A 123,747-nucleotide genomic window follows, 5' to 3' on the forward strand; every position below is an offset into this window, starting at 1 on the left:
AGGCCTCTGGAGCGCGGTTCATTAAGTACCAAGAGATTCCAACACATGGAGCACATGGTATGACGTCATTTGAGTACAAAGGTCATACTTACCTGGCAGTGGCAAACTATCATAACAATCAGAAGCACAATATAAACAGCGCCGTGTACAAGTTTGGAATAATCTTATTTCCCTCTATATTCCATCCACAAGTACAAGAGGGAGAACGGATTTACTAAAAGATGGGTCAAAACCGCTATATTTTGAGTGTAAATTTCTACGTTTGTTACCCTAGTTCTAAGCCTCAGTCTAAGCCTTCAATGATTTTATCGTTATAAGTTAAGTCAAGACGAAATTAGGTTTGAAACTTAAGTCACTGCATGTAAACTACGGGTTATCTTATTTGAATAATTTCGCAAGCTAAAACGTTTAAGGGTTTGTAACATTCTTAATGTAAACCTCTTGTGCTCTATATTTTTTGTAATATAGGCTGTGATCAGATTTTACAACAATAAAGCTGAGGCTGAGATTAAAATGACGATTAAAATCGTCTTGTACGATTTCAAACTGTTTGTTTCGAGATAACTAAAACGGCCGGAACATTGTCTCCACTTTCTTTCTACAGAATGACTTGAAATTCGGAGAGTTCTAAGGGAATATACACGAGCACCAAACGACTTGAAACGTTGCTTGAAACTTTGTTTCTTGCACTGCCCGGCAAATCGTTTTATAGCGTAAAGGGATATCTGTAAGCGCTAACGCATTTGTTGATCTGTTTGTATTTGTGAGCTGAACAGGTTAACACAGCAAAAAAAGGCGAGTGAAATAAACTCAAATGACTGAGTAAATCGTTGATTCCACAAAGCATAGCACAGCATGGCATAGCATAGCATAGCATAGCATAGCATAGCATAGCATAGCATAGCATAGCATAGCATAGCATAGCATAGCACAGCATAGCACAGCATAGCATAGCATAGCATAGCATAGCATAGCATAGCATAGCATAGCATAGCATAGCATAGCATAGCATAGCATAGCATAGCATAGCATAGCATAGCATAGCATAGCATAGCATAGCATAGCATACCGTACCGTACCATATAATACGGGTATGGTACAGTACTGTTAACTTTGTTATGGCAGTGGTATGGTATGATATGGTATGGTACGGTACGTTATGTTTTAGTATGGTGTCCTGTGGTAAGGTGCGGTATGGTATGGTATGGTGTTGTACGGTATTTTTCAGAAAAATTGTTACTCCTAAGATTGGGTTGTATGAGTAAAAATATTTAATATAGTGTATGCATCTATAGTGACATTTTATTTCAAACCACTAGCCACTGACTGCTAAATGACTCATGCAGCCACTAAATCGTCCTCTGATCTTGTTTTCAACAGGAAAAAAATGATAAAATGACACGAAATGATCAAGTAATATTCTTGGTTGCTTTCAGTAAAACAATTATTCCACTCGCCTTTGTTGGATAAGTGTCTGATGCAAGCAGCCCAAGCTCAGTATGCATGGGAAATTCCCTTCAGTTCCCAAAATTCTAAAATACGGCTGTAAATTTGAAAATAGACTTCGCTTACCATCAAGTAGGGATTTCTTTGTCTGAGTCCTCTTTGCAATTTGGGTACAATTTATGGCCAATTATTTTTAGCGAGTTTTCGGTGTTGTTTTGGGATCGTTTGGGTAGACAGATGGAAATTGTGCCGAAGAATAAGTGCGTTTCTCTGGGAAGTAAATTGTATAGAAGATTCTCTTTTAGATGAAAACTATTTAACAAGAGCTACGCTACCCGGGGAAACTGCCGAAAACTGCACGTATTCGTCGGCCCGTGTACTCAAAGAATCTCACAATGCTTTTATCGTACAACTCTTTTCACAGTTTCTGCAAAGGGGAGCCCACGCAAAGTATTTTTTTAATTTTTTTTAGATATCAGTTAGCTTTAAATGCCGTGACACAGAATACAACAATTACAATACCAAATACTACTTACAATACTTACAATAAGTACAATACTTACTATACTAACAATACCTACTGTCTATACTTACAATACTAATGATACCTTACAATGCCCACAATACTTACAATACCTACACTACTTTAAATCTGACACACTTATAATATTTACAATGCTTAAAATACTCACCGTCACAATACTTAATTACCGTTACCATATCTTACCTACATATATTACTACACAACACGGTGTACATTACAACATGCAAAGCTGAGATTTTTCAATACTCAAAGATACTACATTACAAATATCAGCGGGGCGTTACAAAAATTGTCTTGTGCTTTGTTTGGAAGCTGGCCGATGTGACTTTCTGGATGAAAATCGGCCTCGGCGCTGGACCGGGCTAAAAAATAGCTTTCCTCCCTTGTTCTTCACTTACATTACGTACAATCGACGGCAAAGACTTGAAATTGCTAAAACTCACCGTTTGAGCCACAAGAACGACAAAGCATAACAACTAAGGTATGTTTTTATGTTTATTGTGAACTTTAATGGTAATTTTCCTGGCAATATTTCACCATTAATACCATTTATACATTCCCTGTAGCTGTATTTCGAAAACTACCAACGGTGAGACATTAATTAGGACACATACTTTCTGTGGGTACCCCGGTGGTTTCACGTAGGGATGCCTAAAACTTTATCAATCCCATAGGTCAATGCGTGTTCCGAGATGGCTGCCACAGTGAATTTCGAAGGGGTATATGTTTCATGGACAGTACGAGAGCACGGCCGGTATTTACAAAAGAGTTGTTGACAAAAGAAAACTCGAGAGAGTGAATGTAGTGAAACTGACGCCCAGTACGTGAATTCCGTCCAGAGCATTTTCCGTGCAGTATTGTTAGCTTCTTATATACATACTGTCATTCCTTCGAAGTATTATGTGGTTCGTCAATCTTCAGGTTTCTGTTTTTCAAAGCTTTTCTGTGCAAAAAATAGTCATAAGTGGTGGAATAAGGTGTTGCACTTTACTGATGTAAGAACTGATATTGTCCGGTGTTTCCTTTTTTAATAACGTCCTGTGCTATGCATTCACTATTTGCTTTTTAGCAATACGGAGTGATCCTTCTTTACTTGAATCCGAAGTAATCAGAAACGTTTTAAGTTGAGTCCATTAAATGGAGGACCACTGTAACTCGAAAGGAGCTATGTAATTTCCTTTCCTTGCGAATGTCGCGTAAACTTTGGGGTTCACAGCTATGGCTGAAGTTCAGTTAGCACCATCATGTAATCACAAGATGGAAGTATTTTCGCAAACGTACAGTCAACAGCAACTTCTTTCCAATGCAAGATGCACTGGAAACTGTTTCTGAAGGTAGCAGGTGTGAAAATCTTATTGACCCTAGTCCGCTGAATGTTAATATTTTCGATTCTCTGAAATGTTCCCATTGCGATTAGTCTCAAATGCTTCAATTAAATACGGCTTGCAACTCTACATCCTACTTGATTTCTTGTTTCAGGATTTTTGCACTTCATAGTTGACATAATATTCTGCAGCTATTTCCTCTAGTTTTAAAAGCTGGGATGTGGGGCTATGGATTAAGCCGAGTTTTCTGCATCTCTTCCAGCTGGGTAAATTATTTTATAGTCGTAGAACATGAGTGAAACTTCCCACCCCTCAATCGGTGTTGGAAAGTTCTTGTGGTTACAAGAATTACCAACGATGGGCTTGTGAAAAGTGACGATGGTAAACTCAGTTACGTAAAAGAAAATATGAAAATGTTCTACACCCAATCCCACAAGAGAGCTTCCCGCTGGAAGCCTTTCCACAAAAGAATAGTGAACACGTGAAGTGAGGGATTGTCGACAGATGGCAACGAAGGACAAGAATTACCGATTAAAAATGAAATTGTTTAACGAACCGCATGTTCAATCACTGGATTCCATGCGTGCGTGAGAAGGCAAGTGGCAGTTATTCGATAAATCAATCACCTTTGACTACCTAATTACTTAATATGAAGTGGGCTACACGTTGACTTCTTTCATTATGACAGTACACTGATAATAATAATGACTTTGTTACTAGTAACTACAATTTCATATATACTCTCTTGATCACTTGGTTACGGAAGTTATCATGAGCCTCGAGACCGTCAAGATATCCTGATAACTGAACGTATTTCTTGGTTGACTACAATCTGGTGTCGTGATCACCTTTATCCAGCTCTAGATGATTGGAATCGGTTCCAAATGTTCTGAGCTGGTTCACAGTCGTCATAAAAACCACCTTGTTATCTCTTCTTTTATGGTCTTCCTTGTGTATTGCTGCTTGTAATCTAACGTAGGCCAACCTCAGCGCTCGTCTAAACTCAGGAATTCTTAATGTATATATAACAGGATTTATTAAAGAGTTGGAAACGTTCATAGCAACAGTCAGGTGATAGATGTGCCAAGATATCGACATCTCATGAACAATTCTTAAAACATTTACAGTAATTCCCGGAAGCCATGAGATCAAAGCAATAATTGATACGAGGAGCAAGGTTTTTGTCAAGCGTCGGTTTTGTAAATCTCTGATTGGCTGTTCCGAGGCGACGCGTCTGTGTCTAGAATTTCTCCAAATACCAACATTACAGCCGCAGACGATCAACAGTAAAGTAAAAAAACATAACATCAAAATATTAACAGCAAGTTTTATGGAATTTAAAAAAAATAATACTGAGAAAACCATGGATACAAGAAAAGCCAGTGTCCATGAGATGAAAATAACAATGTAATATGTACGTATTGACAGTTTTCGGTGCTTTAGTGGCCAATAGATGGAGTAAAATCTCTCACCAGATATCAATGCGGCAGAAATTAATGAACCCTGCGCCAAAATGACGGAAATGACATTGTAGCAAATATTTAGGGCCGTAGGCGATTGACTCTTGGTCCAAAATGGATAATAACGCCCTACGTACATGAAGTAGATCTTAGAAGGCATAAGCACAGTCCCATAGATCAAATCAGCAAACGCCATGTTGATAATCAGAAATAAGCTCTTCTTACACAGTCTCTTGTCCATTGCAAAGAGAGCAATTATGGGCAGATTTCCTAAGAAAATTAAGATAGCTTCCAGCGCAAAGATGCTGTACCATGCGATGTGTTCTTTTCTGTTGGGAATATCAATAAATGTCCAGCTTGTTGGTGCTGATATGTTCTCCATTACTTGCATCGTTTGTTTCACTATCAATGCATTTGCAGCTTGTGTTGGCAAGAGTAGTGTGGTAACAAATAGCACGCGGTGGGAAGACTTACCAAAGGAGTATTGACCAGATGAGCTCATCAAGGTATATTGCGGTAAACGTAACGTTGGTAACTATTTGCAGGAGTAAGAGTGGGTGTAAATAAAGGAAGTACGGAAATGTGCCGTATGACCGCTACAAAACCATTGATGTTAAAATGAATTCTGCTTCCATGACTTAATTCCCCCCTCCCCCAAAAGGAAGCTTATATTGATATAGCAGGCTATATAGGCGGGGAGACTTCGCCCAAGAAGGTTGGCCTTTTCGTAATCTGGTAGCATATGAAAGGGTAGCAAAATGTAACATTTAACGTATTTTGAAGAGTTTTGAAGAGTTAAAAAAAGACTGTGGACCGAGAGCAAGACAATTTTATTAATTAAACTATTAGAAATGGTAACAAAAAACTAACTGAGTACAAATGGCATTCAGACATTACAATTTAAAAATTACTGTTGCTATCATGTGATGTGTGTTGCTGTAATAATAACTTAGGAGATATTCTTCGTTTTATATGAATGAAGCTGTGGAACAGGCTTCACTTCAATTTAAGAATTAGATGGGCAATCGCAATAAGGCACCGGTCTTTTTGAACAGCTATTTACTGATTATCACCATTATCGGCCTCATTCCGCTCATATCAATATCATCTACTTCCTTGGATTTATGAAAAAAAGTGGTCGCTTAATTGCCACTTTCCGCATTACATTGTCTCGTTTCAAAAGATTCCCGTCCTCCGGGCATTCTGTATTATCATCAGCCAAGAATGATAGCTTACTTAGTTCTTTGAAAAGATTGAGAGGTCACACATTAAAAGCTTTTATTCAAAACGGTTGAGTCTGCAGTGACAAGTCGCATATAAAGGCATAAATTAGCTGCACTTTATTGAAGACTCAGAATAACCTTAGGTCATGAAAAATATACATTACATACAAAATTAAGAAGTAAACAAAGCTGTGAACGGGTAGTGAAAATTAAATGTTTTGGTCAAAACGGGCGGGAAAAATAAAAAGTCTGAAAATCTTGGCGAGTGTTTCAGGAGGCGAACCGATCATCCCCTTTTAAACGTCTTGATGAGTACCTCATCCTTCACACACCACGAATCAAATCCCGTTCCCGTAACCACGTGGAATCGAAGCATGTTGTGGGAGGGTACGTTGAGAATATTGACACCCTTTTACCTGTTTTATTTCTTACATGAAGTACGGTTTCAGGAGTTGCCATGTTTCATGACTACGCAACCGTACATAACTTCCAGCCCTCAATTTCAGTCCGTCGATATACCCTTGGGAAGGATCCGAACATCAAATTTCCATTTATAACAGCTGCTAAGATACCATCAGTTGGCTACTGATGGTAAGATAGAGACTTCATAGCCTTACCTACAGCTGTAAGCTGGTTTTATTAATACTGTTTTCCCGTTGTTTCAACTAGGCTGATCCATGCGCTTTCATTTCTTCGAAAAAGTTCAAGACTTGCCGTCCTGAGGTGCAGTATCCATCAAAGCTCACACCATCACAGGAAACATTTACCTTGCAATATCAAATCACTATGGAGACGTGAACAAACGAAAGACAGGTTCAGCATTTTATAAGATGAACAAACTAACTGACAAATTTGTATTGTACCAGACCCTGTCTACAAGGGGCCCTAGCGGTCTCGAATTATTTTCATTTGCGGGCAAACATTTCCTTGCTGTCACTGATCATTACGATGGGACATATCAGTTAGACTCTGTTATATACCAGTGGATTGGAAAACGGTTCGTTGTCTTCCAGAAAATTCGCACAAATGGTGCCACAAAAATCTCGTTTATTAACATTGAAGGCGAAAATTACTTGGTAGTGGCCAACAACTACGATGGAAGTACTAATTCCATAAAATCTGTCATTTACCAACGGAAGAACAGCCAGTTCAACAAGTTTCAGGAAGTGGGAACCGAAGGTGCTTTTGGGTGTACTACCCTTAAAATAAAAAAATGCTGCTTTCATCGCTTTTGCAAACTATTACAACTCCAAAGAGAAGTATTCTGTTCAATCCACTGAGTTTAAGTGGTCAGGAGGACACTTCGTCAAAATCCAGTCTCTTCAGACTTATGGAGCCCGCGATGTGAAGTCCTTTAACATCAATGGTCACACATTCCTCGCCTTTGCCAATTTATACTCTGGAAGCAGCTACAATACCAACTCGTTCATTTACAAGTGGAATGGTATTAAGTTCGTTCTGTTCCAGTCCATTCCTACACGGGGTGGGATGACCATCCACCCATTTGTGATCAGCGGTCAAACGTACCTGGGTGTGGCCAATCACCTCGATACCAGCACGAGATACAACACTAAATCAGTTGTTTACCAGGCCTCTGGCGCGCGGTTCACCATATACCAAGAAATTCCAACACACGGAGCACATGGTATAACGTCATTTGAGTACAAAGGTCATACTAACCTGGCAGTGGCAAACTGTCATAACAATCAGAAGCGAAATATAAACAGCGCCGTGTACAAGTGGGAATAATCTTACTTCCCTCCATATTCCATCCACAAGTACAAGAGGGAGAACGGATTTAAAAGATGGCTTAAAAACGCTATATCCTCGGTCTAGATTTCTGCGTTTGTTACCTTAGTTCTAACCCTTAGGTGTTCAGTGATTTTATCGTTACAAGTGAAGTCAAGACGAATTAGGTTTGAAACTTAAGTCACTGCATGTAAGCTACGGGTTATGTTATTAGAATAATTTCGCAAGCTAAAGCGTTTAAGGATTTGTGACATTCTTATTGTAAACCGTTTGTGGTCTATATTTTTTGTAATATAGCCTTTGGGCCAGATTTTATAACAATAAAGCTGAGGCTGAGAAATAATTGATCGTCTTGTACAATTTCAAACTGTAAGTTTCGAGATAACTAAAACGGCCGTAACATTGTCTCCACTTTCTTTCTACAGAATGAATTGAAATTTGGAGAATTCTAAGGGAATATACATGAGCACCAAAAGACTTGAAACGTTGCTTGAAACGTCGTTTCTTGCACTGCCCAGCAAATCGTTTTATAGCGTAAAGGGATATTTGTAAACGCTAACGCATTAGTTGATCTGTTTGTATTTGTGAGCTGAACAGTTTAACACAGCAAAAAAAGGCGAGTGAAATAAACTCAAATGACCAAGTGCATCGTTGATTCCACGAAGCATAGCATAGCATAGCATAGCATAGCATAGCATAGCATAGCATAGCATAGCATAGCATAGCATAGCATAGCACAGCACAGCATAGCATAGCATAGCATAGCATAGCATAGCATAGCATAGCATAGCATAGCATAGCATAGCATAGCATAGCATAGCATAGCATAGCATAGCATAGCATAGCATAGCATAGCATTGACCATACCACATGGTATGGTACAGTTTGTTATGGTATGGTATGGTATATAAACGAAAGCCTTCATTTGGCGCGAAAATATGCTCAGATATTTGTCCGCGGACATTATCTGTTCCGAGAACTGAAAAGTTTTCCGAGAGCGACGCTCGAGGAAAACTATGAGCTTCGAGGAACAGATAATGTCGGCCAAGGAAAACTGAATATCCGAGCATATTTGTAAAGTCAAATGAGGCTATTGTGTTTGTTATCCTTCAAATATTTTTCGCAACACACGGGATCGGCCAGTCTGTCATATGTCAATCACGTCAAAGTTTGTCAATTGGATTCCAAAATCCCCCCGTCTTTCAATATTCAGATTTCTCTTCAGTCCAACACAGAAAGGAAAAGAAACTTTTTTAATTCCGTGAAAGACAAAAGCAAGATACAGGTGGTGGATAACGTTACAGGGAATCTAAGTACCTTTCAAGAACAAGATCAAAGGGAAAAATTGTTAAGCAACGCTTTCTGTAAAATGTGCAAACCGCCTTTATCTCGTGTTTAATTGGAGCAGTACTTTATATTGAAAATACGATTGTGGAATTGACCAGCGGAAAACGACCAGTGAAGAAGTCGAGGCTGAATCTGCAGTCGAAAACGACGTCGTTCACAATCAATGAGGATTGAACTTCCTGCTCTAGGGTAGGACAAGCTGCTTCTTTTCGTAGAGATTTTCGACATCTTGGGTTGTGAAAACCTTTAATTTAATGTAATCACAAGCTTTCGATTCAATTTCAACAAGAGTAACACGACGAAAATACTTTTGACGAAACCAAATCAAGGTGGCGACTCAGTTCAGTTCAGTTCTTATCTAGCGCATGCCTAATAATGTTCGCATGCTGATCTCTCTTGCGGGCTCAAGGTAAGTCAATCAGCGGATTCAACATACTGGGGGCGTGGAAGTGCAGCAATTTGTTTGCTTCTTCTGAGAGTTTCAACCTGTGGAATCTGCTGTCCAGTTTCCTTAAAGTGTTCTTGTGGGTCTGCTAGTGTGACTTCTAGAGGATACAACAGGTGAATGGAGCAATTAGTGCTTGTCTGAATGTTTGCAGCTCTGACTCTGCCATCGCTATCGCAGATAAGCCGCTTGATAATAGCTAATTTCCAGGAGCTCCGTTGAACATTGTCCTCATGGATTAGAACAACATCCCCTACTTTGATGAACTGGTCACGTGACTCTCGTTTCTTGGACTGATATGCATGGCGCTCTCGTAGTGAAGCAAAGTACTTATTTTTAAATCGCTGGACAAAGTGTTCATACAGCAATGTGCGACGTTTCATGACTTTGCTTAGCTGATTGTGATCATTGAAATCGTCGTCGTCCAGCTCGTCTGGATCAACTGTAGGGTGTGGTAATGCAGACACATCGTAACCATAGAGCAACTTGGAAGGCGTCAGTGGTTCTGGATCATTCACATCATGGGAAACATAAGCGATTGGACGGTCATTTACTACTGCTTGGACCTCTTTGGTCAGTGTTTGCATCTCAGACAGATCGATTAAGGCGCGGTGAAGGACTTTCTTGATTGACATCTTCACAACTCCAATCAGACGTTCGTGCATACCACCCCAATGTGGTGACTTGGCGGGAATGTGCCTCATCTGAACTCTCTTCAGGGCGAAATGGCGCTGTACTTGCTGATCTTCCACGACTTGAAACAACCTTTGAATTTCCTCATTGCCTTTCACAAATGTCTTAGCATTGTCACATAATATCAATGGTGGAGCTCCATAAACAGCACAGTGACGTCTGAATGCTTAAAGGAACTGATCGGTGGTCATGTCATTCACAATCTCCAGGTTAACATTGCGAGTGGTGCTACAGGTGAAGAGGCAAACGTAACATTTCTGTGTCTTGCTACCGTCGTTGACAATAAGATGACCAGTGAAATCGATTCCCACTGTAGAAAACGGCTTCATCTTATTCAGGCCGAAATCAGGCAAAGCAGGTGAAGGGGGTAGCTTGAATGGTACACCCACATGGTAACGGCATCTGACACATCTTCGCAGTATCTTTGTCACCTCCCCTCGAGCTGATGGCAACCAAAATCTCTTGCGTAATGCAATAACTGTCTCTCTAACTTCTGCATGGAGTTGTCTCTCGTGAACTGATCGCACGAGCAGTGTTGTGAACTGAGACTTCTTGTTTATTAGAGTTGGTTCTTTGGCATCTCTATCGAGCATGGCGTGCTCGAGCCTCCCGGGGACAACTAGAAGGCCACATGTATTAAGCTTCAGATTAAACTGTCAAACGAGGTGGGGCCGCGTCTTGCGGGTGAACTTTGTTTGCTCCTGCAGCAACTACTCTCTTTCTTGACGGAAATGCTGTATCTGATGAGCTCGAAGGAGGATGACTTCCGCATGTGATATTTCTGATGCTGTAGGAACTGGGACTTCCAGTTGGACGACTGATAATGGTTTCTGTGATAAGCAAGTCTTGTCGCGTGCTTGTTTCAGGTTGGAAATAAATCTCAGGACATAGGACATGGTGCGAAGCAATGATTCATACGTCTTGAAGCGCACGACTTCAACCAGGTTTTGCAGACTGCCAATGCCGGCATCAGATTGCACCGAGTCTTGGTCATAGGCTTGTGCAGCTGCGGCTGAAATAGAGCTGTCTTCCACGAGACCTGTAGTACTCCAAGTAGGCCAAATAGAATGGTCAGTCAGCCATGGAGGACCTCTCTCCCACAGTGTGGGGTGCTGCAACTCTTCAGAAGTACAGCCACGGGTCAGGATATCTGCTGGGTCGTCTCCTGAACGGACATGCGACCAACTGGACATGTCAGTGAACTTTAAGATTTCCGTCTTCCGGTTGCAGGTGAAGACATTGAGTGACTTGTGACTGAAAAGCCAATGGAGACAAATTGTGGAGTCTGTCCAGTAGTGTGACGAGATTGAAGGAAAGTCCTTTGCAAAGATCTCTTTAATTGTGACACCGAGGCGAGCATCCAAAACCATGACAATTAATTCCCACTGGGGGACAGTTCGTGCATGTTTAGATGAAGCAAACTTGACCTTGGATGCAATGAATTTGACTTTGTCGTTTTGAACGAAGAAGACACAACAGCCAGCTGCGGTAGTGGGGCATGCATCACAGAAGACATGCATGTCAACAGGCAGTGTCTTGTCAAGGTCTAGATAACATGGAGTGATGAGCTCAGATGCCTTTTCAATTTCACTGGCAATCCTGTTGTACTCTTCCTGTAGTTCATCAGGGAGAACTGCATCCCAGTCGAATCCCTTATCCCACAGGGACGAGATGAACGCTTTACCTTGAACGAGAACAGGGTAGATGAAACCAACTGGGCCACATGTTGATGCTGCGGAACTTCGAACTTGTCACTTGGTGAATGGCACTTCGGGGGGAATGACAATGGGTTTCTGTGGGAACTACAGAGTGTCTTCCTTCGGGTTCCAAATCAGTCCTAATAGTCCTGAAATTTCCCTCTGAGAACCATTTTGCATCTCGCTTATGATGGCGGACAGTGCTGGAGAATTAGTGAACCACTGGCGGAGATCCATGTCAGCAGCCCTCGTGATCTTCCTTGAACAGTTGTGGTACTGAATAGCAGAATCTTCATCGTCAGTTCCTGTCAATACATTGTCACAGTACAATTTCTCTTCAAGGTCACGAGCCACAAATTGAATGAATGAATCGCGATCCTGCTCGTACTGGGACAGATGATGACGAAGGGTGGAATTGAGTATGAAGGGGGAACTTGTTCCTCCAAAGAAGACCGACGTGTAGCGGTAAACTTTGATTGGCATGTTTGGATGTCTATCTTCAAACCAGAGGAAGCAGACATCGTTTCGATCCTCTTCATTTATCTTGATTCGCATGAAGGCTTTCTCTATGTCAGCAAAAAGGCATACTTGTGTGCTCTGAAGCGATGGACAATGGTATTGAGTGACTTGAACAGACAGGGACCTGTATACAGACAATCAGTGACACATGACCTGCATTGGCTGCGAAGACAACTCGAAGAGGTGTCGTCTCACTGTCAGGGCGCAGAACGAAGAAGTGGCTGAGATAATGAGCGTTATTCTCATTCCAAGGATCTTCTGTTGTAGGGAGAGGTTCAACGTAACCTTTGTTAATCTGGTCAGCAAGGATGTCTGCATAAGGTTTCCACAGATCCAGTTTAAGCAGCCTTTTCTTGACCTGCTCTAGACGGCTGGTAGCAAGGCTCAAATTTGAAGGGAGTGGCGGGTGATTGTCAAGCCAGGGTAATGGTACAAAGTATGTCCCATCGCGGTAATCCATTTGAGTTTGGAAGCGCTCTGAAATCATCTTTTTGACTGGGGTCACTGCGTTCGTCAATCCCCAGGGTTTCGATTCTATGGAAATCAGCAACTTTGTCGTGGACTTCAAGATCCTTCTCACGAGAACAGTCATACTGCTCGCCGTCACCTAACATTTGCCTGTGATATGATTGGTTGTTGGCAAAACACTGTGTCACTGAGGGAGATTCGCCTGCAGTCTCTTCCACAGGGAACAGCCTGCCTGAGAGTAGGTATCCTACGCTGGAAGCTTGAGCAGTAGGATAGCCGTAAATGACATCAGGTTTCAGGAACTGCCAGACGGAATCCAGACCAATAAGAACTTGGACAGGGAAGTAATCTTGAGTCAAATCATCTGCAAGCTGAAGCTTTGTTATGTGAGTTGATTTGAGGCTTTCAGACCAATTTCTGCGGTCAATAGGGGTTACAATGACATCTTTAATGAGAGTGTCAGCAGTAACTGCTCCGTCATCGGTAATGATGCTGACTGATCCTACGGCATAGGTATTGGTTGAAGATGCACCTCCGAATGTGTTAATGTGCACAGTCTTAGTGCGGTGAGGCTTAATGCACAGTTCCTTGGCTAACTGTGTAGTGCTGTAAGAAAGAGAAGACCCCTCATCAATGAAAACATTTGCCTCTCGTATAATTTCACCATTCTGAACTGAGGTGACAGCAGTCTTGAGAAGCACTGGATTTGACTGACTGTGACTGGAACTTGTGGTGTTGCTCTGTGAATGGTATGAGTGCAAAGTCTCATTTCGGTTTACTCCATTCTCAGAGTTAAGGCTGTCTTCACTTGAAGGGAGGGAAGATGTGACACTTGATTCACAATCCTGTATGTCCACGCAAACTGTAGCAGCATGCATAGATACTTGTGGACTCTGAGGAGTCACTGTTGATGCATTGGGTGAGGTTGGCATGAGTGGAGTTGACTGAGTGGTGAAAGCACCATGTAGTACAGTGCGATGTAGCTGTTTGCACACTGAACTTCTCCATTGTGATTGGCCCTGGGTGGCAGCATGGCCACTTCGGAGACAATTAATGCACAACTGCTTTGAATTTACTGTAGTCATTTTATCCTCAACTGAGAGTTTACATTGAAATGTGCTTTGCGGAGACCCACACAAGCGACAGGAAACCCTTTTGGGTTCTTTGAACTGTCTGAATTTCTTACTTTTGGACTGATCAGAAGAGGTGGTGGCTGCAGAAAGTGCAGTAGCAGTGCTAGGAGGAACTGAAACTTTTGAGGTTAAAGGAATACTTGTCATAATCTTGGGATGAGAAGATGGTGATTTGCCTTTGCTTGGTTGGTTATTCAGATTAATGTAGGCGACTTGCTCGAGCCTTTTAACTTCATTGTGAATCATGTCAATCAGTTGCTCAAGAGTGGGATTGGCACAAATATACTCCTTCAACACATTGGTTAACAGCTTTTCTGGCAGCTTTTCAAGTAGAATAGGAACATAAAAGTCTCCATACCTGGTTGTGAGGAGGTCCAAGGCTTTCAAAGACGTTGTGTCACTCATTAGACTGTCATAAAAAGTACGTGTGCTGAGGTTTGGCCATTACAACGAGGGCAAAACAATGGGCATTCTTGATTGACGTTTTGTCGCCGTAATTGTCCTGCAGTGTTTCCACAAGCAAATCATAGTTGTCTTCGCTCGCCATTATTCCTTCTACTCTTTTCTTAACTTGTGCTGACAATTGTCCCTTGAGAAAGTTGAACTTGGTGACCTTCGAAATGTCCTTGACCTCGTGGACTTCGGTTTTGAAAACATCCCAGAAACTTAGCCATTTTCTCCTGTCTCCATCGAAGATCGGCAACGTAATCTTGGGCAATTTAAGCGCTGAATGCGTGAGTTGTCTGCAGGAGCCAGAGTCAGTGCTAGCAGGCGATTTGGTGTCTTGGTTTTGACGCAGCGATTTCTCGATTTGCCTCAACAAAGCAGAATGAGAGTCAGATAATGTATCGGCTTCCTCGAAATCGTTGTCGGCAACGCCATCGTCTCCCAGTAGCACCATGGTGTTCTGAATTTCCTTATCCAATTCCCTTAGTTCGGGTCGGGCATCCAGTAGCTTTTGTTGACTCACTGAGAGTTGCCTCGATCTTTTTCCCTTGATTCGTAAACATTCGCCACAAGTTGGCTCGTCGTTTCACGGAAATATTCAGCGAATCTTTTTGCTCATCGACCTTGTCCGGTTTGTCTGGCATGTTGAAGATTGACTGGATGATCTTTAGTTCTTTAGTTCGCTGAGTTGTTATCACTGTTCCTCGCAGTACGGAGTGAAATTATCAGGTTTCGAGGCTCTGTTTATCCTGGTCACGGAACCAATTTGTGAAAACCTTCAATTTAATGTCATCACAAGCTTTCGATTCAATTTCAACAACAGTAACACGACAAAAATACTTAAAGTTTTGACGAAATAAAATCAAGATGGCCACTCAGTTCAGTTCAGCTCTTGTCTGGCGCATGCTCAATAATGTTCGCATGCTGATCTCTTTTGAGGGCTAAAGGTAAGTCAATCAGCGGATTCCACATGGGGTATCATGGCTGGTTTATGTTTCGTGGACGAAATTTTGCCTTCGCAAGCGAGCTCGACCAGGTGAGCATTGAGACCGGCTTGAACTCTCTGTCAGTAATGACACTGAAATTTATGATTTCTTTATTTAAATACCTATCCAGGCCAGCACGAATTGCTCTCATTGAATTCCGACCGTAATATTTTCCGTCGTGTGAGCGAGCTTCGACGTAAAATCTACGCAAAATATTTACGAGCCCTTATTTTGTAAACTCGTTTAATGGCTTGTTGATGGCTTTGTCCTTTCGCCAGGCTGAAAGAAAATTATAAATAATGCTCTACAATGAGATGGGCTAAAAAATTTCCTCAAACATAGTTTTTTGTAGCATCTTTAATTCATAGACTGTTGAACAGAGTGAAACTTGGTTAAAAGCAAACGGAAATCTCGTAACGAGCTTGAGTATTTGAACATTGTGTCAAGATTCTGGTCACAATTTAGACGAAACGTTTACGAACAGTTTTCAGGTACCGCTTTATCGACCGGCAGGTCTATATCTTCTGTCACAAAAACGAATCGTCCCGCCCATCTTGACATTAAGCTTAATTTTAATTGCAATCTTGAAGCCTTGAAGTTTGGAAAATTAGAGAATATCATTTGGGGAATATCAGTAGGATATTCCCCAGTTTAGCCGGGGCATATTCAGTCACGCGACGCGTTTAGACCAATCGCGAAAATATTTGATGGATTATAAAGTATGGTATGGTATCGTATGGTGTGGTACGGTACGGTACGTTATGTTATGATATGGTATGGTATGGTATGGTATGGTGTGCTATGGTACGGCATGGTATGGCATGGTATGGTATGGTAAGGTGCGGTACGGTTTGATATGGTATGGTATGGTGTGGTATGGTATTTCTGAGAGTAATTAATACTCAGAAGATTGGGTTGTATGAGTAAAAATATTTAACAAAGGGTATGCATCTATAATGACTCTTTATTTCAAGCCACTAGCCACTGACTGCTAAATGACTCATGCAGCCAATAAATCGTCTCCTGGTCTTGCTTGCAACATGAAATGATAAAATGACACGAAATGATTAAGCAATATCTTGGCCATTTTCATGATGGCGTCATTTTACTACAACTACCAGAATTCATTTCGTTTTCCTTTTCAAATGTAAATTTTGTAATCCCAGTGGACAGCAAAGAACAATAGCTCTAATTAGCATTAGAAAAAACCAGAAGGATTCTGGTAGTTGTAGTAAAATGACGCCATCATGAAATTGTCCTATTATTGCACTCGTCCTTGTTGAATAGGTGTCTGATGCAGTCAGCCCAAGCTCAGTATGCATGGGAAATTGACTTCAGTTCCCAAAATTCTAAAATACGGCCATAAATTTGGAAATAGACTTCACTTACCTCCAAGTAGGGATTTCTTTGTGTCCTCTTTGCAATTTGGCTGGAATTTATGACCAATTATTTTTAGCGAGTTTTCGGTGTTGTTTTGGCATCGTTTGAGTAGACGGATGGAAATTGTGCCGATGACTAAGTGCATTTCTCCAAGGAGTAAGTTGTGTAGGAGATTCTCTTTTAGCTGCGCTACCCGGGGAAACTACCGAAAAATGCACGTATTCGTCGGCCCCTTCTACTCAAACAATCTCACAATGCCTTTCTCGTACAAGTGTTTTCACAGTTTCTGGAAAGGGGAGCCCACGCAAAGTAATTTGTATTTTTTTTTTTAGATTTTTATTAGCCTCACATGACACAGAATACAACATTTACAATACTAAGCACTACTCACAATACTGACAATAATTACAATACTTACTACACTAACAATACCTACCGTCTATATATACTTACAATACTAATGATACCTTATAATGCTCACAATACTTACAATACCTACAGAACATACAATCTGTCACACTAATAATATCTACAATACTTACAATACTCACGATACTTAACTGCCGTTATTACCTTACCTACATACATTACTACGCAACACGATGGACATCACAACATAAAAAGGAAGTTTCAATACTCAAAGATTCTACATTACATTACTGCGGCGTTTCAAGAATTGTCTTGTGCTTTGTTTGGAAGCTGGCTGATGTGACTTTCTCCGCCTCGGCGCCTCGGCGCTGGTCTCCGTTTCTCGAAAGTTCCGGTAACTTACCGGGCCTAATAAGTATATTTTTAAATGTTTTTTTCGCCGATTACACAGCGATTAAAGACATGGTACTTGGCCAATGTTTTCACAGAATTATAAGATTTTAAAATTATATATTCAAAGCTAACAAAAATTGACTTCTGTTAAAAAACATTTATCACCATGGACACTTATCGGGCCCGGTAAGTTACCGGGACCTTCGAGAAACGGGCCTCAGGACCGGTCTGAAACTAGTTTTCCTCCCTTGTTCGTCTCTTAAATTACGTACAATCGACGGCTAAGACTTGAAATTGCTAGAACTCGCCGCTTTGAACCACAAGAACGACAAAGCACAACATCTAAGGTATGTTTACGTTTATTGTGAACTTTAATGGTAATTTTTCTGGCGATATTTCACCATTCATACGAACCTTCCCATATTTTATACAGTAGTATTAGCTTCTAATATACATACTGTCATTCCTTCGAGGTAGTATGTGGCCCGTCAATGTTTTTCAAAGTTTTTCTGTGTAAAAAATAGCCACAAGTGGTGGAATAAGGTGCTGCAATTTACTGATGTAAGAAGTGGTATTGCGCCTTGCTTCCTTTCGAATTCTTAACGTCCTGTTCTATGCATTCACTGTTTGCTTTTTACCAATACGGAGTGATCCTTCTTTACTTGAATCCAAAGTAATCTGAAACGATTTCAATTGAGTCCATGAAATGGAGGACCGCTGTAACTCGAAAGGAGCTATGGAATCCCTTTTCTTGCGATTGTCGCGTCCATTTTGGGGTTTACAGCTATGGCTGAAGTTCAGTTAGAACCATTTTGTAATCACCAGATGGAAGTAGTTTCGCAAAAGTACAGTCAACAGCAACTTCTTTCCAATGCAAGATGCACTGGAAACTGTTTCTGAAGGCAGCAGGTCTGAAAATCTTATTGACCCTAGTCCGCTGAATATTAAGATTTTCTCTTAAAATTCTGAAATGTTCCCATTGCGATTAGTCTCAAATGCTTCAATTAAATACGGCTTGCAACTCTACATCCTACTTGATTTCTTGCTTCAGGATTTTTGCACTTCATAGCTGACATAATATTCTGCAGCTACTTCCTCTAGTGTTAAGAGCTGGAATGTTGGGCTATGAATTCAGCCGAGTTTTCTGCATCTCTTCCATCTTGGTAAATTATTTTATAGTCATAGAACATCAATCGGTGTTGAAAAAGTGTTGTGGTTACAAGAATTACCAATGAGGGGCTTGTGAAATGTGACGATTGTAAACTCAATTACGTAAAAGAAAACATGAAAATGTTCTAAACCCAATCCCACAAAAGAGCTTCCGCTCGAAGCCTTTATACGTGAAGCGAGGGATTGTGGACAGATATCATAACAACGATGGACTAGAATTACCGATTAAAAATGAAACTATTTAACGATTCGCATGTTCATCCACTGGATTCCATGCGTGCGTGAGAAGGTAAGTAGCAGTAATTCGATAAATCAATAAACTTTGACTACCTCAATTTAAACTGAAGTGGGATACACGTTGACTTGTTTCATTATGACAGTAGACTGATAATAATGACTTTGTTTATAGGAACTACTATTTCATATAAACTCTCTTGATCACTTGGTTAAGAAGTTATCTTGAGCCCCGAGACCGTCAAGATATCCTGATAAACTTATTTCTTGGTTGACTACAATCTGGTGTCATGATCACCTTTATCCAGCTCTAGATGACTAGAATTGGTTCCATAAGTTCTAAGTTGATTCACTGTCTTCATAAGAACCACCTTGTTATCTCTTCTTTTATGGTCTTCCTTGTGAATTGCTGCTTGTAATCTAACGTAGGCCAACCTCAGCGCTCGTCTAAACTCAGGAATTCTTAATGTATATATAACAGGATTTATTAAAGAGTTGGAAACGGTCAGAGCAACAGCCAGGTGATAGATGTGCCAAGATATCGACATCTCATGAACAATTCTTAAAACATTTACAGTAATTGCCGGAAGCCATGAGATCAAAGCAATAATTGATACGAGGAGCAAGGTTTTTGTCAAGCGTCGGTTTTGTAAATCTCTGATTGGCTGTTCTGAGGCGATACGTCTGTGTCTAGAATTTCTCCAAATACCAACATTACAGCCGCAGACGATCAACAGTAACGTAAGAAAACATAACATTAAAATATTAACAGCAAGTTTTATGGAATTTAAAAGAAATTATATTGAGAAAACCATGGATACAAGAAAAGCCAGTGTCCATGAGATAAAAATAACAATGTAATATGTACGTATTGACAGTATTCGGTGCTTCAGTGGCCAATAGATGGAGTAAAATCTCTCACCGGATATCAATGCTGCAGACATTAATGAACCCTGAAGCAAAATGACAGAAATGACATTGTAGCAAATATTTAGGGCCGTAGGCGATTGACTCGTGGTCCAAAATGAATAGTAACGCCCTACGTACATGAAGTAGATCTTAAAAGGCGTAAGCACAGCCCCATTGATCAAATCAGCCAATGTCATGTTGATAATCAGAAATAAGCTCTTCTTACGCAGTCTCTTGTCCATCGCAAAGAGAGCAATTATGGGCAGATTTCCTAAGAAAATTAAGATAGCTTCCAGCGCAAAGATGCTGTACCATGCGATGTGTTCTTTTCTGTTGGGAATATCAATAAATGTCCAGCTAGTTGGTGCTGATATGTTCTCCATTATTTGCATCGTTTGTTTCACTATCAAACCATTTGCAGCTTGCGTTGGCAAGGGTGGTGTGGTAACAAATAGCACGCGGCAGGAAGACTTACCAAAGGAGTATTGACCAGATGAGCTCATCAAGGTATACTGCGATAAACTTAACGTTGCTGATTATTTGCAGGAGCAAGAGTGGGTGTAAATAAAGGAAGTACGGAAATGTGCCGTATGACCGCTACAAAACCATTGATGTTAAAATAAATTATTCTTCCATGACTTCCCCCCTCCCCCAAAAGGAAGCTTATATTGATATAGCGGGCTATATAGGCGGGGAGACTTCACTCAAGAGGATTGGTCTTTTCTTAATCTTGTAGCATTTGGAAGGGTAGCAAAATGTAACATTTTAAGTATTTTGAAGAGTTTTGAAGAGTTAAAAAAAACACTGTGAACCGAAAGCGAGACAATTTTATTAATTAAACTATTAGAAAGGGTAACAAAAAACTGACTGAGGACAAATGGCAGTCAGACATTACAACTTAAAAATTACTGTTGTTATCATGTGATGTGTGTTGCTTTAATAATAACTTAGGGGATATTCCTCTGTCCGTGACGTATCTTTGAGTTATATCAAAGGGGTACATGTTTGTTTTATACATGTGAAAGGGGCATCATTTCGGCAAAAGTTGATAATTGAGAAGGTAAAAGTTTGTTGAACTTCCCTCCGGGCTGGCAGGTGAAGTGAAATTCGTTTTATATGAATGAAGCTGTGGAACAAGCTTCACTTCAATTTAAGAATTCGATGGCCAATCGCAATATCGCACCGGCCTTTTTGAACAGCTATTTACTGATTATCACCATTATCGGCCTCATTCCGCTCATATCAATATCATCTACTTCCTCTGATTCATGAAAAAAAGTGGTCGCTAAATCGCCACTTTCCGTTTTACATTGTCCTTCCTCCGGGCATTCTGTATTATCATCAGCCAAGAATGATAGCTTGCTTAGTTCTTTGAAAAGATTGAGAGGGCACACATTAGAACTTTTTATTGAAAACGGAATGGTTGAGTCTGCAGCGACAAGTCATATACAAAGGCATAAATTAGTTACACTCTAATTGAAGACTGAATAGCCTTAGTTATGAAAAATATACATTACATACAAAATTAAGAAGTAAACAAAGCTCTGAACGGGTAGTGAAAATTAAATATTTTGGTCTCAAAACGGGCGGGAAAAATAAATAGTCTGAAAATCTTAAAGGCGTTTCAGGAGGCGTATCCATTATCCCCTTTTAAAGGTTTTGATGATTACATTATCCTTCACACACCACGAATCCGATCTTGTTCCCGTGACCACGTGGAATCGAATCATGTTGATTTCTTTCAGTCATGGGAGGGTAAACTGAGATTATTGACTCCAAGTACATGTAAGCCTCTACAAGGCGGTCCGGTAAACTTATTCCTTGGTACATTTTGGTGTCATAAGCACCTGTCATGAGCTCTAGATGATTTAAATTTGTTTCAAATGCTCTTAACTGGTTCACTGACGTCACAGCGTAGGCAGCCTTGTTATCTCTTCTTTTATGGCCTTCTTTGTTTTTTTGCTGCTTGTAATCGAAAGTAGGCTAAATTCAGCGCTCGTTTAAACTCAGGAATTCGTAGTGTATATATAACAGGATTTAGTAAGGAGTTGGAAACGTTCAGAGCAGCAGTAAGATGATAAATGTTCCAAGATGTCGACATCTCATGAACGCTCTTTCAAACGTTTACAGTTATTCCCGGAAGCCACGACATCAAAACAACAATCGATACGAGGAGCAAGGTTTTTGGCAAGCATCGGTTTTGTAGATCTTCGATTGGCTGTTCTGAGGTGATGCGTCTGTGTCTGAAATTTCTCCAAATACCAAAACTACAGCCGCTGACAATCAACAGAAGAGTTAAAAAAACAACATCATAATATTAACAGCCAGTTTTATGAAAGTTAAATAAAATAATATTGAGAACACCATGAATACAAGAAAAGCCAGTGTATACAAGATGAAAATAACATTGTAATATGTATGTATTGGCAGTATACGATGTTTCAGTGGCCAATAGATGGCGTAAAATCACTCAACGGATATCAATGCCGCAGACATTAATACGCTCTGCAGCAACAAGGTGAAAAGGACAGTGTAGAAAATACTTAGTGCTGTTGAAGAATGCCTTCCAGCCAAAACTTGATAATAATACCCATCGTGCATTAAGTATATCTTAAAAGGTGTTAGCACAGCTCCGTACAGCAGATAAGCAAACGCCATGTTGATGATCAGAAATAAACTCCTCTTACGCAGGCTCTTGTTCACTGCAAAGAGAACAATCGTAAGCGAATTTGCTGCGACAATCAAGACAGCCCCCAGCGCATAAACACTGTATCATACGATAGTTTCTTTTTTAGAAGGAAGATCAATAAATATCGAGGGCATTTTATTCTAGCAAATTGTTGTTGATATGTTCTCCATCATTTGCAGCTTTTGCTTCACGATCAATGCAGTTTCAGTTTGTGTTGGCAAAAGTAGTGTGGTAACAAAAAGCACGTGGGAGGACTTGCTGGAAGAGTTGTGGAAAAAAAGGAGATGACCTCATCGGGCTCAACTGATTAACTAAGTGGTGGTAATGATTTATAAGTGGGTGTTAGTAAAGGACCGTAAAGGAGTTGCGGTAATGGGACATATGACTGGTGCAGAACCACTGATATTAAACAACTTCTATTTCCACCTCCCCCAGGGGTATGACTTCATATAATGGGCTATATAGCGAGGCCCCACCCGAAAGGGGAACCTTTTTTTTAATTTCGTCGAATGTCAATGTCCGACTGAACTAACATTTTAAAAGGCCCTTTGAAGGGTCTGAAAAATAAGCTGTAAACCGATGACGGAGGCAACTAATTTTTTTTTTCATCAGGGGTAGCAAACGACAATACATTACGACGCCATGTGGATTGCCCTACTTTGCAAATAACGCAGGGGGTATATTTACGTCGTTGGCTTTTCTCTATGTTGTAATACAGGTACAAATATTTTTGTTTGTTTTCTTTTTGTCAGTGAAAAGGATTTCATCTCGGCAAAAGTCCGGCTTTACTTGAGATGGTTAGAGGTTGGGCTGCCCAGGGCTTTCAGGTGCATGAAAACTCGTTTTCATATGAATGAGACTGCGGAGCAGATTTCGCTTTAAGAAAACGTGGGCCAGAGGTAATTGAGTACCGGATCTTTTGTACAGAATTTGCTGACTATTACTATTATTTTCACCAATGCTCATCGCGCTCATATCAATATCATCTACTTCTCAGTGTTCATAAAAACTAGTCGCAATAATAACACCTGCCTCATTTCATTATATAGTTTCAAAACATTTCTATACTCTAGGCATTCCGTATTGATGAAAAAGCAGCCAGAATAATAGTTCGTCAGGCTCTTAATAAAAATAAAATGATTACGAGAACATTCATTTGAGGCAGTTAAGTTTCGAGTTCAATGAAAGTCTGCAGCGATGGGTCATTTAAAGGGGCGCTAATACGAGGCACATTGAAACCAGTTATTAATTAGCGCGCGCCTAACGTTATGAAAATTTATAGTACTGAGATAAACTACGGCTCTTAAAGGTTTACCTTTTTAAATAGCTTTAAATAACGAGGGTCCAAGATGGGGAGATTCTCCCTATATGAGAATCCATTTGGAAGTTAGGTCAGTATCAATTTAAGAGTTAGATCTTAAAATTGGTAGCAAAATTTTCTTATTTTGGTAAATAAATGGGTAAAAATAAATATCTTGGCCTAAAAAACGGTGAGGGATCCACGAGGCGGGCTTCACACCCATATCAAAAGTTTGGACGAATAGCTTGCCGGAAATTGAAGGTCATAAGAGAGTTTTCCGTGATCTGATGCTTTAGTTCTCCGTGATCGGATGCTCAACTTTTCCTCGCCCACGCTATCAAACAGTTAACACCGTGAGCTGTAAATGGCATGCTTGTCGGTGAAAGGTTCAGAAGAATAACTCAAAAATGGACACAGGAAGACCTATCAAACTCACCTTAAACAGCAGGACAATTAAGGAATTATCTCCTATATAAAGAACAAATTATTGATGCGAAAAGAGAACTAGATGAAATAAAACAGGAACACCTGCAAAGCTTGTTCACCAGCGCCCTAATGATCTTAGTTAGCTGAGTACGTTTTTAATATCTTCCATATTAGAATGGTTCTCATTTAAGAAAATTGGTCAAATGCATTATATTGCGCCTACAATGTTGTCGTTGTTAACTTTTCCTCATATGTGTCATGTTTAGCGTGAAACGTTTTTGCAAGTGCGTCCTTGAAGTCACCCACACTACAAGTACTGTGTTTAATGTTACTAGTCAAACCAGTTTACAATTAATTATTGTTGGGTCTTTCACCAAACGGAAGTTAAAATGGCTGGATATTGATCAAATTCAGTGATAAAGGAACAAGGCCATTATCCCATCTTATTGAAAGAACAAGCTTCCGGATTTATTAGTATACACATATCTCTCTATTTTCCATCTCTCATCTCACAGAACAAAAGACTTAGTTGGTTTAATTTCTTCCTATCTATCAACCCTGAGCTTTTGATATTCCTTCAAACGAAATCAAAGGAAACATGCAACAAAAAAAGAAGCTTTTTTCTTATATGATGTCCTGGGTAGTCACTTAAAGCTGCTCTGCCGTATTGGCGAAGTTTCTTACTTGAATTAAATCGTTTTACGCCAACAACCTCATTCTGTTGCCTTTTCGTGCGTTCAAAACGCACAAAAAGAAAATTGTAGCAGAGCATTTCTTCTGTAGGTCTTTAAAAACTTTTAAAAAATATTTTCTTAGCGATTTTTGTGTTAATTTCCTAAGTTAAGAGGCTTGGGAAACAATGTTTTTCGGGGGTTCCATTGCTCCATCATGTTTTTAGTTTACTTCTGATGCAACGTCTAAGTACGTCTACTCTATCTGCATGGTATATATAACTTTTATTATCTTGTCAAAGATCATAGCTAAGGGTTAGACCCTCTTCTAATTTAGGACACCTGCTACTTAACTAAGAAAACAAAATAAATAACTATTGAAAAAGCAATGGTCTAAAAGCATTTTGTAAATTTTTGCCTTATTTCGGTGGAAACGAAATTCGGGAAAAACTAGCTGTGAAATTCAATTTTCATCCGCAGTTGCGGAGGCGTGCATTTTCCCCTTTAACTGACATTTGGAATTCCTTGTCTTGCGTAAATCGTCTCATCGTCTAATATCTTTCAACGTTCCTATCTACAGGAAACAGGGAGGGGACTAATACTCCTGGGAAAGCTTTGAGTATTATAACTTTTTTAACATGCGAGTCATGCGAACAATTTTGTAACTTAACGCGAAATTTGTTGAGGAAAATTTGATTAGACTGTTCAGTGCTCATAGCTTCAATACTTGGGAGGATATGATGAAAGTGGATGCCGAATCTGCCCACATACCCCCCCCCCCCCCCCTCCTTCCAGAGTACCGGAAAAGACCCAGGAAGCATCAGCCATTCTGGCTATATTCTACCTATTTTGATAATATAAAGTGACTGCCCATCTGTTTGATCTGGCTTTAGTTCGAAAATGTACACGGTGGCAATGCAGTAAAACAATGATTTTGGCTATCATTAGGCCCAATTAAGATGGATGGGGTGAACGCTAGTTAGAAACCGCGGTGAACGGATCGGAATACAGGGAGGGGGTGGGGGGGCGGGATTAGGGTTTAGGGAGACCTCTGTGGCACAAAGTGTTCGCGCGGACTTTGAAGGTTAATGAAAACAAAAGCAGCCAATCTCCGTAACTTTCCCTAAAATTCGTCTGGTAACAACTTGATTTACCAGTTCATTTTTCACGTCATTTGATGTTTCCATGACAACGAGATTTAGACAGCTTTGTCGTTTTTAAAATTTGTATTTTTTGCAATTTTATTTTACCATTGTTTATTGGTTTTGATTGAGTTTGACTTAATATGGGTGGTTGTTTGAGGTTATGAAGAAATCGAAAATTTCAAGATGACGGATCCAATGTGTCAGCTCTGTAGAACATATGACGTTGCTTCACGATGTATGAGCTGATTATTTTGAGGACATGAAATAAAATTGGCTGGAATTTATTTAACACTCTAAATTGCATCGTCATCATAGCTTTAATGCTGGTGACGTTAAGAAGAGTGCCTCAAAGAAAGGTCAAATTTCGCATTTATTATTAATAAACTACAGGTGATCCATTTGCTTTGAATTAATTATTACTTCGAGTCATCATCGAGATGTGATTTTCTTACAAGATCAGTTTTTGAATTAAGATTTACTCAACCAACAATGGACAGGCGTGGAATGCTGCCTTGTACACCTCATATAAATCAAGCTTGCCGTAACAACGGAACATGAAAAGGCTTAGCTTATAGCGTAAGGCGCGTTAACTATAGAAAATACACATACGTCAACTTGTTATTGCGAATATGTACATTTGAAATGTTTACAAATAAGAAGGTTTACTGCTGGAGTACAAGAATTTGCTATTAAATAGCTCCTTTAAATTCCCTAAAAATAGATGTATCCTGATATGTGGTCACTTTGCTAATTATTTTATGCTCTCGGCTTCAATAAAAGAAATCTGTAAGTCGTCGGCCACGTGATTCAGGCTTAAAAAGACCTTTCATAAAACATAACGTGAATGATTTCCAAAAGTTCAGATGACCAAAAAAAAAAAACGGTTTCAACGTAGGCAAGTTTCATTGTTGTGCTTCGTGGGCTAGTTTCTGTACAATAGATCTGCGTTTGTAAAAATACATTTTAAGTTGATCATTAGACAATCTACGAAAAACTCAAATCAAAATTTTCTTGGAAAATGCCGAAATTTCGTCCTTATTACGAATAAATGAAAATTATTCAAATCTTTATGTAAAACTTCACATGAAAGGGATGTAAATATTCCTTCATAGGTAACTAAAATTTGGTATCCAAAACTTCGTGTTTGTACGCCAGCAGTTTCCTATTTTTTAAAGGATAATTAGGGCGGTTCAGTTGTCTGTCTGTTTTCTATGCGTGGCCCAAATTTTAATCTTATTTTTATTTTATGTTATTTTATTTTATTTTTACATTTGACTACACCCTACCCCTTCCCAATTTATTTTACTTTTTTTTAATTTATTTATTTATTTATTATTATTATTATTATTATTATTATTATTATTATTATCATTACTATTATTATTATTATTATTATTATTATTGTTGTAAACAGTTTTTTTAATAGTTTTTTTCTACTTTTAACTTGTAAATATCAATTCTGCTTGGAATATTCTAATAAAGAGATCATTATTATTTTAATTATTATTATTATTATTATTATTATTATTATTATTATTATTATTATTTTTATTTTTATTATTATTATTATTCCCCCCCCCCCCCTTCCTTCCGATAACGTACTCCTCCTGGCCCTCTTTTATCTTTACAAAGAAGTTGAGGTGACACGGAACTCAGAACGGCAACCACATCTCGTCTCAACCTTCTCAACTCTTCTTTTGTCGTGTTTTGTTTTCATCACTGCTTTCCTTCTGAAACAGATCACCCGGAGCACCTGTCTGTACTCAGGAATTCTTAAAGCATACACAACAGGGTTAAGAAACGAGTTGGCTACGCTTAATACAAAAAACGAGTGATAGATGTACGAAATTATCGACATTTCCAAACTGGCAAAGATAACATCTTCAAAATAGGTGAAAAAAATGAGTGGTAACCACGAAAACAAAGCAACAAGGGAAACAAATAGCAAAGTCTTTGTCAAGCGTCGGTTTTGCGAGGGTCTATTGTGCTGTTGTGAAGAAATACTTCTGTGTTTAAACTTTCTCCAAATACTGATGTTACAGCCGCAGACAAACGATAGTAGAATAAAAAAACATGATATCAAAAACACATTGGCGAGTTTTTCGGAAGTTAATAAAATGAGTACAGTATATACCATAGATACAAGAAAAGCCAATGTCCATGCCATAAAAATAACCATGCGATACGCCCATCCTGAGAGCGTTAGGTGCTTTAGCGGGGAATAAACGGCGTAAACCCTCTCACCAGATATCAAAGCCGCAGAAATAAACGAAGCAAGCATAAAGGCGAAAAAACTGATGTTGTAGAAAATATACAAGGACTCTGATGAACTTGGTGCCCATAGTTGATGATCATACGACCCGACATACAAGTAAATATCCAGAGGCAAAAGCGCGCCTTGAAGTATGTCAGCAAACGCCATATTGATGATAAGAAATAAACTCTTCTTACGAAGTTTCGTGAACATCGCAAAGAGGACAATGGTCAGCAAGTTTCCAAGAATAATTAAGACAGCTTCGAATCCTATGATAATGCACCATGCGATGCCTGCTGCTTTGGAAGGAAAATCGTGTGATGCCGAGGACGCATTGATCGGGTGAGCGGTCAGCGCTGTTGTTTCAGCCATTGTATAAGATTTTTTGAAAAAGGAAGACGTTTCCGCGGTATATGAATATGAGGACCTTCGGTAACTTGATGCGAGGAGAGAAACAAAACTCTTGAGATGGCTCTGGCTCTGGACTTATTGATATGCTAATGTAAAAAGAGAACGTGCGAAAGCTCATTCGATTCTGGCAGATAAAAATGGTTGTTACTGAAAAGAAAGACCTGACAAACGTATCAGTAATCACCATTGAATCTAACAGTTTTCAATTTCAACATAATTTTCGTAAATTTGAATGCATTTCATGCAAGACGGTTCGTCAAGAAATTGCCACCTGTAATGTCTTTGTATGCTTTTAATCACTTCTCTTCTTCGTACAGTAAAACTGTTTGCAGAGTTCTTTAAAGTTTGGTAATTTTCGCAGCTTATTTATATCCATTAGGGTAAATGGTTTTTTTCAGGAAGTATTTTACATGACGGAAAGATTAAAATATCGCCTAAAGTTATCGCACGCTTCGAAAGCAGAAGCAAAAAAATATTGAATGTATTTCATGTATGACGATTAATGGCCATCTCCAGTGATTTAGTTTAAAATTCGAATCACCCGTCTTTTGATGCGTTAAATCACTTCTCTTTTTAGTACAGCAAAACTGTTTGCAGAGCTTGGTAATTATGCCAGCTAAATAAATTTATACCCATTAGGGTAAATGGGTTTTTAAAGAAAGTATTTTACATGACAAAAAAATATTAACATATCGCCAAAAGTTATTGCACGCTTCAAAAACAGAAATAAAAAAATTTTGAATGCATTTCATGTATGACGATTGGTCAAGGAATTAAATATGCGTTCAATCCCTCCCTAATTTATACCCATACGGAGTAAGTGAGTTTTTGCAGAAATATTTTCAAGTACTTCGTAAGACAAAAAGATAAAAAAATCGGCAAGAGTTATAACTCGCCTCAAATGCAGAAATAAATAAAATAAAATAAAATTAGTTATAACAATTTCGTCGGATATTGCTGCGTATTTTACGGGCTAAAATGGAGAATTTAACTCTGAGACAAAAAAAAAAAGAAGAAAATAACGTAGCCAGCTAATCAGAATTGGAAACCATCCAACCGTTCGCGCCCTTTTCTTGCTTGTTTGAGTGGAGGCGCTGCCATCTGCAAATAATTCTTTTGAGCCAGCTAGACAAAAAGATGACTTACAGAAACTCTTGGGCGATGGTGAAAATAATGGCCGGTGGCGAGGTGAACGTAAGCCTAAATTTGTCTTCGTCGAGCGAAACCCGCTTAGTTTAGCAATTGTAAAATTAATTTTAACACTTGTAAGTGACTGAAAACTTAGAAACAAAGATTCTTTTGACAATATTTTCGATGTTTTTATGCGGCAATGAAAGCTTTTGTAAAACGAAATTAACGCCGACGCGACGCCGGCAGCGTTCAAGATACGGCTTAATGTACAACGTTGTTTTCCTTTTCTGAATGCCCTCTCAACTTGTTATTAATTATAGTGAAAGAGTTGATGTTCTTTCGGCGTAATTATGTTTTGAGTGAGATGCCAACATCACAAAAGTGGTTTACAAAAGGGTCCTAAAAAATTACTACGAACAAATAAAAACCTAATTATAGAAATAAGAAATTGGCCCTTCTCAGAACTCATTTTAACTCAGGCTAATTAAAATCATTATAATGAGCCTGAGTAGAGTCAAAAACATATTTACGCTCGCGAACATCAACTCTATTGTTATAATAAAAATATAAAAGTAAAATAAAATAAAAACAATAACTGCCTATGAGGCAAATAAAAAGCCAAAGACCAGTGCATGGAGTGCAAGTAAGAATGAAAGAATGATCAGTTTAATTACAAACCATAGAAAGCAGACTTCAGTGACATAGACATTTTCGAACGATTCTCCAACACTTTTTAGTTTTGAACACACATGTATGTTTTGTAATGGTTCTGATATTACACTAAATTTACCCCGAGTCTGATTAGTTTACATTTAACATGTGGCGCGATACTGTTCATCGGCGGAGAGACGCTATCATCAGCACATAATGTCCATCCGGGAAATATGCTCGGATGGGTAGTACTCATCCGCGAAAAAACCTCCCATTTGTTCTTCCAGTATACAAAAAGACAGGTTTGCTGTCACTGCATTTTTATGTTGCATTCATCATTTTCATTTTAGCCTTGCTCCTTAAAGATCAAATTGGCGAGCGTAAATATATAAGAAATGGCAGTTTCATGCAGAAAAAATTTAGTGGCAAAAAAGTGTTGTTGCCTCAGGACTGCTGGCCTTGGAAATTTGATGTTCTTAAAACAAGGAGTTTACCCCTCAAAGCTTTGCTTCTCGGGCTAACATTTGTTTTAAAGTCAACACCAAGATTTTTTTTGGCGGGGCAATCATCAACTGATTGTCCCTAGCTTGACAGAAACATTATATTGTTTCAACACGTGCTCTGCATTTGAGTGAAGAAACTAGATATGGGTATTTCATCAAATGGAAGTCAAAGAGATTTCTTTTAAATCTTCTTTAAAAAGACGTTCAATAAAAGAACGAGGCAGGCAAATATCTTCAGTGGTGTATTGAAGGGGGGGGGGGGGGGGGGTTGTAAATTTTCTCCCTAAATTTTTATACCTAATCGTACCTTTTTGGTACGTTTCGGCGGCATATCAGGCAAGTTGGGTCGAGCTCAGCCATGATTCCATGTCGAGTACCAAAAAGGTAAAATTAGGTATTTACCGTACCCAAGTTAAGCCCAAAATTAAATCCAGTGAAATTTTTAGTAGTTAAATTACGGTAATAAACTCTGTCAGTTTTGTGGGTTCTGTCAAGCACAGGGATAAGTATCATACCCTAAGCAGCAGTGAACGATGATTTTTATGCCGTAATGGTTCGACGAGTGTCGTGACACTTTTAGCTGGCAGTACATCCCTCTTCTCCTTAACAAAAACGCGAAAACGTATCAAAAACTATGCGTTTTCAAACAAAAACGCATTAGAGTGGATGGGGTCTGAAAGTTTTGTGTCCTGTTTGGTCCAACCACGCAGGTATTGACGCTGTCTCTAAGCTAGGCCTGTTTGTTATAATGAACAGACCCATAGGCCCAGAACTTGACGAGTAAATTGATCTGTTGGCCTGACACTGATACACTATAATGTACGTTTAAGGGAGACGTCCAGTGTGGCTATGTGTGTTTTAGTGGTTTCAGTTATTTATCTCATGAATCAGTCGACTTCAAACTTGAAATTTTAATCGATGTCTGATATATGCGGCGTCATTTAAGTTACATTTCAACGTCAAGCCAAATATTGCCTTCATTAATAAACATCACAAGTTCATGAATACTGTGGCGATCATTGGTTAAAACGGGAGCCTCGTCAGGGCAGACAAACGTATTTCGTGGTTGACTACAATATTGTGTCTTTAACACCTGTCACTAGCTTTAGATGAGGGGAATTGGTTCTGATCGTTTTTAACTGGTTCGCTGACGTCATGGGGGAAACCTCGTTATCTCTTCTTTTCTGATCTATCCGGTTTGTTGGTGTCTGCCTTGTAAAACAGAATAAAGTCAGTGCTCGTCTGAACTCAGGAATGCGTAGTGCGTAGATAACAGGATTTAGTAAAGAGTTGGAAACGTTCAGAGCAACAGCCACGTGATAGATGCGCCAAGATACCGACATCTCATAAGAGATCATTAAATTGGTTACAATAAGTATCGGGAGCCATGACGCCAAAGCGATAACAGAAACAAACAGCAAAGTTTTTGTCAAACGTCGGTTCTGCAAACAGTCCCTAATTGGCTGTTCCGAGGCGATACGTCTGCGTCTAAACGTTTTCCAGATACCAATATTACAGCCACACACAATCGAGAGTAAAGCAAAAAAACATACCTTTACAATAGTTAAAGCAACTTTGCTTGAGGTAAAGTGGAGTAGTATTGTGCACACCAGAGATACAAGAAAAGTCAGCGTCCAAGTCATTACAATAAGAATGTGATATGCTCGCATGGACAGTTTTCGGTGCTTGAGTGGCCAATAGATAGCGTAAAATCTTTCACAGGATATCAAGGCGGCAGACATTAATGAACCTTGCAGGCAAAATGTGAAAAGGATATTGTAGAAAACATTGAAAGCTGAAGACTGCCTCCCCGTCCAAAGCTGATAATAATCCCCAACGCTCATTAAATAGATCTTGAGAGGCATAAACACAGCTCCATACATCAAATCAGCAAACGCCATGTTTATGATTAGAAATAAACTCTTCTTACGCAGTCCTCTGTTCATTACAAAAAGAAAAATCGTGGGCAAATTTCCCGCGAAGATTAGGACGGACTGAAAACCATAAATGCTACACCACGCGATGATTTCACTTTTGGGAGGAAGGCCATTAAATGTCGAGTCTGATATGTTCTGAGTTGTGATCTTCATTACTCTTAGTTTGAGTTGGTAAGAATAGTAAGACCTGCTGGAAGGATTAAATAAGAATCAGGGAAGCTCATCACGGCAAAATAATTTTGTTCCGATAAATGATTGACATGTTTACAGTGTTTAAAGGGAGGATGTGCGGTAATAGGCTACACGCCTGCTGATGCAAAACAATTGATATTAAAAAGGTTTTATTTCCGGACCGGATCTCTTCAAAAAAAAAAGGGGGCCAGTGGCAATTTGGAAATGGCCAGTACTAACAAGTATAGTCAACTTAATTAGCCGGAACTAACAAAGAGCTTCAAAATTATCCATTAACTGTGACATGCCGCTAAAATGTTACAATGTGGAAAGACCTCCGGCAACTCAACAAAGACTTGCCAAAGCCACCGATAAAAGAAGAAAGGCGGTATTGAGAGTACCGATTCGGAAACGTCTTAGTGGGTAAAATGTTATATTGGGCTGTTCTAACAAACAAGGAAGATATGACGCACTGCCTTGCTACCTTAATTAAGCAACAAAAAGTACAGCTCGTTTTGCACTAGTCGCAAAAATAATTCACCCACGTTTTTGTTGTTTTAGTAAGAGAACAAAATTTCTCTCAGAGTGACTGTATATTTTTCTGTCACAGTTATTCATAACACACGTAATTTTTGCGCATTTGCTCATATGCACATGCTAATTTGCGCCATACAAATATTAATTATTATTATTATTATTATTATTATTACTCAAGTTAACGCGCGGTGAATTATACATTAGGGAAACCTAAATCTATAAGCCCGTATATTTTGTTTAGGCTCCCTTGCCAATTTTATTTTTTACTTTATGATCTATGTACATTTTCTTTCATCTCTTTTTTTTTGCATACATATACAAGTGTATTCAAAGCAATTGAAACAAGAGGTAAATGTACAAAGGATGCGTCGAAAGGGAGTTTAAGAGGTTTGCCCTAAAGAAGAGCTAAAAATATTAGACTGAAATATAAATAATCTAATGCTTAAAATTATGCAAAAAAGAACTAAATTAAAAAGTTAAGAAATATTTTTAAAAATATAAATGCTACAAGATATTGAATGGAATTGAGCTGTATTTCGTGCATATACATTGTTGCAAATGTTACCACTGACAAGTAAGTCTAAAAAAATGAAAATAAAATATAATAATAATGAAAATAACGTGGCCTGCCACTCAATCCATTCGGTCTTATTACTAAACAGGAAGACCGGTAACATGCACATCATCAGTGCCTACTCCCGCTCATATCAATATTAGCTTTTTCTTTGTGTTTTGTGTTTACGAAAGCTGTTTATGTCATTGTTACCTACAACTTGTCTATGGCGTTGCGGGCATACATGTCAAAACTAAAAGAAAGAAAAATAAAATATCCAAATAAAAAAAGATTGCTTGAGAAAAATAATCCTTTAATGGAATACTATTTTGCTCTTCGAATACATAAAAGTGGTTGTAAAGTTACAACTTCAGTCCAACTTAAAGAAAAAATAAGAAAAAAGAAAAGGAATGAGAAGTGCAAGTGTTCAAATAAATCAATCAATCAATCAATCAATCAATCAATCAATCAATCAATCAATCAATCAATCAATCAATCAATCAATCAATCAATAATAAAGAAAAACATGAATTGAAACGAGACGGAAATCAGTGTGGCAGAGCAGTGACGTCACAGGAAATAATGTCGCTTGCATCCATATGGGGGGAGGGGTGGGGGGTGGAAGGGGGGATTTTCAGCGCGGAAAAGTGACGAGAAACGCGGCGGAGCAAGAGCAACCTACCGTGGTTCAGGATGCTGTTTATCAGTAATTAATAATTTGAACGGTTTGCTGTCTGTTTCGTTGCCTTCAAACAATGCAACGACAACAAGTTCGTCGGTCTCTACCGAACTAAACTTTCCCGAAATTTCAGCCTATCTGGATCAGTGAAGTCCTGGCTCCTTCTATCACAACTCTTTCCACCTATGCTAAGGACACCTACCATGCACTTCATCTATTTGAATCTTTTAGATTTTATACTAATGATCCTGGACATCGCTTTCTGTTCACCTTGGACGTTTATTCCTACTTCCTGGATAAACGCTACATCAAAGAACCCTCAACGTACACGCTTACAAGACTCGCTGAACTGTAACTCACCTTGAATTCCTTCTCCTTTAACAAGGAATACTAGCGTCTAATTTTGGTGGGGTTGCGATGGGAAGCAAAATGGGGTCAAACTATGCCTGCTTCTTCGCTAGATATGTAGAACAGCGAATCCGCGAACAGCGCTCAGGATTTACACCAAAGTTACATAAGAGAAAGGTAGACGACATTGTTGGAGCAGCTTTACGCACAAGGGAGGAACTCGAAGCCTTTATTGACTTCGTTTCAAACTTCCAACCAACACTCCATTTTTCGTCCACCATCACTGAAACCAAACTACCTTAGTTTTTTGGACATCAACCAACGCATGTCTAATGATACGATTCAAACCTCCATCTACTTCAAGGAAACAAATACTCACAACTACCTCCATTTCTCTTCTTTCCATCATTAATACTACGTCATGCTATCCCTTACAGCCAGTTTCTCCGCCCGCGTCGACTCTACTCCAAGTTTGATGACTCCTTCCTCATGAGATCTAGGAAGATGCTTATATTCTTCACACTATGTGGTTATCCTTGCACGTCCCTTAAAAACGATCTACGAAGACTAGTAACTATCAACCATCCTGAAGCTCTACGCCCGTCCGAGCAGAATGACAGACCCGTTTATAGAGTACCTCTGGTTCTCACATACCACCCGTTTAACACCTAAATCAAACGATTTCTACTTCAGAACTTTCCCATTCTATCAACCGATCAGCAAACGTGAGATATCTTCAACCGCCTTTCGTGGCATACAAACGCGACCTCAGCCTAAGAAACCTGCTTGTACACTCTACTAAGCACTCCTCTACTGAGAAGTATGGATCCTGTGCGCGTCAACGTCCCCGTTGCCATACCTGCTAATACTGATCAGTCCTCTCACCGAGATACTCGGTCCTAAATGCTATTTTTCCATCCGTGACCACTTCTTCTGCAAGTCCAATAATCTTGCGTACTACATATCCTGTAACTGATGCCCTACCATTCTTTACATTGCTGAAACAGGACGAAGCCTCAGGAGAAGTTTCAGCGAACACTTACAAAGTATACGTAACGACACCGCCTGGGTTTCCTGTGGCCCAACAATTCAACTCCACGGGTCATAATATTTCAGATATACAATTGCGGGGCAGTATGCAGTCATGCAGTGGGACAGATATCCAGCATAAAGCAGCATGAATTGCGAATCATTTTCCAACTGGGAACTGTTCAGCCTGATGGACTCGACATTTTTTTAGCTTTATTTGAATTGTAACTTTATTCATGTACCCACTACCAGTTATGTGCGCACGTGTCTCCATTTGAATTGCGTATTCCAACGCTTTTCTTCCACAGTGAAGAACGGTCATATACCCGAAACGTTCGTATTTTTTACCATCACTGACACTTTTTGGTATTCATTATGATATCAATCCTACCAGTATTTCCATATACCTCGTACATGTACATCCACCAGCACGAGCGCTATTGCTTCTTGTACGCGCGAAGACACACCTAGGCACCCAACGTTTCCAAATTCCAATTCGATCTGGAATCTGAAACCACGGATTTATCAGTCGCAACAAAGTTAAGTGATTGAACCCAACCGTCATCGTACGAGTGCAAACCAGGCTCCAGTTGTTCAAAGGCCGGATAACTTTATTCTGTGGATAAGTCACTATCAGACAGTTTCAATCTATGCAAATATTTCAGTATTCCCTCTTGTACAAGCGAATATGCATACTCCAAACTACAGTTAAGTTTGGTAGTGTACCAAAACCTTGGACAACGTTTAACGTGAAGTATATTTTAGACCCTGAATAGTGTCTTATCCAGCGGATAAAGTTATCCGGCCTTTGAACGACTGGGGTCAGAGATGTATAATCAAGACGTTTGTCTACATGCCAGTCCAAAACTGATGGCACAAGGTACCGCGTGGCGACGTTAAAGCCGAGTTGATCAGAAGAAATCATTACGCTGCGGTGAAAAAATCAGTGGGCGCGAATGTTAGGTGAGCGCATTCATTTAGCAATTTGTCACTTAATCTGCTATCTGTGTTGTGATAAGTTAAAACGGACATATACAATCATTGGTAATGATAAGTGCAGTGCAGTTGTATAAAAGCTAACAACTTGAGGTCTTTTCTCATGTTATTTTATGTTAAGATCTCATGCATGTTGACTAAAGATCTTGGGTAGTTGGTAGAGGATTTGTTTAGGTGGTATTTTTCATAGTCAATTTTGCCGGCGGTGTCCTCTGCCACTAGATTGATTTAAAAATCGTTATTGCTCGGGGCGTAACTAGTGCCAGTCGCCAATCGCAGTCGCCACAAACAAAAACCTCTAAAACTCGGAGGAAGAGGAGTTTAGAGTTTTAAAAGAATCGGAAATATTTTAGCATTCTCTAAAACCTGGCGAACTTTTCCGTTAATGAGAGTAACAAATTCTACGGAAGAAAATAGTCAAAAGTGCGTGCTTGTGAAAATCCTTTAATAAGCGGGAAAAATAGTCACGCCTCAGAAATGTAAATTTCACCTTGGGCGAACTGGAAAAAATATGCTCTTTCTTGGTAGTTCGCATGCAAACTGGCAATGCTTCAGTCAGACATCTATAGCTATAGATATAACATATATTGGGTCTTTATAGTAATCTTGAATGTCTGGTTTTGTATTTGAAGGAGTGAGACACGGATTACGAGGCAACAACGACGGCATTTGAATAATACTCAAAATGGGCAAAAATAGCTCGGGAAAAATGCATGTGGTAGAACCCCATATCTTCCAATGTTGATGCAGGGTTTCTTCGAAGACAGCTCCTCGTCGATTCATCTGGCTTTTATTTTTCTGGCACCTTTCAATTTTCCAATGTAAACACAAACCGAAATTACAAATGGCGCCATATTGACACTAAAAAATTACTGTCAATTTGCCTTGAAAATGAAATCGCTGTCGCCAGTCGTTCACCAAGAAGTAAACTCGAGTTTGAATTAAACTAATAGCTGTTTAGCTTTTCGGTTAATTTACATATAAACTAAACTCTCGACTGCTACCTTCAGCATAAATGTAGGTTCACATAATTAATTTACCTTGTCAAGAGTCATTAAACGCACTGATGGAAAGCGATTATAAATTCAACTTCGGGGACAATTACCGAAGGTCAATTTGTCTGAACAATATTTACTTTGTGAGTCATAACAACTTGTAAGGTACTTTCCCGCCAACTCTTATTCATGTGTCAGTGTCTCTGTATGTTCTCAAACAAATTATTACTTTCTAAAAGTGTGATCACTGTCTTTGATTTAATAAAAAAATTGCCTTGTAGCTAATAAGGTTTGATTTTTTTAATCATCTTAGACAAAATCTTTATCATCAGAAGTTGTAGCATCGAAAACAGAATTATAATGAATTTCGAGTTAATAAATAAACCAAACTCAAACAAGGAAGTTGAATAGGCCTTATCACGGTTTTCGACGCCATTTTGACGAGTAGACAAACAGGCTTGATGTTTGTATGGAAATCCGATGTCAAATAATTTTCATAAAACATCGCTTCAGAAAAATTCATGAATTGGAAGCTTTTGGCACTAGGAAAAGAATTCTAAGAAAAAAATTGGAGGGATGTAAGGGATGTAGCTGTGCCAGAAAGCGTCCAGCTGCAGTGGTGTTTTGAACTTTCCTTTTTCAGAAGCGATGTTTTATGAAAATTATTTGACATCGGATTTCCATACAAACACTGTTATTTCAAGCCTGTTTGCCTAAACGTCAAAATGGCGTCGAAAACTGTGATAAGGCCTATACAAACAGCAACCCCGTATAAAAAATTTCTGATTGTACAAAAGAAAAATCCGGCGATAAGCCTTAGAAAACATAATCATGAAAGCGGTATAATTGAAGTTAAACTCATAAAGTAATCTTAAATAGGAATCGAAGATATACTAGCTATCGAAATGGCGGCATCTTTGTTAGATGTCGTTGTTTTTCATTACAATAATCCTACTCATCAGTTACGCCTTTATCAATAATATGAACTATCTGAGAGACAGACAATCAGACAGAATAAGTTGCAAAGAAAATGCGTTCGTTTGCGAGCCCTGTACTAAAGATAATCAAAAGACGGAACTCTGAAACAACTCTAGGCCAACATTAAACCATCGGCGCTTCCCAGTAGCTGGTAACTGGCGCACCAGCGATCAACCTAGCTGTTGGGGCGCAATGAGAAAATTCCGTAAAAGGCTCTATAGGAACATGGGGATATATCAATACACAGAAGCCCACACTGACCTATAAAAACAGCCATTGCTAAGTAATCTAAGGAAACAGAAAACGGCCAAGAAAGCATTGCACAATTACAGATCGGTGTTCTGAATACCGAAGTGTGCGACTGTCTACAAGTGAATAAAGATAGTTTTATATATCCTGTTCCTAGGCTCGATTTCCGCCGTCTCCCGGGTCCGGTCTGTGATCCTCCCCGAAGAGAGAGTCTTTTCGGGGGGATGAGTGCGGGCTCATTTTCCCGAACAGCGGCTGGTAATCGAGCCTATCCTGTTCCCTAATGTACAAAAACTAAGATTACAAAAGATCAAATCACAAAGCCAAAAATTAAGCAAAATGTTTCGATTCTCTGTCGTTAGCGCTCTCTGCTGTCAACAGGACCAGTTATTTAACAATTCTACATTTCGGATTAAAAGAAGTTCAACTACAATACATAGAAAACGTCATTGTAACCAATTCAAAGATTAATGCATAAATCATTATGGAGCACTGCTTTACAGCGGTTGAATTATCATAACAAATAGTCCGAGGTCACATCTTAAAGTCGTGTTTCCTTGTTTGATTCAACATAATCAATTTGTGCGGTGTAAAGATCGGATTTTTTATCACATCCTTCTTGGGGATTGCCTAAACTTTACGTTGGCGGAGAAACAGCAAAATGTTTCGTTTGTTATTTGTGCTCAGTTTGATTTACGTCCTACGTTCGTTGGGAAGTTCTCAGAACAATTCAACAAACAAAGTGAGTTTCGGTTTAATAGCACTTTTTGGAGTTTTAATACAGTTCTTTATTAAGAAAATAGCAGTAAGAGTTTTCCGCTTTAAAACGAAAATGGTCTGAAATTTCTAACTGGTCGTTAATTTTGTCCAACTGAAGTTGTAACCCTGGCTGAGTCGCTGTCGCTAGTCATTCACCAAGAACTTAACTCGTGGCTTGAATTAACTAGTAGCTGTTTACTTTTTCGGTTAATTTATATTGGAACTAAACTCTCGACTGCTAGTTTCAGTTTAAATGTTGGTCCACATGAATTAATGTACTTTGTCAAGAATCGTTTTAACGATTCTTGAAAAACGCACTGACGGAAAGCGATTTTAAATTCAACTTTGGGGCCAATTGCTGGTCATTTTGTCTGAAAAATATTTACTTTGTGAGCATGAGTCATAACAGCAATGCACTTCCCGCCAACTCTCATCTAATTGATGAGCCTGTGTGTCTGTATGTTCTGAAACAATTTTATATAGCTTGTTAAAAACATGATGGTCACCGTCTTGATTTAAAAGCAAATTTCCTTGTAGCTTATGAGGTTTGATTTAGTAATCATCTTAGACAATCCATTTACCACCAGAAGCTAACTAAATGTAGCATCAAAAACAAAATTATAATGAATTTCGAATTATAAATAAATAATTCAAACTCAAACAAGGAAGTTGAATACAGACAGCAACCCTGTAAAAATTATTTCTGATCATACGAAAGAAAAATCCGGCGATAAACCTCAGAAAACATAATCATGAAAGCGGTATTAAAGATCTACAAATGAAAAGCAAACTTAAACGACAGGAACCGAAGATGAAGCACTTCTAACAATGTGAGACAACTGAAGTTATACTAACTATAGAAATGGCAGCATTTTGTAATATTCCGTTGTTTTTCGTTACAGTTAATAATCCTACTCATCAGTTGCGCCTTAAAACTTGTTTAATTATTACTAATATGAAATACCTGAGGGCCCGGGAAACAGACAGAAAAAAGTTGAAAAGAAAAGGTATTTGTTTGTGTAGCCCTGTCTGAGGCTAATCACTTTAATAGCGTCAAGCCACAGCGATGGAACTCTGAAACAACTCTAGGTCAATAATAAACCATCGGTGCTTCTCAGTAAGTAACATGCGCACCAGCGACCAACCTAGCGTATTAGGGCGCGATGACTAAATACCGTTATATCTTGTTCGCTTTATTTTTACAAAAAGATTTCAATAGCCCAAATCACAAAGCAAAAAATTAAGCAACATATTTCCATTCCTGTCGTTAGCGCTCTCTGCTGTCAACAGGACCAGTTTTTGTTTTATAATCCTAAATCGGATTAAAACAAGTTCAACTACAGTACAAAGAAAAAGTCATTGCAACTAATTCAAAGATTAATGAATGAATCACTTTTCATTCAAGCTATGGAGCACCGCTTTACAGCGGTTGCATTATCATAACAAATATTCCGACGTCATATCTTAAAGTCGTTTTTTCTTGTTCGATTCAACGAAATCAATTTGTGCGGTGTAAAGACGGAATTTTTATTTCATCCTTTTTGGGGTTTCCCTGAACTTTACGTTGGTGGAGAAACGGCAAAATGTTTCGCTTGTTATTTGTGTTCAGTTTGGTTTACGTCCTATGTTCTTTGGCAAGTTCTCAGAACAATTCAACAACTGACAAGGTGAGTTTCGCTTTTGCAGCACCGTTTTTTTGCGTTTTAATACAGCTCTACAGCTCTTAATAAAAAAAATAGCAGTACACGTTCTCTTTAAAACGAAAATGGCATTGAAATTTCAAATTGGTCATTAATTTTGTCCAAGTTCTAACCCTGGAATCGCTGTCGTTAGTCATTCACCAAGAAGTTAACTCAGCCACGCGCGGTTTGAATTAAACTAATAGCTGTTTACTGCTTCGGTTAATTTAGAATCGAACTCAACTCTCAACTGCTACTTTCAGTATAAATGTAGGTCCACATGAATTAATGTACTTTGTCAAGAGTCATTTAACGCCTCCATTTAACGCACTGATGGGAAGCGATTTTCAATTCAACTTCAATTGCTGGTCAAGTTTGTCTGAAAAATATTTACTTTGTGAGTTATAACAGCGATGCACTTTCCCGCCAACTCTCATCTAATTGATGAACCTGAGTTACTGTATGTTCTGAAAAAATTTGATATTACTTTCTAAAAACATGATGGTCACCGTCTTGATTTAAAAGCAAATTTTCTTGTAGCTAATTTACCATAGCATCAAAAACAAAATTATATTGAATTTCGAATTATGAATAAATAATTGAAACTCAAACAAGGAAGTTAAATACAGACAGCAGCCCCGTTTAAAAGATTTCTGATTTTACAAAAGAAAAATCCGGCGATAAACCTCAGAAAACATAATCATGAAAGCGGTATTAAAGATCTACAAATAAAGCAAACTTAAACGACAGGAACCGAAGATGAAGCAATCCTAACAATGTGAGACAACTGAAGTTATACTAGCTATCGAAATGGCAGCATCTTGTTAGATTTCAGTGTTTTTGGTACAATTCTACTTATCTGTTACGCCTTAAAACTTGTAATAGTCCCTCAGGCTGAGGGACTGGGAAACAGATCGAAAAGTTACAAAAAAATGTATTTGTTTGTGTCGCCCTGTCTAAAGCCGCCAAGCCACAGGTATAGAACTCTGAAACAACTCCACAAAATTAAACCATCGGTGCTTTTCAGTAAGTAACAGGCGCACCAGCAATCAACCTAGCGTATCAGGGCGCGATGAAAAAATACCGTTAAGGCTCTAGAGGAAGTCGGGCCAATACACAGAAGCAAACTAACGTATCGACACTTCAGACTATACAAACAAAAAAAAGCATATGCACAATTACAGATCGGCGTTGAATACCGCAAGTCAATTAACTGCTATGAAGAACTCCATTTTCTGCGACTGTTTACAAGAGAATAAAGGTAGTATTATATTTCTTGTGCCCTATGTACAAAAAGATTACAAAAGACCATCTCACAAAGCCGAAAATTAAGCAAAATGTTTCGATCCCTGTCGTTGGCGCTCTCTGCTGTCAACAGGACCAGTTATTGTTTTATAATTCTACGTTTCGGATTAAAAGAAATTCAACTACAGTACAAGAAAAGTACTTGCGACCATATAATATATATGGCCAATTAATGCACGAATCATTTTTCAGTCAAGTTAATTATGGAGCACTGCTTTACAGCGGTCGAATTATCATAACAAATATTCCGACGTCACATCTTAAAGTCGTTTTTTCTTGTTCGATTCAACGAAATCACTTTGCGCGGTGTAAAGTGGAAATTTTTATTTCATCCTACTTGCGGATTGCCTGAACTTTACGTAGACGGAGAAACGTCAAAATGTTTCGCTTTTTATTTGTGCTCAGTTTGATTTACGCCCTTGGTTCTTTGGCAAGTTCTCAGAACAATTCAACAAACAAGGTGAGTTTCGGTTTAACAGCCCTTTTTGGAGTTCTTTATTTTCGTTAAAACGAAAGTTTAACTGAAAATTTTTACTGGTAGTTTATCCTGCCCAAGTTGTGACCCTTACTAAATTGCGTAGTTTAGAGATACAAAATTTGAATTACTAGACCTTTTGCTTCAGTTCAGGAAGTGAGAGTGTGTTATTTATTTGTGTGATACACTTGGTAAAACAACCTGCATCTTAAATAAATAAAACAAAAAGAAAGAATTTCGAGGTTATGAATCACAAGCACCTAACAATATTCACAAATGGATCCTATTTGTTGACTGTTGTATTAAGAAAATCTAAGAACGTAGAGGGAACTTTATCACAAACATCGCGTTACAACTGAAAATAAAGTAGCTTTCAAATTCAGTTATAATATTTGTTCCCGGCTTTATAACTTGCCTAGAATACCGTTCTACTTTACTGTTGTCTAATTCGCACACGGTGCCGATTAACGACTACTCTTCTTAGACAAGTCGGACGCGAGTAAAATGTATTCGAGCACTGAGCTCTTGAATGACTTCTTCGATTAATGACTTTATGTTCTAAAGTACATCCGACTCTGATGCAGAAAAACTCAGAAATAGTGCAGCGCGGTCGGGTTATTACCAGAGACAAAACATTTAGCACTGGAGACATAAAACCAATTGTAGCATCGAAATTTGAGAAGCGTGTAAGCAAATTATTCAAATCATGAGGAGAAGGAAGTTGAACTGACAAATAAGAATCTTCAACACAAGACTTTTGATTATATTAAAAAAATTCGACAATTATAGACGAAAACTACTTGTGAAAGTAAATTAAAAATGAAAAAGAAAGTGCCCTGCGAAGCAACCTTGAAAAACGTAAGACAACGGAAAGTTGTCAGCGGGGCGCAGAAAGTTGACATACTGCTAAAGGCAGCGCGCAATTTGTAGGATTCCTTTCATTTGCAGTGCAATTCAACTCATCAGCCATCCCGGCAGACAACGCGAGACAACGGAAGGTTGAAAGCAGGGCGAAGGGGATTAATAGACTACTGAAAGGGAGCAGGCAATTTGAAAGATTCCTTTAATTTGCAATATAACCCAACTCAACAACCACCCAATGCGAGATAACAGAAGGTTGACAGCAGGGTACAGATGGTTGACAGACTATTGAAAGGCAGCGCCAATTTGTTGGACACCTTAAAGTTTTAGTACAATCCAACTCATCAGCTACTTTGACAACGCGAGACAACGGAAGGTTGACAGACTATTGAAAGGCAACGCGCAATTTGTAGGACTCCTTTAATTTGAGCAATCGAACACATCAGCTAATTTGACAACATGACGCAAGGAAAGGTTGACAGCAATGCACAGAGGGTTGTTAGACTTTTGAAAGGCAGCACGAAAGTTTTAGAATTCATTTAATTTGCAGTACAACCCAACTCATCAGCTACTTTGACAACGTGAGACAACGGAAGGTTGACAGCAGGGCGCAGAAGGTTGAAAGATTGTTTAAAGGCAGCGCAATCTGGTGGATTCCTTTAATTTGCAGTACAATCCAACTCATCAGCCTCCCTGAGAACGCGAGACAACAGAAGGTTGACGTCAAGACGCAGAGCGTTGAGAGACTATTGAAAGGCAACGCGTAATTTGAAGTAGAATCCAACTAATCACCTACCCTGACAACGCGAAACAACGGCAGGATGACATAAAGGCGGAGAAGTTTGACAGACTATTGAAAGGGAGCGCGCGATGTGTTGCTTTAATTTATAGCATAATCCAACTCATCAGCCACCCTGATTACGCGGGACAGCAGACGGTCGACAGCAAGGTGTAGAGCGCTAAGAGACTTTAGAAAGGAAGAGCTAACTTTGTTGGAAGTCTTTAATTCGCATAACAACTCAACTTATCAGCTGCCCTAACAAAGCCGACAGCAGAAAGCGTGAGTTGACATGAAGGCGCAAAAGATTGACAGACTATTGAAAGGCAGCGCGTAATTTGTTGGATTCCTTTAATTTGAAGTGCAATCCAACTCATCAGCTACCCTAAAAACGCAAGACAACGGAAGGTTGAAGGCAGGGTGCAGAGGGTTGACACATTATTGAAAGGCAGCGCGAAATTTGATGGATTCCTTTAAGTTGCAGTACAATCCTACTCATCGCCTACTTTGAACAACTCGAAACAACGGAAGGTTGAGAGCATGGCGCAGAAGGTTGACACACTATTAAAAGGCAGCGCGAAATTTGATGGATTCCTTTAAGTTGCAGTACAATACAACTCATCAGTTCCTTTGAATAACTCGAAACAACGGAAGGTTGAGAGCAGGGCGCAGAAGATTGACACACTATTAAAAGGCAGCGCGCGATTCGTGGGATTCCTTTAAGTTGCAGTACAATCAAACAAATCTGCTACTTTGACAATCTCAGACAAAGAAAGGTTGCACTACAATCCTACTCAGCAGAGTTCCTCAGAACTCGAGACAGCGGGAGGTTGACATCAAGGCGCAGAGGGTTGATGGACTATTGGAAGCCGGTGAGGGAGCGTGCAAGTTGTTGGATTCCTTTACAATCCAACTCATCAGGTACCCTGGCAGCGCAAGAGAACGGAGAGTGGACATCTAGGCGCACAGGGTTGATAGACTATTGGGAGATAGTGCGCAGTTGATTGTTTTCTTTAATTTGCAGTACAATTCAACTCATCAACTGCTTTGACAACGCGAGAAAATGGAAGATTGATGGCTAGGGGCAGACGGTTTATATACAGTTGTAATCCAGCGCGCCATTTGTTGGATTCCTTGAATTTGTAGTACAATACAACTCATCAGCTACTTTGGCAACGCGAGAAAATGGAAGATTGATGGCTGGGCGCAGACGGTTTATATACTGTTGTAATCCAGCGCGCCATTTGTTGGATTCCTTGAATTTGTAGTACAATACAACTCATCAACCGCTTTGACAACGCGAGAAAATGGAAGATTGATGGCTGGGCGCAGACGGTTTATATACTGTTGTAATCCAGCGCGCCATTTGTTGGATTCCTTGAATTTGTAGTACAATACAACTCATCAGCTACTTTGGCAACGCGAGACAACGGAAGGTTGACGTCAAAGCGCAGAGGGTTGAGAGACTTAAAAAAGGAAGCACGCGATATTTTGCATTCCCTTCATTTTCAGTAAAATTCAACTCATCAGCTGCCTTAAAAATGTGGGACAACAGAAGGTTGACAGCATGGAGCAGAGGGTTGGCAGAATATTGAAAGGCAGCGCACAATTTGTTGGATTCCTTTAATTTGCAGTACAATCCAACTCATCAGCTATTTTGGCAACGCGAGGCAATGGAAAGTTGAAAGCAGGGTGCAGGGGATTCACAGGCTATTGAAAGGCAGTGCGCAGTTTGTCGGATTTCTTTGATTTACAACAGAATCCCCGCACTCATCAGCCACCCTGACAACGTAGGAAAGCAGAAGGTCAGACAGCAAGGTACAGAGGGTTGACACACTTTCTAGAAAGAATGCACACAATTCGTTGGAATCCTTTAATTTGCGCTACAATCCCTCTCACCAGCTGCCCTAACAACACGAAACAGTAGAAAGTTGACAACAGGGAACAGAAGGTTGACACACTATTGAAAGCAAGCGCGCTATTTGTTAATTGGCAGAAAAACCCAACTCATCAGCTTCCCTGAGATGGCGAGACAAAAGAAGGTTCAGAGAAGGCGCAGAGGGTTGACAAACTATTGAAAGCCAGCGTGCAATTTGTAGCTTTCTTTTAATTTGCAGTGCAATCCAACTTATTAGCCTCCCTGACAAAGCATGACAAAGAAAGTTTGACAACAGGGCGCAGAGGGTTGACACGCTATTGAAAGGTAGCGCCCCATTTGTAGGATTCCTTGAATTTGCAGTACAATCCTACACTTCAGCTACTTTGACAACGCGAGACAACGGAAGGTTGAGAGCACGGCGCAGAAGGTTGACAGACTATTAAAAGACAGCGCGCAATTTGTTTTGTTGGATTCCTTTTATTTTCATTACTGTCCATCTCATCAGCTACCTTAACAACGTGGGATAACATAAGGCTGACAGCAAGGCGTGGAGCGTTGAAAGACTATTGAAAGATGGCGCACAATTTGTTGGATTCCTTTAATTTTCAGTAGAATCCTACTCAATAGCTTTCCTGAGAACGCGCGGCAACGGAAGGTTGACATCAAGGCGCAGAGGGCTGACAGACTTTTGAAAGGCAGGTTGCAATTTGTTGGATTCCCTTACCCTCGCAGTACAATCCAACTCATCAGGTACCCTGACAACGCAAGACGGCGAAAAGTTGACGACAGGGCGCAGAGGGCAGACAGAGGGCAGAGGGCAGACGCCTAAATTGTAGGATTGCTTGAATTTGCAATACAATCCAACTCATCGGCTGCTCTAATAATGCGAAACAGCAGAAGGTTGACAGCAAGGTGTAGAGGGTAAACAGACTTTAGAAAGGAATCGCGCAATTTGTTGGATTGCCTTCATTTTGTGTAAAACCATCAACTACCCAGACAACCTGAGACAGGATGAGGTTGCCAGCAACGAGCAGAGTGTTGACAGTTTATCGAAAGGCAGCGCGTAATTTGTTGGATGCCTTTAATTTGCAGTGCAATCCCATTTTCGTTTCTCAAGTTTTGAGACATCTCATCGGAGGAGGCAGATTACAATATTGTTGCACTGGAACTGCTGGAAGCCATGTTTTTGCTCATTTGTAACCAGGCATAGTCTTAAAGTTAGATACCTGGGGCGGTGTCCTGTGGGTACTAAATTTCGATGGTTTTGGCAAAGTTTGTATAAAACATAAAGAGTCAAAGAAACATTGCACTATTATTCCAGCATACTTCTCGATTCTTACGTAGTGTAGAATTGCAAATTTGAATCATAGTGGCAAATGGCTTACAATATAAAGGGGAGTAGACGAAATTATAAGGAAAATGTTTGCTTTCATGCCTTTCGTACTGGTGAAAGTCCACCATACTTTTAAAACAACGACAACGAAAACTTTAAAAAAGGAAGGGTCCATTCAACGGCGTTAAGGCCCGTTTAAACGGTTTCAATATTTACAAATGTTGGATTTCAACGCCATTTAACATTTTCAAGAACAAAGGAAATGTTGAATGAAAGTTTAAACCAATTTATGTCTCCTTTCTGCGGTTGTGAGCAACACTTAAAGAGATCAACTTTGATCGCCAACAGCCAAGCTTGTTTGCTAGAGCGCTTTAGTAAAACCTTAACAACATAACACAAACTCACTTCGTTTTGGGATAAAAATTTGACCATTGTTCATGGCCGATTTTAATTAAAAAAGTACAAACTTAAACTAATATCTGACAAACGGTGAGGTAACAATAAGTTATTCTGAAATGCTCTAGCAAAGGTGAGGCCCAGAAAAAAGGCAAGCTAGAAAATTAAATACAAAAATTACACGAGCGGAACACGGGGATGGGGGCGGGTTGATTGCTTGATTTTCCTGAAATCTGTGAGTGGACATTTGGCCAAAAGCCTCGTGATGTTGCGAAGAGATTATTGTCCTGAGAGTCTCGTGATAATCATACGATGGTGATCTGTTTTAGTAAAGATCCAACGTTCAAAAGAAGAAACTGCGCCACTGTCTCACAACCAACTCACCCCAGTCCCATGTGAAAAACCCAATAGAGGGGAGGGAGACATAAAAGCTTTTATTTGGTCGAAATAAAAGCCATTTAAATTTGACTCAACAGAGTTTCAACAAACTTTCAACATTTTCAACAATGTTGAACGACCTGTTCAAATGTTCCCGACATTTGGTTCAACAACTGTGTTCAACGAAAGTTGAAGCAAATGTTGAAACCTCTTAAGGTGGCCGAACACAGTTTGCGCGCGCTTGACAGATTCTGTTAGTGATGCTATTAAGCGCGCGCTAGGGTTGTGGTAAGCAAATACTATCGATCTCTCGATTTTATACCAAATGGATCACAAAGGTAAGTTTTGCTCTTAAATTAACTTAGTTTCTCATTTGTGAATCCTTCTTCATTTATCGCCGAACAAAGAAAGTGAGTTCACAATGAGCTACGCCTTTTTGTACGCTTTTCATCTCTCTGAGAAACCCTAATTAAAAGCCACGCATGCACATTTGGTTTTTTTAATGGAAATGAACTGTTTTCTAAGGAACCGCTCGTTAGAATTTCGTGAAATTTGACAAAACAGTAGTTTTCTAAAAGCGTAACTTGCCTACAAACCAAGGGTATCTTCAAAAAACATTAAATTGCAAAACCAACATTTACAGGAAATCTGTCTGTTAAAATTACATGAAAGCAGCGTCACTATGTCAGTATTTTGTGAGTTTTTCTGGATACAAAATATGGAAAAAATCTAACGAGTGCATTTTTTAAAAATTAAGAAAAACTGTTATTTGTGGACAGTTAATAGCTTGCTGCGTTGCCATGGCAACGGCACCTTGTTTAACAAGAAGTATCAAAATTTATTCCTTCTTAGTTAATCTTGCACCATGCTAATTTGGGGTACTCAGAAGTAAGTAGTTTTCAAATAATGTTTACTAACACCTGTGTACTGGAAAAACTGTGTTCGGCCACCTTAAACGGGCCTTTGGTGTCTTACCAAAGTCACGACAAAGTTATCCGGAAGGGTACGGAATACTATGATGATGTGTGTACGTACTGAAGCGTTACATGTCTTAAAGCATAAGGTTTTCTGTGTAGCCTTCCCTTAAATCCCCCCTTTAAATAAATTGTTTGTAAAAAGGAAGAACTAGGTAGGTTGGTCAGTTTCGCATCTGTGTACGATTCTCGGAGATTAGTACTAAAGAGTGGTTCTCAGGGAACGCTTATACCAATTTGCGGCCACCATATGTGTTTAGAGTTTTCTATGTTTTAATGTGTATTGCGCTGTCAAATAAAGAAGGTCTTTGCCTGCTTTTGGATGCCCGCTTCAATGCATGATTTGGTCGCCTGAAAACGTCTGACATACGTATGCTTGGCCAAACTATCACCCATTGGAATAAATTGCATGGCTCATTCTTCCTTATTGCCGCTATTTGTTCAAACAGATGATAAGAGTTTTATGTTTGATACAGCTACTCATTTTTGAAGTGCATTTTTTAGGCCACTGTGACAGGAACAAAACAAAATACCTGTGTGCATCAAGGTGGATGTTGCAAGGACGGTAAGTTCTCATCCATTAAAGAAATAGTCCTTCTGGCTTTTAATTAATGTCAAATTTTAACAAAAATTTGTTTTTATCGGCAGGAAAAGACGGAAAAGATGGAATAAACGGTAACGATAGGATGATGATGATAATAATGATAACGATGATAATAATAACGTTGATGGTAATAATATTAATGTCGAGAGGTAAGATATGACTATTACGCAATTCCCAGAACCATATGCGTAAGATTCGAAAGCGAAAACTCAACCATTTATTTACAAATATTCCATCGACAATTCCACAAATTTTCCAGTTATCACGTCGGGTAAACATCCAGTTAGACAATAAGGCAGTCAATAAGGCAGTCAATAAGGCAGGTTTTCTACGAAAAGAAATTACACCGAGCGAAATAACAATACACACGGAATACGACAGAACTTACTGACTGTTTCGAATTCAAAGTGTCCCCAACTCAACAAATTGAATAACAAATCATGCCATTGCAAACATGGCGACTCGTTCTTCCACTACTGAGCACATGGAAAATGTCCCAGATTATGACGTCAAATGTAGGCACGCAATGGGAGTTACGATGACATTCCTTATTTTGTAAAAGAGCGCATTCCACATGTCTTGGTAATTTTTACCAGGAAATAGAATTGGATATTAAACATAATAGGAATAGTCCACAACAGAATCTACCGGATAAATTAATATAATATTTTTTTCAAGCTTAGTAAGAACTAGCAATTAAGAGACATGATCGAATCATAGAGAATACTTCATTTAGAGTGGACACATGTTGCGCGAGTTGCGTTACAAAACCTTTTTTTTGTAGGATATTCTATAGAAGTTCTGTTTAATTGAAACTGTTTTCCTCTCACAGGACGGGATGGACGTGACGGTTTAAACGGTGATGTTGTCTTTCTTTTTTTATATTTTTGCTGTATTTATTGCTATCTGACTTTTTGAAGAAAAAAAAATGCCCCCCAACCCCTCCAACCTCCCCCCCCCCCCCACCCTCGAAAAAAAAAAAAAAACTACCTGTGAAAAAACAAACCAAAGGAAAACAAATAACGACAGGAAAGGGGGAGGGGTCGAAGGAACGGGAAGAAGAGATTGATGGAAATGTTTTAGGGTCATTCCTGCTAGGGACCAATGTATATCTTTGTTGCCACATTTCAACATTTTTACCAATGACTGCGAAAATTGCGTACTGTGCAATTCTTAAAATTTCTTTTGTGATTGAGTATGTCTATATCTTGTTAGTTTTTTATATTTTTTTTTATATCCTTAAATAGGTGTTCCTACTTAGTAGGACACCCCTATATTATATTGATACAGAAAAAAGTTTTTATCATTTATTTATTATTATTACTATTATTATTATTATTATTATTATTATTATTACATGCATGCCTGTGACGACCAGGATAAAGTTCACTTTATAGTGGAAAATAAGTTCTTTTCACTATTTTAACTGATTTACTTAGTAAAGTAAGTATGCTACATTAGTAGACTTTTATCTGTCGACAAAGTAGATTTACATTTAACTTCATAGGGGTATATAAGGGTTAGCCACTGGATTGCTTAATTGAGTCGTCGTGTTTTAATGTCCATGGATCTTTAATAGAATATAACTATTGACGTAACTACAGATTATTCAAAGGTCTTACAGAAACTGCGTGCAAGTAATCTTATTTAGAGATAATTTTTTCTTGTCTTGAACAGGAAATAACGGGCGCGATGGGCAGAACGGTAAATTGTTGTTAGTGTAAACTGTTTTCACTGAATTAAGAAAATTTTATTACAGATACAGGAACTCTCACTTAATATTTACATAACGCATAACACCTATCTTTGAAAGTCAGTTTGTTCGTTTTGTACATAAGTTAGGTGAGCCACAGTAAGAACGTACATCATTTAGTAAATGAGAGAGGAGAAGGTGGGGCAGCGCGTGTTTCCCTTCATGTTTTGACAATGTCTTATTCCGTATAGCCTAATATGACAGACAACTATAGTTTAGTTTACTGGTACATATTTTTGGAACAACTCTAAAACTGTAAATAGTTAACTTTTGTTAAATTTTCTGACCTGTTGATTCCTTTTCTTTAATGTACAATATTTTAATCAAGGGAAAGATGGCCGTGACGGACGCGATGGAAAACAAGGTCCAAAGGTTGGTCACTCTGATAAGTCGCCTATTATTCGTAAGCCAAAAGCTCATTTCCAAAACTGCTACAATATGCGTGTATAATATAAGAAGGCGTGTCCATTGTTTATAAAAGTGTCACTTTTGTTGCTCTCGTTTGGCTTGCTAAATCTGGTCATAAAGGCAGTCTAAAAATAATTAACAAGAACCATAATATTCCTGTTTAAGGGAGAGAAAGGAGAACCAGCCATCATAAAAGAGGTCAACAATAGTACAAAGCAGGTAAGCATATTATATTGCTACTCTTTAACAATTAGATTATGAGCTCGAGATTTCTATCGCGTGATAGTTAATGAGGGCGAAGCCCAAATGAATTATCACGCCATACAAATCGAGAGCGAATAACCAAAGGTTGCGTTAGACTGACTGTATTCCGGAATGAGAATAAGCAGAATAGCTGTTAGAATTCTGTTATTAAATTTATTTGGAAAGACAGTTTTGCAAACTTCCACTAATACACCACAATTTAAACGCCATTTTGTATTCCAGTGACTCCAAAAACCTCTTATGAGGGATTCTAGAAATAACTGTATGTTTTCCTATTCCGGAATAGGGTCAATCGAACTCACTTTAATTGCTTTAGTGCAAATCTAAAAGTCGTTCAAAACTTAACAACTAAGATAGAATCATTTTTTTTATTGAATAATAATATAAATAGGTCACACCACCGCGTCATAGAACGCTAGAAGATTTATGCTATTTTGTAACTTGGGGTTATATGATGGATGTATTTGAGTATATGTTTTGAATTTGTTTGCCACGGCGGAGCAAGAATTATTCATGTTATTTATGCGCTGATTTAGAGACATGGAATAAGTTAAAGAGAGAACGCTAAAGAAACACACAAACAAAACGAGCAAACAACCAATCAAACAAAAAATACAGGGCAAACAAAGGACTGGTGCGTTAGACAAGAAATAATCCAACCAGTAAAGAACCAAATAAAGTAGGACTTGACCAACCATCTCGCTCAATTTATTTCGAACTTTGGAATAGATGCACTGTTTTTATTCCGTAGGGGCAGAAAGGAGAACGGGGAGCACCAGGACCAAAAGGCATGCCGGGAACCTGCAACTCTCAGGTTTGCACCACTTTCTTTCACCGGAATAGTTCGATCTTTCGTGTCTTGACAATTTCATTTAGCAATAAATAAATAAATAAATTAATAAAGATAAAATAAAAATAATAATAATAATAATAATAATAATAATAATAATAATAAAAATAATAATAATAAAAATAATAATAATAATAATAATAATAATAATAATAACAATAATAATAATAATTTTAGATATAAAATAATAAAATAATCTCTTTATTAAGCAAATTGTTATTTACAAGTTAAAAGTTGAAAAAAGAACTATTAAAACCTATTTACAATTCATTTCGATTTCGAGACTAATTTTCAGGCACAAATTTTTTAAAAGAAAAAACAAATGTCATAATAATAATAATAAAAATAATAAAAAACAACATCTTTATCAACATATTCCAAACTATTTACAAGTTAAAAGTTCCAATTCCAAAAAATACAATTCACAGAAAATCAACGGACACACGCTTGGCCAGCGTTTAGACAACAGTCATCGATGAAATCCCCTTGTGGAATTTTGTGGAAAAGTGTCCTGGAGCCTCTTCTCTCCTCCTGGAGAATGTGTGTACCGACCTTAAAATCTCAAAAGAAAGCAATGTTCTAATCCAAGTTATAATAATATAATAATAATAATAATAATAATAATAATAATAATAATAATAATAATAATAATAATAATAATAATAATAATAATAATAATAATAATAATAATAAAAGCAGGATCTCTCTTCCAAATTGTTGTATCACCATTTCACAAAAAAAGAAGAAGAAGACTCCTTTAAGTTTTCCTGGAAGGGTGGTAGTGCCCAGCCGAAATATTCATAGTGTATTAAATATGACCAACTCCTAAATATTCCGTTGTGAGACCTTTGCTTCATCTTTTATATAGCCTTTTTAGCCACTTAAATTACAATCTGATCTAACGTATACTTGCCGGCTTCTTTTTCATGATTGCGTAAGACTTCTTTTATAAAACTAATAGCACAGGATGAACTCGAGAACACCAAGAAAATTGTTGCCCAGAGCTTCCGAGTTACGAATGTCTTTATCTAAAAAAATTAAAGTACTTACGTTTTTGATAGCATACAGGGAATTGTCTGAAAATTGTCTTGAGGCCCATTATGGGAAGAAAGATTTTGCAAAGAACTTGATTTATAGATTATTCCAATCGATTGAAATTTTGTTTGCTATATGAGAAATGAGCCTTCGGAGACAAATTTTTGTTAAGGAAGACACCTTAAGAAGTTGTCTCTTTAATTTGTCGATTTCCTGCTCATTTATGTAGACTTGCAAGTTAAGAACTTTCCTTTTCTGTCTTGGTTTAAATAACGTGAAGTTGCTCTTTTTGAAAGTTTAGAGAGAGCCTATAAATTTTTCTTTAAACCAGTGTGAAGTATTAACTAAAACGTTTGGGTACTTATGAGATAGAAATAGATTTGTATCATCTGCAAACAGCATCAGATCAATAAGTTTGGATACTTTATTTAAATCGTTGAAAAATAGTACAAAAAGTAAGGGGCCAAGAATTGAACCTTGTGGTACTCCGCACAGAAGGCGGCTAATAAATATGTGAATATGTGAATAGTTATTTAAGATATTGTTATTGTTCCTATAGTAGTAGTAGTTTAATTATTTATTGATTGTAAATTTATAGCCCTTTAATTCAGTTGATTCTGCAATGTGGCAAATAAAGGGGATATTTATCAATTTATTTATTTATTTATTTATTTATTTATTTATTGTAATAGCCCCTTTTCTATTTTGAATTTCTTAAGATAACATAACACCTGTTGTGTTTATCTTTTAGTCGTGCCCTGGATCCTCAGGTAAGCTGTTTTTGTATGGTTTAAAGGGCCCTAGTCAGCCACACCTTTGTTTTTGTTTATTTGCGAGAGTTTGGCTATTACATTTTATTCGGATCATGTCGAAACGAACGAAATCACTGTGAAACTACTAAAGATAATAAAACATATTTTCAGGAACACAACTTACAGTAAAGCAATACGATTTCGCTTCACCATGCAATATCAATAATTTCGATGGCATCAAAAATGGCGGAGCCTTTAATAACGAGCATTATTAGTTGTTCTGTATCTTTTGATAAGTTTGGAAAGCAGACAGTGTGACCATGCAATGCCAATCCCAGGTAAATAACAGAAGTATGAAATCAACCCTCAGGAGCATACTGATTTTCAGGATTTTTTTGTTTCATTTTATTGAGATTACAGATGAAATCATACTTACAGGACAAGTACTTATTTCTTCAAACGCCATATTTAATTCGATTACAGGGTGTTTTAAAAGTTCATCTATGACCATTTTGCAAGCTAGTAACCAATGTCTACACTGTTTCTAAAAATAATAGCAGCGGTCTGCATGGTGTTCTTTTTCTTGTGACATTTTAAAGGCTTAGCAGTATAATATGGGCCACTTCCTGCAAGCTTACCGATGGAACTTTTTTCGATGCCTGGCAAAGTCGTGTTTTTAGTTCTGCCATTGCTTTCGGAACAAAATCTCTGTGTCTGGTATGTAATCTCGTTAATAATGCTCCAGAGATTTTCTTCTGGATTGAGATCTGGGTTAGTGGCCTTGATTGGCTGTGTGAGCTGCGGCACCACCTGTGTGAAGATAAACACCTTTCTTCTTAGTGGATCTTCTGCAGTGGATTGGCGACTAATTAAAGGCTTCACTTCCTTATCATGTTAGAATTGGATGTTAATGTTTGTCCTAGTGGATGCCTTAAAGGTATCAGGCAGGGGAAAATGGCCCATTCTATAAGATTTGGGAATTTTACATGGCCGATAGGTCTTTTTTGAGGCTTTACTTTGCAAAAAACCCCAGCAATAAATATATATTTTTGTGTGCACAAAGTTATGAGGAGCTAAAGATTTTTCACGTTAATTATAATTAATCAGTACCGCTGACAAGTGCTGTCATCACAAGTGCTGTCACCACCATTGAAGTAGCAGTAGCCAAGTTATTTAATAAGCGAGCTAAATGGGTGAAATCCACAAAACGATCAAATCGGTGATTTCTAACCTTGGTCAATTGTTTGCCATTTAAAAATTCCCTTGCGCGTAAAGCGGCCTCCTCTGAACGAACACTTCCACGAAAATTTATCTGTTTCATCTTACCTGTCATAGTACCATTGCCAAGAAAAGTTGGTCTCTCCCTGAGGGAAACGCGCTTCACGCCTAGGTGTCGCTTAACTCATTAATGGTTAAATTTTAATATTTGCATTTTCTTAAAATAAAACTTCTGGCGAATCACGCGTATATTTTGCGCTCCAAGTCAGCAACGGCTGAAATTTGGCCAAAATGATGTAAGATAGATAAAATACAAAACCATGTTTTCGAATTAGAATATTTGCCTTGTTTCGAAGTAATGGCCGAGTTTTCACGGACAGGGCGAATTATTTCATATTCACAACTTTACCCGCTTGTAAAACGATAAAAAAACGCACCAAAAATCTGAGACACGGTTTTTAAGGCGATTGTGTGAACAACCTAACACCACGTCTGATTTGGTAGGCGTGGAACTCGATTTATAAGGACAGAGAACTCTAGGAAAAATGGCTGATTTCTAAAAGGCATTCAAAGCTGAGGGCCTTCAAGGGAATAAGCCATATTCTAGAATTACTAAGCTTTCAAAACTGTGGGATTTAGGGGGGTTTTGTAAAAACAGCGCGCGCTAGAGCGGTACTTGCACACCACGATCCGGTGAAGTGGCTGATACTCTAAGGTTTCCATCCTTTATTGTCGATATGTCGATCACCAAACTGCTTTCATAGAACTAGCCAGTCCTTACCTCAATAGCCGTTTGGCAATATTTCTAGTAAAGTAACCTCGTTCCTATTTCTCTTTTGCGATAAGTGTTTTGGTAGTTTGTCTTCAAAATCGATAAGACCTGGCCACTTTTTTTTACCCAACGCTCACTTCTCTCTAATAATTTTAAGGTTCCTTGAATTTATATCCTTTTTTGAACTTGATTTCATCATTCAACGAAACAAGACGACTATTGAGAACATTAAAATTAAATGGCGGGAAACAGAGATACACGTGTGGTTGCAGCACATTTTGACAAGAAAGTTATAACGCCTTAACTTATAATAAAAAATAAAAGTATCCAAAATTAGAATTAAAATTTTAGACTGCAAAACGTAGGCTAGATATATTGTGGAAAAAGGGCGCGAACGTTTGAAACACCCTCTAGGTCTTATTTACACTAACATGTTATTCGAGGAGGTTCCGTAAGTGTGCCATTAGCGAGATCCTATCGTTTTTATGTTTACGCTCGTTTGTAAGTGTTTTTTAAACGTGTATTCATCTTTCACGAATGCAAGACTACTACTGAGAACATGAAAAATGGCGGGAAAAACAGAAACACGGTCGGTCGCAGCACATTTTGGCAAGACATTTATAACGCCTTACTTGTAAAAATTGAAAGTATCCAAAATTAGAATTAAAATTTTAGAACGCAAAACTTAGGCTAGGTATATTCTGGTGGAAAAAGGGCACGAACTTTAGAAGCACCCTCTAGGTCTTATACCAATATATCATTCGAGGAGGTTCCATAAGTGTGCCATTAGCGAGATCCTATTGTTTTTCTCTTCACCCTGTCAAGCAAAATAATTGCGCTAACAACAATCAGAGAAAAAATATCTTTCTCTTGACCTAATTTCACATTGTTCTATTGTTTATTTTATCTTAACAAAGAATACCTCAATGGGTTTCACTTGTTCGAGAAAGTTCAAGATTTCCCAACCGAAGGAGCTGAGTCCGTGGAACACTTTACCATTGATGGAATTCTGTTTCTTGCTTTTGCCAACAATTATGGCGACATTAAAAAGCACAAGACAAGTTCCACGATCTACAAGATGGATGGATCAACTGGAAGATTTAATTTGTACCAAAACCTGTACACTAGAGGAGCAAATGACATTAAATACTTTTCAATCGCTAATAAACATTTCATCGCAGTGACAAACTTTAAAGACGGAACTTACCAGTTGGACTCGGTTGTTTACCAGTGGAATGGAAAGCTCTTTGTGGTGTTCCAGAAACTTTCTACAAAAGGAGGAAGCCACTTCAAATTTTTTACGATAAACGGTGAAAAGTACCTCACAGTGACAAACTACTTTGATGATAGTACCCATTCCCTAAAGTCAGTAATCTACAAATGGAGCAGCGGCAAGTTCAACAAGTTTCAGGAGATAGCAACTGAAGGTGCTGCAGGGTGTGATTCGTTTGTTGTAAACAATGACACTTTTATCGCTTTTGCAAACCAGTACAGCTCCCAACAAAAGAATTCTGTTCAGTCCACTGTATTCAAGTGGTCAGGACGACATTTTGTTAAATTTCAGTCTCTTCAAACGTATGGAGCAGACGATGTGAAGTCCTTTAAGATCAATGGTCACACTTTCCTTGCCTTTGCCAATTCCTATTCTGGAAGCAGCCACAAAACCAACTCATTCCTTTACAAGTGGGATGGCAACATGTTCCATCTGTTCCAGTCCATTCCTACTCTTGAAGCACGTACCTTGTATCCATTTGTGATCAGCGGTCAAACGTACCTGGGTGTGGCCAATGCCTACTTTTCCAGCAAGAAACCATACACACAGTCAGTTGTGTACCAGGCCTCTGGAGCGCGGTTCATTAAGTACCAAGAAATCCCAACAAACGGAGGGTGGGATATGACGGCATTTGAGTACAAAGGTCATACTTACTTGGCAGTGGCAAATCGTTCTAGTAAAGATGGAAAATTCAACGCAAACAGTGCCCTGTATAAGTGGGAGTAATATTGCAGCCACCATAATCCAACCGCAAGCACAAAACGGGAAATATAAAATTAAGCGAGGGAAGTAAACAAAGCTTCAATTTTCAAACTTAGCGTTTTAATGTTAAATTGTGGGTTTTCAGGGACATTAGAGTAAAAAGGCGTTAAAATATATAGCAGAGTGGGGGCAAACCAGAAGTTTAAGCCTCTAGCCACTTTGAGTTCTTGGCTGTCAAAATGTCTCGCGATTCTTACAGTTATTATATAACATTTGTGGCTTCTTCATATTTTAATGTTTAACGTTATAAGGTTATATAACAATAAAATTGTGCTTGACTTATAAAGTAATTGACTGAATTGACTTACTATATTTTAAATAGATAAGGGGTTAGTTTCTTAAGGAACTGTGGTGCTGCGTCGGTGGGAAGTAGAAACGAATCTCCTTACGGTGGCCAATTTGCCTTTAGTTATCAACTTTGTTGATCAACCAAAGATCCATTGCTAAATGTTACGCTGTTTGAAAGATTTTGGTCCCATATGATTTTTAAAAAGAAAGAGGATAACCGCTAGTTTGAGGCATTTTGAAACAATATAGCATTCTTGAGCGGCATAACTGTTTGATGGCTTTCTCTCTCTGGGGAGCAGGGATGGCGTAGTGGTGAGAGCACTTTCGGTGCTGACGTCATATGTGGGTTGAGTTTGTGGTTGTTTCTCTTCCATGCTCCGAGGATTTTTCTCCGGGTTCCCTGGTTTTCCTCCCTCCACAAAAACCAACACTCCCAAATCCCTAATCGAGAGGGAAACAACAGTAGGCGCAATTACAACATGTCTCTTTAGTTTCAAAACATATTTTCGATAACTCACCATCCGTTTGACAAGGATGTTAAAAAAATGAATATATATTTGTTTAGAAGCTAAAGGGCAACAGTATAACCTGTTAAAAAGACCCGTAAGTTTAGCCTTTAGTGGTTATAACTCAAAGGTGATCTCGGTGACCCCAATTTTGTTATCATGTGATCGGCAATGATAAGATACAACATTTTAGAAAGACCAAACGTAAGTCAAACTTAAGCAACGATTTCACTGTTGTTATACACTGCAGAAAGCGGTATCTTTTCTCTGAGGGGATTCTCGTGTAGAAGGGACAGCTATTACTGTTGTACTTTAAACTTCAGGATTTGGCACACCGGTGTGGAGTCAACTATTTTCGAAACAGGATGATCTTCACTGGACTACTTTTTGGCATAAAAAGTGAGGAAATGATAGACGTTTTATCTTTAAACAATCGCTATGTTTTCTTACTTTTTAATTTTGACGATTTTGAAGGGCGGAAAATTCCGGTCCTATGCCATTACCAAATTTCGACTTTAGATTGCCTTTTAACAAAACAAGCAAGAGGGATAACAGGAAATGGTTCGACGTGGCGTTTAATAAACAAGCAGGAGTGGTTCACCTAGTCTAAAGCACGAGGCACAGTAGAGTATTTCAGACTTGATAATGCAGGAAACACGTGTTTATTAACGGCTTTTAAAAGCCATGCCGCAGGGATTTAGATAGGTTACACGAATGCATTTAATTTGAGAATTATTTCTCCAGGGAATAATAGTTGAAACGTGTCCAGGTTGAAAACGTGCTTGCTTTTGCCTGTCGTTGATGTTTAAAGAAGTTAAAACAACGAGTCACCAAAGCCTAATAGAAGAGTTTGTATGGCGCCACAATTCGATAGAAAGTGAGACAACAATATTCCCTTGAAAACCCACACAAATTACAGTCACGTCTAAAAAAGCTTACCCGGTGTGTTTTGTTGTGTTTCCAAGGCTTCTCAGAGCTTCCAAACACAGTTTTGAGCGGTTTTTCTCTTAGCTGCTGGTCCACGTGCAGTTAACTGGAAAATTAAGATCAAATTTAACGTTGTTATGTTGTGAGGATTTCAATCCAGAACGTCCGGATAACAAGTCCGGCGCCCTACTCGCTAGGCAATGTAAAATGTTTTTGGGGGCCTAACTTGCCGTTGTGGATCAAATTGCTGTGTCTAAAATTTCACCAAATACCATTAATAGGGCTGGAAATAGTCTAAATAGTACAAACAAGAAAATAACATCGAAAAGTTTGTAGAAAGCTTGTTTGAGAAGAAGCATGCAGGAGATAAGGCACAAACTGTGGAGAAAAAGAGTGAAAAAAAAAAAAAAAACTTAAAGGGAACTTGATTCTGCTTGACAACAAATTGACGTTAAGATTGTTGGAAATAATGTCAAAATTCTACATTTTAGTTGAGCACTAAAAATGAAATCCAAAAGTGCCAAGAATTAGATATGATATTATTAAATTCTCAGCCTCGGATATTGCATTTCTAGCGTTCTGATTGGTTCACTAAATCTCGGTTATCAGCTCATATACCGTAGTTTGACCTTATATGGAAAACGAAAGCCCCAGGTGTCACTAAGCTAATTTTTTTTCCGGCGGGAAGCAAAAGTTTCTTCGGAAAAATGTAGAAAAAAAAGGAAAAGAAAGAAATACCAAACAATGCCATCTCAATATAACAACAATAAAAGCCACAAAGTTCGGTATGACACTATTTAATGGTACGTATCTCTGAAGTTTCCTTTAAAATCTTCAAAATTGCAAGATTTTACGATTTTGTTAGATCACAAAACAACAACAATAACAATCGGTTACCTTCAAAAATTTCAGGATGGCTTGCAAATCCTCGCGGTAAGGGGTTAAAGCCAATCGAAGAAATTTCTCAGGAAGAGCTTCATGCCTGCCTTTATGTTTTTACGAATTTACGAGGACTTCAGATGGTTCATCTATGAAATCCGTACGGGCGGCGGCCATAATGTTCGTTTCCGTCGCTCGGCACCACTCAGCAAAACATTTGCACTAACGTGCACAGCTCTGACGCTTCTCAAATAAGCTTGAAGTTTAAAAACTTGCACTGAATGCTTGTCTCAGTGAGGTTGTACCTCGTACACTTGGACGTGCCTGAAGTGTTTTAAATCGTCCGCGAGGAATTCAGTTCAGCATGATAAAAGCCGTCCTTGCCCTGATCTCTTCCTTCGCTCGGCACTACACAGTAGAACATTTGCTCAAATGTGCACAACTATTACGCTTCTCGATGAGCTGGAACTTCAAAAGCACTTGAATGCTAGCCTCAGAAAGGTTATAATTCGTACATTTAAACGTTTTTTGAATTTTAGATGTCCGACTGTGTCAGGTTTTCTTCGCCTTCGATTTTTCATTCAACTCCGTTTGCAAAGCGCTGCGCGTGTCATGTGATCATTAGGTTTCGCGCGCTTTGGTCGGAGGTTGCCTCAACATCCGGTCGTTTAAATTTGAAAGAAATTTTTTCTTAAATATAAAAATTCGGTAAATTTCAACAGCAATGTCCAAACGCGGAGAATTTAATAAAACAATTATTCCATTCGTGCTTGTTGGATATGAGATTAGTTATAGCCAACTCGGCGCTTCGCGCCTCGTTGGCTATTTACCATCTCATATCCAACGCGCGCTCATGGAATAATTGTTAAATAGCCTTCGCTTTTAAATTTCCCGCCATTTTGGATTTTATGACATCATATATACGATTGCTGCTATTGTCAATAAGCAGAAAATCATTTGTATGAAACAATTAAGTAACCGTGTTGCGTCATGAAAATAGGCGATACGGGATACGGGACGGGAAATTCGCGTTGTATGTTTTCTTAAAGAAAATAAGTACATAGATGGGAATAGTGCAAAACAATTCTGACCTTTTCATTCTAACGCAAAACGACTCTATTTTATTTTGTTTTGCCTTTTCCGTGCAAAAGTTTACATGGTGAAAAATGAACGAAGAAAATAGTAATTGCACTATTAAAACTACCTCTTGAGGGTGCTCTTAGTAAAAAAAAAAAAAACAACAACAACAACAACAACAAAAAAAGGCCTAAAGGCGCTGTTACACTGGACAAATCTTCTTGCAACTGGTCTCGCAATTTTGTTGGGACACAAGTTGCACGAATCATTGCCTAGTGTAACATGCCCTGAAATGAACATGTCTCGCAATTTTGTTATTGCCGCAATCGTTGCGAGAAGTAGAAGTCGGTTCTACTTCGTGCAACGGTGGCTGCAACAAAAACGTTGCGAGGTATGTTCATTTCGGGCATGTTACATTAGGCAACGATCCGTGCAATTTGTGTCACAACGGCGCAACGAAATTGAGAGACAAGTTGCAAGAAAAATTGCGTAGTGTAACAGCGTCTTCAGGCTAAAAAAAATATCATTGAAAACGTTCATCTGAACTAAGTTTGCGCGCGCTTTACAGATTCAGTTAATGACGCGTTAAGCGCGCGCTGCGGTTGTGGTAAGCAAATACGGCGTCGATAAAGTGATTCCTCATTTTATATCAAATGGATTACAAAGTTGAGTTTGTTCTTAAAATAACTCAGTTTCTCGATTGTGGACCCTTTTTTGTTATCACCAAACAAAGAAAGCGTGTCATCGAAGAGCTAAGCCTTTTTGCATACTTTTCATCTTTGCTGTGAAAAAAAAAAAAAAATTTAAAAGCTACGCATGCGTATTTCACCAAAAAATTGTGACTGGGTGTTGAGGTACAAATGGGTTTTTTCCTTAGGAACAGCCTGCTAGAATTTAGTGAAATTTGACAAAACAATTATTCGCTAAAAGTGTAATTAGTCTACAAACGAAAATCCAAATCTGACAAGATATCTTCTAATCACAAAACATAAAAGTGAAAACCAATGTTTACAGGAGATCTCTTTGTCAAAATCATATGGAGGCAGCGTCACCATGTTAGTTTTTTGTGAATTTTTCCGGAGACAAAAAAAAAAAAGGAAAAATATTAAAGGAGTGTTTTTTCTAAAAATATAGGAAACGGTACGTAGCTCAAGAACAGCTATCGTTCCTTCTTCTTGCACTATGCTAACTTCGGGCACCCAGTAGTACCTGGTTTACAAATAACGTTTAATAACGCCTGTATAAATAAATAAAAAAATAAAGAAAATAAATGACTTAATGGGGACACTAAATAAATGACTTTTTATGGGGACACTATAACAGTCTATGAAATAAATCAGTATATATACAAACTGAACATAACATTTTGTTAAAAATGACAACTGATGGGAAACAAACCAGTTGGCTATTTACAAAGCATGGCCTTGGATTGGATGATTTGTGATTTATTTCCAGCGGCAGGACACGTTACCATACGAAGAGTTCACGCGCTCAGCCGAAGTTACCTTCAGTTTAAATTACTACAGTTGTTTAATATTTCTGTGAACTGACAATGTAGCTCATCTCCTGACTTCTACGATCAGCATAAATGTAGGCGCACACAAATTAATGTACTTTGTTCAGACATTGATCGGCAATGATTTTGAATTCAAACTTCAGGGCCAATTACGGATCCATGACGGGCTTATTTTCGCTGCACAACAAACTGAGGCATATTCCCGCCAGCTCTATCAGTATCTGTGTTTGAAGCAATTAAATATAACCTTATTACGATCACCGTTTTCCATTTAAAAGCTATCAGATGTAACTAACGAGTTTGATTTATAAATAATCTTTAGTAATTTGCGGAAGTAATTTCTTATTATTCTATTTATGGAATTAATCTTCTTCGCTATAAACTGAGACAGGCCTGAGAGCGTTCGATGCATAAACAAGTTTCACGGTTGGTTTTAAAATTCAATTTGAGAAATGAAAACCAGTTCGAAAAGCTCCGATGATCAAAGATTTTCGTGTACTGTCAGCTAGTTAATACCCCACTTTGCTATTTAAAACTTCAGCCATATTCAGATATAAAATAAAGCCGTACGTCAGAAAATTCAAACGGAAAGACTAATTAATTAAACCTGTGATCATTTCCAACCGTAGAATCACTCTTATGTTCTGTTGTGTCGTGGCTCGGGTCGCCGCGGCTCGCGAATGGCTAGTCAAGCGAAACAAAAATAAGTCAAATGGTGCTCAAAACATCACGTATTATCATTCGATGTATTTTTTCCTTCCTTTTCATTGGCCGAGAGCAAACAACGTGACCTGCAAATAACTGCACACAAATAATGGTCTGCTCATGCCAACTGTGTTTTGCTGCAAATTATATTCTGCTTATGCGTAATTGAAACCACGTTCTTGTGCGAAAATGGCAGATCGCTTCCCTGGCTGCCAGAGAGTGATTTGACATCTTTAGTTGAAAAACAAACTCGGTGACCGAATGATAAAACAATTATTGAACTCGGTTATCGCAAAATATCGTGATTTGTCAGTGTCTCGCAGATCAATTATCGGGAAATAATTGATCTGCTCGCCTCTAACAAATCACGATAATTTGCTCAACCTCGTCCAATAATTGTTAAGTATTTTCTTTTGCGCTGAGCCAGCAGGGCCAGTTATTGATTTTGTAATTTAAGGCATCACGGATAAAAAGTGGAGCTAGAGTGGTCAATAGAAGAAGGAGACGTTGCAGCTTCTTCAAAGGATGATCTAGCTGTTATTTGTTATTATTATTATTATAGTTATTATTATTATTATTAATATTATTATTATTATTATTATTATTATTATTATTATTTTTTTTTTTGACGTGGAGTTTATATGACTGTTTTTCAGAAGCCGAATTGTCATAACAACTGACACTACGTCACATACCGGAGTCGTTTTTTCTTGTTTGATTCAACGAAATTAGTTTGCATGTATGGAGCGGATGTTTTACTCAAACAGTCATCAGCGCTTTTTTTTAATTACTTTATCTCTGTTGTGAGTTTCCTCAATCTTCTCGTTGACGAAGCAACGGTGAAACATGCTTCGTCTGTTATTTGTACTCAGTTTGATCTACATCCTGGGTTGCTTGGCAGGTTCTCAGAAGAAAGCGAATGGCAAGGTGAGTTCACCTCGGCTTCTGGTTTCACAGCATTTTCGTTTTATGTGCGATTTCATTTAATCAGAATAACACTCGTTTTTATTGGAAGGAAATTTTGGGATGGGCAGCGCCCAACGACATATTCCGTTCTCTGGTGACCAAAATCTGGTTCTGGCGTTTGACACGAGTGTTTTAAATATCAAAATGCGCGCTGACAAATATATCTGAGTTCATCTGTTCGGAGTTTAACTTCTCTTTTGATTCGTGGCAAACTTTACCCGTATAAATTTAAGGGAATGGAATCCATCCCTCCAAAATTACAGGCGGCTGTTGGCTTTTTAAAAAGAAAAATAAGTCATTTTTCTTATGTGTATTACGACGGAAAGGCTGAGATGAAATTTGACTAAAGGAAACAGTAGGTTTTCGTCACAATAAAATTCGACTTTCTTAGGCGATTAACGCCGGCCCTTTGAACAGAAAATTACCAAAACAAATCTTTCGGCGTCCACAATTGACGGTGGGCAGTGTTGCTTCTTTTATCGGTCAATCCATTTTGCTGAGTAATTTGACCTGCAATTAAGTGAATAGTTTTTGATCCGGAGGCGATTAAAGAAGTTAAATTTTGAATTTTTGGTGCACTTAAACTCCAAACAGCTTCCCATCCTGTTGATCGGAGAACCATGTCAACATTTATCCACAAAAAGACTCTTGCAATTGATTTTAAACTTATTTTTTAGGATTTTTATTTTTACCCCGTTTGAAGTAAAGGAAAACAACTGAGAAAACATCTTGAAAGCAGAAATTTTATGCCATAATTTCAGTACGGGAAAAAACAAGAAAACAAGCACACCATTTTATTTCTTTACAATCGACAATATAGTTTGATAGGAAAATAATGAAAACACAGCACCTTTGGAATTAAGCACTAGATTGTTTATTTTTAGATTGTCAACTTGTCTAGACTACTTTTGTGTTTTATCATTGTGTTGTATAAAACTTTACGGTTGAGCGTCAATTTATTTTTGCCCTTGGGCAAATTGCAATTGGTCACTAATAGAATAGATTATAAAAAGCTGTCGGTCACAAAATATTACTCTGTAATTTATTTACGCCGTCATCTACCGAACAAAAGGTTTTTAAGAATCGTTGAAACCGTGTCAAGAAGAGGACAAAGAAATAACTTGTATAATTAGCGCCAGAACAAACTGTAATCCGTAAGGCGAAAAAAGACAAAAATAATTTCTACTCAGACGAGGAAATAAATACAAACCTACGATACAAATAAATACGCAAAATATGTAGAGGTGTACTACCCTAGAAATATTGTAGCTGAAATAGACAATTCTGACAACCATCAAAACAATTAAAATGAAAACAAAGGAAGATAGGCTTTCAAAACCACTTGGCAACCTTTTAAAACGGCCGCAGGATATTTTGAATTCTATTGGCTTTGCTTAGTGCATTTTACGAGCCCATGCTAATTTAAACGAATTATCCGAGAGAAATATCAGAGAGATTCATTTTTGCCTACGAAATATTCATGACAAAAAAAACGCGATACACTAAGCAATTGATATAAAAGGCCAATGGAACATGAAAACGAGATCTCCAGCAGAATACAATCAAGAACGTTACTTTTGTGGAGGTTACGGAGTTTTCACACTAAACTGAAGCACTGGTGCGACATGGTAGGAAGGATCTCTTTAATTTTATTGGCTCTTAAAAGTTGGAGTGTGTGGGTTAAAAGACGAAAGCCAGCATGCTGAATTCTTATCAGTGAAACAGAGGCAATGGTGAATGAAGCAGCAAAAAAATGAAGGAAGCAAGCAATTAGTTTAACATAATAAGACTTATGCCGAACACAGGAAGTCATAATACTTCGAGATTATTTACAGACACGCTCGCGAAAAAAAAAAAAAAAAAAAGAAGCGGAGCTCGCCCACTTGATTAACAGAATGAGAAAATGCCAATTATTTGAAGAAGTAATTCGGTATCAAATAGCAAAGTAAAAAAAAATACTAGAGGGAAACTAAAGGGAAAATGTAGCGCAAAATTATTACATGAAAAAATGTATTTTAACGTCGATCGAAAGCTGCATACAAGTTAGTGAGGAAACTTCGAGGAGGAATTAAGGAGAAGAAGTCAAAAATTCATCCGGAAAACAATTTTAATTTAACTACAAGAAATCCAATTGTAGTCTATCAAAATGTCAGGAATATTTTGAGTCATTTTCACTCTGCATTTTACTCGAATATTCAAGAATGCTACTGAAGCAATACTGAGACAATCCGTTTCGTTCATGGTTTCGTTCGAATTCAATTTTATTTATTTTTTTGTTGTACTAGAATAGTCGCATTTTCATCCGACGCAAGCAGACTTTACCGCCTGACCCGACTGCTACCATAAATGCTTAGACTGGGTTGAGAAAGCAAACGTCAACAACAAACTCAATGGAGGAATAATATTGGGGTGGAAAAGTCGGAAAACACAACCTAAGTAACTTAATTTCTCATGGAAACAAAAGCGAGACCCAAAAGTTATTTTACGAAAGTTGACGTCTCTCCTGGACAAAGCCCAATACAATTGCAGCAGTAGCGGCAGCAAAATTGAAAATGCCACTGTCCTGTGCGAGCAGTGACAGACTACTACGAAAAGGACTTAGCTGTTGGTTCACATTTCCGTGAGCCATACTACAAATGCATTGAGGAAAACTTGGGTTTCCCTGAAGGAGGGGATAGCAATTTCTCAGGAACGACTGGTGACGCCACAGCGAACCAGCTTGGCTCTTGGCCTCCTTATTCGCTTAAGGGCGATTCAACACAGGTAGATACGACAAGCAAGGAGATAGACCCAAGCTATAGATTGAAACAACAGAAGCTAAACCTTCGTTGTCTATGTATCGTAATTGCATGAGAACACCAAGGACGCACGAAGAGAAAAGCCTGTTAAACTGTGTAGCAAATCCGTGGCATCCGATCAGTACAAAGAAATGCCCAGCAAAGAACACTACTAGTATAAGTGTTTTAAGTAACTGTGGAAAAGAAGGACTCAGTATGCTAATCCAAGAGCCAATTAAAGGCGCTACTGTTATAATGCCGGAGTTACAAGCCCAGTCTACCACTACACCCTTACAGAAAGACAGCACACCAGACGAGTGCACGCTAGTGTATTTCAGCGCTGGCGCTCATCATATCTGGCAGTAATGGTAACGTCTCTTAGTCACCCTCAACAGCATCCTCTCATTCCTCAGATTTCATGCGTGGTTCGCACAGGTATAAGCTGCAGAATTCTACGTATGTAGAAAGCAAAGTCGCTTTCAAGTTTTCGAAAGGGCCCTAAGCAGGGACTTGTGACAGTGAATCGGAAAATCTATAATGAAACCCAGTCGTAGCCTGTGTGGAGGGCACGTGAAATATATTGAGCGCGATGAAAAGCGAGGAGCGCAAGGGAGGGAGACACGCGAGGGCGAAAGTAGCACGTGCGCGAGAGGCCCACCATAATCGCTTTATCGTTCTTTATAAGAAAACATAAAATTTCCAATGATTGAGAGGTTCCCGAGGGAATAAGTGGTCGCGTTGATTAGGCAAGAAAGCTCTCAGACAAAGCAAATTCGAGATTGTTTGTAAACTTGTAACTGAACAGTTGAAAGACGTGGAAATTTGCTGACAGGAATTGGAAAAACAGCTCCAGTTAATTTTTCAGTTACTCACGTTCCTGGCACAGGCGATAGACGTCCGAAGACAAGGAGGTGAAGGTTTTGCCGGAAGTCTTGTAATTGCACCGCTTACAAGCATAATTCAAGATCAGATGTCGTAGTTTAGTTCAACGGGACTATCTGTCTGTAATTTGACAGACAAATTTTAACTCTCTGAATACACCTGCAACAGAAATAATTCTAGCCTCATAAGGAAAAATGAAGATACAGAAAAACATTTGGCTTTTCCTGAAAATATTTGAACGTTCGAATCTTGTGCGCGTTGTTTAATAGGGCTCGTTAGAACCGTGCGGAAGAAATTAATTTCGCAGCTCGAAAATAGAACTTTCAAAAATTACGATAAAACTGTTTGTGTAAAGCTAGAGACATGTAGAATAAGAAAAAAATATTGTTTCCTGCACAGGATAATACATTTCTCTGAAAAAGCACTTGCGACATCAAACCATGTGCAAATTTGTTTCAGGGGTGCAGCTTGACCGTGCCACAGTCATTTTTTTCCCTAGAAACAAAAGCTTATCATTTAATCCATCTTCGAGAAATTTATGGTTAACTGAACCTCGATTGCAAGACTCTTCATTCGTTTGAATTAGCCTCACGAAAGTACATATAGATAAATCAAGACAGTGCGAGCTGTCACGCAACATGAAAGCACCTTAAGACCAAGGACATCTTGGTTTTGTTAACTAGTTCAATCGCTGTGGGCAAAAGACAGCAGATTTAACACCCGCACTATGCCCGAAAAAAACAAAAACAAACTGTTTATACGAGAGGAAGTTCACAACAAACAGCATGTTAAGCCATCAAGAAAGAGATCACTAGCGCCCCAGCGTTGGCACATATTATAACAAGTGAAAGAGCAGCGTCTTTCAAGAGAGTGTTACTTACGTACCCCTCAAAAGGATGACAAACCATGTGTCTGCGAATCAAGAGACAGCAGTACTCAAACATCGACAAAAAGAGCTGTTGCCTTTCTTTGCCTTTAAAAAGAAGACTTTTAATACTATGTGTTTCACATACAACTCACCACGAGTGTTGTCATAACCATCACGTTATGATGTTCACATTAAAGGAAAACGAGAATTTTATAACCGATGCTCTATCCAGAGCTTCACCACAGCCGGCAGGTGAAGAGAAAGTAAACAGAAAACGATGTTGTCATTGCTGTCCACACGCTCACCACTGATACGACATTATTGCGGGTTTAAGACGAGAGAGCAGAAAAACGCAAGACATTAGTGTCTTCCAAAAGAGCAAAAGGTCTGCGTTCAAGTTGATCCTTATCCCCAGCAGTCAACAATAGAGCGCAAACTGCTAAAAAATCAACAGTATGCATTGTGTAGTTGTCCAGCAGGGCACCGGATTCTGTGATGCAAAATTTAGGACATAAAACCTTCCAAACAAATCCAAGCGTGTTTAGTTTGAAGTTGAAGCTAGACGAAAATAATAGGGAACAGCTTCATCGTGCCAACGTTTCTTCAAAAAAAAAAAAAAAGCATTAGAGGATTAGCAAAACATTGAAATTAAAACTTTTAATCCAATTTCATTTATATCATCGATGTACAAATGTTATTTCGAGAAAGGAAGAGGAAGCAGCGGAAAAAAGCCATGTGTTAAAACTGACATAAAAAGACTGAAATGAAACAGAAATAAAAACTGTAGATATACTGAAGGGTTGTTAATTTTTGATGGCTAAGATAGTCTGAAGATCTTTCCTGTAAATTACCCGCTTGAACAAAATTCGTAGTCAAGAGCGGGTAGCTAAATCGGTAGGACATATTATGATCCTTTCAGTTTTCAGGGATGGCTCATGTCTTAGCAGTTTGTGACCACCATATACCATGCAATTTATCCAATGTGCATTGCGTTGTTAAATGAATGTCTTTGCTTCAAAGTCGTGGTCGCATGAAAAAAAGAATAATTATAACATACGCAACCTTAGCCAATAAACCATCATGTATTCAATAAATCGCACAGCTTGTTGATTCTTATTCTCAGGATTAAATCTACAAACTGGTATAATAAAATATTATGTTAAGTACAGCCTTTTAATTTTCAAAATGTATATTTTAGGCTTCTGTGACAGGAACAAATCAAAACAGTTGTAATCGTCAAGGTGGATGCTGCAAGGACGGTAAGTTTCCATCGTTTTAAAAATAGTTAAGGCGTTCTGGTTTTTAATTGCAGATCTTAACAAAATTGTTTTTCTCCGTAGGAAAAGACGGAAAAGATGGAATTAATGGTAATTAATAACCGGTGATGGTGATTATGATGATAAGGATCCATCGTCATCATATGGATGATGACAACATTAATGATAACAATGATAACGATATCGTTGATGATAATGTCATTAATAATGATATTAATGCCAATAGCGATGATCATTGGCATTTTAGATTTTCTCAGTGTGTTTTTTTTAACAGAAAATAGGGGTATGAATTGAGAAATATAGGAATTGTCGACGAGTAAAATCTGCTATTGAATTAACACAGTTTTGATTACAAGCTTATTAAGAATTGGCAAACCATTAAGAGACATGATCGAGGCGTAGTTAATGATGGCCAGTTGGAATATTACACCCGTCACCAGATTTAAGTACAGTCGAACCTCTCTAATACGGACACCGAAGGGACAGAGCAAAGTGTCCGTATTAGAGAGGTGTCCGTTTTATAGAGGTCATGAATATTACGTCATTTAAAAGGCTCCATTGATGGTATGAAGTGTTCTTTAAGTCGAACTGGCCCAAACAAGTCTTTGAGGTGCATTTAAATTGTTTTAAGAGGGTTTGGGACTTTTAAGACATTTTTTTGCAAAGCCAGGGACCAATGGAGTTGTCAACGTATGTGGGAAGGCAGTTAATCGGGGGCGGAGGATTAGGCATGGAGATCCCATGTGAATATATTTTCACTGGACCGCACAAACTCATTGAGCGTTTAGAGAAGTGCTTGGATCTTACAGAAAACCCAGCTGTCCGTAAAGATGGTCTTTCAAGTCAAAATGTCGAGAAGAAAAGAGGGAGAAAGGAAAGCAACAACTGGAGAGTCTTCAAAGAATAAGAAATCCTGATGACAAATGACAATGACACGTTAATATATAATATTTACTGATTGCCTGTGAAAACAAATGATACTGTTCAAGAGAGGATTCATCCTCTCTTGACTGTTATCGTATGAACAATGAGACAATTGATTACACTTTGAAATGTAACAACAAACAGGAAATCGTGTTGAATAAGAACTGTCATTACTGGAGTGTCCGTAATAAAGAGGTTCAGTTTGTATGAATTTTCTCCCTGGGGCCGAGATATCGTGTCCGTTGTCCGTATTATAGAGGGTCCGTATTATTGAGGTTATTGTTACAAAGAATGTATGGGCATTTTCCCGGGACCAAGTGAACTGTCCGTAATAGAGAGGTGTCCGTATTAGAGAGGTGTCCGCAAGGAGAGGTTCGACTGTACAGAACGTTTTGCTGCATATTTCATAGACGTACTGTTTAATTAAAATATATATTTTTTTCTCTCACAGGACGAAATGGGCGCGATGGTTTAAACGGTGATGTTGTCGTTCCATTATGTATTGTTGCTGTTTTTATAAGTATTCCAACTCCCAACTACTTAACAAACAAACAAACAAACAAAAACCAAAAACAATATCGGTTGGGGGTAGGGTGGTAGTGGTTAGGGGAGGGAACATGAACAATTCGATGGAAACCTTGTAATTCCTGTTAGAGTATGTATGAAATACGACGACCGCAATAAAGCTGGGAACAAGTTCTACGATTTTAACTGAAATGCTTAGTAAAGTAATTATAAAATATAAGGGCGAAACTATATTGAGAGGTACGTAGAGTTTAACCACTGGGTTTATTACAAGAGTCATATGTGTTTTAATTTCCAAATTAAAATTAGCTAATAAACTGTCATTATTGAAGGAACTGCAGTTTATTCAAAGGTTTTCCGAAACTGCATGCAACTATTCTATTTTATGAAAATTCTTTTCTTGTCTTAAACAGGAAATAACGGGCGCGATGGACAAAACGGTAAATCACTGACAGCGTTAAATTTTAATTTTCATTGATTTGAGACAATTTTATTACAGATACTTCCCTGTATTTTCAGTTAACAAAATAACTCATAACAATTTGTTTTGAAAGTCAGTTCAGTCATCTTTTACTTGAGTGAGCATAGAGGAGGAGAAGGGAGAGGGGGGGGGGGGGGGGAGAGTAGGGCGTTTTTCACTTCATGTTTTGACAATGCATTTTTTGACTAGACTAATGTGACTGACAACATAAGTTTATAAGTTACTAAATTATGAGAATGATGATTATTCTAGAAAGTGACGCAGGCATACTCGCAAAAAAGAAATCCGAGTGCTCCTATCAGGAGTCGAACCCAAGACCTTCCGATTACTAGTTCGGATGCTCTACCACTGAGCTACAGGAGACTCGTGGAAGCTAAGGCCATTAAACTAGGTTCATGGGACAAACTGAGAAGGAGTTCTTCCTACAAACGAACACTACCGCTCTGGTTACGATACGTAGACGACACCTTTACAGCAGTACACAAAGACGAAATCGACGATTTTCACGAACACCCTAACAGACAGAACGCTGACATACAGTTTACTAAGGAGATCGAAGAAAATGGTAAAATACCTTTTCTAGACTGCTTAGTTACCCGTAACAACAACGACAACAAACTAAGTACTACGGTTTACAGGAAACCAACACATACTGACAGGCTACTGGATCAGTCATCCTACAACCCTCCTTCTCACAAAGCAACGACTATACAGACCTTAACAAGGCGAGCACAACTGATTTGTGACTCACCTGACAGACTCGCAGACGAAAACAACTACTTAGACAACGTTTTCAACAAGAACAACTACAACAAGGACTTTGTTAGACGTAACACTTACAAGAACACTGAACCTAACGTCACAAACAACGACGCGACTCCCGTAACTACTGTGACTATACCTTACGTAAGGGGCACTTCTGAGACTATCGCACGGATTCTACAACCCTACGATATCCGTGTAGCTCACAAACCTATAACCACTTTACGACAGCTACTGACGAAAGTAAAGGACAAAGACGAACCGAACCGCCGACAGGGAGCAGTTTACAAGATCAAATGCTGCGACTGCCAGGCCACTTATGTTGGTGAGACCGGCAGAAATTTAAACGTACGACTGATTGAACACAAACGAGCAACTAGAAATGGTGATATCAACAATCACATTGCTGAGCACCATTTACAAACGAACCACAGAATCGACTGGGACTCTGCCAAGTGCATTACCTACTGTACAAATTACTATCAACGGCTCACTCTGGAAAGCTGGTTTACTAACTTAGAACAAACGCCACTCAACCGTTGCCTTCAACTACCTGCACCATACAAACGACTTATTGACAACAACAACGAAACAGACAAACAATAGACATTTTACTAACAATAGACCCACGGACTTTTTGACTAACAAAAGACGGATCGAAACGCACCAATCACTTTTTACGGTCTTCACAGCCAGTAACATCACGGCTTACTGACAAACGACCAATAACATCTGGACTTCGTTGACCAATCAGGTTAACAACCAGAGACGTATATACCACCTACTGACGTTCCACAATTCACTTGACTCTAAAGATGACTTCCGCTCACGTTGTCGAAACGTCAGTCAAAGTCACCACAAACAGTCCTTCTCAGGACTACACTCACCCGGATGATCATAATTTACGTACTTATGACATGACTCCTGGGTTCAAACCATTTACAACATAAGTTTAGTTTATTGTAAAGGTTTTGGCACAACTCTAAAATTTTTGTTGATTTTCTGACCTATTATTGATTCCTCTTCTTAATTGTGCAATATTTCAATCAAGGGAAAGATGGCCGTGACGGACGCGATGGAAAACAAGGTCCAAAGGTTGGTCTCCTGACAAGTCCCGCATTGTTCGTTTGTCAAATTAAAATTCCATTCTTAATACTGCTTCAATGCACGTGTACAATATAAGAAGGCGTCCCCCTGGTTGATAAAAGAACCTTTTTTTTTACCCTCGTTTGTTTTATCCTGTCTTAAAGGCAATCTGAAAATAATTAAATGGAACCAAAATATTTTTATTTAAGGGAGAGAAAGGAGAACCGGACATCGTAAAAGAGATCAATAATGGTGCAAAGCAGGTAAGTGTATTACACTGCTAGTATTAGACCACAAACCATTCTCAAGGATTATTTTGTAATTTGAGGTTATTTGATGAATGTATATAAATGCATGCAATGTTCTTTCATCAAAGAAACTCACGTATTCACGTAATCCAGAAGCATAAATCAGTTAAAAAGATACAGGGAAAACAAAAACCTGCGATGAGATTCTTACCCCTCCATTATCACAGGGCCATTATGAGCTCCACATTAACCTCATGGCCTCATCAATGACAGTCTGCGCACTTTACATCGCTTATAATTTTTCATTTGACATTGAAACATCAAAAGTGCTGCGTTAGACTTAATAAAAACCAAGCAATAAGGAACTAAATTAAGTGAATAACCCAGCCAAATTGCTCAATTCATTTCGAACTTCACAATAGATACTTTATCGTCTTTTTGCACAGGGAGAAAAAGGAGAACGTGGAGCACCTGGACCAAAGGGAACGCCGGGAACCTGCAAGACTAAGGTTTGTACTATTTTCGTTTTTTCGATTAGACCAATCTACAATGTTTTTAAAATTTCAATCGAAAAGAAAAATCTTTCTTCCTAAACGAGATAAGACCGATACAACGTAGGATGTAAAAATTGATCGATATTAGCACTTGCGTATGCAAGCTTGGTGTAGTTTTCTAAAGAGGCTGGAATGGCCAGTCGAAATATTGTACTAATTATGATTAAGTTTTAAATCGTTCCTTGTATTATATTTGCTTGACTATTAGTATAACCTTTTTTAGCCGACAAGTTGCATTTTTTTTGCAACATGTCGTTCAACATGCACAGATGTTGCGTTGCAAGTTGCGATTATTTTATTACACGTCGTGTCTACTTTCTGCAGCATGAAAATTTGTTGCGCTCGGAGGTGGTAATATTTGTAACAAACAATCCAAACGCAACATTCGTTGCGCGACAAGTTGCAAGAAAATGTTGCCCGCATTTACTTAAGTGGCAAATATTAATTGTAACCACCATCACAACTGAGGCAAATCTAAGGTATCAAATAAGTAAATTATGGACTCCATTACAGCGTCATAGCTTCATTATTGTTTTGAATTCTTAATTTAACACTTGTTATGTTTTACTTCTAGTCGTCCCCTGGATCCTCAGGTAACTATCCTTTTTGCTATTGTTACATAAATTGCGTTATCAGTAGTGCTGTATCTTTTGATATGTGACAAGAACTTGACTGTGACTCTTAATAAAGCTATTCAGTAGTTAATAGTGTGACCGTGCAAAACCAATCTCAGGATAAAAAAAAAATATGAAAGGTTTTAGTACCATATTAATTTTCGGTTTTTTTTCCTTTTATGGTGACTGCAGAAGAAATCATACTTTCAGGACGGATAATCATTTTCCAAATATATTTTATTCGATTACAGGGTTAAGGGTGTTTCAAAAACTATGAACGTCTTTCAAGTTAATTAACAATGTCTACACTGTTTCTAAAAATGATATCAGTGGGCTGCATTGTTGTTATTTTTAATAACATTTTAAAGGCCTAGCGGTATAAAATGGGCCACTTCACGCAAGCTTACCGATGGAACCTCTTTTCAATCCTTGGCGAAGTCGTGTTTTCAGTTCTCCCATTGTTTTCGGAACCAGATCCCTGTATGTATATTCGTAAGCTCTTGAGATTTTCTTCTGGATTAAGATCCAGGTTGCGTTGTTTGTGTAAGCTGGGGAACCGCCGTCTCTATGAAGGTAATTATCTTGTGGAGGTAAACAATTTTTTTTTACCCGATCTTCCGCAGTGGATTGGTAGCTGAGTAAAGGCTTGACCTCCTTATCAAGTAATAACAGGTAATGGGATTTTGCAGCTTACGGTCTCATGGTAAAAAAATCCATCACGCTGGAGAGCATGCTACACACTGGGACATTAACAAAATGAAGTCGTTTTCTTTTTTTGGATGTCCCAGTACGCTACTTGCTCTCCAGCATGGCGGATTCTGTACCATGTGACTGTCTGCTGCAAACGTTCATTGCCAGTTAAAGTTTAACCTTGGGGAAGGAAACGAGTAATTGACGTCTAAAAGGTTTCTACTCTCTACTGCCTTCGTATCGATCAATCGCTATTCTAGAACCAGCCAGGCCGTTTATTCAGTAGCTTTTAGGCAATCTCTCTAGTGACTACTTTCGTCGTTCGTCTTTCGTTTTCCCGATGAGTGTTTTGGCGGTTTGTTCAGAACTGCCTTACACCTTGTCGTCCTGTTCTTGCTTGGTTTGTCTTAAAAAGCTTTAAAACCTGACCACTTTTTCACCCAACGCCCACTTCTCTCTAATTTTGTCCAAGTTTCTTGAATTGATATCCCAGGGGGACTCTTTCTCCATGTTTTTGCTAGCAAGAAACGCATTTGCAATGTACACATTTTGGCGAAAATTAATAAATCTTTAACTTCTATAACTTTAAAATAACCAAAATTAAAATTAACCTCCAATAGTACAAAAATTAGGCAACACATATGCTTGTGGGAAAAGCCCTTCACGAACTTTTGAAACACCCTCTAGGTTTCATAATAACATGTTATTCTAAGAGGTTGCAGAAGTGTGCCATTGGCGAGATCTCATCGTTGTTCTCATTCTCAAGAAAAATAATCACTGAACAAATCAGAGAAAAAGATATCTTTCTCCGGGCCTAATTTTACATATTTCTATCGTTTTTTTCCATCTTAACAAAGAATGCCTCAATGGGTTTCACTTGTTCGAGAAAGTTCAAGACTTACCAACCCAAGGAGCTGAGTCCGTGGAACATTTTACCATTGATGGAAGTCTGTATCTTGCTTTTGCCAACAATTATGGCGACATTAAAAAGCACAAGACAAGTTCCACGATCTACAAGATGGATGGATCAACTGGAAGATTTAATTTGTACCAAAACCTGCACACTAGAGGAGCAAATGACATTAAATACTTTTCAATCGCTAATAAACATTTCATCGCGGTGACAAACTTTAAAGACGGAACTCACCAGTTGGACTCGGTTATTTACCAGTGGAATGGAAAGCTCTTTGCGGTGTTCCAGAAAATTCCTACAAAAGGAGGAAGCCACTTCAAATTTTTTACGATAAATGGTGAAAAGTACCTCGCGATAACAAACTACTATGATGACAGCACTTTTTCCCTAAAGTCAGTCATCTACAAATGGAGCAGCGACAAATTCAGCAAGTTTCAGGAAATAGCAACTGAAGGTGCTGCAGGGTGTGATTCGTTTGTTATAAACAATGACACTTTTATCACTTTTGCAAACCAGTACAACTCCAAACAGAAGTATTCTGCTCAGTCTACTGTGTTCAAGTGGTCAGGACGACATTTTGTGAAATTTCAATCTCTTCAGACTTATGGAGCAGATGATGTGAAGTCCTTTAAGATCAATGATCACACTTTCCTTGCCTTTGCCAATCACTATTCTGGAAGCAGCTACAAAACCAACTCGTTCATTTACAAGTGGGATGGTAACAGCTTCGTTTTGTTCCAGTCCATTCCTACTCTTGAAGCACGTACCTTGTATCCATTTGTGATCAGCGGTCAAACGTACGTGGGTGTGGCCAATGCCTATGATCCCGGCAAGAAACCATACACACAGTCAGTTGTGTACCAGGCCTCTGGAGCGCGGTTCATCAAGTACCAAGAGATCCCAACACATAGAGGGTGGGATATGACAGCATTTAAGTACAAAGGTCAAACTTACTTGGCAGTGGCAAATAATTCCAAAGATGGAAAATTCAACATAAACAGCGCCCTGTATAAGTGGGTGTAATCTTGCAGCCACCATACTCCAACCGCAAGCACAAAAGGGGGAAATATAAAATTCAGTGGAGGCAATAAAAAGGCTGCAATTTTCAAACTTGGCTCTTTAATGTTAAATTGTGGGTATTCATTGACGTTAAAGTACGAAGGCGTTAAAGTATATAGCAGAGTGGGGGCAAATTAGAAGTTTTAACTTCTACCATTTTGAGCGAAATGAGTCAATTTCTTGCAGTTATTGTAAACCCTTCAAGGCTTCTTATTTTAATGTAAACTGTTGCCAGGTTTTATAATAATAAATTTATTGTGCTTGCAAAATAATTGACTGAATTGACTATATACTTTAAATAGATAAGGGGTCACTTTTTAAAGATAATGTGTTCTGTATGTGGGGAATGGAAACCAACAACAACAACAACCTTTATTTTCCTCATAATTAATTATAAAGATTGTTATAATTACATTCTTGTGGAGTAAAATTTTGTTTAATTTATTTTGAATAATTTTGAGGCAGAGATAGAATTTCTTTACGGTGGCCTATTTACCTCTAGTTATCACCTTTGTTGATAAACCAAACATTAGGCTGGTTGAGAGGTTTGGGCGCAAACGATTTTAAAAAAGAAAAGGAATAACTGCTATTTTGAGGCATTCTAAGACAATATAGCATATTTGAGCGGCATAACTGTTTGATGGCTTTCTCTCTGGTAAGCAAGATGACACAGAGGCGAGACGTCATGGGTTGAGTTTGTTGCTGGTTCTCTTCCCTGCTCCGATGATTTTTCTCCGGATACTCCGGTTTTCCTCCCTCCACAAAAAAACCCAACATTCCCAAATTCCAAGTCGACAGGAAAACAACAATAGGCGCAATGATAACACATCTTTTCTAATTTGACAAGGATGTTACAAACTGAACATACATTTGTTTTGGAAGCTATGGAGCAACAGTATAACCTGTGAAAAAAAAAACTCCTAATTTTAGCTTTAAGTCGTTATAACTAAAAAACGAATTCGGTGACATCAATTTTGTTATTATGGAACAGTGAACGCAATGTTCAGATACAGCGGCGTTTTGCAAAGTTAGAAGCCCAAACTTAGAAGACTTAACTTTACTCGAGAAAGCATTTAAAGCAACATTTTAACTATTTTTAGACTGCATATAGGGGCTTTTTCCCGTGGGGGGGGGGGGGGGGCTTCCGTGGAAAAGTGACGGATGTTACTATAGTTGCTTACAACAATGTCAGACAGCTATTTTCAAAACGGGAAAATGTCCAAATTATCTTTTGGCACAAAACCTGATGGGAATTAATAAAGGTTAGTTTTAAACAATCGTGTTTTTTTTTTAATTTTGACGATTGTGGCGGGAAAATTCCGTTCCTAATTGGTACCACCCGAATACCCTTTGAAAAAAGCGAGCAAGGGTGATGAAAGAAAATGGTTCGACGATTTCAAAAAAATTAAACAAAACGCTGGTGGGGGATTTTCAGTTTGCAGGAATTTTTTTTTTTGCTCACTGCTTGTGAAGGAATTTTTTTTCGGTTGATACCCTCTGCACGAATTTTTTTGTTTTGTTTTCCAGAAAAAAAAAAAACTTTAAATAAAGGATTTTTCAAAAAAGTTGTACTTTGTGGGCTTGGAATGATTACCTTTAACCCCTGAGGCAATATCTAAAAATTACAGCATAATGGTCAAAACTAAACAAAAACAACACTTTGTGGTATTGATAATGAGCCACAGAGCATATTGTGGTGAATAAAGTGAACACTTGCCCTTCAATCTAGATGCTCCTACAAGCGTTTAACAGGACTTCTTGAAAATTACTCAGTTTTTTAAATTTTGTAACCATAAAGCACTCTGTGGCCCAACGAATAAAACTACAAAGCGCTTTATGGATAAGCAGATATGCTGGAAGCGTTTTACTGAAAAAAATCGTTTTTTTTTCAAAACTAATTGACCTATTGCTCGTGATTATTGGGTTTACTATCAGTTACAAACACAAAACAAAATACTGAGTTGTAGTAAGGGTAAATTCCAGCCACGACACAAAATGTGGGGTTGGTTTGTTGTTCATACAAAACAAACTTCTACAAAAAAATTTAGATTTTCAAAACATTAAAAAGGCCATTTTGGGGCATTCTGGAAGAAATTTTCTGTCATTAAAATACTATTAAAGCTATTTTCTATAATAATTTCTTAATCTCCTTCTGCAAGAATTTTTTTTTCTTCCGTCTCAGCTTGCAAGAATCTCTTTTTCGGGCATTTTGGCTTGCACGAATTTTTTTTTTGTATTTTCCCCAACCCCCCCCCCCCCATCACTTTTCTAATGGTCCGTCCCTTAGGGGTGAAAATTCGCTTAAATGGCTTCCACAAACCGAGATTCTCGTACGTTTTCGCGTTTTTGATAGGAGACCAACGCCAACAACCCCTTCCCCCCCCCCCCCCCTCCCGAATTGATTTCAGTATCGATGTGCGAGGTGCGAACAAGTGTTCTTGGGGCCTCGAAAGCTCGCAGGCATCACTGTAAATCTCCACTCATTGCAATTTCACTGATTCCTGGCGCCACATTTTCGTCCAACAAACTCGTCCGAAAACAGTAAAGCCTTTCAAACTCTTTGAAAACTGTAGGATGATCATTAGAGATGATTTTCTTTAAGAGAGGAGATGGGCACCATATTTTGAGCCTCGAACGGACCAAAACGTAGCTAGAATGCGCTGAGAAGTATAAAGTCGTATACTGAAATATCCCGGTGGTTAATAAAAATAACTTTAAAGGGAGGACAGGCCGTTACGAAGAAGTGCTTTAAATCGAACCATGGCAGTGTACTAATTTTTGGTTTGCACTATCTTGAATATATGCTCACGTGATGTGATTGAAGTAAACATTTGGTCCACTAAACTAAGATATTGTAAAGGTCATAATTGAGAAAACAACTGAGATGAAAACTCAGAAAGAAGCGTGGCAATGAAAGCAGGCCAGTAACTGTAACTACCACCAATGAATGAAAAACTGAAAAATGTCCTCCTCTGCCTAGAAAGGCTACTTCATAGGTATTCAGCGAAATGGTAAAATAAAATAGATTAAAATGGCAAAACACAATACAAAAATGAAATGAAAAAATGAAAATAGGAATAGCTGATCGAGGTCGCAGTTGTGGCATCAACTAATAAGCGCATCGGAATTGCCTTTCTAGCTTTCTTTTAAAGGGAAGGAAGAGTTTTCATTTACATGCAAAAGAAAGCCATCCATGCACTTGTATCAAAAATTGTGCACGAGTCTTCACCTTGAAAAGGAAGCTACAGGCAATTTGAGACAGAAAGTTTGCATGGCCAACAGACCATGCGGGCTTATTATGCCTCTTTCCGTTTTTTTTTTTTTTTTTTTTTTTTTTTTCATGTTTTTATCCTATACCGGTATATGAACTGTCAGAATTTAAGGGCCGTGAGGTACATCTCAGAAGCATGTAGCTGCCCGAGTACGATGGGATGCCCGGGTAACATTTGGAGATATAAAAAATTCCGCCCAGAATTTACCGGTCTGAAAAGTAGTAGTTCCTTCTCGTTTATAGCCAAATACAGTAAAATGTTTGACATTAAAACCTTTATTGAAGCTGAAAAGGGAGAAAGTCCTTGCTTATTCCAAAACAAGAGGCAATTAAATCTTACGCTGTCTAAGAAATTTCCTACTTTAGGAATTTTGAGCCACAAGAATTTGAAATATGCCTTGAACATCGTATATCGGCAGGAATTATGAAATGATTTTCACTTAAAATCTCTAAGTACTGACACTGCCAGAGTTTATTTCCTTTATTTCTAACTATTTACGCACAAGACTATTTCGTTCACTTATTCATAGTGTTCCGGAAAAGAAAAAAAGAGCCTTTCAATCACACCCTCAGTGGTTTCAACGAAGGTTTTTCACTAAACATGAACATTGTTCCCTTCCTTCGAGCACTCACGGTTGCCTGGAAATAAATGGATGACTTTACCACCAGTGCCGTCCAGTCCAACATGAAGAAACTTTTCTAAGACTGCAACGGTCAGCTGGGCCATGTGTATCAGTTTAGTATTCTGAACATTATTGCCAATCATTGAAAACGATCCCAACACTTCACCATCAGCACGAACACAACAACCAGCTGTCCACAGAGAGTTGGGAATCACAATATTCGGCGAGTTGCTTATACGTTTTATAGGACCAGGTGGTACAGTCGCCACTGGCTGTCCGTCTCTAATTTGAATACGAACCTCTGAGATGCCAGTGAGGAGGTACAATGTACCGTCTTTTACACGGCATGTGTTTGTGGCATATGTTCGTATCCGCCTTTCATACTTAGCCCACTGGCCTGAGTTAAATGCTGCATATTGTGGAACGGCATTTGTGAAAGTGAAAGTGGAACGGAGGTGATCCTTGCTGAACGAGAAAGTTCCTGCGGGAAGCAGGTGACCTTTGTGAATGAAACGCACTCCACGATACATCTTTGTGCTTCCTTGGTTGTTTTTGGGAATACCTTTTATGAAAGGATGAAAGGGATAACATGAATTATGGAGTGTGCTTGAGTGTAAAGAAGTTGCTTTGCGGAAAAGTTGAGTAACATAGCTAATGAACTTTACGAGCAGTATAGCCACACTGTTACACCATTTCCGGCTTAATAAATTACTCATGCAGTTAAGGACGGTGCCTACTAATACAGAAGTATTTTTGCGCGGTTAATGACTATGCGGGGAAAGCAGATCTTAGCAAGGGCTATTGGAATCCAAAAAGAAAATTGGGGGCAACCACGCGTCTTTTGAGATAATTAAGCAACAATAATACTAAACAGCTGTAAAATATAAAGAAATCTATGGCGTTTTTTTTTTTTTCGAATTAAAGCTTTATTATCTCTGAAAAATGCATGGCTACCCCCAATTTTCTTTTTGGACACCAAGAGCGCTTGCTAAGATCTGCTTTCTCCGCATAGTTTTAAACCGCACAAAAATATCCCGGTATTAGTAGGGACAACCCATAGGAAACCCAAGTATCTCGAGATGCGCAGAGCATATACGCAGTGACAAAAGTAGGCACCGTCCTTAAAAGACATTTTTCTCTAAGCCAAACATACTTGATGATTTTAGCAATCTTAAGTTATAGGATTTGCAACTTTGCTTGTTAAGTAGGGAAGCTGGAAATAGGGCTGAAATATTTCAAAGCCCGGAGTTCTTTGGAGCGTATTCAGTTCAGCGGAACTGAACGAGTTCGTTCGTTTTTGTTTTTTTTCAGTTCGAGGGAGGGCTAGTTATTGGAGGGTAATTTTTGTTTCAAACTCACTTGACACACTATTCCACTGATGCATATAAAAGATAACCCTGACATCTCATGCGCTAATATTTGGGCGTCTTTGTCTTCGGACGGAATTTAGTGCCCGAGATGTGGAAGTGGGCCGGGGCGCTTATATTCGGAATTTTTCACCATACTGATCTACAAACGGAGCATATAAGGTTAAATGGACTAATCCGTTTTAAGATTTCATTTCATAATCCGTATTTCAAAATCTAAATCCTGATTTCCCAATCGAATGCACCTACGAGACTACGACAATACCTTTATTCTGGTACCATCCACCAGTCCTGTTTACAGCTCCAAACTGACTCGCTTGTTCCTTCGTAACATAGTATGCTGAATAGATTGGGATTCCGTAGTCAAGATCAAACAGGGTGGCATAAACGTGAACAAGTTGTTTAGGAGGGCTCTGGCAGATGTAACGGATATTGCTGGCGTTTCTTCGGAAACCAGTTGGTGGCTTGCTGTTAATGAAGAAATTTACATAGCAGCTGCTGATAGCTCCAGAGACTACCGATCTTCGAGACCTGGGCTCATGGACACCTGATACCGATAAAATATAAAATATATCAGTTAGCAAGGAATGTATTCACGAATTATTGATGATAATACTTTGCCGTTTGAAGCTAAATGATCGTACAGCCGTCCGACCACATTCTATTTGGTACAATGTAAAGGGAAATAACTCACCATTTGGATTCAAGTCAACTGAAACGAACAGGGACAATAGTAAAACTGCCGAGAAGTTCATCACAAACCTTTAGGCAAAGAGGAAACTGAAATTCATAACACAATAGCACATCAGAGGGAATCATGGTTTGTTAGTGTTACCTGTAATTGATAAAAAAGAAACAAACAAAAAACAAAAAAACAGTTGTTTGTTACCGGTGGAGATTTCCTCCTTAAGTCATAAATGAATGTTCGATAATATAAACAAATTATGAAGAAAACTTGAACTGCGGACAAATTATTGCAACTTCAATGTTTCTGAGGTATACAATTTAATAATAAACTAGTGCTTGCATTTAGACAAGGTGTTATGAAACGCACGCGGTTGTCAACAGCCAGCACAAAAAAGGTTCTTCCAATATGGCATTTAATAACAGCAAAAACGCAAAATAAATGCTTTTTCAGTTTCCGGTTAAACGAAATATAGAAATGTAGGGGTGAATAACGATTAGGGAATTCTAACCGTAAATTGTTCGCAAAACGGGAGAAATCAACGTTATGTGATGTGATTACCGTGCATACGAATAACTCCAGGCGTCCTTTTCAGGTTTGTTCTCAGTTCCTTCCCTAGTTGTTCAAAGAGGCTGTAACTAAGGTTTATCCAGTAGATAAGTAATACACGAGTCGAACTAATACATTTATTCGATGGATAGTGTCTTATTGGCTGGAGAAGTTTTTTTTAGCTCTTTGAACAACTGTAGTCTTCTGTTTACATTCAAGAAAAATAGCTTAAAACTATCTGAAGTGCTTCTAAAACACAGCATTTAAAAACATCTGCCGTGCGAAACAATAAAGGTGTTTGAATTCTAAAAGTCCATCGATATCTGGCTGGCATTTACATAGGGGAACAAAGGAAAGCTTTGTCTAGTTTTGGCTAGACTGCTTTGCAATTACAAAAGCTAAGGTTTCTCCCTCGATATTTTGCAATGCCCCAACGGAAAATTCGAGAGAGAAAAGTACTGCAAGTAACCTCGTTCCCAGTCCTTAAGGCGTAACCGAGCTTGGTTATGAGGGCTTAGGACCGAGCACGATACCGCGCGATCGGGGCGTTTTTTGAGTCTCTGTTTTCTGATGGAGAAAATTTGCTTTCCAGTGAAGAATCATCACTTGTTTTGCACATGTGATCAAGGTACATTCCGAGGTTTTTGAGATCGATGTGAGTGGAATTTTACCTTAAAAACAAAACGTATAGCGGCTATTTTTTTAACGTGAAGATTCGCTGTTGTCATTCGCTTTGATTAAATCATCTGACGCATCATCGTTCACCATTGAAAGCTTTTGAATTTTATAATGCATTGGCTTTTTGTATCTGTCGTCAGTTGAAAATGATGAGAGAAACCTTTCGGAAGCAATCCTTGAAGGTATGTTCGGTAGAAAAGGAATCTCACCAGCGGAAAACCCAAGTAAAAAAATTCGAACTCCCCCTACCCCCGTCCACACACACTCACACCCCCGCTACGTATTGAACGGCCCACTGAGACAAAAAAACACCCCTTATTAGTCGGCTAATAAGGGTGGGGTGGAAGGGGGAGGGGGAGGGAGAAGGAGGTGCAATTTAGACAGTAAAGGTAAACCAATTTCCAATTACCTTTTATTTAAAAGTAATGCTTTATACTTCGACGGCATCTTTGCTAAATAATTCTATAGTATTTTTCCGAGTTGAGGACTTCGTGATTTGCCCGACCACGATTCCTTCCAGTTTCCCTGAAAAATTATTGGATTCAGCCCCCACGCACACAGACAGAAAATGAAATGTCAATTCTATTACACCATTAGTAAATAATTTATTTCGTCAGGTTAAGAAACTTCCTTATAGAAGGAAAACGTCTTCGTTTATAATTAATAAGGGTCTTACCATTAAGTAATAAATTAAATACCCTGATAGATGTCCTTTATCTAACTTGATTTTTGTAAAAGTTCCTGCTGTGTTGACAATTTTTGGTGCCTTTTTTGTTTTCATTTTTAAACACAGCTTTCAATGTCACATACAAATTAACCTTTTTAAAATGTCTTGATCTTCCCATTGTCTTATTCAGTTTGTTGTACATTTGTGTTTTCAGTTGAACAAAAACAACAAATTATGTTTGTTCTATAATGTTGTTTGTAGCTGTTCGAGTCGATTTGAGCCAGTTCTTTCAACTGAGTTATGCGTGGAAAAGTGCATCTCAATTACTCTCTTAAATGTTTCCTTGAATCGTCTGTTTCTTATGGCATATACAATAGGATTAACAACAGAGGCTAAACACACACTGAACATTAAGAACTCTTGCGCTAGGCCAGGAATCGAGACACTAAATATAACAACGATACCAGTAATTGCTGTCGGAAACCAACAAAGTCCAAATAAACCAATAACAATGAACATTGTTTTGGCGATGTGTATATCTTCTCCGAACAATGCACGGCTGTTAGTCGCTCGTGTGGGGTTGCTGAGTTGTCTGGTCTTCATTTGTCGTCTGTGTTGACTGACCGTGCGATATATCCCAATATAACAACCTATTATTATGATGATATTTGCGTATAACGTCAAGTAGACCAGAATCCTTGATATCTTACTGGCGCTTTCGGGTTTTTTATCAATAGAACAAACAGCATTGTATGGATTAAAGACGTATCTTCCTAAACCGTAAAACGGTCGAGATGCGAATAGAATGGCGTAGCACCAAATCGCTATCAGCATGAAGCAAACTTTTTTCTTTGTGTAGACTTTTCTGTACATCGTTCTGTGCCGTATCATGATAAACCTATTGATACTTATTGCTGTCATAGTGACAAGGGTTGCGATTAGAACGGCACCAAACATAAATCCCTGTAGCTCACAGCCGCGCATGCCCAGTTTCCATTCGCCCTGTATGAATGTCGAAGTGGTCAGCGGTAGTACAGTCGTTGAAAACAGAAAGTCGGTCACTGCTAGATTCACAACAAACACGTTGGGTATTGTTCGCAACGACTTCTCCTTCCAGACTGCGATGAATACGAGTGAATTACCACACGCCCCGAACAGCACCAAGGAACATGTGACGAGAATTTCAACTGTCTCTTGGAATGATCCGCGGGGCGGCAGGGAAAATTGTGAGGTTGTTGAATGATTCATTCTTGAATTTAAGTACAGTCTGAGGAAATACAATAAGAACAAAGAATTAGTGCAACGGGTATTCTCTCACTTGCGTGACTGGAGGAAATTCTTAAAAGTGTGTCCATTACCCGAAAGCCGTAGAACTGTTCACCACTGATAAAAGTGACAGTATTGTGGCCAGAAACAAACAACGCAGTAGCGTGAAGCAGGGATGGCGCAGTGGTGAGAGCACTCGCCTCCCACCAATGTGGCCCGGGTTCGATTCCCGGACTCGGCGTCATATGTGGGTTGAGTTTGTTGTTGGTTCTCGTCCTTGCTCCGAGGGTTTTTCTCCGGGTTCTCCGGTTTTCCTCCCTCCACAAAAACCAACATTTCCAAATTCCAATTCGACCTGGAAACAGTGGAGAGAAGAGCCACCCCATGGATTCACACTGAAATTCCCATTTATTTTTTTTTTTTATTTATTTTATTTATTTAAATAAAAATACGATTTTCATTGAGTTTTGACATAATGCTGATTTAAGAAAAAGAAGTACTGGCGTTCATTTATGCCCCTTCGTTAGGCGCTAATGACTGTCGTGGAGAGGGGAACTTTACATGAACGTATTAAACAGGCTTAACAAAATTACCGAGACACGACGCGCGTTCCAAAGATATGCGTCATCATATAAGCCAGGAATAGTTTTTTTCTATAGGTTTTCAGTTGTAATTACAGACTTCTATTATTTTTCAAACAATCGTTAGCCGAGTTCTCTTGGAGTGGTTCATGTGATTAGTCCGGTGTGAGCTTTGAAATACTTCAGTGCTTCCCTCCGTACTAGATAGTCGGAGTGGTATTTGGTCGGGTCCGATTTTTCATCTTTAAAGGTACAGACAGATATGAAAATTTGTGTGAAGTGAGCAGTGCACGTAGCCGAGGATCAGATCGCGTGTTTACTTTTCCGACTCATCCGATCAAAGTTCGGGAACAGTGAATACTTCCACTGTTTTTACGAGAGTGGAGTTATTAAATTTCCTAGAAGAAAAAGCCATCTATACGTCTGTTTTAAAATTTAAAAATGTAGCATTCTCGCAACGTGGTATAGAAATACAGGGGAAAATATGGAACACCATTGATGATAAAACACGAAAAATCAAAGCATTACATTTGTATAAGAGAAAAATGAAAAAAAAATATATATATATTCCTGACAAATCAGCAGTTGCAAAATTTTCCCTCTAATTAAGTACAATGTTCTATTTTATTGCTTCGTTGATTATTTTCTTGAAATCTTGACTAGTAATAATACCAGATGTGTAAATATGAATATAAGAATATATGAATATTGTCAACAATTCTATTTCTCATCATTAAAACTATTTTTAGTTGATAATAATTATCTAGCTAAGCTGCAGTTGACCTCAATCTAAAGGGATCTATAACTTCAAGCATTTTCTTGCTATTATATAGACACCCTAATCACTATTTTATTTAGTATTGTATAGTTATCATGAACAACAATGTATTAGTGATGGAAGCAATAAATAAAATAAATAAATTAAAAAAGAATCTAACCGGAAAAGGTTCGGCGACGTTATGCACGTCATTTCCGGTCTTCGTCCATTAACGCGAGTTCGAATCGCACGACAAGAATCTTCTCGGGTATTCTAACAAAAAGAGAGATCGAACTTTATTCTGGGGAAATATCTTAAACTAATGTATTTTAAATTAAAATTTTGTTTTGGGTCTAGAATTGACGCACAAAGAACTTTATGCTGCCTTCGCATTTCAACAACATCTTCACACACCTAGTCCAAATAAAATATTTTCTCTGCATATTAAGGTCATCGGTACCGGATAATACGGTAAGTCACCGGCGATAGAATAACAGACTAGAATCCAAGATAGTCACGAATTACGTTCGTAAGTCGATCGGTGAGTAGATTTATAAGAAAATGATATCGACAACAATTGCTTATAATGAAACAATGAAGCGAAATAATAACAATAAAAGAGAAATTTTCGAGAGAGTTTGAACCGCAGTCGTTCTTGTAAAATGTGTCCAGCTCAAGGAGACATTAGTCACGAACGGCCGCCATTACGCTGAAACTGATCGATTGTCGGTTGTTCGAATTGCAATGCACAAATCGAAATAAAAACTAATCTACGTGAGTAAATCAAGAGAACGTACTAAGTACATTCTGAGCATATAACATTAAACAAACGCAAAGGCATGCAACGACTCTGTAGCATACAAATGAAATCATTCTAGAAGTTCGCACTAATATTGTAATCGCGTAGAAAAGTAAAACGAAAGTGGTCCCTGAATCAATTAATGCTTAGTATTTCAAGACATAACAGCAGCCGAGAACAACATTAGCCTTCCTCGGATAAAAAGCCGCGTACCAATAAATGTAGCCATAACAAATGAAGCAAATCAATACTTGAAAAACAAACAAATTAAACACTCACTTTGGTTCGCACACGCACCAGTGTTGATACGATTGAACTAAACTTGATGTAGATGAGCACCAACTTTTACGAGGTGCAGATAGAATGTTGAATGCGGCCAAATGTGGAGTAGTAGTCAACACCGTAAACGAGCTGGAGTTTACTGGATAATTATAACTGAGAAATCGTGCTGTAATTAACCTGGAGGTTCACGTATTTCGCATACGGACATATTTGTCTCCCACGCAGGTCGTTTTCAGGGGCCGGGTCATTGTGGTCGTGTGGGGAGGATTAGGTAATGCGATAAGAAAACGATCGAGTGGGAAGCCAATACGGACATTGTGGTATAGGGCTGGACAACCGCAGTAAGTTAGTCACTGAAAGCAAGATATAACGTACAAAAAAAAATGTGAAACTATGGTTCACCTGAGTCTCCTACTTTCAAGGGAGACGTTAAAAAACACTAGCACGCTAACTTACTTAGTTCATTGCGGCAGTGATCCTATGTGATAATGAGGCTGATTCACTTAGTACGAATATTCTGTGCTGTCTGTTTCATGTTATCACTGAAATCATGTTTATGAAAGGATTACCGCACTGACAAGTAAAGTTCGACGTTTGAATCAATTAGGTTCGACAGATTTGTATTTGGGTGGACCCGGTCAGTTGTTGAAAGCCCGATTAAGCTAATCCTGAGTTAACGTGAACTCTAATTCGAGTTTGAATAACTAATCAATAAGAATTCTTCCAAAATATCTTTTGCCCTCAGTTTTGAATTAGACTTTCCTTTACCGTTAGTTTTAAAATTAGCAAGGGATTAGCGTTAATCGGCTTTCGAACAACCGTGGGCTCAGGTTAAATTGAAAACATAACGTTTGAAACAACAAAGACATATTGTTGATTCGATATGTGAAAAATAAAATACTATAGGAATGCAAATACTTGTTGAAAATTACGAACATTTTCATCTAACCCTAAGTTAATTTTTAGTTCTTTTTTTTGAAAGTAAAAAAGGATTGCTGAATCTCGATTCTTGTGGTCAGGATAGGTGATTTCGATTTTAGTTGCTTGTTTTGACGGTAAATAATTTGTTCAGTTATCGAACGTGGTGTCGGAAATAGTTGGCAGTTATAAAATGCAGTCGCGCTTATTACTACGTAGTTATTTTGAACCTTTGACTAAAGGGAAATATAGTCATCGGTATTTTGAACGACGGGATAAAGTATCTGCATACATAAAAGGCGTGAAAGGAAAACCTTTTTGAGTTAACTTTGCGCTAAACATTTTACATGAGAAAAACAGAAATGGATGTAATAAATAAACAAACAAACAAACAAACAAACAAAAAACAAATAAATAAATAAATAAATAAATAAATAGATAAATACAATAAAAGTGAAAATTGTCAAATACTTGTGAAATGTTCGTGGCTAGTCTGATGCGGCGTTTCGTCTCGGCCAAGAGACTCTTCAGAGACCTTCAGAATTTATAGGCAAACTCGTTGAGCATCACGCTCAAAATCCCGTTCGCAAAATTCAAGATGTTAGCAGTCTGGCCCTCTATCGCAGAAGGATTCCCAACCGCACGTACACGAGTTGAGATTTATACAATAAAAGTGAAAAATTGTCAAATACTTGTGAAATGTTCGTGGTTAGTCTGATGCGGCGTTTCGTCTCGGCCAAGAGACTCTTCAGAGACCTTTAGAATTATAGGCAAACTCGTTGAGCATCACGCTCAAAATCCCGTTCGCAAAATTCAAGATGTTAGCAGTCTGGCCCTCTATCGCAGAAGGATTCCCAACCGCACGTACACCAGTTGAAATTTATTTAATAAATAAATCAGTTCCGGTTTTCTGTGATTTCCGTTCCACTATTGTTCTCAGTCACGATAAGCCTTACATGTAAATTCAAAATGAAAGCTTTGCGAATTAAATACAGGCTTACCCGAGTGACGCTAACCAGAATTTATTTAGTTAAGGCATCAATCTTTGAACAGTTTCTCGTGTTCCAAAAGTCAAGTTAACCAAAACACGCAGTTCAGCTTTAGAAGGACTGATTATAACGCCGGAAGTTACAGTTTTTGTGGTTAGTGCCTGCCCTACTCCCAGTTTTCGAATAACAATTGCTCAAGTCTTATGACTTTTCGGACAGTTGGATTATTCAGTTTATTTGGGTAACGGAAGTTTCACAAAGTTTTTGGGAAAACAGTTCTGCATAATAAGTGTAATAAGTGACGTTTGAATTCAATGATTTTCGTAACATTGTTATCAACAAACACTATATGTAATTTTCAGCTCTCTCTCTCTCTCTCTCTCTCTCTCTCTCTCTCTCTCTCTCTCTCTCTCTCTCTGTTAGAGAACAAAAAATGCAGTTCTACAGTGTCGTAAATCGCACAAACGAAGTAAATCGGCTAAACATACTACTGAATGACCTCCTAACATCGAATACCAGCTCTTTCCAATAACAGAAAGTTCATGGACGCCATCACTTTCCTTTGAAGACCTCAAGAGAAACAGTTTTGGGCGCCCTATCCTTCCTTCAAGTGTCATTGTTATAGACTAAAAACTCCCAGAGCTATGGAGGGATACGTAATCCGCTCTTCTCCTTTACTCGGGTTACAGAAGACGAAAAAAAAAATCGCTGTCTAGATAGGGTTAACACAGGATTGTCCTGGTCGGCTACATTCATCAAATCAATTCAAGTTGTTATATTCTTTAAAAGATTCAACATCAAAAGAGACCATCGATATACCACAAAAATTGATTTATCAAAAGAGACCATCGATTAACCAGAAAAATTGATTCCGAAAAAGTATTGCGAGCTCGGTATTCTCCGATATTAATTCCATTTTGAATTTGTCACAAGTGAGGTCACTCATGTGAAAATACTGAGCGGTACTGAGTAAATCTGAATAACTTTGTTCCAAGATATAGGAAATGTGCTGAAAAGTTAGGTTATATTTGACTCGAGCAGCAGTGGGGGACAAATAAACAATAACCGATAATGATTAATGGCCACATCTTGTAATTAGACAAGAGAAAATCAGAAAAATCAGATCGTGGTTTGATTTCCATTTCGTTTAAGGATTTAAACTGAAACTGTTTTACTCATTACCGTTTTCATAAATTCTTAAATTAAAAGAGCTATGTCAGTATTGTTAAACTAAATTTGTCACACGAAAAGCTATTGATATCAGCCTCTATTTGTAAGGTCACATCCAGAATTGTACTGCCAATGATTCATCAAGTGAAATGCCTAATGCAATTTGTGCATCACATGAAAGTTGTCACGAGTTTAATATTTCGATTTTCTTTCTCTACTGGCACACTTTACTTTGAGAATGGTAAATTCGAACACCTTGCAGAATCGATTACTATCTGTACCAGTATATCCGACTCGATAGGAGTGAATCCTATAAATTGCTCAGCTGAACCGTTTTTTTTTCTTACTGTGGCCAACATCTCGAATTTTTTTGCGACTTTACGACATGTGTTATTTTTGGATGGCGAGGGGAAGGTGAAGATCCGCGTCTCAAAAAAGTAAAACCGTCTTCTGATTGAAGCCGAGTTTGAGAACACTCACTGTCACACTGAGCGGGAGCAAGAAAACTAAACTGGACTGACCATAAATCTAAAGCTTAATCATCTCTCTGATACTGACTAGAGAATTCACGCTACGTAGAGTTCATTTCACGAGTGTGAAAAAAATACTGCCACTTCAAATTTCTTGCTGCCAGAAAAGCAGCTGATCAACGACGACCGAAGGAATGAATTCGCCTTAAAAAATCATTCTCTTACTTGGCATTAAAATGAGACACTGACCTCTCAGTAGGACGAAGCGTTTCTTTTAAAAGGAGTAGACTTTGGAAACAACGAAGCCTCACAAACTGGCCTTGCTTGGTTTGCTTAATCGATTGCTCTAATACCTGTCATGCAGACAACAGCAGGAAATTAAAAAAGGGGGAAGAGGCAGTTGCTCGTTGGCCAGAAGTGACAACATTTGCTTCCCAAAATGAAAAGACAGATAAAATGGAGTAATTTGACAACTTTTAATTTGACGTAAAAGTAACATGTCCTTTGCATGTCATGTACGTTATATGACAATTATGCTTGTCTTGCTCAGATTAGCATTGATTGAAAATAGCGTATTATGCGTTTTGTCACTATTCACTTCCGCGACACAAGATTAAGAATCTTTTTTCGGAATATTTCTGGCAAAATATTATTGGTGAAAAAGTGTGTATGACAGAATTTTTTTTTCGTTCGTTTGATGAAATTTTCACTTAGTATTTTCACTTAGTGTGTTCCCTTTATTTTCGACAGACGTACAAAAGCGTCAAATTTTAGTTGGGTCGTGACGTCAATACAGAATCGGTTTCTCTATTGGTTCGTTGCAGAGGAAGAAAACTGTGTTGGCGAAATTATGAATGGGATTATTGAATACTCAGAATGAAACTACTGAGGAATAAAAAAACCGCAAAAGTATAGCGATCCTGTGTTGCGCGGTACTGTATCCTACCGCAAGTGTAGTTTCATATTGGCGAATTTGACGTTTCTATAAGCCTCAAATGACGGAAGAAAACTTGAAATTCTTTTCCAACGTTCATATGATAACAACTTGAAGCGTCGTGAAGATTTGATCAAGTAAATAACAAAAAAAAAAAGTTCTGTCATGTACCCTTTAAGGTCTCTTGAAGAAAATAAGAACAAAGTAATCAGTGTCCACAATATGTCGCTAAGAAAGCAATTCATCGATAGAACTAGTACTGTTACTGACAGACATTTCAGGTTTCAAGATCTTCGATGATGTATTCATTTTCGTCGTTTAATTTCTTTTCAATTATAGAACACCGAGTGATTAGTGCGCTGCCGATTACAAGTAATATGAAAACAAATAAAACAGATTGGATCCCTAGGTGGGATCGAACTCGGGATTCTCGTTTGTCCCGGCAATGCAGCGCCCAACCTCAAAACCGCAATCTACTAACTGTTCGATAAATAGAAGAGTAAGAAACTGAATTTCAATCCCATTACAGTACTGTAATCTCCCTCGTTGTCTTTCCTCCATAACTTGAAACACATACATTGCTATCTCCAAAAGCTTTCTTTTTTCTAAATAACGGAAGCTGTGTTTGTGTCTGTTAATAACCGGAGAAAACGCAACAACGAATGAAAAGGACACAATGAGTGCGCTCTTATATTTTCAATCAACCTGCTAAGGCCGTTCAAGTGGCCTGGTGTTATTGAATATTCTTAGAAGGTAACACCTGCTACTTTTTACCTTAAAGCTGAAGGAGAGACACGTGGACGTTTGTTAGAAGACTCAGAGTAGCTTATACTGATTCTTAAAAGGAAAGCGAAATCGTCGACTTTCCAGATGACTTGCCTTCTTAAATTATGGCGTGCCAGTTGTTAAGTCACACACCTTTCGATTTTGATCATGATTGGTTGCTTTTTTTTGTTCCTCTCGTGCAAGCGTTGTCGAGCAGAGGGAAATATGTTTCCTGTGTAGATCAAGCAAGGGAGACCATTTGAATGCAAAGTCGAGAGAGACGGTTAGTTATAAACGGCGAAACATGTTCTTCCAGCAAGATCCATGTTGGACGAAAATATTTGCTCGTTTTGCCAGCTGAGGTGGCTTAAAATCCGACAAAACGAAAAAACCGAACTATCTTCAATCACAGATTTTATGAAATACTGCATTCCTTTCGTTTACTCTGCTTTCCATTTAAAGCACAACAACAGGTCGTACGTAAGTTCTAATCTGACTAGAAACACGTGGAAACTGAACCCTGCAAATTCAATCACTCGATCATATGCACATTAGTTAATATGCATATCAGTGTTGGGTTTGTTCGAGACGAGCGAGTGTTAAACCGATCGGAAACAAATCCTGAGATTCTAGTATCACAGGATAAGGCTTTTAAGTGTTAGAAGCGAATAAAAGCATAACAACAATAATGTCATTTTTATGGTCTGTACTCTTATAGACAATAGACTCAATAGCTGAGAGCCAATCAGCTAGCGCACGGAAATTTTGATAGTTATAGTAAATTGATGTCAAAGCCCTAATGGTCGTTTTTAGGTTTTCTGGACACGTTTATATCGGTTCCCTAAAATCCTATACGACGTTGCTTTAGAACACGCGTAGAAGATTTCAGGCCCGAACTCCATGAAAACATAATTGTATCAGAACATTCAGTTACGGTTTAATTAGGCTAATCTTTGAGGTACACGAAAGGGGGTGGGGATATTTTTGTTTTGTTTACTAAAAAGGGTACTATACCCTCTTGGTAAAAGTTCTAAGGGAAAGGGCAAAGGGTTGAACTCCGGGCGGAAACGTAAATGCACATTTCTAAACTGGATATTCAAAGGCCTCTTTTCCCTGTCTATCCTTGTTGAGGTGTAGTTTGATGTTTAAGGTGATGAAGCAGGTAGATCCAAGGTGTATTCAGCATTGGTGGAGTCTGAATTTTTTTTTTGTCATTGTTTATGTCTGATGGAGTTGCTAAAATGAAGACCTTAGGAGAGGAATCATTAAAAAAAAAATGAAGTAGACGTATGACCAAATGTATAGACTAAGATCAAACTTCCTTGAGATGGATACAGTAAGCTGTCAGCAATAGTCCGCGACAAACTCTAAACGTGATGCACCTTTTCTTTCGATTGGTTCTCATCATCTTTATCATCATCATCGTCGTCTTTGTCGTCGTCGTTCTTAAGGTCATCATGAGCATGTAGAAAAGCAGCAGTATCACGCTCATCATCGAACCCTCAAACGAACAGAAAAAAGGAACAAATGTATTCAACTTATTGTTGAAAGGCTTCGAGTGTAAACAAAGTTTCTGGGAAACCTTTGATCCTATAATCGTCTGCGTTTTGCTTTGTAATCGACTCTTTCTTCTGGGTAATACCACTCTGGAAAGTGAACGGAAACGAACTTTTATCTTGCCGAAATCCATTCCTAAACTGAACGTGTTTAAGAAGATGTCTGACGCTTCTAGTGAGGAATCTGACCTTGACGAAAAAGTGATCAGCGTTTGTAATTATAAACATGCAGACAAATCTGGAAGCCATGATGAAGGTAAGTTTATAATTAAACAAATTCTAAACGGCAGCTTAAATCCTCACTTGTGATCAGATGGCGGTGTGCCTGAATTGCCGGGAGCGAAGAGGGAGGGAAAGCATAATATAAATGGCTAGCTAGTTATTCAGTGTCCGGAAATTATAGCACAATCAGTGACTTCAGCGGTGACTTTAATACTGTTTGTCGACGAATGCCTTATCTAGTCCGGATTTAACAGTTTGGTTTCAGTATTATGGTTCAGGTCTGACTGATAATCAGGCTGAAGCATTAACAAAAAACTAGATCCAGCCTTAATTTGTGCCGTTGGATTTAATTTGAAACTACAGTCCTCCGAAGGTACCAAAGAAAGAAAGAAAGAAAGAAAGAAAGAAAGAAAGAAAGAAAGAAAGAAACCCTTTAGCTCCCCCCCCCCCCCCCCCCTACTCCAACCCTAATACAAAGGCAATTTACTAAGACTGATAGAGCCTGAGGTCCTCTGGAAATTCGCGAGACGACCAAAAAACCTTTCGAACACCGGCCATTCCTAGACTTAATGTGGCCTCAAAGCCTGAAAGTTATTATATCTACCATGCACAACTGATAATTGCGCAAGCAGCTGGGGCGCTTTGAGTGACGGCCCTGGAACTGGCCCAAAGTCGAGAAATTGCACGTGCATCGAATCGAATTACAAGGTTTTACTGGGATTGCATAACTTCCCTGTTGCAATAATTGACAACACGGACAAGAAAGTGAGATAGACTATTCCAACGTAGTTTCAGTGCTTACAGTTTCAAGGAACGATAGATTAGGTTCATATAAGCTCAATTTTCAGTTTCCAACCGAGCCGCCTTATGCAAATTCATTTCATTTTTGGCAATGGCTGTACGGATGGATGGATTATTTAGGGTACTCTCGAAACTGACTGGGGCAGCTGATTAGGCCATTTGTATAATACTAACAAGCCAAGAAATAAACAACAAAACCCTATAGTTATACTCAGATGCTATCTCTGTTTCATTTCATCTACTTTTACAAAATTGTGTTTGTACTCATGCAATTTAGTTTTTGTACTGATGATATCAGCCTTTCGATATATTTTTTTCATTTAAGCAATTCAGTCTGGTCAAAGCTCTAGCAGGGTCGTCAAGCCATTTGATGCCCCATGGTTTCTTACTCAGTTGTTTTTCAAAGATCCGATCCGTGTCCATATTTTTATGTGATTGATTATGAAATCTGACTGAGTATTCAAAACTATTTAACTATTCGAACAAAGCTAGTACTTTTCGCCGAGTATTAGCTCTCACAGCGGTTGTGTGATCTGCTTATTATTTGTTTTGCTTTTTGCAGTACCACCTCCTTCTCAGGCCAAAATATGCAATTTTTCCCATGCAATGTCAGACCCAAACTCAAAGACTGACGGCCAATTTCAGAGTTAGACGAAATGACCTTCTGTTTGTGTCTGTTAAAATATACATATTTATCCTGTGGACCTGGAGAGTGCTAACCCAGTCCTCCACGCCCCCCCCCCCCCCCCCCCACCCTCTGACAAGAAACTGACAAATTCCCGGAAAGACTTCGTGTGTAAACAACGTTTCCGGGAATCCGCAGATCCTATATTAAATCGTCTGCGTTTTGCCTTGTAATCGACTCTTTCTTCTAGGTGATACAACACTGGAAAGTGAAAGGAAACGAACCTTGCCGAAACACATCCCTATAAAACTGAAGATGTCTGAAGCTCCTTTTGAGGAATCTGACCTTGACGAAAAAGTTATGACTGTGTGTAAACATGAAGACCAATCTGGAAGCCATGATGAAACTGGTAAGTTTAAAAACAAATACTAAACTGCAAATTATATCCTCACTTGTGATCAGATGGTGGTGTGCACCAATTTCCAGGAGCGAAGAGGGAGGGAAGCTTTACATTTGGGACCCAATTAGTTGTTTTCAGGAAGAAAACATAATATTTCTGGCTATTTAGTAATTATCCAGTCTCGGGGGATCGGTTATGGCACATTTAGTGACTTGAACTCTGTATGGTAACGTCACCTGAAAATGTAACTTTATTTCATTTGTGCTACTTCGCGATTATTTTAACTCGTACAACTTCTACAGAAACGAAGAACTACCCGAGAACCAAACTGGTAGGAGTGGAGTACAAGTTAAGAAAGAAGAAGAAAAATTCACCGTCGTCGGTTGACATTCTCCACAAAACCTTAAATGTGGACATTTCACGTTTTTGTTTTGCAGAGGACAGCAAAGAAATGTACCAAAATGTAAAACGCACGTGCAGAGCGATTGTTAAACTAAATTGCTCATTAAATTTTGCGGCGTTGTCGTTGCCGTTGCCGTCTTCGTTGCTTAAGTTCCCGGATTTATCAGTTTGGTTTCAGTATTACGGTTCATCAGCGATGTAATATATCAAACACGAGAAAGCGTGTTTCATCTGATATCCAAACACTGAGAAGTAGGTTGAAAAAACGAGGCGCAGCCGAGTATTTTTAAAACGACTTCGAGGTGTTTAGATATCTGATGAAAATACTTTGGAGTATTTGATATGGCTTCTCGAATGATCAATCATTATTGGGAAATTCAAGGCTAAAGTTAGCAACATTATATGGTAATTAGGAACACATATCCAGTAGTGCGGATTTTCTTTGTTTCTCTTTATGAATTATTAATGAGTTTGAGAAGATCAGGCTGAAGGATTTTAGAAAACCAATTCCATCTGACATGCAAAGTAAATTAATTAAACACAGTGCACAGAGTGCTTTGTGTGATGACCCTAAAACTGGCACAAAGTGGAGGAACTGAAAATGGATTATTACCCTTGAAAGTGCAGTTGGGGCTGATTAGACCATTAACAAAGTGCAATACTAATAAGCCATTAAATAAACAACAACAAAACCTACAGTTATACTCAGATGCTACCTTTTTTTTAAAATTTGATACACTTTTCCAAAGTTGCGTTTATAGAACTCATGCAATTTGGGTTTTTACTGCAATGATCGTCTTAAGGTCATTCATGGTGACAAACTTGATTATTGTAGCGGCACCGTATTCCATGTGATACATGTAAGAAAAAGTCACATACATTTGCAACAAAAAAGAGTGGAAATGCAAGCAGTTTTCTTTAAAAATCTTACAAGATACGAGAGGCCCAGAAAAGAGGGAGACGGCTTCTACTCAAGGGTTATTTAATACAGCGTGTTTTGCAACTGCGGAGAAATCTACGTTGAGTAGTGAATTTGTAGTTGACACTGTATGTCAACTTTGATCCCTTTTTGTGCAGATTACTTTTGAAAATAATGTCGCCGCCAAAGTCTCGTAATTCTAGAAATAGAAAAAAAAGCTTCCATTTTGCTTTCTTTTCTGCTTCCATGTATTTTCTTATCGGGTTCACCGACGTTAGGGGCTTGGGAAAAGTCGGTCACATTGCCGATCATTGTATTCCACTTAATCTTATCACCCTTGTCATTTTACAGAAACTTGTAAAACAGACTGTTGACCTCATCGAATGCGCGATAGTTTGTTGGTAAAGATGACAAAATATAAAAGAGATGGGAAATAATTTAACAATTTTTTAAACAGTGATTGTTCCAAGTACACTTAATCGACAAAATTCCAAAGAGCTCATTGACTTGTTCTTAGTTTTGTTTGCTTTCATAATTATTCTGGCGTCGTTTAACAGCCATACACCTTACGAAGTATTGGTTTTAACTCCTATCCATGCATGCCACTTGAAATCCACAGTACTTCTGTTTTACTGTTTGTTCTTTATTTTAATGCTATTTAAGAATAGGAAAACGTTTTTTGAGTAGATGAAATATGTGGGTACTTCTGTTAACGCTTCCTTAGCCTACAACTACCTGGCCTTAATTTTGGTGATTGGCTGTTACAAATAAAATTAATGTTATTGAAAACAAATTATTAAAACAATAATAAAAGAAGAAGTGAATGTATGCCAACAAATTCCATCATAGTGATACCTCATTATGCAGTGTCAATCAAAGTTTAATTGCACTGGGTCTTGATCTGTCTATGTCACTTTTTGCTTTTTGAGAATGGCTCACATTACAAATGAATACAATTAGGTAAAAGGCGGCCTTGTGGAGTGAACGGCATTTCGGAAGCTCCAGGCCATAATCCAGCCTGGCCTTGTAACAAAAAGAACTATATCTTCCCTGTTTAGTCCTAGCAGAGCAGATTTCTCTTAACAGGTCATAACACTTACTCCTTCCAATATTTCAATCGATCAAGCATAGTCTGCAGAAAAGAGAAGGAAACAAGGGACTATCCATAGCCAAGAGGAGAGCGAATTTTTTGACAAGAAAGAGCATTTCTTACAAAGATCACTTCACAGACTGGCTGTCACTAGTTAACAGCAAACTGTATTAATTTTCATTTCATAAGGTATCAATAAAAAGCCGACAGAAAAGACAGCATCTGAAAAGCGTCCCTTCTCTGAACCGTGGGAAGATAGTGACTTGATTCTTGTGGTGGAGGATGAGAAGTTTCATGTACATCGACAGATACTAAGCCTGCATTCACCAGTGTTCAAAGCCATGTTAAGCTCCGATATTAAAGAGAAGACAGCCACAGAGATTCCTCTGGAAGGAAAGAAGGTGGCTGAGGTTTTGGACTTCCTCAATTTACTTTACCTGAGGGAAAGTGAAGGAATATCACGTGAGTATATGTGTTTAAGATCGGCATTTGCAGTTATCGCCTCAGCTTCCTCTAGGGATTTCTACGTCATGATCACATCTTGAAAAAAACCATTTTTTTTTTCATGTATGTTATTAATAAATGTTGTCGAAGACAAACTAAAATCAAAACAGGTGAAATTTTGACAACGATATAAGTTTAAAGTTCGTTCAACTGGTTGGCTGAAACAGAGTACCACGTTTGCCAAATTCATACTTATGCACGACCAAACATTCGAAATCATTCAACTATGAAATTTGCGAGCATTGATTTTAAATCATTCAAATATCTTTTAAAGAAAACTCGGCTTACAATAACCAGTAAAAGTAAATGTTCAATCGGAATTATCCTCTTGTATGAAAGCTCAGCTTTTACAATAACCAGACTGCCCTTTTGAAACCTCAGATGCCCGCTTTGAGGGTCAAAGATGAAAGAAACTTGGCAGTTGTTGATATATAGTTTTCATCAATGGTTGGATTAATGGAAATTCTGAGATTAAAAACCCGAAAATGAACTTCAAGGCGGGAATTGTTTTTCCTTGGAGGCTACAATCGATGGGTCAGCTGTTGTCTGTGCACGTTCTTCGTTACCGGGGCAAGTGGAGCCATAGTTTTTGCTATTCGGTTCTTCCAAGCACAGGGGTTTTCATTTCGTTTGGATATTACAACATACAGTCGTCGTTCCTCTTCTTAGTCGGCTTCATCGTAGTCGTCAAGAGGCTGTAGAATATTTTCTAGTTGTTCATTTACTTTAGCTGGCTCGTTTTCCTCGATTCTGTTTGCCGGATATATTCCTCATCACACCGTAGTTTCCTCACATTCAGCTAGAAAGAGGTACTCTTAACTTTGTTCGGGTTTTTGGAATAATTATTTTGGCTGTTCTGATGTTGTTTCACTTGCAACACCAAATCGTTATTTACTGAAAACCCCGGCCAATTTTTTCTGCGTATGATCTCAAATTCAGTTCCGCCGATATGTGAGCCTCTCTATGGGTACCCACGGTCTTCGTTTTCTTCGCGATTTTTTCGCTTATCTTCGTTTTTTTTAGGAAGATCTTCGTTTTTTCAGATTGAAATGGTTTAAACGTTTATTCAGTGTTATTCACAATTGATAAATATTTCACTTCAATAGGAAATTGCGTAACTTACTGTTTAAATTCACGAAAAGCAATATAAACAGTTATTGAAACAATAAAGGATTGTTGGATTCTTTGGCGACGTTTTAACCACATTTTAACATGCTAGCAACTGATGAGATTCCAAGAAATCGAAACTGCAGTCTTGCATGAGAAACAATCTTAGACACTCGCCAAAAGAAATTCCCCAATATCCTAGAGACTCACAAGAAAGTTGTCTGTCTTAGCTTTAAATATCTGCTGCGGACGCGAGCTAAGAAACAAAATAATGGAGGTACATGTCAGCTCTAAGAACGCAATAGCTGTTTTTCAGATAAGAAGCAACTCAAAGAGCTAAAAGACAGCGCTACAACGAAGCTATAGCTCTCGAAAGTGAGAGAAAACATACAATCTTCACGCAGCGAGATACAATAGCAGAAGCATTAATTCACGAGTTAAGAAATCCACGGATCCTATATCTGAGTGTTCCATTCGATCACGCAAGTTTTGGTAAATTTTCAGATCTTCGCTTCAATCTAGAGATCTTCGTTTTTTCAGCGGTGATCTTCGCGTCTTCGATTTCTTCGGATATACCCATAGAGAGGCTCATATGTTGCTATAAAATGAGCTCTAACTCTGATTAGCTCTCATTGGTTTCTTTTGTTTTCCAGCCAGCCAGAGCCCATTTGTAATGGCATACGTCTTTTATGAACACTGAAAACTTTTTTCATGTATAGTATTAATAAATGGGAATTTCAGTGGCACATCCACAAAGTGGCTCTTCGTCCACTGTTAACACAGGGCGCAGAGGATTCAAATTTGACCAAAACTCCAGCTAAATTCACCGGGAAATTTCAGCTGAACTCGAGTTTGTTGAGACAAATATATAGACGTGACCGAACAAGGCATCATAGATCTTGTTCCAGCCAAGGCCTGTTGAAAGATTAGGCCAATAAACACCTGCGGTGAAAGAGAAGCTTCTGTGCCCTGTGCTATTTACTGGTGGAATTGGAATTTGGAAAGGTCGGCTTTTGTGAAGAACGGAAAACCGGTTTTTCCTTGACTAAGAAACCATAGTTCTAGCCAGCACACTGGGAGCTCACGTCAAAGGAATCCTTAACCTTCCCACTAAGGCCCATCAATATCGTGCTTTGTTCAGTGTTGTTTTCACGTGTGCAAACAACTCTTCGCAGATGTCAGCGCTTTCTTAAGAAGAACTACAAAACTGAGCTTACAGTATGATTGTCCACCTTAGCTTTAGAAAAGGTAGCTCTGTTATACATCAAATCACAACTTTATTTGAATACTCGGTGACTGTTGTGCTTAGAGAGGGGAGAAAGGGGGAGCACCGAACTGATAAACTAGCAAAGTATTTGGAAAAAAACGTTTCACTCTACTTACCATTTAAACAGTTTGAGGGTATTACGTTAGAGGTGTTTAGAAATTAACAGTTGTGAAGCTAAGCCGCACTGAAATAAAACGGTTAGGAAATTGGATTTTGACTGAGGGGTTGATCCAATTTATATTCAAGTGCCATGCCCTTACTACCAACACGATGCATCCTCTTCTATACATGTCTTTTAAATGTTTTCATCTTCTTCGTTTTTCTGATTGCATGTCTAGTCAACAAGATGGGTCATCTTCTAAAATTAGCCCAGGAGTACCAAGCAAAAGGCGTCCTTGATCTTTGCGTGAAATGCCTTCAAGATGTGCAGAAATCTGAAGAAAATGTGGTGAAGGTTCTCTCCCTGGCCAATCGCACAGTGACAACAAGAGAGGACAGTAGGTTGGATGGTGTTCGCGGAGAGTGTAACAACCTGATTAAAAACATGGAGCTTTCTAACGTCAAAGAAAAGAGAGATTTCAATCATTTGGACCGCGATAGCTTGGAAAGCCTATATCTTGAAAGAACTGGACGGTTAGAAACGTTTCTTAAAGAGATTTATCCTCAGTTTGTTGGGTTGGTGGAATATTCTCTACAGTTGAACCTACAGTCCTCACATTGCGGTATCACTCGTTGTCCTCAACATTTTCCATCACCAGGCTCAAGCGGCAAAGCGAATAGGGATCTCCTTGACCGACTTAATAGTTGTTCAGTTTGCAGGAAAATGATTGCACAGTTGGTTTCTTCATCTACAACGCCTTATCCGCTGCAATCCAAGCCAAATGCCGCGAGTATTTCCTCGGAAACCGTAACGGATCCGGGAGCAACCCCGTTCTTAACCCCAATGGCCACGCCGGCTACCACGACTGCTACCAGGAGCCCCTTTGGTTCTATAACCGCGAGTTCGGCCAGCACCGGGCTCACATTTACCCCAATGGCCACGCCGGCTACCACGACTGCTACCAGGAGCCCCTTTGGTTCTATAACCGCGAGTTCGGCCAGCACCGGGCTCACATTTACCCCAATGGCCACGCCGGCTACCACGACTGCTACCAGGAGCCCCTTTGGTTCTATAACCGCGAGTTCGGCCAGCACCGGGCTCACATTTACCCCAATGGCCACGCCGGCTACCACGACTGCTACCAGGAGCCCCTTTGGTTCTATAACCGCGAGTTCGGCCAGCACCGGGCTCACATTTACCCCAATGGCCACGCCGGCTACCACGACTGCTACCAGGAGCCCCTTTGGCTCTATAACCGCGAGTTCGGCCAGCACCGGGCTCACATTTACCCCAATGGCCACGCCGGCTACCACGACTGCTACCAGGAGCCCCTTTGGCTCTATAACCGCGAGTTCGGCCAGCACCGGGTTCACAATCCCAATGACCACAGTTTCAGTCGGCACTGGGAGCGGCTCGTTTGGTTCCGGGACCACAAGTTCAGTCGTTACTGGGAGCGTGGTTGGGTCCGGGACCACAAGTTCAGTCGGCACTGGAAACTTGTTTGGGTCCGGGACTACTGGTTCAGGCTTTCTAGGGTTTGGTAAAGAGTACCATTATGGGGGAAGCTATCACTTCGATCAGAAATTGATTTCAATCATTCAAGATTTCAAAAATGTGATAAGCCTACCAAGTGGAACGAATTAACTAAAATGAACACGACCTTCTAAGAAAGCGTCATTCGTACTGAGGCTGTATCACTTGTCCCTTATTCTTAAAAAGGGAAGTATCAAGCGAATTTTATGTCATTTAAAAACCCAAAAATGTTTGTCTGACAACAAAAATATCACTCCAGTGCAGGAAAACCGTTGATAAGTGCATCTGGCCAGTGAAAGAGTATATCGGAATGGATTGATACTTGAAAGATGTTAGGCTTACGTTTTTGTAGTTCGCGCATTCAGTTTTTGTTTTTAAAATGGGCATGAACAGATTAAGAGATTTTCCTTTCAAGAATTGAGTTAATTTCTTTCCTCTCGTTGTTCTAGAATTATTTTGTAGCTAAGTGAAGGTCTTATTTCACCATTTTTTTAGAACAAAAGGGCTAGAGGACAAAAACCCACGACACTTCCCTTTTAATTCTACCCTCTTGATGTTATTTTAATAGAGCTAGAATGGCTGTTAACTTCGGGAAATAGACATAAGCGTTGTGTAATCCTCACAGTTTTTTGTACGGCTATATTAATTCTCCTCCCGAGGTCAGAGAATTGACACAGTTTTACTGTGTCAATTCCAACAGTGCCCATACCCCCCCGGGCTGACCCCCGGGAATTAGGATTTTTTGAAAATAAACTGGCAAATGCCCCACCGCCGGGACAAAATAGTTGTTCAAATGCCTCGGGGTGGTGGCTCAAACATGTCAAAAATGTTTTATTCGTTTCTCGTCTTACTTTCAGTAAAATCTAAGCTAATTCAGACGAAATTAAGTCCTAGCTGGGTCTTGTTTCCCGCAGTTAGTGCAAAAATAGGTCATTCTACAGCTCTAGCGTCCCATTTTATGTAATAACTGGACGCATTCAATAAGAAACTTACTGTATTTGCCGATGAATTTGTAATGCTGTAGGGTGAAAAAAGTGAGATGGTCAAATGCGCCGGGGTAATTAGGTAGAAGGCTAATGCCCGACCCCCGGGATGGACAGTGTGGGAAAATGTCCCACTATTGCCGGGGGGGGGGGGGGGGGGAATGGGCACAGCTGAAATTGACTGATGCATTACCAACAAAGGTGGCTGCCGACTGTGGTCTCTTTCAGTGTATTAACCCGTTTCAGGTTTCTATGTGAGAGATAACAGTTTTATCAGAACCAAGATATCATCAAAACATGGTAAATAATTTCAATAACTCACTACCCGCAGTCAATTAGAGTGTATATCAAATCTGTTTTTCTTGAGTTGGGCTGAGTGGTTTAAAACAAGCAAACAGTCGTTAAATGGATAGAAATTGCTATGGTACATAAATTCTATATGGTATATTAAATTCTATAAATTCCAATTCGATTTGAAAAGTGTCCCCAATTAGTGCTCTGCGCTGACGACATTGACACTTAAATAAACTGATTTATTTTATTTTACGGTTCAAACTAAGGTAGAGAAACTAAAAACGACTGTCAGTGAGAGTTTATTCAGAAGATTTTGTTATACAGAGTGTTTCGTAAACATAGGGGAAAGGACACGAAGACCATGAGACATGCACAGGGGAGGTTGGCTTTCTCTGTTTCACTGCCAAATGATTTGGCAAAAATTTAATCTTACATTATGATTTTGTTTCACCTGAATTTTTGTTATATGTGTTTTGTATACACCTCCTCAAGCTAATATGCCATAAGAAATGTAAGGATAGATTAGATTATAGTATATTTGTCTTAGTTGTTTAATTGAGAGGTAATACGTTAATTTCGATATTATTCCAGTGTTTCGAGATATACGGGAACAGACAAAAGAGATGTGGTGTTTCCAGCTTAAAGACTCGTCAATCATAACATAAAGGTATTACCTAGGTATAAAACTTAGGTACAGATCATGCTCTTTTCAAGAATTGAGTTGATCGGCTTTCCTCTTGTTGTTCTAAAATTGTTTTGTAACTATGTGAAGGTCTTACTTCATCAGTTTTGATCAAACAGGTCATAAACCCTATGAGACTTCCCCTTTAAGGCCCGTTTAAACAATTTCAACATTTGCTTCAGCATGCGTTCAACACAGCCGGTCAGTTGAACCAAATGACGGGGGGGTTTGAACATCAGGAAGTTAAACGTTGTTGAAAGTGTAAAGTGTTGTTGAATCAAGTTTAAATCGGTTTAAACTTTCATTCAACATCAATTCAACATTTTCTTTGCTCTTAAAAATATTGAATGGCGTTGAACCCCTTTGAACACTCAGTTCATGACAACATTTGCCCAACATACGTTCAACTTTGTTGAACGTATGTTGGTCAAATGTTGAAACAGTTTAAACGGGCCTTAACTTCTGATTATGTCGTTAATTGTGTTGTTCCTTTCTGCTTATTTTGTAACATGATTGTTGACTGGGAGGATATTCTAGTTGTAGATTTTTTCGTTGTTGTTGTTAATTTTCACCCTCGAACGTCCCCACACGGGATAGTAAACAAAACTTTAAAAGCGATTTACCACGCCGTAATTAATCCTTAAAAACGACTCAAATCTCAACAAATTTTATATCAAAAGAAACATGATTTACTAAACTTTTCAAGTCTAGTGGTACATTTGCAGTAGAATTACGCGTTTCTAAGCTAACCTTAGTTGTTATTAGGACTTGTGCTTACTAGCACGGTCACGCTTTGTAAGGAATTAACTCCAAACGACTGGTAAATCCAAATTTTCCACGCCTAAATCTCAACGAAACATCTCCACAGACTTAAAAGTTGTAAATAACTCGAAACGTTTCAAAGAAGAAATATAAGCTACCGAAAAGACAAGCAAAATAGCTCAATCTACGCGGGATTGATTGATTGATTGATTGATTGACACCTTTATTTTAAAGCCTCAAAATAAATAGGTAAGACCTCAGGGTAGTCCCTTCAGGGAGCTTACAAAGCATCTCTGCTATCAATAGAAGCCCTGAGGTCATTACCTAACACAGAATACACAATAAAAGGAGATATACAAAAAAGACATAAAATATACAGAGCCTAAATTTATTTACATTCAAGACAGTGATTATTAAAAATTGTACTTCCATGGTAATAGAAGGAGGATCTCCTGGCTGTTTCCATTCTTATTGCAGGCAAATGTAAAAGATTGTTCTGCCGAGTTGAGCGAGTACATATGTGCTTATTTAAAACAAAATAGTTATTAAAATACTGAGGGCAGCGACCATCAATGCATTTCCACACAAGCTTAAGGATGAGATCATCACGCCGGGTCCTAAGACTTGGCCATTTTAAGGCTTCCATTGCAGTGTCACTACTAGATATCTTTGATACAATCTTTCCAACGCGCCTTTGTAACGCTTCTAAAGTTCCGCTGTTAACTTCTCCACAACAAGCCCAGACACCAGCACAATATTCTAATATTGGTCTAATCATTAAAATATAACTGGCATTTGCACTATGTATAGGGATAAAACGGCGAACACGGCCGAGCATACCCACCCGTCTACCAGCCTTAGAAACAATAGCTTTAGCATGTTCGTTCCAACTGAGGTGTTCATCGAAGATAACACCCAAATATTTAAACTCAGTTACGCGCTTTATTGTAGGCCCACCGATGGTGATCGAGAACTGACTTATCTTAGCAAGTTTGTGTGAAGTCCCAAACAGCATTGCCTCAGTCTTAGTTTTGTAAATAAATAAGCTATTTAAGTGAAGCCAACACTCTATGGCTTGTAGTTCCTTCACTAAGGTAGCCTGGATAGTAGATACTTCAGGAGCTGCGAAAAATACTACGGTATCGTCAGCATACATGAGAATACTGCACTCCACCACCGCGCTGGGAAGATCGTTCAGGTGGAGAATAAATAACAGCGGTCCCAAGGTTGACCCCTGTGGGACACCAACAGATACAGGTTCAGGAGCACTAGACACACCCTGAAATTCTACAATTCTGTAGGTAGTTTCTAAACCACTCATGTTCAACATCCAACACTCCAAGACCCCACAGTTTATCCAGCAGCACTTCGTGGTTGACGGTATCGAATGCTTTCCGCAAGTCAATAAAAACCGCACCAGTCAACCGACCTTGGTCAATGTTCTTTCGGATTGTATCCGCGCAACAGATAGCGGCTTATTCCGTGGAGTGGCATTTGCGGAAACCGCATTCATGATACGGGCTAAGAACTTTGTGGCACTGAAGATAAGAATATAATTGATAGTGTACTGCTCTTTCTAGCACCTTAGAAAATGCGGGCAAAATAGAGATAGGACGATAGTTGTCCATATCATCAGATTTTTTTTTTTTTGAACAAGGGGATGACGCGCGCGGCTTTCCATTCCAAGGGGACTACCCCTGACTGCAAAGAGATGTTATTATTATATGGCCACAATAGAACGCGCGCTCTGATTGGCTGCTGAGCGGGAAAGATTTTCTTCAAATCACGTACGAGAATTTTTCTCAGCTCGACGGCTCTTTTGAGTTGTGAGTAAAAGCTACGAGCGCGTCGGCGAAAACACCAAAAAACTATGGACAAAGTACAACTATATTTTTAATAACTGGGTAAAAAAAAAACTAGCATACAGATACTTCTTTAGTATGAGCGACGAAGAGAGCCATAGCGAGAGCGAGTCTTATTATCCAAAGGACTCACGAAGAGTGAGCAAAACAACATGAGCAAAGTTATCACTCACGAACAGTTAACAATAAGTAGATACGGTAAGAAAACACCAGTCCCCCGATCTGAAACTTTTAAGAGTTGAGAATAAAACCTTTACACCTGCTATTCAATTTATGCCTAGGTGAACGTACACCGAATCATGACTCTGATTTCAAAATACCATTTACGTCAATCGTGAGTTATTACATTTTGCGTTATTACATTATGCCCAGAAACGTTCTTACATTTTGCGTTGAATACTTTATTACATTTTGCGACGATGTTATTACATTTTGCGTTAGCATTACATTTTGCGGCGATTCTTATTACATTTTGCGTTAGTATTACATTTTGCGGCGTAACACTTGTAAACACAGGTCAGTGTGTTGTTTTGAAATTCAAGTGGTTAAATTTGCACTAGATCTTGACGCTATAAAGACAAAAATTGTCTCATGTCAAAGAAACTGTGTCTTGTGGTTTCGATCGCATCGCCAGGTTCGTTTCGGTTCAGTGAACACGACCTCGAATGACCTCTTACGCGCGCAAGCGGATGTGGATAATTACTTCCGGCGTTTTCATTGTATTCTTTACAAGAATACCGCTAAAATGGCCATATAATAAATAACTTATTAACCTCGTCCGTTTGATCATTACAGGGAAATCTCAGACCTTGGCCTTGATGTATTGACCTCGCGATACATCAAGGCCTCCTTCTGAGATTTCCCTGTAGTGACCGCACTCTCGGTTAATAAGTGGTATATAATTGCAGTTACGGGTTTGGCCACAATGTCCGCAGAATCAATAAAAAAAATCAATCAACGCTTACCGCTTTACCAGGTGTTAATCTGCGCAGTTGTGATCTCACTGGCAAACGCTTCAGATAAATCAGCAAACTTGAAATCAGGGTAGAGGCGCGAAGGAACTGATTGACTGGGACTGCCACCGGAACCACAGCAAGGCGGCATAGACTCCAACAGTCGGGTTACAGAAGACGTAAAAAACTTGTTGAAGGAATTAGTAATCAAGTTTTTATCAGAAGTCAAAGTTCCGCCGATAGAGATGTTCGGTAAAGCAGCCCTTTTTCCGCCAGCTAAAATCTTCTTCATTGATTATGGTTCATCGGCATCCCAGTAAATTCGAACACGAAAAATGAATTACTGCGCCAGCTGCATTTTTAATCTCGGGTAAACTATATATTCTTATCCGACCGTGTTTACTGCTCATCGCATTCAGGCTCAAGGCTTGAGTGATATAATACAGTACTTAATGAACGCTTGACGCTTGATGATATATTTGTTTAGTTGTCTGTAAAGTGAAATTTGGCAAAAAAAAATTATAATTGTCAAAGCTGAAATTAATGTTAAAGCCAGTAGAAGTTAGTGGAAAAAAGTATTGCGTCAATAGTGTTTGTTGTTGTTGTTGTTGTATGAATGAAATACCGCACATAACACCAAGTCTCATGGCGGCTTACAGTTCTATGGGGTGAGATCGTACGTCAGCATCGGTCCATATTTAGATTTCATCCACCTACCCACCCACTTAACCCAAGCATGAGTGTGAAAGATAGAGGGCCAGACCACAACACCGGGAACTACATCCCCCACTCTTGCGAACACAAGGGTTGTGAGACGGGACCTACGATTTATCGTCCTTATCCGAGAAGACTAGAAAGCCTAACCATTTGAAAATGTCATAACAAAGGCAGCACTTTCTCCTCAGTTATTTAAAGACCCTGAGTGTTGGCCCAGCCGGGGTTTGAACCCACGACCTCCCGCACGGGAGCCCGGTGCTCTACCAACTGAGCCAACCGGTCGGCGGACTGGTTCATTATTTTTAATTGAAGTACTTCCTGGGTATAACCTAAGTATTTTCAGGAAGAAATTGGTACTGAAGGGCCGCGGTTTACACGCCAGGTAAAAAGTGGTATAGACCAGTTGAAAAGGGGTACGGTAACCATAATTTTTATAAAGAAATACCCGTGCTGTTTTGGGTCCATAAGGGCCGTTTTACCGTACCACTTTTCAACGGGTCCGTACCATTTTTTTTTACCTAGCGTGTAAGCAGCCCTTCTGAGACGGTTGAGAAAAGATAACATCGGCCTAAGGGAGGTGACGTCATCAGGTTATTCTTCGGAGCAGCCACGAACCGAGATCCGATTATACCGGAAATTGACCTGCATTCACTCTCTTTCAGTAGTAATGGCGGACGACGTCGTGGAAATAAAGACTTCGAACGTTTGTTAGGATTCGTTATGGTAGAATACAGAGTTCTTTCCACTTTCGTTTCTCGTTGTCTGAACACTGACCTCAAGGATTTTACGTTCGATTTGTGGAAGAAACGTGGAACTATGAAAATCGACCTACGGGAGGTTAACATCGACCTAAAGGAGGTTAACATCGGCCTACGGGAGGTTAACATCGACCTAAGGGAGGTACGTTTTATAGCACCACGTTTGTATCGTATGTGTTATACTGGCACAATCGTACACATGGGAAGCTTATTTGCAAGCATTAAAACTTACAATCTTGCAGGAGCTTTTCTAATCATTGACCTGAGTGTCATTTCATTTATTGCCAACTCACAAAGACATCCACCTACAGGAGGTTAACATCTACCTAAGGGAGGTACAGTGGCTCACAGTGTACATTTTATAACTTTTGTATTATAAAAGTCAATTCATAGGCATAGAAGCTTACTCTCTAGCAGGGATCATAAGGAGCTTTTCTATCATTGACTTGAATTTCATAAATATTTTCATTTTTACCAACTCATAACATCTGCCTATAGGAGGTAAACATCTACCTAAGGGAGGTTATGGTATTATAATAAGGAAGGATGGACTTGAAGAAAGCTTACGAATCTTAAGGGGCTCTTGCATTTTGTGTACATGCCATTTTAGAATAAATTTCTTTATAAATAATAATAATAATAATAATAATAATAATAATAATAATAATAATAATAATAATAATAATAATAATAATCCGCTCTTTGAAAAACTTGAAAATAATAATAATAATAATAATAATAATAATAATAATAATCATTATTATTATTATTATTATTATTATTATTATTATTATAATTATTTGAAAAGCCTTTTAAATTATCTCACTAGAATGAGATAAATGAGAGTTTTTTCATTTTTTTATTTACACTCATAACATGGAATACAGTGAAAGGCAATAAATTGTTCTCTTGTTGTTGTTGTCATTTTTTTCTTGGTTGACCCCATCAACCTGTAATTACCACATAAAATTTTGCTAGAAGTGACTGTTTATGACTGTAGAAATGATAGATCATTTTTCAAAAATATAACCCTTAATATGTCAGAATTTATTTTAATTTGATTTGTGATCTGACTTACAAGAGGTTTGACTGTTTGACTGCTTCATTTTTTATTTGCCATTAACCAAAAAATACAACATAAATACATTAAAGATGATAGACAATATTCCTACTAAACTATTTACAAGATGAAATGTGTTAAAGGCTAGGAAGCCTATATAGAAGCCTGAGGCTTATTTAACTATAGGGGTCCTGGAACTATAGGATAAACCATAGAAGTTAATGGTACTGAATGAAAATTCCAATTAATTTTTTTTAAAAGAAGAAAAAAAAAAAAGAAAGAAAGAAAAAAAAAAGAAAAAGGTGTGTAGCTCAACAAAGAGTCAATTTAACTTAGAAAGAAGGAATTTTTTAAGTCTTTTGCCAAACTGATACTTTCACTGTTTTGAATTTCACGACTAAGTGAGTTGAAAAGCGTAGGACCTTGAAACCGAATTGAGAATTTTCAAAGATTAGTTCGACAATAAGGTATATAGAAAAGGTTGAAATTTCTTGTATTATAAGAATGTATCTGGCTTGCAAGAGTAAACATATCGCGAAAATAATTTGGAAGTAAGCTTCTTTTAAAAAGATACATAAATTTACCTATTTGGTATAAATAAATGTCAGAGAATTTTAAAATCTCCTGTTCTTTAAAAAGAACACCAGTATGAGCATCAAAAGAAACTTTAGATATTATTCTGATTATCTTCTTTTGCAGAACAATAATCCGATTTAAATTAGACTGATATGTCGATCCCCACACAGAAACACAATAAATTAAGTAAGGGTAAACTAGACTATAGTACAAGGAGCGTAAGGAGGGTTTGGGAAGGCAAAAACTAGACTTATAAATAATACCTATTGATTTTGATATTTTTCTAGAAACACTAAGAATGTGAGGCTTCCATGACAAATGCTCATCGAGGATAACACCTAAAAATACTGTCTCTTTCACATGTTCAATTGCATTGTTGTCAATTTGAATAGATATATCAAGTGTTTTCCTCCTTTGGGGTGGTCTAAAAACCATAAAATTTGATTTTTTAAAGTTAATGGACAGCTTGTTTGCTCGACACCATTGAGTTAATTTAAGCATTTCAGAATTCAAGATTCCAGGGAGCAAGTTAAAATCTTTGTGGGAGAAAAATATGTTTGTATCATCTGCAAAAAGAATAAAATCCACGACCTTTGACACGTTACACAGATCATTTAAATATAGAGTAGAAAGAGTAGGGGACCTAGTATAGAACCCTGGGGCACCCTGCACTTAATTTCGCAAGACTCCGTACTGACACCATTAAATTCCACATATTGTTGTCTATTGCTTAGATAGCTTTCGAATCCTCTCAGTGAAGTGCCACGAGCACCATAATGCTCTAATTTTGAAATCAAAACGTTATGATCAACACGGTGTCAAAGGCCTTGGACAAGTCTATAAAAATACCAACTGTGCATTCCTTATTGTCAATGGCGGAAGAGAATTTGTCATATAAACAAGTAAGAGCATAAGCACTAGCGGTGGAGTGATGCTTGCGAAAACCATACTGATTGTCAGAGAGAATGTTACGATTATTAAGAAACCTTAAAAGACGATTGTACATTACTCTCTCATTGCTTACTACAGTACATTAACAATATTGGTTTTATTTTATTTCTTTTCAGAATGCAATACTTAAACTGCACAGACCGCTGAAGAAACAGCTACTTCAAAGACACCTATGACTCATTCATTCCACAAAAGATATTGTGTACTCAATTCATGCGCATAGAAGCTTACTCTTCAGCAGGGAAACTTGGGATCATAAGGAGCTTTTTTATCATTGACTTGAATTTCATTTTATTTTTACCAAGTGATAACAATTCCACCTACGTATACAGGAGGTACATGTAAACATCTACCTGAGGGAGGTCATGATGTTTATAGCACCATGCAAGTATGTATTATAATAGGGAAGAATTGACTTGAAGAAAACTTATGAATTTTAAGGGGCTTTTGCACTTCATGCACAAGGCCCTCAAATTTGGAATGACAACCCTCTTGATTTAGGTAATTCGCTTACTATCTGGAATTGTAGACAAAAACTTAGAGATTACTTCCAATCAAATTGTGAATTCATGTCCTTTTGAACTCTCATATACACGGCTTAGCTTAATTTAATATTTTATTTGTTATTTATTTAATTTTTTTTCATTTAAGTTATTATTATTATTATTATTATTATTATTATTATCACCACTATTATTAACATTAATATTTATCTATTTATTTATTTGTAAACTGTAAAGTAACCTCACCATTTTGACCAATCTCCTGCATTAATTGTGCCATATAAGCCCCCGGCTTCGGCATCTCAATATTGATTTACAGGTATTACTTATTACCATGCACTCTCTTGTACTATCATTATGAATAAAGAGCATTATATATTATATTGTCTCAGTTGTTCAATAATTATTGTATTCAAACAGAAGAAAAAAAAAAGAGAAAAGTCCAAATTCTCCAATGCCAAAGGTACAGTGTAAATTCAGTTCAATTTCTCTACCCCAGCCAAATTCAATTCCCTCCTTCCCAGGCATGGTACATGGTCAAATGCCATGTGGGAGGGGGGGGGGGGGGGGGGAAGGCATTTATTTTTTGTTCAAATTTGACTTGATCTCCAACTCATGACAACGTTCCACCCGTATTTAGAAGCATAGAGCTTACTTGATAACAAATGACACGTCATGAGCTTAAAACATGAAAATGAAAACATTTAGGGGTGGTCATTTGGATCTTTTGAAAAGCACACTCAAAGGTTCATGGCATGGCTCAATTTCATTTTGACCTTTACTTGAGGTACTGATTTGTTGACTTACAAAATAATAGCTCTTTATGTCATATCTTTTTGACTCAATAGCCATAAAGGTTAGCAACCATAACTGTAATTGAATATAGATATTTGAAAGATACATTTCAATATCAGGTGAAAGATTAAGTAGAAGAAAGACCCTCAGTTATATTTTTGGGATTTCTTTTCACAACAGCTTAAGGACGGTGCCTACTAATAGCAAAGTATTTTTGCACGGTTTATCACTATGCAGGAAAAGCAGGTAGCGGGTATTGAAAGCCAAATTTAAGGAAATTGGGGGTAACCACGCATTTTTTAGAGATAACCAAGCAACAATTACTCTAAAAAGCAGCAAAATACAAAGCAATGTAGGGCGCTTTTTTCCAAATTGAAGCTTTATTATCTCTGAAAAATCGATGATTTCCCCCCAATTTTCTTTTTGGAAACCAAAATCACTTGCTAAGTTCTGCTTTCTCCGCATAGTTTTAAAGTGCGCAAAAATATCCCTGTTATAGTAGGCACCACCCATAGGAAACCCGAGTATCTCCAGATGCACAGAACGTATGCGCAGTAACAATAGTAGGCACCGTCCTTAAGTTCTAGAAAGGACTAAGAATCTTTCTTCCAATTAAACATTACTTAAAAATGTTGGTCATTTTGTATCTTTGTACTCTAAGTGGTACATATATACCAATCTACACAATTTCCTGCCAGAGAGGAACAAAATTATGACCATTTGCATCCAATCCATCATTATATGGGAGATCCTCCGTCAATTAACCCTACAAACTTGAATATCAAATTTACATAATTTTGCCACAGGACGAGAGGTCAAGCTTGACAATAACAGTTCAACAACATCTGTTGTACACAATGTCTTTTGAAGAATTGATGAGTCATAGGTGTCTTTGAAGCAGCAGTTTCTTCAGCGGTCTGCACAGTTTAAGTATTGAATTCTGAAAAGAAATAAAAGAAAAGCAATATTGTTAATGTACTGTAGTAAGCAGTCAAACAGTCAAACCTCTTGTAAATGATCACAAATTAAATTAAAATAAATTCTGACATATTGAGGGTTATATTTTTAAAAATGATCTATCATTTCAACAGTCATAAACAGTCACTTCTAGCAAAATTTAATGTGGAAATTACAGGTTGATGGGGTCAACTAAGAAAAAACAACGACAACAACAAGAAAACAATTGCCATAACAATCATCATAACAGCTATTATGCTATTTTAATGCACCTGCATTTTTTCTATTTAAACCCATAACACCTCTCACAGCAAATCTTTATGGCCGTAAAATTGTTTCATTAGATGAATATAAATGGCCCAGCATAGGTCAGTGTGTTGCCAAAAAATAATATTGATAATAATATATTATGTTCCATGTTATGAGTGTAAATAAAAAAATGAGAAAACTCTCATTAATCTCATTCTAGTGAGATTAAAAGGCTTTTTAAATAATAATAATAATAATAATAATAATAATAATAATAATAATAATAATAATAATAATAATTTATAATAATTCTTTATAAATAAATTTATTCTAAAACGGCATGTACACGAAATGCAAAAGCCCCTTAAGATTCGTAAGCTTTCTTCAAGTCCATCCTTCCTTATCATAATACCATAACCTCCCTTAGGTAGATGTTTACCTCCCATAGGCGGATGTTATGAGTTGGTAAAAATGAAAATATTTATGAAATTCAAGTCAATGATAGAAAAGCTCCTTATGATCCCAAGTTTCCTTGCTAGAGAGTAAGCTTCTATGTCTATGAATTGACTTTTATAATACACAAGTTATAAATAAAAATATACACTGTAAGCCACTGTACCTCCCTTAGATAGATGTTAACCTCCTGTAGGCGGATGTTATGAGTTGGTAATAAAAGTAGTGAAATGACACTCAGGTCAATGATTAGAAAAGCTCCTGCAAGATTGTAAGTTTTAATGCTTGCAAATAAGCTTTCCATGTGTACGATTGTGCCAGTATAACACATACGATACAAACGTGGTGCTATAAAACGTACCTCCCTTAGGTCGATGTTAACCTCCCGTAGGCCGATGTTAACCTCCCGTAGGTCGATGTTACCTGAGCAAATCTTGACTGTTTTCATAGTTCCACGTTTCTTCCACAAATCGAACGTAAAATCCTTGAGGTCAGTGTTCAGAAAACGAGAAACGAAAGTGGAAAGAACTCTGTATTCTACCATAACGAATCCTAACAAACGTTCGAAGTCTTTATTTCCCCGACGTCGTCCGCCATTACTACTGAAAGAGAGTGAATGCAGGTCAATTTCCGGTATAATCGGATCTCGGTTCGTGGCTGCTCCGAAGAATAACCTGATGACGTCACCTCCCTTAGGCCGATGTTATCTTTTCTCAACCTTCTGAGACATTATGATCATGAGGGCCAGCAGTATGCTAAAGGCAAGTGGGGTGATTTCTCTTTATACTGGCACTCGATTGAAGAGACGTCAGCTAAAAAGCATAAACCATGAACGATAACACGCAACAGCTTTCCAGGAAACGTTCGACCTTTGAGCTTTTTTACATTCTGATTGCCAGAAAATAAAGGAAGGGGTGAATTTTAAGCCTTAAAGTTTGCACATTCTCGTTTTCATCATAAAAAACAACTGAATAAGTAGTCCGAATACGTACATAGAATTTACGCTATAATAACTGCCACTATGGGTCACTATGGAGCCAATTAGCCGAGTTCGAGTTAGCCGGATAGCAGGCCCGAAGCAGGGGGAGGGGCAGGGGGGCTCAAGCCCCCTCCCCCCCGAATTTTAGGAGGTAAAAAACTATGTACCAAAATATACATAATTAAAACAAATTAATGTACCTCAATCAGTCTTGAATTTGGACGCTGCAAGTGCACTTTACACAACCTTAAATAATCTTGCTTTTTCCCAATAACTTGCAACACATCTGTCTGTACCTCCAACAGCTTTTTAAATTGTGTTTGTGTCTGTTAATGATCGGAGTAAACGTGACGACGAATTAAACGGAAACAAACAGTGCGCACTAAGCAACTCGTTGAGGCTGTTAAAGTGGTGTCATTGAACAGCCATAGAAAGAAACAGCTACTTCGTTAGCTAAAATTTAAAGGTGAAGGAAAGATAGTAGTCTATTTAACAAGTTGTGTGCTTAGTGACCTGACTTTGAGTGAAAGCGAGGCTGGAGTTGGCTTAGTTTTGATACAAACCTCAGTGCTTTTCATATGAAATGCGAACCATTTGATGTAAGAACGACGAGATTTCCATATCAAAAGCACTGAGGTTTGCATTACAACAGACAACTGTAAAATGGACTATTAGAGGTTTTGTTGGAATGATGAGAATGGCTTTTACCAGCAACCGTGACGGGGAAACAAAACTATACTAGTTTCTTCATTTTTCCAGAGGACCAGTTCAAGATATCTCGTGTGGGCACGAGAGTTGAAGATACTACTGTAGCCTGATGAGCTATCCTTAGAAGCGAAAAAAACAAAACAAAAAACAAACAAACAAACAAAAAAGGCGTTAACTTGCCTCCTCTCCTTTCTCGTGCATTTATTTTTCGCACCACTCTTTGTTATATAAAGGTGTGGAACAATTTCATCATATATATATATATATATTTAGCCAAGCCTAAAAGCGGAGCTCCACAATTCCTTTTTAATAGCATTTATATACATGCTACTCTTCTTATTGTATAACATGTAATACCGTTTCATATTCTTCATCCTGTCTTGAGTTATATATATCTTAAGTGCATATAAAGCACTCTTTTTACGCGTCAGCAGAAAATGTTTTGAACCATAAGCTGTTCTTGTTGATCGTGCGAGATCACATTGCTGAATTCCGTTGACGATCGAGACCATAAAACACTTGTGGATAAAAAAATTACGCTCTCTTTCAAATATTTCTCCTGTGGAAACTATTAATGTATTTGTGTAACGTTTGAAATGCGTACAATGAAGAAAATGTGGCTACCAAGTAATGTTTCCGCGCGTGCAATTTGGCCGTGCGGAAAAAAATAAAATTTTTGTTACAAAAATTTATTACTCTGTAAATATCCCTAGGCTTAACGTAGAGTGAAATTTTGCAGGGAAAGGTGCGAAAAGGTCTTTGCTAAGCAATTTGATCTTAACAGACTTGTAGACTTGTGGATTCTGGTTAAACCCTGATCGCCCTGGTTATTAACGAATCCTTAGTTATTGGACTAAATGGGGTTGGTTATACCAAACGTACTTGCAATACCGGGGTTAACCAGGTTTTTTTCCCTAGGGTTCAAGTCTGGTAACCCTGATTCTGGGATTTTGTAACCCTGGTTAGTACCAGGATTTTTGCGCATACTGTTCAAACCTGGTAAGTCTGGTTTAAGAACCGGGATAAACCAGAAAGTGTAAGGGTATAACCCTGGTTGTACAACGCTTTTCTTGCCATGGACATTTGTTCCATGAATTCTCAACATTTGATCATGTCAACTGAGGTTTGAAACACAATGAGTGAGTAAAGCAATAAAATCAATTTTGCTCTTATTTTAGCCAATACATTATATATTGACGATTCGCAGAAGGGAATTTTAGCGAAAAAATAATGTCGTTTCTATTTGCGATGATTGAAACGAAGACTTTTAGCGCGGCAATCTTGTACAAAAGATGCCGTGCAACAATTGTGGAAGCTCGGATGATGGATTTGCAGTGCAATATTTGTGCTGCCAAAGTTTCGAATTTCCCATATAAATGGCACCTATTCTAGCGATCTATCTCCTGACTGAAATGGCGAAGCTCAAAAAAAGTCGTGTGCTGTTGAGTGTGTTGAGTTCAAATTAAATAAAGACGACTTCAGGTTATTTAAACATAAGTTCTGTGTTTTTCAAATCAAGCTATTGTCTTTCGTAAGCTCATTACTCAATGTGTATCCCCAAAAAGCTGGATCCTTTCAGAAAACAT

General features: G+C 38.4%; 6 protein-coding genes and 2 long non-coding RNA genes across 15 annotated transcripts; 3 read left to right on the forward strand and 5 right to left on the reverse strand.

Moving 5' to 3' along the window:
* Nucleotides 1-27,779: 27,779 nt before the first annotated feature.
* LOC146462298 (uncharacterized) lies at nucleotides 27,780-29,533 on the reverse strand. Its single transcript, XM_085085847.1, has one exon. It carries the CDS (start codon nucleotides 28,792-28,794, stop codon nucleotides 27,793-27,795), a length of 1,002 nt encoding a protein of 333 aa, XP_084941973.1. The 5' UTR covers nucleotides 28,795-29,533; the 3' UTR covers nucleotides 27,780-27,792.
* Nucleotides 29,534-31,462: 1,929 nt separating this feature from the next.
* LOC146462299 (adenosine receptor A3-like) lies at nucleotides 31,463-33,230 on the reverse strand. Its single transcript, XM_085085917.1, has one exon. It carries the CDS (start codon nucleotides 33,206-33,208, stop codon nucleotides 32,189-32,191), a length of 1,020 nt encoding a protein of 339 aa, XP_084942043.1. The 5' UTR covers nucleotides 33,209-33,230; the 3' UTR covers nucleotides 31,463-32,188.
* Nucleotides 33,231-40,228: 6,998 nt separating this feature from the next.
* On the forward strand, nucleotides 40,229-81,730 carry LOC146462300 (uncharacterized). Of its 6 annotated transcripts, none has more exons than XM_085085922.1 (10): nucleotides 40,229-40,332; nucleotides 50,912-50,972; nucleotides 51,056-51,082; nucleotides 51,844-51,870; nucleotides 52,689-52,715; nucleotides 53,093-53,136; nucleotides 53,338-53,391; nucleotides 54,188-54,250; nucleotides 56,073-56,091; nucleotides 58,981-60,384. In XM_085085922.1, the coding sequence occupies exons 1-10, from the start codon at nucleotides 40,252-40,254 to the stop codon at nucleotides 60,060-60,062; spliced, it is 1,485 nt and encodes a 494-aa protein (XP_084942048.1). In that variant the 5' UTR covers nucleotides 40,229-40,251; the 3' UTR covers nucleotides 60,063-60,384. The 6 variants fall into 6 exon arrangements, with proteins under 6 accessions (XP_084942048.1, XP_084942049.1, XP_084942045.1 ...); XM_085085923.1 differs by lacking the exons at nucleotides 40,229-40,332; nucleotides 58,981-60,384 and adding exons at nucleotides 41,866-42,016; nucleotides 79,508-81,730; XM_085085919.1 differs by lacking the exon at nucleotides 40,229-40,332 and adding an exon at nucleotides 41,872-42,016.
* A 2,518-nt stretch (nucleotides 81,731-84,248) lies between these two features.
* Nucleotides 84,249-87,691, reverse strand: LOC146462301 (uncharacterized). Of its 2 annotated transcripts, XM_085085868.1 has the most exons (4): nucleotides 87,130-87,691; nucleotides 86,578-86,645; nucleotides 86,149-86,430; nucleotides 84,249-85,078 (listed from the first exon to the last, which is right to left on the reverse strand). In XM_085085868.1, the coding sequence occupies exons 2-4, from the start codon at nucleotides 86,636-86,638 to the stop codon at nucleotides 84,489-84,491; spliced, it is 933 nt and encodes a 310-aa protein (XP_084941994.1). In that variant the 5' UTR covers nucleotides 86,639-86,645; nucleotides 87,130-87,691; the 3' UTR covers nucleotides 84,249-84,488. The 2 variants fall into 2 exon arrangements, with proteins under 2 accessions (XP_084941994.1, XP_084941993.1); XM_085085867.1 differs by having other exon boundaries at nucleotides 86,578-87,691.
* Nucleotides 87,692-88,375: 684 nt separating this feature from the next.
* LOC146462302 (rhodopsin, GQ-coupled-like) lies at nucleotides 88,376-92,385 on the reverse strand. Of its 2 annotated transcripts, none has more exons than XM_085085845.1 (2): nucleotides 92,145-92,385; nucleotides 88,376-89,729 (listed from the first exon to the last, which is right to left on the reverse strand). In XM_085085845.1, the coding sequence occupies exon 2, from the start codon at nucleotides 89,708-89,710 to the stop codon at nucleotides 88,706-88,708; it is 1,005 nt and encodes a 334-aa protein (XP_084941971.1). In that variant the 5' UTR covers nucleotides 89,711-89,729; nucleotides 92,145-92,385; the 3' UTR covers nucleotides 88,376-88,705. The 2 variants fall into 2 exon arrangements, with proteins under 2 accessions (XP_084941971.1, XP_084941972.1); XM_085085846.1 differs by lacking the exon at nucleotides 92,145-92,385 and adding an exon at nucleotides 89,821-90,094.
* A 6,585-nt stretch (nucleotides 92,386-98,970) lies between these two features.
* LOC146462303 (uncharacterized) lies at nucleotides 98,971-108,053 on the forward strand. The gene is made up of 4 exons (XM_085085809.1): nucleotides 98,971-99,205; nucleotides 100,848-101,006; nucleotides 103,598-103,870; nucleotides 106,625-108,053. The coding sequence occupies exons 1-4, from the start codon at nucleotides 99,109-99,111 to the stop codon at nucleotides 108,028-108,030; spliced, it is 1,935 nt and encodes a 644-aa protein (XP_084941935.1). The 5' UTR covers nucleotides 98,971-99,108; the 3' UTR covers nucleotides 108,031-108,053.
* A 6,682-nt stretch (nucleotides 108,054-114,735) lies between these two features.
* On the forward strand, nucleotides 114,736-118,996 carry LOC146462304 (uncharacterized). Its single transcript, XR_014857173.1, has 2 exons — nucleotides 114,736-115,072; nucleotides 117,634-118,996. It is a non-coding gene; the product is annotated as an uncharacterized LOC146462304 (long non-coding RNA).
* Nucleotides 118,997-119,150: 154 nt separating this feature from the next.
* On the reverse strand, nucleotides 119,151-121,189 carry LOC146462305 (uncharacterized). Its single transcript, XR_014857207.1, has 2 exons — nucleotides 120,836-121,189; nucleotides 119,151-119,755 (listed from the first exon to the last, which is right to left on the reverse strand). It is a non-coding gene; the product is annotated as an uncharacterized LOC146462305 (long non-coding RNA).
* Nucleotides 121,190-123,747: the final 2,558 nt, after the last annotated feature.

This window comes from Pavona decussata, unplaced genomic scaffold (assembly GCF_977016875.1).
Source record: "Pavona decussata unplaced genomic scaffold, jaPavDecu1.1 SCAFFOLD_190, whole genome shotgun sequence".
NCBI classification, from domain to species: Eukaryota; Metazoa; Cnidaria; class Anthozoa; order Scleractinia; family Agariciidae; genus Pavona; species Pavona decussata.

Excerpts from the sequence above, each read along its gene's own strand:
- LOC146462299 (XM_085085917.1), bottom strand. The coding sequence starts at position 33,208 with ATGAAGATCACAACTCAGAACATATCAGACTCGACATTTAATGGCCTT.
- LOC146462298 (XM_085085847.1), bottom strand. The coding sequence starts at position 28,794 with ATGGCTGAAACAACAGCGCTGACCGCTCACCCGATCAATGCGTCCTCG.
- LOC146462303 (XM_085085809.1), top strand. The coding sequence starts at position 99,109 with ATGTCTGACGCTTCTAGTGAGGAATCTGACCTTGACGAAAAAGTGATC. Across the intron at positions 101,007-103,597 it reads TGGAAGCCATGATGAAACTG|GTATCAATAAAAAGCCGACA; the intron begins GTAAGTTTAAAA and ends TCATTTCATAAG. Across the intron at positions 103,871-106,624 it reads GGAAAGTGAAGGAATATCAC|TCAACAAGATGGGTCATCTT; the intron begins GTGAGTATATGT and ends TTGCATGTCTAG.
- LOC146462300 (XM_085085919.1), top strand. The coding sequence starts at position 41,933 with ATGTTTCGCTTGTTATTTGTGTTCAGTTTGGTTTACGTCCTATGTTCT. Across the intron at positions 52,716-53,092 it reads CGGGCGCGATGGGCAGAACG|GGAAAGATGGCCGTGACGGA; the intron begins GTAAATTGTTGT and ends ATTTTAATCAAG. Across the intron at positions 53,392-54,187 it reads TCAACAATAGTACAAAGCAG|GGGCAGAAAGGAGAACGGGG; the intron begins GTAAGCATATTA and ends TTTATTCCGTAG.
- LOC146462301 (XM_085085868.1), bottom strand. The coding sequence starts at position 86,638 with ATGAACTTCTCGGCAGTTTTACTATTGTCCCTGTTCGTTTCAGTTGAC. Across the intron at positions 86,431-86,577 it reads AGTTGACTTGAATCCAAATG|GTGTCCATGAGCCCAGGTCT; the intron begins GTGAGTTATTTC and ends TATCGGTATCAG. Across the intron at positions 85,079-86,148 it reads TGGATGGTACCAGAATAAAG|GTATTCCCAAAAACAACCAA; the intron begins GTATTGTCGTAG and ends CTTTCATAAAAG.
- LOC146462302 (XM_085085845.1), bottom strand. The coding sequence starts at position 89,710 with ATGAATCATTCAACAACCTCACAATTTTCCCTGCCGCCCCGCGGATCA.